Below are 110,865 nucleotides of genomic sequence, written 5' to 3'. Positions count from 1 at the left end.
CGGTTTAGAGTCCAAGAAATCAAGATTTATGACATTTTTATTGCAAAAACGAGCGCAGTTAGTTGTGGGTGAACTGACTGACCCCCCTTCTCTTCGCCATTTTGGCTTTTCCTTCTATAGCGTTCTCTTGTTGCCTGCTGACTTCAAAAATATGCAGCCAGGCGCGTTATGCCATTATTTGGACTTGGGCCTTGGCTTCGGGAATGCCGCCACATGCAACGGAAGGCGCATAATTCACAAAACAGCAGGCTATGCGATACTGCAATTCAAAGGGCCGGTGGGCGAGAGGAGAGAAGGGTCAGACACGAGGAAACTATGCACGTATTGTTGTTATTGCTGCTGGCAGCAGCGTTGCAATGGAAATCTGTATGTGTCTGTGTGTGTTTATGTGTGTACACACAGGATCCCTCGACCTTAGGACGACTTTTTGACTCTCCATTTTAATATAAACAAATTGCAGCGCTCTTATTTATGACATTTTTCCTTATGGGCATGATTTTTCCCTTGCCGTTTCCCTTTTTTTGCTTAAATTTTTTTTTTCTCTTTTCTTATTTTATTTTATTTCTTTCTGTTTTGTTCTTTTGCTTGCTCCAATAAATCTGTGAGAAATCTGAAAGAAAACAAATTTTCTGTGTACCTATATTAACCTGAAAATGTTCATCAAATTAAAAAGTGCTCAACAAAAAAACTTCAATGTAAAATACACAGATTTGTAGATACATCTGTATCTCATCTGAAGACAAACAAAAAATTGGATCAATCTTAGTGACTCAATAAAGGTAGAAGCTCTCATCACGAACCTATCTAAAAGATAAAGAATTTCTTTTCCTATTTCCTTACTCCTTTGATTCTCAGCGAAACTTAGTCTTAATTTATCTTACTGGTATTCATTTTTATATGCATATGTAAGTAAATCAAAAGTATTTTGTTACTTGGTGCTTCATTGGGTGAATTTTAGGTATATTCACATAAATGACTAAAAGCAATGATATTATTTGTTTTCAAAAACTTTACTTTATTCTGTGTTTAAAAACTTTCTTAAGGAAAGTTTACTTTTAATATTCCACAGGGCTTTCATTGATTTCCCAATTTAATTTCAAAATGAGAGTTTTAGCCATTGATTGTGATACAACTTTAATTTTAAGTCGTCATTGTATAATTATAATTTAAGCATTGTCAGAACTTATCAAACTAATTGATCTTACATTGAGTTATACATTTTTTTTATGGATTTACTTAATTAAAGTTACATAAATTGGCATTGAATTCGTTTTTGTTTTAACACACATAGAATACATACATAAATTACATCATAATGGTAAGAGAAACTCAGTAATCTTATAATAATAGTTTTTGTTTGTTTTTGTTTTTCATAACTCGTTGCAATTGGTTCGCTAATAATTTTAGGCATTTAAACTAAAGATAACGCTTCTGTGTCTAACTTATCACAAGTGAACATCACTAAGAACGTATTTTTTGTTTTACATCAATTTTGGGGTTAACTTAAATCTAAGAAATAATTTAATTAAAGTTAGCTGATTTTATTTAATTTTATAAGTACGTCAGGTAAAATTAGTCGATTTTTGTCAATTGTAAAATTTGTTTATCATTTTTTGTTTGCTTTTTTAAGGAAATTATCACAAATTGTTTTTTGTAGCGTTTTGTAGTTAAGTTTTTTGTTTTGTTTCTATGTTAATATTATTGTCAAGTTGTAGTTGAAGTTATTAAGTTTTCTTATGGGTTATCTAAATGGCATTACCAGTGGTCCATGTCACGAATTCGCTCTACGGGGGGATTACTGAAAGGGAATAGAAAAATTAGAAATGAATTAATATTTAGTTAATATTTAATTAATATTAAACATAAATAAACGGACTCTGATACTAATTAAAGAATTAAGAGTAGAATATCGAAATAAAGCCAGAGGAATGGGATCAAAAAAAACTTGGAATCAGCATTGGAAACCATGTCTTAAAGATATGAAAAACAATGGATGAAGAGAATAATTTTTAGATTGTCTTATATTTCGAAGTAGGATACGATATTTTATTTACATTTAAAAGTAAACACTAAATAAAATCAACCAGTTAGGTTTATTTTAAAGCGCTAGAATTTTTCTCATATTTACACACTTTTCTGCTGCTTTTCTTAAGAGGCGGGAAAAAGGGGCAAAAACTTCAATTATGAAGAATAATAAAGTAAAAAGTTAGGAGGTGAGTTCTCACCTTTTAGTTCTAAAAAACAATAAGAAATCAAATGCGAAAAATCTCAAGAAAGACAAATAAAGAAATAGGAATAACATAAAACAGAAACAACAGAGATAAATGATAAATAAATATTAAGCGTAAGCATGGTTAAGTTGGTTACAAAAAAAACATGGTTACAAAAAAAACAGCCTCAAACTAAACCATACTAATCTATACTAATTCAATCTGTTCACAAACTTACGGCAACATTCTGGCCAGAGCGTGTTTATGTAGCGGTGAAATTTGCACAGCCGCCGAGGCAATGCTGGAGCCAGAATCCTGGGACATTGTGCGCTGCATATGATGCATAGGATGCTGCATCACAGGACCGCCAACAAATTGCAATTGCTGCTGATGATGATGTGGCTGCTGCTGCAGCGGATGTTGCTGATACTGTGACTGAGTCAGTTGCTGCTGCTGTGAACGCCGGAACGGATAACGCCAGGGACTCTTGGGGACATCACCTTGGAAGGCTTTATTCTCCACCCCACTGCTCGAAACACCGGCTGGGCTGCCACGTCTGGGCACTGATGCAGTCGCTCCTGTTGGCTGCATGTCCCGAGCAACCTTGGAACTCAAGCGGCGCAAGATGCGAGAGCCCAGACCAGGTGGTTCTTCCAAGTTACGTGTATTGCGAGGTTTACGATATCGGACATCGCTGGATTCCTCTAAAATGACATGACGATCATATGGTGTGCCATAGTAGACCTCCAGAACTGTGGAGAATGTATGCGGCCAGACCAGATCAATGATGGAGATGAGTACACCAACAATGAAGCAAAGAATGCCTAAATAAAAAAAAATATTTAAGTAAAAGAATTTCTTGAGAAAATCTTTAACAACTTACCCGCCACTAGAACCAGCCAGTAGCACCAACCGAAATGAAACTCCAGCTTGCCGCCCTCCAAGTAAATGCATAGTGGTCGCTTTGGCAACAAACAGTGATAACCCACTGTGGTGCAGACAAGCAAAGCTCCGGTCAACGCCTTCATATAGGCACCATAGCGTGGCACAGCAATAAGGAGAAGATTCATTAACAACCAGGAGGCCAGCGAAGCCCAAAGCATAATGCTGGCAAAATAACCAGCTGCACGATACTGGCCACCCCAGGAGAATCCCTCGCGGCCCAAACTGAAATACTCGGCCACTGTCAGAATTGGAAACGGTAGACCTCGTTGCAGAGCATGACGATAATTGGCGCTCATATCGTTTGCTCCCTCCCAGGTGAAACGTTCATTGTAGTCAATGTCAGGTGGAGTCCAATTGCCAATCGGTATGGCTAGAAAATAAAGAAAATCGAAAGCGTTTAATAAATTTTTAAAATTATAAACAAGGCAACTAATAATTAAACGTAATTCCACCGGTTTATAAGAACCTTTGAATCATTTCATGGCAACAGCCTTGCTCAACGATAAAAAACAGTTAGACAGCACTCCACACCCCGAGTGAGAGGCTTGACGGGCTCTCGACCAAGCACCCAACAAACTAACCACTCAAAAATCCAGCTGCACCACATACTAAGTGTACCGAGAACCTTTGCAATCAACTGACAACACCTTCAAATGGCACTTGAAAATTGCAAATGTAATAACCTTCATAGCAATTACAACAAAAAGAAAATAAATTTAGATACAGAAAATCATTTCCTGTCAAACAGCCGGAAATGTTGCTGCAACTCGGGCCAAGTGGCGTATGCGTAATGTTGCACAGACATTCCCTTCCCACATAAGCGAGGTAAATTCATTGTCAATGGCTTCGACGACGCCTAGCCTAACCTTACATAACGCAGCGGCAAATCAAGTGAGCGGCAGCTTAACAAAAATAAAAAAAGAAACATACAACAACAAGTTGTGTTTATAAAACGACCTTCTGATACCCTGTACCTGTAATACCCTTCGGGTCACGGGAATATGAGTGAAACACATAACAAACTTATGCTTTAACTCCCCAAAATATGACTTTCAATCCACTAAATCGAGGTAATTCTAGAATAAGTTAAATATCGATAACTTTATTCAGCAAAGTAGTTTAGCTTATACTCAAAAATGATAGAGTTGGACTTAAAAATAAAGCTCAAGGTTTGTCAGTTGGGTGAAGAATTATTAGAACAAATAGGTTAACTTCTAAACGCTCATCCCGATAGATATACATATACCTACATATGTAGAAGGAAATCACATTGAGTAAACAGATAGGTGGGAGATAAATTGATGGTCAATACATGGACAGATAGATTGAAAAAAGATGGATAAATAGGTGGATATATAGATGGTTAGATGAAAATATAGAGAGATGGATAGTTAGACGGATATATAAATAAATTGATTCACAACCGTGCATAGATAGAATAGATAGATAGATAGAAGGATAAATAGACTCGACGATAGATGGATAAGTAGATACCTATATACTAACCAATACTTATAGATAAACAGATGACTGAAAAGATTTACCAACAATTAGAATTTATGGTACGAAGAGCTATAACATTTAAAAAAGGCAGATTTTTATATAAAGTTCCTGATAATAACACTAATGTATATCGATCTGAGTATATAGCCCATCGTCTTGATAGACAGATATGAAGCTCTAAGACTAAAATTAAGGTTATGATTGCAAACATTTCTTTGACTTTATATTAAAAACCTTATATATACCCTTTGGTCTTGTAATTGCGAGGTATTAACATAAAAGTGCAACAACAACAACAAAAATCGTTTAATCAATGTGCAATGTGTGTATGATTTTTATTTTGCTGTTGTTGTTGTTGGGCTGTTTGCATATTTTGTTAACATTCGTCAACATTTTCCGGTTTACAGCGCACGCGCTTTTGGCCCGTTTAAGCTTGTTTTTTTTCTAATTTTTTATATATATTTTTTCAGCAAGTTTTAGTATGAAAACAAAAACAAAAACGAAGAAATATTTGCATAATTTATAGACAACTTTGCTCTTGCCTCTCAAGCGGTCCAAACAACTTGAAATAAAATTAAATGAAAAAACGAAAAACAAATATTCAACAATTCCGCATTTAGTTGCTTGGCAAAACTTCAAATTGCATATGTTAATCAGAAAATTTTAGTGAGTCATTTCGGGATCTGATTGAGTGAATGGAGAGAAACCTAATAAAGTCTTTGATTCCTTTCCTTTTTTTTCTTTTTGAACATTTCGGCCCACTCTTTATATAAAGATTATTTGCTTTTAATTCTAAAAGCATTTTTATTTATGCAAATCATTAATCTTCTTTGTGTATGTTTTTTTTTTTTTTTTTTTGTTTGTGCGATTTTAAACAGTTGAAAGGGGTATTCATCGTCAGCGGCGGCGGCATCATCATTATCATCATCATCATTATCATCGCCTTCATCCCCATGATATATGTATGATTGGGCTAGTATGCGGAGGCTGCCGTTCATGTTCCTCACGTTGCCACAGTGTCTGGCACCGAGTGACAAAATATGCAAACAAACAAAAAAACAAACTGAGGGCTTGAGCTTAACTTTATCGCAGTTTCTATACCCTTGATGATAGTTTTCATGATAGTGGTCATGATAGTTTCATGATTAATATTGGACTCAAATGAGAAACATGTAGTATTCCGGGAACCGACTAAGAAGACATAATAGGGACGTTAGTCTCCATTCTATTTTACTTATTTGACAGCCTTTTGTGAAAAGTTAATCGACTAGAAGGAGAATTGAAATCAAGAAAGTGTTTTGACAAAGAATTTTCGAAACTAAGAATATCTAAAGGGCCCAAGAATATCTATAAAATCTTTTTTTAACCTTCATTTTTATGTGTTACAATTTTGTGACTAAAATGTATATACCCTTTTTTCCCAAACAGCATTTAAGTTCGATAGGAAAAACACTAAAAACAAAAAAAAATAAAAGAGGCAGCCAACGGATGACGGATGAATTCTTAATTAAAAGGCAAAGAATTTAATTTTCGAAAGTTTATAAAAAAAAATTGACAATAAATAATAATCACATTGGATTTAGTTAGACCTTATATGGGATATATAATTAAAAATTTATAAAGCGTTTTAAATTTATCAATTTAACTATGTGTCAATGGATAGAAGACAAACGAATATTTCATATTTTTGTATATAATTATAATAAATAAGTTTCGATTTCAAACACGCTAAGACAAAAAGTCAATCTCTTTCAATACTTTATAGAAAGTTTGGAATCTAGATTCAAAAAAACCTAATCAAAGCTCAGTTCTCTTAGGGATGGCTTATTTGATCATCTGCAGCTAAGCTTAACTGCGATCCAGCCTAAGTTTAGTTTAGTGTTAGGTAAAAACCTCTTTCACCAACTACTAAACTATTTTTTACGATCTGCGCACTTTTACTTCCCCATTTAAGCCAAATGAGAGATGCATATCCAATTGGCCCGTTCCCCACAACCAGCAAGACCGAGCAATTAACATTTCAAACTCAAGCCAAATTGAATAAAATGAACCGGTTTTCATTACCAAACTGGAAAAATCATATCGATTGTGTCAGTTTAATGACTTTTTCGATCTTACAATCTCAACAGTGCATTGCGTAGACTGTGCGTAGACAACTTGCATGATTTTAGTTTTTTTTTCTCTTTCTTGCCATTTTTGGTGCATTTTTTGTTAGGTGATCGATACAAACAGAGGCCAGGGCTAAACCTTGTTCGGTGTGGAAGGTCAAGCTCATATTTTACTTTATGTATGACAGTTTTTTATAACAATTTATGTAACTCTTACAATACATAAATATATATACATAGATAGTATGTAGTATGTATTTTCTGCTGTCGATTTTGTAATTTGTAGGCATTAATTTAAGCCGCTTTGTGGTCTTACCTACTGTGTGTTGAGTCAATGAGTCACTATAAAATACAGTAACCGTGGGAATTTCTCAATAACTCATTCATAAGGTGATTCAAAAAGATGAATATGGATTTCAAACATCATTTACACAAATTACTTATGAATCTTTAGCACTAGGGATCTATTACATCTTTGTAATTTATAGCTGATTACAAATCTAATACAAAATATAATAATAGAAAAACTCCCATCCTTACATATTTTCAATGACCTTTTTAAGACTTATTTGCTTTATCTGCCCAAAAACGAAAACAAAAAGTCTATACCCTTAGAAGTATTTATAGCAGAAATATATTATTGTTAAGAATATTAATTTTTTATGACTGAACTATATTTTCTTTTTAAAGCTAATTCAGCCAATTACAAAAATCATCCACCACATATCTTGTAGACCATTCAGCAAATTGCCACCATAGAATGGTATCAGGCAAATATATTACTTAGTAAACCAAATTTTCAAAAATAAATAATATATTTTTCATAAAATAAAGTGTATAAGAGAGACATTCCTCTGAAATTCCTTTGAAGCTTATTAGACTTGGGTAAAAGCAGCTCATCGAGGTGAACTGGCTCACTCATTCTTTTTTTCCGAAGTGAGCCAACTCACTCATTTGGCTCATTGGCTCACTTGCTGATAGCTCATGACCCGATAGTAAAATACATACGATACATTTTAAGCCATTTAAAAATATTACATATTTTAACATTTTTTTTCTTTGAACTAGCAGAACAAACTTTTAATTAAAAATATATTTTTTAGCTCCCTTCATTGGTAATTTAACAAAATTATAAGATAGAATATAACAGAAAATTAAAAACAAAATAAACATTCTTTGAGATCCATTCATTGAACGCAAAATGAGCCATAAGAGTGAGTGAGCAAAACTGAGCTAGTTAGCAAAACTGAACTACTGAGTCAAAATGAGCTAGTGAGCCAAAAAGAGCCATATTGAAATCACCCAGCTCAGTGGCTCAGTTCAGTGAGCCATTCATTTTGGCTCACTCACTCATGAGCTACCCAAGCCTAAAACTTATGCTAAAGTAAGCCAAATGCAAACCCAACTTTTTGCTATAAAAAGACCCAAAATTTAAACTTCTTAAATGTTTGATTTTTTAATTAGGCAGCAAAATCTAGGTTTAAACTGAAGAACAACTAGCTTAGACTTAGACCTTGCATAAAAGCCGACTCGATCAAAGGCAACAAAAAAAGGTAAACAAAATTTTATAAATAAGATTATCAGCCAGATAAGCTGGATATGCATCTACTTCTTAAATTTTAAAACCAGAAGATATTTTCTACCAAATAGCCAAGACTTTAAGAAAGTCAATTACCTTAACAGAGAGTTAAAATTGTTAAAATCAGGTAACAAATTAATCAAAGCTATTTCAATGAACAATAAAAGACACTTATCTTACAAACGAATGTTGTTTGGAGATCACATCGTCAATTTCATTCACTGCAACAATTTCTTCAACTTGTACACTGTACTAATTTGTATATGTTTTGGAAATCTTTCAAATCCCAAAGGTATATATAAAACTCTATTCCGTCACTCATGAGCTACTGCCTCTTGACATATTAGATATTTTTGCCTTCGCGTTCTCATTAGCTATTTTTATGTAGAAATTCCTCCTACTCATTAGTTATTTATACAAAAACAAAATTTGTTTAGTTTTTTATTCTCAATATATTATTTTTAACTTTTAATTGACTGCTGGAGATGAACTGGACATGAGCCACTTGAGTTCTGTTCAAACTTATGACAGAAGCGGAACATTTATTTTTATTTTACACAAAATGTCGAGGGGTTGTTTTTTTGTTTTATGGAGTATCTATTGTCTTTCTATGTCGTGTGCCTTTGCGTCCATTGTAAAATGATTATTAATTTATTTATTTTTGTTGTATTCCCGACAACCGCTTCACTCCTCACTCTTTTTATATCTGCTGGTTTTTAGCCGTCAGCAAAGTAAACACGAAAATCAGCATAATCATCACTTAAAATTATGAAAAGGCATAAAAATGTTATTTATTTAACTTTTTGTTGCCCCCTTTGCCCCACCGCGCCCCCTTCTGCGCACTTAATACTTAAGCGCGAGCTCCCAACGTCGTTATCCGGCTTCAAGTATCAAGTAGGAAAACATCAATTTTATGGCTAGATATGGTAATTTTTGTACTCTATACCCATGAAACCGCATCGAATGGATCTCAACCGTTTGACCATCTAACTATAGAGGATTGGCTATACTCGTGTCATTGTATTGACCATTTTAACTCCTAGCAGACTTTAAATTTTAAATTTTTATTATCCAATTCAAACGATTTTCCAAGGAAACCAATTATTTTCAGTAAGTCAGCTTCAATGTGTCCATCACCACCTTCGCTTTCCCTTTTGTATTTCAAATTAAAGGGTATTGTCAAGTCGACACTTAACCCAACAAAGCGATCTTTATGTTGTAGTTCTTGCCTTTATATCAAACAATATTTTCAGTGCGAAGTTAAAGAAGTTTGCGGAAGTTCATTTGCGTGTCTTGTAAGTTATTAATGAGCCAAGTGGATGAATGATTCTCAGATTTCAGTTAAAAAAAGTTTGTGTGTTTATTTTTTTTTTCTTTTTTTAATGGTTAATAGTTTCAGAGGCCCAACGTTTTTGAGGTGTTAATTGAATCCGCCATAATCGAAAATAATCAATTTAAAGTCGTTAGCAGAGCCTTTAATGAAAAACATTAGTTTTACATATACACTGAGAAAAAAATACACTAACAATGAACAAATGTGTTATGGCTTTTGTGACACAAAGTAAGTCTTCTTTGTTTTGTAGTAACTTTAGTTTTAAAATTTAAAAACAACCACTCTTAATTAAATTTACTCTGTTTACCTTTTATAATTTCGAATTATTTCCTATACCAAAAGAATGCTAAAAACTATGAGGCGATTTTATATTTTTAAACTCTTCGGAAGTTATAATTGATTTATTCTTTAAAGCGTCTCTGAGGTAAGAATTCATAATATTTTTTAAATCAAAGTATTTTTCAACTTAGCCGACCTCAAAATAGATAATTGCATTCTTTGTGCATATACTTAGGTCAAAAGTTCAATCAAATTCATTTCATTTTATTTGCATTCTTATAACCCACTCAAATGTTCAACAAAATAGTGTCTACATTCAATTTGAAAACCAGAAATTACCAGCAACACCTGGGTGTTGACTGCCAAACGCCAGCAATATACAACTGCAACTCAATTCCCGCATTATCCCGCACCCTCCCCCCACCCAGCCTGAACAACAACATTTCGAAAACAATTCGACTACAATGTTTGTCGTGTAATAAAGTCTGTTAAATGCCGCCACAGTTAATCGAGCATAGAGCACACCCACAAGTCAGTCCGTCATTCGGTGCTGATAAATGCCAACCACAAAAATTACATGCAACTACAAAAATGAAAGAAGGCAGAACAAAAGTCATAATCGTATATCATTAGCTGCAAATTCAAAATCAAAGTACCGAAAAATAATATACAGCGGACCTGAAAATTAGCTTAAGACATCAGAGAGTCTTTACACATAAAGAGCTCTCTAATCATCATTATAAAATGATCATCATTATTGTCATTATCATTATTGTAGCTGCTGCCTAAACACCTAAAAAAAAACAAATCTTTTGACATTTGTCAGACTCTGATTTGGCAATGGAAAATGCTTCAGTTTCAATCCATAATGAGTGCAACAATTATATTGTCAACCCATCCAATTTTTGCCATTTTTTGATTGACATGAGCAATTATCATATTCAAAATCTATGGGTATAACTACCATACACTATATATGTATGTATGTATGTGTTTGTGTAAGTATATGCAGCCAGCTGCCACTTTTTTGCCACTCAACTTTTGAGGCACCATTTGCCCTTTTACCAACAAAAACGCCCACAAAACCAAGAAAAAACATGACTGATACGCCCCCAAAATATAAGTAACAATAATAAAGCAGCTAGCAATACGTGCAACACTTTTGGCAATGTCTGTTGTAAATGCTACCAAAGGAAATTATGAGAAAGGGGACCTAGGTACTTCAGTTTATTCACACTACATATTTTTAAAAAAAAAAAAAAAAAAAAAATTATAATAAAAAAAAAAAAAAAAAAAAAAAAAAAAAATTTTTTTTTATTAAGGTTAAAGGAAAAATTTTTTAAAATTTGGGGGGTTTTTTTTTTTTTTTTTTTTTTTTTTTTTTTTTTTTTTTTTTTTTTTTTTTTTTTTTATTTTTTTTTTTTTTTTTTTTTTTTTTTTTTTTTTTTTTTTTTTTTTTTTTTTAATTTTTTTAAAAAAAAAATTTTTTGGTTTACCCCCCCCCTTTTTTTTTTTTTTTTTTTTTTTTTTTTTTTTAATTTTTATTAAAAAAAAAAAAAAAAGTTTGGTCCTTTTAAAAAAAATTTTTGGAAAAGATAAAGTCTTAACTAAAAATTTACTTATGCGAAATAAATAAATGTTTAGTGGATCCAATATAACTTTTTATTTCCAATACTCATTTTTGCTATATTCCAGCCTTCTCTTGTCAAGAATATTTATCTGTTGCTTCACATTGACTTACAATTAGATCCAGCATCTATTAGAATCAAACAAATTCAATAAATACAACAAAGTCGATATTATTTAAAGTGCATTTGTCAGTTTTGAAACATTTCGACATTTACTACTTTTTTTGTCAATTTATTAGTGGAAACAAATTTGTTCGATTCTTGATTCCCATCCTCAGCTTCTGGTAAAACTATTAAGTAAGAAATAAAACTTTGTTCCTTTCTAATTCATAATGATTAACATTTTATATTTCCCTTGACAAAAATGGCTACTACTTTATTATAAAGGCAAACATAGATACATATAGTTTCAATATGTGCCTACATTTATCTAGGTTTTTTCATTTAAAAAATTGGTGTTTTCCTTTATGGTTTTTGTTTTTGAGAAAAGATCCGCAATTTGGCATGAAAAGTAGCTTTAAATTTATAGACTTTATTTTGTGTAAGATTATTAGAATATTCGTTAAATTAAATAGCGTATACTGTACTCGGTTTCGGATCTTCTAAGATTTATTTGTATACAACAACTTTTTTCTACTGTTGGGTTCTCATATTTGGACAGAAACGATTATAACAAAAGTGACTGACTTATTCGGTTGCCATTTCATTTGGAAACAGCTGAACCACTCGAAAAGGTAGCCCAAAAATACCACAACAATTTCACCTTTATAGCTTGGTGAGCATGAATGAACGGCGATGACGAACGACAACGATAAGTGAATAGGTGAGTGAGGGAGTGAGTGAAACGTGCTGGCCAACTAGGCAAACAAACTTCCAAGCAAACAAACAAACAAATGTATAGCAAAATAAGTTAAATAAGAGCCTCATCGTGCATATTTCCGCAGGTGTCGAGCGCGAGGCGCGCTAGTCGAGTGGCATTTCAATTTGTTGTTGCTGCTGTTGTTGTTGTTGTTATTGTTGTTATTGTTGCCTGTTGCCCGTTGCCGTTGCCAAGAATCGTGACATGCAACTCGACTTGACTGGCACTTGGCGGTAGCCAGCAACCGCAACAGCTGACGTCACCGCCCACCCAATTTCAATTAGCCGGCCGCCACTCAGTCGAACCTTAAAACTCTACAGCAAAAAGTTTATTACCAAAATGTATTTTGATATTTCTAAGATTTTCTTTGAACGGAAAATTGCTCAATTGTTAAAATTAATCTAATATTGCGATCATCATTGCTGGTTGGCGGATTTATTTTTTTGGTTAATGAATTAAAAACAAAAACAAAAATTTCGATTATATACATATATAAGCCTAGACTCAAAAGCCATTCAATCAAGGAGATGGAGGGCGGAGGGGCCGGAGGGGCAGTTTTCATAAAAGTCACAAACTGGCGGCAGTCAATCAACTACGATAACAAACCGCCGACGACAGATGAAAAAGAAACCAGAGGGCTGGGCTAAGTTCGAGTTTTGCCAATGATGGAATTTCTATACCCTTCTAATAGTTTAACTAATTTTAACCGATGATCTTTGTGCAATTTCATGTGATAGATGAAAGTCCCTCTTCAAATTCAATTTTAAAGTTACGTACTATAGAATCAAGATTGTATCACAAACTTGGTGTGAAAAGTAATACACCCCATTTCAAAATGTTAGTTACAAAAGTTGTTTGGTTAAGATGAATGATATAATCAGAAAAGTGATTAATTAATTAATATTCATTTAAGACAACTTTGAGCTTGTCTTATATAAAATAAAAAGTGAAGTCTAAATCCAAAAGAGACCTCGAAAGTTTTATTTTCAATTTGACAAGAGCTTAAGTTTAACCATTGACTGACTAGTTTGATATCATACTTAAAATCGGTCTAAAAATTTTGATGAAAATTTAACATATGTAGTTCGAAACTATTTCGAGGTCCCTTGGAGACTTCTGAATGCTTTTGAGCCTAAATGAGCATGAGCATGATCAGTTTATAAAAATTATAGAGAAAAAAGATAACGCGAAACCGATATTTGAAATTTTTGTTTAAATCTTAACAGTTTAAGTCAATTTAGACCTACCAATTTGTTCTTCAAGTTAAGGAAAAAGGAATAATAAAATATATACTCGTTGGTTTTTATAAAAACTAATATAATTTTGTAAAATATTGTGACGTACTCCTTTGTAAAACATAGAGCAATCATTCCCTCGTAGAAGCTTTGTATAAAACCTCTTCTCGCTTCACTAACAACTCAAAAGATCTTAACTCTCAGTGGCCCCACTCAAATGGTCCAACACCCGCATCCGGACCCGCAACGCCATCATCCGCATTGGCAAATAATTACATCTTAGAAACCCATTCACCCATTGAAAAGTACACACACTCGATGTAGGTAAGTATTGTGAGTATATATAAAGCCACATCACCAATAAGTGTGTGTCTGTGTGTTTGTATTTATATATACATATATATTGGCAAACTTACCCGTCAACGTCACATTGACATGCATGAGGCCAATGTGGGTGCCAATCCGAGCCGGCAGCTTCTCGCGTGAGAAGGCTTTATACGGTGCAATGATTGTTGCATGTGCCACATGCCAAGCAGAGCCCAAACGGGTGACTGTAGCAAATATACACAAAGAGTCAGAGAATCAGAGAGTGGCAGAGTGAGGGAAGACCATATTGTGTTGTGGTTGATATGCAAATTGAAAATAAATATAATTGAAGGTCATCATCATCATCATCATCATCATCATTATCATTACCATATTGCATTTATTATGGTAGTATGTATCATTTGGTACTCACTTAGAATGACTAGACCCACGAAAAGGCTCAGGGTGACTGTCGAAAATGTTGTGAACTTCTGTAAACGAAAAAAAAAAACAAACAAACAATTTCAAAATAACATTGCTTAATGAATTAACGAAAAACAAAAGCAAAAAACCAAAAAAAAAAGGGCGCACCTCCTATCTAAAGCAAAGAAAAGTTTACTCTTAATTTGGTTTTATCTGACATCTGGCTGAAACGTGCCAACGATTACGATGATTATTGCGCCTCCAACAGTTGGCCCAATTCAATTAGTTAGACTAGCCGGCGTGAGAAAAATAACTCAGCCATGATGAGGATTGCTGCCAGACAGCCAATTAAAATATGATATGGTAATGCATATATGCCAACAATAATTTATATTGTTATCTTACCAGTATGGGTATATAGGTAAGTTACAAGCCAGTTTCTTGACTTTTATGGGCACCGCGAACTAAGTCAAAGGCAGGCAAACTGGTTCAAGGAACTTGCTTGCATACATTAAAATCGCAAACCGGCAATAGAATAAATTGTCATTTTGTTTTAAACTGTAGTTTCATATTATATTGACCCTATATTTTATGTAAGTATTGAGTAACTAACTTTAGTTGCTGACCGTTTTCTTCGATGACGAATCTATCAATTGAATTTCCTAGAAACTGCTGCACAATTTGATAATGTTAAAAGATATGTTTAGTTAAGCACAGATCCTTTAGCTTATATCTTCTTGATTAAGGAAAAGTCCTTAATCATGAATTCATTATCCTATAAAAACTTACGTCTCTTTGGTAAGATAAATCAAACGTTTTGTTAACTTATTCATTTATGATCGATACTTTAGGTTTGATGAAGTATTCCTATAAGGTTCTTAAACTCGATGCCATTAAATATGTATAAGCAATAAACTCAAAAAAGAACATCCAACTGACAAAACTGAAATATTGAAATGCATAGTTCTTATTCTTATTTAATTGTAATTTTCAACTAGTTTTAGCATTGTTTAATATGCAATACTGCTGATAAAAGAACCTTATCGCTTGAAATTGCTACAATTGATTACCTGCTTCCGATGATTTCTGCTCCATAAAGTAAGACATCTTTAGATACTTATTTCATAGATAGATACATAAGCTTACTATCTCTTTAAAAACATAATATAATCGTTAAAAAATACATTTTTTGACTAATTCTCCTAAGATTGATGTTTAGGATTAAGTGTATGTGAGCTACTTAATAAAGGTTCTTTGGTATCTATTATAGAATATCTTGAAACTGATTCAGTATAAAAAAGCCCTTTAGAACAAAACAGAACTAACAAGCCAGGTTAAAGACTTAAATTCGGAAAAAAATCTTTATAACAGTAGGCAACTAGTTAGTCATGCTTAAAATATTTCAGTTTTAGTATTTTGTTTAATTAACAATATGTTTCTTTTGTATTTTAATTTAGTCGTAGAGCTTTGCACTCTATAAACATAACAACACGATAGTATAAAAGGAAATAAATATATTCATATATTTTTTTTTGCCTTTTAATAAACAACTTACAATAAATCTAATCTTTTGATTAAACTATTTGCTTACCTGTTTTCTTACACCCGGAAATATGACCAAAAATGCCACATAGAATGTGGCAAATAGCACAGATACTGCCACAATGGATACATCTCCAGTTACGGGTGTACGATTCGAGAATGAATAAAGCGTAGGTCCGCCATCATCTCGAAATGCATCGAACCATCCCTTCATATTGGACAATAATTTTTATGATGATGATGTGCGGGATCTAAAAAGAAAAAAAAAAAAAAAAATAATGATAATAATAATAGAGATAGAGAAAAGGCTTCAACTTAATTAAGCTACAGCACTTTGAGGCTGCAATTTTTGCAACTTGAAAACGTGACTAAGCATTTAGGTAGCAGATACACTTCATTGACTTCAAGTGACAGCAACTCAATGCAATAATACAAAATGTGATGAAAAAAAATATTCATGTGCTTAAGTTTAAGAAGCATGGAGCTGTCTCTCTCCCAAATCTCATACCCGGAAATGTAAAAAAGGTAAAATATTAAATTAATAACCCCAACCGAAAAGCCAAACAAAAAAATTAAAACTTAGACAAAAGAATTTAATTTCAACGCTCTACAAATTTTGTGTTAGAAGCAAAAAAAAACCAGAAATGAGACCTAGAACCGGATTCAACAACAACGACAAACAAATTAACAATAAAACATGACTACAACTAATAGGAAAAAAAAAACAGAAAATCTCAAGTGGTAGCAATGCGGGGGGTAAAAACTGAAGAACAACAAAATATCAGCTGCTTGTGGCTTCTGAGTGAGAATGACGTAGGCAAAAGTTTATAATTAAGTGTCGATGAAATTGAAAAACAAAAGCAACAAAACTAAAAATAAAACAAAACAAAACCGAAAATTATAATAAGTTGGCGTGACGAATATTTTAATACCCTGGCCATCTATCTACATATCTATATGATATGATACGATTATGCGAATGTCAAATCAAAAGTATTTACTATAGAAGAGAACTGATTAGTAGTTGACTGAACCGTACAAGTTCCTTCCTTTATGTAAAAGATGTTTAGAAAATATAGAGTATAACTGATTTCCACACGATATGTTAAAATGAAAAGTGAATAGTTACTTTTACAGGTCTCGAATGGTTGACGTACAATGCGGTGAATAACCGACCCTATGACATAGCCAACGCAATTACCTAACTATGAGACAATCAATGTAGCTATAGAACTAAGTCCTAAAAACCTAAATAATTATCAATAAAATGAAACTCTTTAAACTACACGATTGCTGTAATTAAGCAACAATTTTTAAATATTATAACTTAATTGCATACAATTATATTTACGACAAATGATGTGATGTCTAAAGTTCATAATATTTTTCTATAGTTCATAAAATTAGCTCTACAAACTAACAACGACACATAATTACTTGAATTTCAAAATATTTGTTTTCCAAATTTTAATTTTCAGGAATAATGTGAAGTGTTTTCTTCTCTCTTGACCCTTTTCTTACCCTCCATCTGATGGATTATACACTGAATAATTAAATATTTGTAAATAAAAGATTGTTTATTTTACATATCATATTAAAAGAGATGTTTTGAAAATATTTATCTAAAACTTTTCAGAACATTTTGTAAATCTAAAACCACATCAAGATTAAGGCCACGAAACATTTAAAAAAAGGTCAAATAGTCCTCGCCAAAATGTTTAACAAAGTCCTAATATATACAACCAATACATTATAGGAATAGTTTTCAAAATTAACAATTTTTAAAAAAATTAGTCGATTAACTTAAATATTGGAAATTTACTTATAAAAAAACAAAAAATAAACACAATAGTCAGAGAGAGTTAATTTTAAAATCCTTTTCTTCTTTATCGCTTTGCCAATATTCCTTAAGAGTTAAAAACTTATCAAAAGAAGGAACTGCACATTTAATTAAATTCAATCAAGCCTAAGTATATCTACATGTATATATTTTCATCGATCTACCCAATTTAAGCTAAAAGTTTCTTCTATACATATGTACATTTGTGCCCCTTTCATCATTAAAACCATTCGCAAATAAAGATACACGGATGTTAAACTCTGGGATTTTCCCTCATTTGAAAGAGATTTGAGCGCACGAGTTGTAGCATGTGAAAGTCAAGAGCCCTCGAGAAGAATTCTTAAGTACAAGAGCAGCAAAAAGGCTGAGATGCTAAAGGGGAGATCGATGAAATTAATGACATAAATGCCTTAGGGGAGCACAGACTCTGTGGTTCCGTAATGAAATGTTATCTTTAGAAATTCGACTTTATTTTTATACTGTTGCAAATAAAGTAACCTTATTACCTTTTATATAAACTAATAATAACCGAATAATGTGTAAAGAATTGAATCTATTGATTCACATGAATTGAAATATCCTTTGGAACATCTTTAAGTTTCCAAAAACCGATAAACATTTGATAATGATTTAAAATTGTATTTTAGATGCAAAGTGAACATTGATAGAGTTTCGCATCTCACTCAAGACCAAACTTTCTAAAAATATTTAAATTCCTACTTATCAAACAGTTTTTAAAGTTCACTTACCAAACTTGTCAAGAGGAATCCGGCATCAATATATACATATATATTTGTTCGTAATTGTATATATATGTATATATCGTATTGTTTAATTCCAAATATTTGTTGAATGTTGATTTGCGTTTGTATTTGTTTTTGTCTTTTTTTCCAGTTCACAATTAAATCCAATTTGGTCGGCCAATTAAAAATGTCTTATGCACTTTAAGCTGTAGCTAACGATGAAGATCAAATAAAAATTTGCATTTTGTGATTAATTAATTAAAATTTTATAAACACGAATTGACAAGCAAAGGAAAACATGTATGCCAAATTGTTTTTTTTTTTTTCTTCTTTTTTGCATATAAATTATTAATAATATTATATAAAAATATATATATTTTAGCACATCTTTTATTGGTGTTTTTCACAGTTTTTATAAAATTAATTTATGTTTATTTTTAAATTGATTTTGATTAATAGAAATATTTGTTTAGAATTTTAAATTGTTTAGTCATTATATTAAGTGTATTTTGCATTTTGTTTTATTTTTGTTTAAATATATTAATACCTAGTAAAAAATTGATCTAGAGCAGGTTGTTAAAGACTTTAGGAAGATTTCTTGTAATCAATGTAACCAGGAGCGAGCCTTAATGAAAATTTTAATGGGGTTTGATCCAAAAACTGGAGTAAGGATAAACAATATCAGAGTATTGTTGAAAAACATATTTAAACGTGTTAAAATAAGTTTTGTAGTAAGTATCCAATTGTCAAATGAATTTTCAACCAATAGTTTTCTTCTTACTAATCACTTTCATTATATTAATATATAATTGTATATTTACATAGATATATATCAACAAATCTATATGTAACTGTCTTAACTATCTTATCATATCAACCGAATGTTTCTTTCTATTAAGTTAGTGACTAATACATTGAACATTTCAGCTATTCACACAAAGTTTTTGTTTTTGTATAAAACTTAACAAAACAAAGAACCAAATTAAAAAACAATATTTATTTATTAAGCAGATTATCACATTTTGAAAAATTTATGTTATATCGCATAGTCATCAAACTTTAGCCTTAGTTTTATTCTTTTTTTTTTCTTTTTGGCATCCCCCTATAAAGTTTTATATTTGCCATTAACCGGTTTAACTAGTCAAATACTAACATGTTGTAGTTGTTAAATTTTCCGACAAGTTGCATTTTATTTAAAAAAATAAGAAACCCGGTAATAAATTCTTTAGTTTATAATTAGAATTTCCAGTCAACTGGTAGCGTAGACAAAAATAAAGCAAAATGGAATAACGAGGCAGAGAGTAACAAAGAGGGAGAGAGAGAAATAGCATGGGGGAGTTACACAAAAGAATAGCTAAAAACAATAAATTAAAACAAAAAAATAAAACATAAACGAAAATAAAAATGGGAGAAAAAAAAACTTTTCGTGACCTTCGCATATTTTAAGAAGGAGCTGTTCAACCGGCGCCCCGCATTTTGACTCGATTACCCAACTTACAACAACGGCAACAGCAACCATAGCTGAAGCTACCGTCGACGTTGACGCCGGCGTTGACGGCGACGCTGGCGCTGGACTTGGCACCAAAAACGTAAAGCAGAAAACGCATTCGCATATTGCAATGTGGAAATCTCTTTTCAAGCACATTACGTTATTACGCTACAATGCTAAAACAAAAGCCAAGAGAGCACACACACTTTACACACACACACCCATGAAGGGGGAACCGCAAAATAAAAGCAACAGCTTTATAGCAAACAGACATTACAGTTACAAAATGAAAATGAAACTATAAAGCACAGTGGGCGAAATATTTGCAAAATTTTGTAAAATAACAACAATCAAACACTGATATTGGAGATATTGAGTACCACAGATCCCAAAAAAAGTCAGTATTATCCTTAGAAGGATCTTTCCCAAACCTAGAAATGTTGTTACTTATTCTTTTTATTGTAAATGGACTAAGAAGAAGGAAGTATTATTGATAGTTATCGAGTTTTAAGAGGAAAACATTGTACTTCAATAATGAAAAAGACCAGCTACTTATCACCTTATTTAAAGTCCTAAGTATCGAAATGCATCATTAGTTTTTTAAGTAAAGTTAAACCATCGGGTTTAATAAAGTATTATTTTTTGTGTAAGATTTTCAAAAAAACTGTAATTTCTTTCTTTCTTAACTCTTGAAAAAGTTTTAAAGAATTGAATACCACAACCAAAAAAAATACTATTATTTTATAAATATAAAGTGCAAGACTAAGTAAATCCTAAGACTTGTTTATGTGAGTATTTATTTCGTTATATTTGAATTCTATATATAATATTTCATTCAAGCCTTACGGATCAGTAAACTTTAATATTCAATTCATTTATTTCCACATATAACATAAAATGCAAATCAAATTGCACAAAATCTTATTGATCTTTTAAACTGTCATACGAAATGGAAATTCTAATTAAGAAAAATGGTTTTTAGAATATTAATTTTATCTTATATCTTAAACTGCGAGTTTTACTATTAATATCTTGGGTACAACTTGATGGTTATTGGATTATTCAAAGACTTTAAGAGCTTTTGACCACTGTGGTTTGGCAGCAACGCCCCGACACAAAGCAAGTGACGCCAGCATCCAACATGCAGCCCACATTTAGCTCTCACTCTCACTTGATCTCTCTCCTCTCTCTGTCTCTCTCCCTCTCTGCCTCTTCATTTTCAGCATCGGTGACTGACTGCAACTAGTTTTGTTGTTTTGTTTTTTTTTTTTCTTCTTCTACTCTTTTCTTTTTTCAAGTCCAACGAAAGTGAAATTGCTGCCGCTCCCCTTTTGAATGCCCCTCTTTTGATGCTATTTGTGTATGTGTGTGTGTGTGTGTTTCTATGTGTATTGAGGAAATGAAGCAAACATGAAATTGACATAATCAACACGCTGCGGCTATGGGGGCCCCCCCCATCTGCAAAATGTAAAGAAAAAAAAAAAGGAAAAAGAAAAAAATAACAGCACCGTTGACGTCGCTGCCTGCGTTACAGGTTTTTGTGTCGCATTGTTGATGTCGTTTGGTGTGTGTGTGTGTGTTCAATGAGCGCTGGTGCGTGTAAATATGTAAGAGAGTTTGCCTTCAACCGGCTTTTTTCGCTTTTTAATGCCCTTACAATTAGGGGATTTATCATTAGTCAAGAAACTAAAAATTAAATTTTAAATTAGTCAAGACAAATTTTCCAATTTAGGTCAAGTTTCTTAGGGTTCTTTAACCTCCAGATCGGTAAGCCATATTTTGTTTGTATTGTTGGGACAACGTTACGTATGAGTGATGTGATTTAGAATCGGAAATTTGTGAACCTAAACATAAAAAAAAGTTTATATCTTGTCAGTCTTGAAATTCAAAATAATAATTTCAATATTTTTTAGATGTTATATTATCCGATACCAACAAAATATATTCGGAATCGAAAACCAGAACAAGCCCTAATGGATCCTTTCTTTACAGATTGGTCTTCATGTTTGTTTTCATTTCTTAAAAAAAGAACACCAAAAGTTGATGATTCATTTATCAGATGTCTAAGAAAACTGTCAAGAGAAAATATTTTATACATGACTCATCAAATAAAAACCACGATGACCTTTTAAAAAAAAAATAACTTGACTCTGAGGGGAAACTACATATATATTTGAATATCTGAAGCTTTTAATATCATAATAATGATTTGTATTATGCCTCTGGATATATTAAAAGGGTATAGAAACTTCATCGAATCATAAGTTGCAGTTTACTTACTTCGGCTCTCTGAAGTCTTACTTGTTTTTTCTTTCTTTTGCGCTGGTCAGTTTACATACAAACATTACTTATATGTGAGCATATACACATAGGAAATGAAACTTTTGCAGATGAAGTAATCATTTGTTTTTTTGTTTGAATCTTTCTTTTGCCATGGAAATTACACATTCAAAACGCATCAACTGAACCCAACTTGCTGCACATGGCACAAAGACACACGCGTGCAACAAAAAGATAAAAACATGACGCCAAAAAAATATTTAAACCAAAATGAGGGAAGAAAAAACGAAAAAGAAAAGGCAAAAGAAACACAAACAACATGGACAAAGTAATAGATAAAAGAAAAACTACACAAAACATGTGTTTCATTTGGGGTCACAAGCTGAATTTTTTGGGTGGAGAAGATTCTTTAATTTCCTTCATTTCTTTATTTACAATTTCATGTTTTACACTATAGATAGAGAAAATGGGAATGGGCCATCAGTCAAGTCCAATGTAAATTTAAATTTAAGCGAACACTAAAAATTTCAAAAAAGAATTAATCTAACGAAAAGAATTTAAATGAAAAACTATGTACTTAGAAAATATTGTTCAACCTAATACAATTCTGTGCTCATTACAGAATTCTAATCCAAAAGGGCTTTACATGATACAGGGTAACTCACAGTCGACATTTTATGCAACATTTTGATGAGTTTCTGACATTTGCTTTTGTTGCTTCATTGTAATAAATATATATAAGAATGTATATTTTTTATTTTTTGTTTGGTCATGATGGTTGGGGATATTTTCGAAATGACTTTTAAGAATCTTTGTGGCGAAATAAATTTATTAATATTATTCATGGGTTCTTACACAATCCCATAATCAAAATGTCATTTCAAAATATTCCCATTAAGGTTAAACTTAATTTCATGACTAACTCATTGCATCTTCCAAGTCTGGCTTTAGTTGAAATTATTACTATTAATGGATCAAGATCTTTTTATATAGTTTTTCCAGTATTATATTGAATCATTCAATGTTTTTTAATTTTATTTTCAACTTTAGTTCGCTTAAATCCATTTTATTTTTGAGCTTTCCAGTTTGTTTTGGTTTTTGTTTTTCAATTTTTTCATTATAAATTCTTTGTAAAAACAAAAAAGTTTTTTGTTTCTTTAAGAGTCTAATGTTTAATATAAACCATATCTGTTTTTCATCCATTTTTAAATGATTATTATTTTAATAACCACTTTTTTCTATGTATCATTCTATTAAAATAATAAAAGTATTCCATTTTTCGCCCATTAATTTAGATTTTTGACACTTAAAATTTGTTTAATTTTAAACATTAAAACAATATTAACTCTTGGTTGTTTGGTTATTTGTAGAATTCGTATTTTCAACGTTTAACTATTATTTATTAAATTTTTTAATATTTATTCACTCTTAACTATTTAGAAAAAGGTTTGTTACTTTCATTGATTGATAAAATGAATCAATTTTTTTGTTATTTTATTTTAGAAATTCGTGTAAATTTTATCTCAAACATTTTTATTTTTTAACTTTTTTTTTAAATTTTTATTGTAAATGTATATTCGATTCTATCAGTTTATTATTATTGTATTAAGGCATTTAATAAATTATTTACTTGTATTAATTTTTTTGTTTATTTATTTATTTAAATAAAAATTCTTGTTCATCCTAAAATAATTATTTTCCCCTGTTGAATTATGTCTTTTTGATTTTCTTAGTTTACTTTGATAATATATATTTAACTAATTGTAATTTTTGTCTGAACTTTTGCATTAGTTGGCTTAAGTTAAAGTCAGTTGACTCTGCCATATATTTCATGATGTATTTTTGTGTGTTTTCTCACTTTTTTTAATATAAACAATTTGGCAACATTTTTTTTTAGCTCTCCAAGGCTCGCTCTATTGCATTGCACATTAAGCTAACAAGAAGTAACAACAATAAAAATGAGCAACAAAAATTTGCTCAATACTTTATTTAGTTTTTGTGAACTCTTTTTTTTATTTGCTTTAATTATAATATAATTTTTTTATTATAAAGACCGCAAATTACTTTTGCAAATTTCGTTAGCCCAATTTTTGTTGGTTTTTGTTATTTTTTTTTTTTTTTTTTTGTAACTTTTGTTGCTTCTCTATATTAACCACACATACACACACTCACACAAACACACATATAGGTAAATTATCAATATGAATAACTAGATGAGCATAAATTTTACCGTTATATTAGCGTTTTGTTGCCTTTTTTTCCGCAAATTATAACGCGCGCTCTTTTACTTGATTTGCGGTTTTATTAATTTTGATTTTGGTTTTGCTTTTCGTTGGTTTGCTATTTTTGTGTTTTCTTTTAAACATAAGCAAACAAATGAAAGAAAACAAAAAAAACAACGCACACAAATGCAAATACAAACACACAAACACACCGAAAATATATTGTTTTGTTGGGCTGCGCGCATGCGCAACGTTCGCGTCAAGATTCGTTTGCGTTTACCGCAGCGTCCGCTCGTTTCGGCTGTCGATCTCAAACTGAGTAAAATTTTTAACTTTATACACCTTTTTTTTGTTGTTTGAGAAACAGAGAGAAACAAATTGAAATTTCGGGAGAATTGAGAAACCAAGAGAGAGAGAGAGACAGGCAAAAGGCACAGCCAGAGAGGAAGAGCACGAGCGACAAAAAGCTCTCATTACGAAAAGCTTTCCTGTTGCTAATTGCAGGCTAAGTGAGTGTGAATTTATAAGGTAGTGACTACAAAGTAATTAACTAGCGACCAAGCAAGACTTAAGAAAACATTACAACGAATGCTTTAATGCCCTATAAGAACATAAAAACTATGCTTAGGAATATATACACCAAATATACACTTTACATTTTGTTTACAGGAAGATGATCTACGTTTATATCTGTAATTTGTTCATCATGACTATTTTGTTTCGATCTATTGTAAAAAAACGTGTATTTAACAATCAAATAGGACTTTTAAAAACTTCAATAAATTATGTATTAACTAGGCTCACTTTGGTTAACAATATCGAACGACAATTTTTAACAATTAATAAAATTACTTTAGGAGCACTCAAGTTATATCCAAATGAAAATCATTGGTACTACTAGCTCAGAGATGTAAAATGTATGTTTATAAGAAAATGAGTATGGAAAAAATACATCATAATCTTCATTTCGTTAACTCTAAAACGGTCCAGATCTAAAAAAATAAACCAAAAACCAAGTGTCTGGCGAATAACACTTTCACTTTTTAGAACATTAGTGAAATAAAGGCCAAAATACTTATACATATATTTTTCTTGTAGTATCTACCTACTTTTAGAGGTCAAGATATGGTACGGCCATTTGAACTCTGGATTCTTTAGCAAAAGCTGCTGATAATAATACTTGGTTATTTTTAAATTAGCTATAAAAGATAACTTCCAATCCTTTTATGTTGCTTATGTTTTAAAATGTTATAAATGTTATAAGAATAAACAATATTCAGCCCATTTTTTATCATCTTTAACTATGTTTTATATAATGTTATTATTATTAGATGATGAACAAATTTTCTTACCCAATTTGTTAAAACACATGTTGACGATTTCGGGGTGTTAGTTTTTGACCAATTAGGTATATACTTATTCTAAGGCAGCTGGTGTGACGACTAACTTATATGTTCAAGAGCTTAAAGTCGAAGGTCTGAAACTACACTCACCAAACTGATTCTCGAACCAACCAACTCTCTACGCTGGAGAGTAATACAAAAACTTGACAAAAAACTGGACGAGGGATAATTCCTGATCGAAACCTTGTCCATTACTTTCAAAAATACAACAAAAAAACTTGCTCACTTTGAAGATGACCTCATACAATTGGAACAAAATAGTAGGTACATACAAATGTATATGAGATACTTGTATTATCATAAGCACCTGTCGCCAAGAAAAACTAGAAATTTAATTAAATTTATAATATTAATATGCAACTGTTAATTGAATTAGCATCGGACAGTACAAAATCTGCAGGTGGCTGAGTAATTAATATTTCCTTGGCTACCGAACCACGCATCAGCAACAAATCACAGTAACTGTTTGATCTCGAATATCTTTATCAACATATATATATCTTGATCTTGACAGTTGCAAATTTGGTTGCTAAACCAAGAACAGCTTATCGATTGCCTCACTCAACCAAACATCAGTTTATGATGTGCCAAATTAGCCATAAAACTAGTAGTAAACAACATAGAATATAGTCATCACACGAGAGATAGCCACTTATTAAGTGTTGTATAAGATAAGAATTAGCAAATCGTTGAACTTTGAACTTATGTTAAATAAGAGTAAATACAAAAATGAATTTAATACTTTAGTTAATTATACATTTATGCAAATGTTTTTTACATATGATGGTAAATCAACTTGGTATCTGACTTGAAGTTAGAAACACTTCGAAATTCTCATAACAAGGGAATTCTGAGCTAAATTAATTATATTAGTATAAAGAAAATTAACACTGATGCACCAAATCCAATCTATCTATCGACAACAAATTAATAATTTAAATATAGATCTATATTCAAGCTCACTTTACTTTAATTGCTCTAAGTAGGACACCTCGATATTTCTAAAACGCATTCGTTGTAAGTTGTAGTACTAAGACGGCAAGTTTAAGTTAGCTCCCTATAGTACTTAGATATTAAATTGAATTAAGAAGCATAAAAGTGTTTTTCCCTTACTTGTATTATCACTAGACTATAACCCATTACGTATTATCACAAATGAAAAGCATTGATCTTATGCTTAAACACTGTACATTGGAAGTACACCACACATTACATTTAATATATTACTTTTTAATAGAAACTTCCCATAAAATTTATTTTGATAAAAACATCTCAATACCGTTTCCTAAATCTATCTAAAGGTCCATTGATTTCCTAAGATTTTCTTTTTTTCAAGCTGTTAATTTAATTTCTTAGTATAGAAGGTGGTATTTAGTGACATTTTGGCATTGAATCTTTGGCATTAAGAAACTTCACTTTGAAATACAACAATAAAATTCACCGACATTTGCGGCAAAAGCCAAGATTTTTTATACCCTTGCAGAGGGTATTATAAAATTGGTCAGATGTTTGTAACGCACAGAAGGAGACGTTTCCGACCCCATAAAGTATATATATTCTTGATCAGCATGAGAAGCTAAGTCGATATAGCCATGTCCGTCTGTCCGTCTGTCCGTCTGTCCGTCTGTCCGTCGGTGCGTACGCGTTTTACTCAGCCATCTTAAGAGCTATCGGGATGAAATTTTTTTGGGAGCTTTTTTTACCCGGGTGAGATAAAGTATGAAAATCTTGGGATCGGACTACTATATCATATAGCTCTGGAACAAAAATTTTTCAAAAATTGGAGTATCCCCATGAAATTTACCAATATAATAGAATTTGATATAAAATCTCAGATCCCAAAATTTGACCCTGATCGGATAAATAGAACACAAGTTACAGTCTATATAAATCGGTTCAATCGCTGCCGGCAGCTCTGCTTGCTGCCTACTACGTCATCATCAAATCAACAGAGCACATGCATACACACACAGACGCAACGCTACATAAACTGTATGTGTATGCGTGCGTTGCTTTGCTTAGGGAATGAGGGAAGAAGAAGAACAAATTGTACATAGTATGAAGAGTAAAATTGTTTTGTTTGTATATTAATGAATTGAGTTGCAGAAAAGAAATTTTGAACATGTGAAATTATTATTGTCAAGGACTGCAAGGGTATATAAACTTCGGCATAGCCGAATTTAACTTCTTTGATATTTTAAATATACAAAGACATGTATGTATATATTAGCAATGTCACATCGATACTTGAGATTCGATGCTTTTTATACCCTTGCAGAGGGTATTATAAAATTGGTCAGATGTTTGTAACGCACAGAAGGAGACGTTTCCGACCCCATAAAGTATATATATTCTTGATCAGCATGAGAAGCTAAGTCGATATAGCCATGTCCGTCTGTCCGTCTGTCCGTCTGACCGTCTGTCCGTCTGTCCGTCGGTGCGTACGCGTTTTACTCAGCCATCTTAAGAGCTATCGGGATGAAATTTTTTTGGGATTTTTTTTACCCGGGTGAGATAAAGTATGAAAATCGTTGGGATCGGACTACTATATCATATAACTCTGGAACAAAAATTTTTGCAAAAATGGAGTTCCCCATGAAATTTACCAATATAATAGAATTTGATATAAAATCTCAGATCCCAAAATTTGACCCTGATCGGATAAATAGAACACAAGTTACAGTCTATATAAATCGGTTCAATCGCTGCCGGCAGCTCTGCTTGCTGCCTACTACGTCATCATCAAATCAACAGAGCACATGCATACACACACAGACGCAACGCTACATAAACTGTATGTGTATGCGTGCGTTGCTTTGCTTAGGGAATGAGGGAAGAAGAAGAACAAATTGTACATAGTATGAAGAGTAAAATTGTTTTGTTTGTATATTAATGAATTGAGTTGCAGAAAACAAATTTTGAACATGTGAAATTATTATTGTCAAGGACTGCAAGGGTATATAAACTTCGGCATAGCCGAATTTAACTTCTTTGATATTTCTTTTATAAAAATAAATTTCTGTTCAAAACATGTCTTTATATTTGGTTAACAAACATTCTTGTTGACCATATTTCACTTTGGTCTATTTCTCTAGGCCAATCAATCTCTCTAACCTTTTTTTGGTCATTCTAAAAGCTTGGCGAAAAAAAATTTCCCACAATAATCGTAAAGTTCTTCCATCTGCGTCATTTTGTGTACGGCTTGTCTTAATTTCAGCAAGTTCGTCGCTTAAGTCTTTTGTTCTAGCGCCATTGATATGCTAAATTTATTACCTTGAATGGCGATAAAACTTATTAAACCTCCATTGGCATACCAATATATTGGCCAGGCAAAATAAAAGCGAACGAAAAACAGCATCCCGGAGATAATTTAACCAAAAAATTGCCATGCAAGGTCAAACCAAGTCAGTGACTGGCTGCTGTTGTCGGGATTGTCTGTAGACTTACTTTACCACCAAAAACAGAAATGCCCTTTTCAAAAACCAGAAAAAAAAAAAAAAAACGGAAATTTGGCGTTGATTTGTTTATTGCAGTGCGCAAAATAAAATTAATCATTCAGCGGCAACCCAAGCAGCAACAACAACAACAACAACAACAAAAACATTAAAAACTTCTGAGCTACGCAACTTTGCAGCTACTGTTTAACAATTTTTTGTTGTTGCTTGCGTTGTTGTTGTTGTTGTTTTTCTCTTTCTTGAATCACAAATCACCAGCAAAAGTATAAAAATGCCATACGGATGTGTCGCCTCGCTGTGCGCTGATGGAATGTGCCTAAAGCTCAGCCGAGGACGGTCGTTGGTCCGTTGGCCAGAAATACTATGTATATATATGTATCTACATACATAGGTTTAACTATTACCATTGATTTCTGTTTAGTATGTACAATTTGTGGCATGCATAACACGCGCTCTACATACACTCAACTGACTCACATTCAGTTTTTGGTATTCGTTTTCGTAGTTTCCCGCTAAAAGCATTCATAATTTACTTGCTGTCAGAGAGCGAACAAAAAAAAAAAAAGGGAAAGGGTCTTCATGTAAAGTGAATATAAATGTATATATAGAGGCGTACATGCGAGGGGCAGTTAATAGGTTTTTATTGCCGTTTATAAGAATTTTCGAATAATTAGTTTAATATTTAAGTTTTCGAAATAATTTAAGCTTCAGAGAATGCAAATTAATTTTAATTTTTATACTATGTCGATCTATACACAAATTATCGACTTTGAGAGGAAAGAATTGTATTTCCCTAACTAAAATATTAAAAGCACCCAGCTTCGTGTTTATAACTTAAATATTATGAATAGGTGGAGAAGCGCTTTGGGCTGCATGGTTCAGTGGACCTCTTTGACAGTAGATGAGCCCCGAAAAGGAAGGGCATATGTATGTGTGTTCGATACGATGATATTTTCTCTGCAGTCCTCGGTAGACGAGTTGTCTAAGTGACCCAGTCATTTGAGCAACGAACAACGAGGATCCGGGTTCGAATCCCAGGCTAGTGTATGGATGTAGTTTTCGTCTAAGCCGAAGGCCTTAGTTGCCAGTGCTTGTAAAATATAGTTAGGTTGATAGTTTAAAACTATATCCTATACTTATAATAATAATAATAATAATAATAATAATATTTTCTCTATCTAGTTGGGTTAGTTCAATATTGAAATATTAACATCAGTTACTTCTGCATTCAAAATACATCTACTCTTCAATAAGCCCTCGTTTTGTATATGTTATGGTTTGTAATTGAAGCCACTCACAACAATCTTGCACTCTGGCCAAGTTCAAGGTGAACACCAAACATGGACACTTGGCCCGTCACTGGGCCAGCAATGAGAGTGCATTAAATTGTGATGAGATGAGTTTATAATGGATTATCATAAAAAGTTGTCGACTAAGTGAAACGTAATTATGAGTTGGTTTTAACGATTAGGTTGTTCAAGACGATACAAAATAGACAATGGAAACAAAGAGTTCAGAAATCTTGATGCTTAAATTAGATGGTTATAGTGAGATATGACTGTGAAATTGATGGTTGCGGATTTAACCATTCTATTAAATTTTACTATCGATAATTCGTTTCTAATTTATTTTATTTAATTTAACTTGTATTAAAATTAGATAAAATTGACATCAAATAAAGTAATAACCAATAGTTATCTAATGCAGCAAAAGAAATAAATATTAATAAAATAATAAAATTAAAAGAAAATTGGACCGAGTAGAAGTGAATAAAACCAAATAAAAACTGAATAAAACACTGAATAAAATTAAATTGAATTAATAAGGGTATCGAGAAACAAAATGACAAATTTGATTAATTCTGACAAAATGGACATTGCATTGGACATACAGTCTCAGAATGGTAATTTTTAATATATATATTATAGAATTCTATGCAATTTAATGGAATTTCAATATGGTTGCTTTATGGTTTCACCAAGTTGATATTTTAGAAAAGGTTTATTAATGTTGATCGCTTATCAACAACAGCAACAATTAAGCTTTATGTAGAACTCATAAAATTTTAATACTCACTGAACAATACAAAAGTTATGTTTTAGTTTGTTAACGAAAAATTTTTGCAAATTAAAAGAGAAACTCGTGTGTTTCCTGTAGGCCAAGTGTATTTAGATAGACCAATGTAATTTACTACCACAATTTAACGGAAACATAAACTCAATTATTAATAGAAACAAGCTATAAATATTGAATTTCAATAATCTGTTCTACCTTCTACTGAGTTTTTGAAAGTATGAAATCAAAATTCAAAACAAAATGTTACTCAAAACACTTAAAACAATATTCTAGCATTAAAGAACAATTTTGACTCCCAGCAATTTAATCAAATTACTGATTAATTATACGAAACTAATTTGATGAGCGGTTTTTACTTGCAACAAAAAACCAACAGACAATTTGTGAATTTTTCTATTTTTAATACCCAAAACTTTAAGGCCTTAAAACAACAAAAGACTTCTTCATACTTCGTTGAGTCTTTTCTTTTTGTGTTAATAAATTTTGAAATTAGCTTTCAGAACCATAATTATCATTTAGTCGATGTGAGTTAACTATGTATATTGCCATCTCTTTCCATTGAAACATTAATGCCTCTTGGCGGTTTGTGATACTAATTACTATCATTTACACATAAATATGGTGACCAAATGATTTCCTTATGTCTCTTCAAGAGAATTCTACAATAAGCTATATGGTATACCTACTTGTATAAGGTGAATAAATATCTATACACAAGTAATGCAACAATCACGAATCAAGTAAGCCCGAGATTAGTTATGGAGTTCAAACTCCGAGTTCAAGAACTAACTGACAATACAAAACAATGTCAGGTAGCCATGGAGTGGTGATAAAGGGAAGGGAAAAAGGGAAGGCAAAACTTAAGGCTGCTCAGCGAGGCGTTCATTAGATATGTATACCCTGCACTTGGTGAATGAAGTGTAGATCTCTATAGAACTAAAGCCATCAGATTAAGTGTTAAGGCAAACGTCATATTGATATGGTTGGTGACATTCATTAACTCCTTCTGCAAGCCCTTTGAATAGCTTTTCTACTAATTTATCAGTGGCACATCCTCGGAATAGAGGGAAACTGAGATTTGGCCTTTAAAACTGATCAAAATTCGATATCCAAGAAAGATTTTTCTTGCATGTTTCCCAACTATCTTATCAAATCACAATAGAAATTTTAACTTACAGGGTAACTTCAAGTCGCTATTACTTCTCTAATAAAAAACTACAATATATAGCCATAATAGTGCACCAAAAGAAAAAAAGCAAAAGAACACAATGTGAAACCTGCAAATGCATAAGCTTCAAAACAAATTATATTTCTCTGCTTGGATGGGCGTGGAAGACCTTATCGACCTTATCGACTTGGACATATGTAGCATAAGTCGGTATGAAACATTTGTGCTAATTAAAACATTATTTGCCAGCCAACTTTGGCCCCGAGGCATAAAATTTGCTAAAGAGAGAAACATCAAAATCGATCAAAATCACAAATCAAGTGGGCCCCCCAAACAAAAATTTAAATATTATATTTTTTGCAGCAAATTCACACAAAAATAAAACAGAAACAAAAACAGTAGAGAGTTAGCTGTCAAAAAAAAAAAAACAATGCAAACACACACACACACACACACACATGGCAACAATACAAAAGGAACAACTAAAACAAATGTTTATTATTTGTTTTACGTATTGTTCCAATTTTGATTGTTTTATAGCTTACTGGATTTTGTTACCCTGCAACTTAAAAGGGTTTGAGGTATATTGAAACGTCACAAATATATGTTAAGGTTTAATATATATTTATTACTGTCAAGTAAAATTATTTTTTACCAATTTCCCAATAGTTTTTTTTAATACTCTTTCATGGAGTTGATCGTTTAGATCGCCAAATTCGATCGATATATTCATCAGAGCTGATTTTTCTTAAAAAGGATTTCAAGATATTTGAATAACAAAAAAAAAACACAAATTTGGTTAAACTTACTTTATTTTTTAAGGATTTTTTCCATCCTCAATGGCTCGCCAAAAAGTACAGCAAAATTTTTCCTTTTTGAAGATTCAAAAACTAAAAAGAATTCTTTAAACTATAAAAACACACTACCTAGTCGAATCTTTTAGTTTTCGATGGAAAATATGAGATAATATTACATTGATATATGTTTATTTATTTCGTTCTAGTAACTAACTCTCCATTTGGAACCATATGGCTGAATAAAATTTAAAATGACTCTAGCACAAGGTATGCTAAAGTCGATGTCTTAATTTAATCTATAATCGTTAGGTTTTTGCATGCGGGCCGTTAATAGTTTTGAACTCCATGAATATCGATTTATGCCAGGGGCAAGGCTATTCTACTTAGTTGCCTGGGTTGGGTCTCGTGAAATTGATTAGATACTTTTTTGTGTGAACTGCTCCGTTTTCGACTTCCACTTCCCTTTTCATCAACTTTGATCAACTAGCACGATAAACCTCTCATATATGTTTATATGTATATCTGGGCCGCGCGTGCCTCATGACCTGTTTATTACCATAAATCTCTCACAAGTTTTGTGCCAGTTGATTGAACTGGATAAAGGTTTTGGCTTATTGGGTGGCCGTTTCCCCTTCAGCTCCTCGTCTCATTCCTCCTACAACTACTTCTGTTTTGCCTGATTGACAATGATTGACAATTAAGATTCAAATTGTGTCAAAATAGTAGCAACAAAATAAAAATGAAATCAAATAAGACATTGGCCCAGCTTATTATGGTAGCGAAAATATTGAAGGTCAGGTGGTCTGTTGATTAGTTGGTGGGTGCGAAATACAAAGTCACTAAGTAGTCAGAGAATAAGCTGTAAGACAGGTCTACAAAAGACAATCATACCCAGACACATTCGATTTGCACCGAATTCTGACCCTGGAATAATTTATCTTTCATTATCAGCAAACTTCTGGATTATGCTATCAGTGATTTTTCTGAGAGAAGGCTTTAAATATTAGAGTAATTAGGAGGACCAACGTCAAAACAATCAACCACAAAAAAATAAAAACACTTTGATTAGCAAAGAAATTTTATTTATTTTACAAATCGATTTAAGTGTCTTTCAAGTCTAGTTATTCTATAGATCGTTTCTTGTATTTATACATTTGATGTCGCAATACTTTTTTATTAACCGTCTAAGTCTTATGAGTGTCTTAAAGCACTTATATGAATATTTTATAAAATTATTAATAGTGACTATTTTTAAATCATTTAGGAAACTATTCGTTCTAAATTGCCTGGGCAAAAATAACTTCGACAGCGACAAAGTTTGTACAATCTGAAAATAGGTTTTATCTAAAAAGTCTTAACTTCAAAGCAATTCGGAGCGTATATCTTTAGTATTTTATCGTTTGTTTATGAGACAGCTTTATAATATAGTTATCCGATTTCGATCAAATTCGGCACAGTCTTTAAACAAATATGAACTTTTATGAGAATAGGTTAAAAAAGAATAAAGTTATTGAGAAAAGACCCTGTCCGTGACTTTGACATTTCTATGCTAGTCCGATCCGGCTGAGTCCGAGATATACAGTACAGTTTATACAAGCCTACATGCAGAGCTCTGTGGTTCATACAGTCCAAGAAAGTTCGCGATAACCAGATGAAGGACGGATGCATGTGGCTATAAGAATTGTTTTGTCGGGCTGATTAAGAATATATATACTTTATATGGTCGGAGATGCTTTCTTCTATGATATGGCACACGTCCGACCAAGATTTATATATCCTTTTTGCACGAGCATAAAAATTCATCAACATTTACTTAATTATAACATTGCAATTTATACACTACCAAATTAAGGATGTAAAGCGAAATATAAACCCATGAGAACTATTTAAAATATATATAAATCCGATCTATTAACAATTTTTTAACCGATCGTTTCCAATTTAAAAGTTAATGAAGACTTGTATTCCGTTACGATAAGATCTTAAAGAATTTTCCACTTGAAAATACTTCAGAGACAAGAGACTTCATAAAGATAGATACATTTTCGGCATATGATTCTTTTTTAAAGCAAGAATAAAAAAATATCCTTTATAATATTTCGAAAACTATTATTTTTTAATGAATTTTTTTAGGCAGTGAAACTTATGTCAGTGAGAGTTATGAGAGTTGCTTGAAAAAAAAATTGCATGACGTTAATTTGACCTTTATAAAATTCATATAAGATTTGTTTTCAAACTTTTTGAGACAATACCAAAATTTGGAATAAGTTGCAATTCCTTTTTTACATCATTGCGCTAATTCTTAATCGTTTAAATTAAGTCTTCTAGTTTTATATTTAAGAAACGATAAACCCTTAAATGTTTAAGCAGTTTTATAACAAATCATTTAACTATTTTGTCATGGTCAATGCCAAAAATGTTCAGTTGTTGAGTGACCCTTCCATTGAACTCGTTGGCAGCAAAATTAGCCTCCGAACCACCCAAGTTGTGTGTGCCGCCTGTCACATCGGCATCCACATTAAAAACAACAATAACAACAACAAGAACAAAAGAGTGTTAACCACACAAAAAAAAAGATTTAAAAAAAAAAACAAATTGTATATTGTATATTAAAAATTAATTAAACAAAAAGTCAACACTAATGTAAGAAAACAATATAAAACACATTTAGCTTGCACTTGACCTTCTCTAACCATTGCTCACTGGCTCACTCGGTTGCTCGGCGCAACAACAAATTTTAGTTAAAGTTGTTGCCAAGTGTTGTGCGAGGTGTAACGGGAGGGGAACTGATTGCTATATGTGAATGCATGACGCGTAATTCGTTAGCTACAGTTTTGATTTTATTTGATTTCAACTTGTCTTTCCGAACTTCATGAAATGAATTTTATGCGTAGTCTCTTTGACCAAGGCAAAACATGGGGCGGCTTACATGGCGTATGAGCAATTTGTATTATTTATGACGCGATGTTTGTTCGGTTTCATGTGTAATTGACAAACGAGTTGATTACTTCCTTATTTGGTTTTAGCCTGGTCAATTTTCTCATATAGAAAATAAGAAACAAAACCTGACTTCCAGAAAACTCAATGAGGAAAAAAAAGTTCATATAGGTCGAGCAATTTGTTTGACCTTCTTCTTGGTTTATCTCTTCGATTCTTGTAGCAATTATTATGGAACAATTGCTAAAATATAATTTGTTTAGCAACCTTCAGTTTGAAGAGAAAACCGCATAAATCTCTAATCTGTTTGATCTTTTAACCTAAGGTTAATAAACTTGAACTTGAATTGTTTTGGGAAATTAATTGAAATCGCAATATTTACGCAAACCAAATATAAATTGAACAAAACAAACAAATCGAATTAAAGTCAAGTTTGTAAACAATTTGGTATTCTATTCAAATTGTTTGCTCATTGTCTGGGTGGTAAGTCTATGAAATAATCATTAAGACAAGCCTCAAAACAAATAACTAAATTAATGAGTTTTAAAGCAACTTTAAACACTAACCTATTTTAAACAAGAATCAAGTTTTGGAATGAAGTTTCGAAAAGCTCATCCATGCGGTTTGGAAAATCAACATTTAATTCTAATGTGAAAATTATAAACAATTCATAACTTGAATTGATTTTTTTCTTCTTTTGCCCAAAATTACCACTTTTTGCCTTGTCTATGGTCTGGAGACAATCTAACCAATCTCAAACTGCCTAAATGTGTTCTTAAGTTCGGACCTTGCTGTCAAATGGCCCAAAGCTTATATACCAGCCATTGTGTGAGCGTTATAAAGTTCGAAGATTTTTTTTTTCAGCCATTTTTAGTTTGCTCGGTGCCGTTTACTGTAGAAATGTCCATGCCACTGATATGTATCCAGAATACTTTTCTGATCATATTGATACAGCTTCGATTAAACCTTTGGACAATGGCCTTCTGGGGTTCCAGGGCATTAAAACATTACCTGTGGTGGGTGCTATATTTTTGTGTATCATATAATGACCCAACTTCTTCGTTTTGAGAGTTTATGAATTGCTCCCTTTTTTTCCTTTTTTGGCTTTCCCAAGTCCAACTTGTTGCTTCCTGTGACTTGTGCTTGACCTTGACCAACTATTTTTCCTTCATAATAAAATATTTGTAAAACTCTACTGAAATCTTTTTCGAATTACATCATTCTGCCAACATTTTAACTCAATAACACATTTCTCTAAAAACTATTTCAATTTAACCTTTATGAATTTCCAAATGTGCATTATGACTACTTGAAAAGGTCAAATCGTTGAATAAAATCGCCCAGACATTAATGCATATATTAACGATATATATGCTTATATATATATATCTGTCTATAGCTATCTATCAGATGTCAATTACTGCATCGATTTATTGATTAAAACAAAAGACTTGACTAAAAAACTTGTTTCACATTGGTGATTTTTTTGTTGTTGTTGTTGCTGGTCAACTTGTTGTAAGTTGCATGCAAAAAAAAAAAAGTGAAAATATTATGCAACCGCATTGCATCTACCGCATGTCTGCCATCTCTGTCGCACTCACCTTGTAATAATTTTCACAATTTTTGTTTTTGTTTTATACTTAATTGCAATTAATTTCATTTGTCGTTTCTCCTTCATCCAATGCGATTAAAATCGATACGATTTGGTTCGGCATCACTCGGATATATGTACATGTGTATAGTATATATGTAGGTCTATATAGCATATGGCAATTATTCAATTAGATCGGACTGGAACCTGCTAACACTGGCATTGTTTTCATTTATTTATTAATTATGTTTTCATTGCTGCTGTTGTTGTTGTTGTTGTTGGTCTTGTACCTACTTTGTTGTAATTCTCTCTCTTATTGTTTATGCACTTGACCAGATTTTGATACACTTGCCAAAAAAAGGGCTCCATTGACTTTTTGGGTTAATTTAAAAGACTTAAATACATTTCTGTTTAACAGCGAAAGTTCAAGCAAAATTCCTCAATTTTGGTTCTTACAAATTTCGTACAAAATCTTCCTAAAGGTGACTTATAGAGTTTGTTTAATCTTTTTAAAAATTAAGTTTTGGATTCTTCTTCTAACTTAGAGAGTTTTTTTGCCAGACTTTACTTCTCGATTCTAAAACTATTTACGATGTATACTTTAAAATTTGTGCCCTTGGTTGACGTTCCTGGAGAATTTGCCCAAATCTGCCTATATTAAGAAATTTTCTTTGAATTTTTAACCACAGAGCCAAGTAAATGAACACAGTCGAAGTTTAGAATTCCGGAAAACTTTTAAAACGAAAATACATTTATAGACAGTCACAAAATGTCAATATCACAAGTATTTTACTGAACTTTTAACTATATTTTATATATTAAAACTACAACGGAACAAGTGCTAGAATAGAATAGCCATCTATAGAGATGGCATTATGGAAAGTCAAAATGGACATTAGGTATACTTTTTTTATGTGACACGACTATCCGAAATATCGCTTTAAAAACAGAGTTCGAATGCGCATCTACTATGCCTTAATACAGAGATCCATGTGGCACTCTGAGTCCCCTGAATCAATGAACAGATCTTTCGATTAACAAAGGCGGATCAAGACGGCCAGCACAGGCATCACGAACCCTTGGCTACGAACCTCTTCGGAGATTCACTTTGAGAGGATACGACTAGTTTTTCCTACTAGAGAAAACAGATTAATACATGAACCTTAGACTATCCCCTGCCCCTTTCCCATCTTTTGCACCGAACTTTTTATCATCCTTTTATTTATTCATATCCAAAAATTTGTAATCGTCAACGTAATTTAAATATCTGCTTACTTTCCCAGTATTGACAGATTAAGACAGAATGAGAAAACCCAGAGAAAAGTAACTACTACCACAATTTCTTTAAGCAAAGTAAAGTGGTTCTTTAAAGTTATGTTGTCCTTAAGTTTCTATCTATATTCCTTAGTTTGATTTTAAATTGTAGTCCTAGTTTCTCCTTAAAAAAAAAGGAAAATGCATCCAGTCTTTGCATTTTAAGTTTGTTAGTGTTACAAAATAGAAATCGTGATAGATTTGATAAAAAAAAGTATTTTAAAACATTAATATTAATTTATAATGCTTATTTTTCTTTCAAGTACCTAATACACTCATAACAAAGTCGTATTAATCAGCTGATCAAATAGATGAATCCTACGTTTCACAAGTTTAAGTAAAATCAAAAAAGTTTTCAGTTTCACAAGAGTATTGAAACTTCATCATAAATATTGAAATTGAATAGTTTTTTTTTTTTATTGTTTTTATTGTTTTTTAGCGCCTGGAGCAAAATTAAAAAAACAACTTGTTGAAAACGATTAAATTTTAATGGCAAATAGATCGTGAGATTCGACAGGCGGATGTATGTACATACAGAGTGCGTGTGTCTTGATCTTGATTAGCTTTAGCTTTAGCTCTTCGATGTGTGGCCCACAACAATAACCAATTATGAAGGTCATGGTTGAGATGGTTTATTTTGTAAAATATTTACATAGATGCCCACAAGATAGACACACACACACACACACACACATGAAACAATTGAAGAAGAGGTCCAAACGAAGGTCAAATTGCTTAAAGAAGTTTTTTTTATTGCTTTGTGTTTGGTGTATTGTAAAACCATTGGATTAAGCGATTTATGGTCTATAAATTGCTTACGACTTCTTTGTTGATTACGTGGAACTTCACTTTTAATAGACTTACAGAATCTAGACATCGTAACATTTTAAATTTATAACTGTCATTTATATATTTATTGGAACGTTTTTCTATGTTTATTTTATCTGGTGGAGTCCGTGGAAAAGTCTAGGCACCAGTATTTACAACTGCTGAGTTGATTAACAACTAATTGAAAATTAAAATCTTTTAATCAAAGAACCTCAACATTTAAATTTTTACACAGATGGAGCTGGGTACTCACAATCAGTTTTAACTTAATAAATTTTTTGAAACTTTAAGAAAACGAATTTGAAAGAATGTATTTGTATCATTCGAATATGTAGAAAACTCTCAGTTTTTGGATACCCATTTGTCATCGTATGAATAATGAACTCATTCATTTGAAAATACGAAGGACAGTTAAGTCTCGATAATTCGAAATGGCAGGGGAACAGAATGTTTTATGAATTACAGAGGTTTTCGATTTATCGGGTTATATTATTAATGAAGTTTTTTCAAGGGACCAGCAGTTTCATTTGATTTAGCGGGCTACGAATTATCGAGACTCGACTGTAGTTAGAATACTGGCATTATATTGAAGAAGTCGAAAACTTCAAGTTATTTTAGTCTCAAGAGGAACTATATACATATTTCTTGTAATTATTAACATTAAAATCAGAATTGTTTAGTTTTAAGTATTAAAGTGAGTTTTTTAAGTCGTAATAAGAATTTTCGTCTAAATATAAGTCAATCTTAGAGTGCTTAAGTCTTACTTTTATTAACTGTTTAAATGTAAATCTTCATGTCAGTCCTTTATGGATTATGCTATGTATTTCTACATCAAATCTGGAAATTGTATGTGATATTTGACTATAGTGTAGTCTTATTTCCGACAAGAGAAGTGGATTGCATTAGAAACTATTAATTCTTTAGTGTTATCTTTAAATATGACTTACATCAGATAATTTTGTTTATCGTCACACTTTTTATGATTGTATGGATAAATTTATGGTTTTTTGTTTAAAGAAGGATTGGTAGAAATCAAAGTCCTCTCTACATAAAAAAATCAGAATTTCTTGTTGGTTTCTCAGTAAAGGCCAGGTAACTGTAATCAATTGATCTATTATTATCAAGATTGAGTAGAATGCATAAAAACTTAAAAATAGCCAGAAAAAATATTATTCAGGACTTCGAAACATTTTTTGTTTAATTTAAAGCCTAGAAACGTTTTAAAAAAAAAGTCTAGTGTGTAGCTTTATTTAATCAAATATAACGTATACGCACGGTGTTACAGCTTAACTAAAAATAATCACAATAATATTTAGATGAATATTTTAATGATATACATAATTTTCTGTCTTCTCTATATGACAAAGATACTAAAATTGGTTACTAATAAAATAAGATGGTAAAAAGAATAAACAAACTACTAAAATTCCTATTGTGAGTCTATATAATAGAAAGAGATTTTCTCAACAACTAGAGGAATTGAAGAAATATATCTACAAAAGTCTCTGCAAACGAAATTAACTCATTGAAATAGCAAACAATTCAATTCAATTGCTAACAATAATTATTAGCATTGTTGAATATTCCTCCAAGTGGTTAACAACAATATCTATATATGTATGTATATACAGATAGTAGTAATTCTACAAGTATTTTATGCTTAAGCAGAGAATACAAATTATATATATGTATATACCTATAGTTTGCCGCCACCTCGTGAGGGCACTCGAGCGTGCATTTTTAAGGTCAATGGTGGATAGTTAGATCTGGCTGAGGCGGAGGTGGAGGCGGGATGGCCTGAGTTTAGGGTGTGCTGGCCATTTAAGTTGCGATTATTAACGAGCATTAATTGGAACATCATTGGACTGTTGGCCCATTGGTTGGCTGGTTGCTCCTTAAGGTCACTGCCAGCTGTGGGCAATTATTAGCATTCTTTTCCTTCTATTTTTTTGTTGTTTCCAAGAGAAGATTTAAATTTGCTTACAGGCGGCAATCTCTTCTTATGTGGTTTTGTGACTGTTGTTGTTGTTGTTGTTATAGTGCTTGTTTTTGTTGTTGCTGCTGTAAAATCACCTGCAGCTTAATTCCAGGGTCATCTTGGTGCGGGGGGTTAAAGTTAAACACCTGCAATTGCTTTTTTTTTTTGGTTAGTTTCAATTTGTTGCACATCGCGTGCCTTTAAGTAATTGCAATCTGTGGTAATTATAATTTTAATTGAAAATTCAAACATAATTTTCAATAAAAATAAACAATTAGGCAAGTAAAAACTTCTGCTACCTAAGAACAAATTATAATACAAACTTGTTTACTTTGCACTAAAACAAAAAATGATTATAAATATTTTTAGTGCAAATTAAAGTTTTTCAGTCAACACAAAAAATATATATTTTTAAAGTAAATTATTACCTAGGTATGTTCCTTTGTTTATTTTTTATTATTCTTTTATTTTAAATGCATTTTTTATTAATTTTTTTAAAATTTGTTTAATTTATTTTTTATTACGATCAATATAAAAAAATCATTTTTCAATAGTATACATACTAAACATGTATAGAATTTTTGTTGTTGTTGTAATAGATACTAAATATATGTAATTTATTAAATTTATTTCTTGTTAAATATCTTTCTCATTAAAGGTAAATTAAAATCCCAAATTTATATGAAAAGCATAAATTATTTCAATACTTTATCAACTACATAAAATTAAAGAAAAGTTTTAAAATAATTTCTTGCATTTTGGTGTCACATTTTAGAGGATTTAATAACCAAAATTCATCCTTTATTTCATGTCTAAATTAAGAATGAACAAATAATTAAAAGCAAAATGCATAATGGAAAAAACGAAAAAGTTAACAGTAAGTTAACAGTGACCGTTGCTTTTGGATTTTAACAGTCGCTGTTGAATGCCTAATTGTTCTATCGATACTATCGATAGTTTTTGTACAAGTTATTCAACACTCTCCAAAAATAAATCATTGCAAATTGTTAAACTATTTTGTTTATTTTTTTATTTAAACCATTAAGGGACAATGGAAATAGCAGACACATACTACAGTAAGGATGAATACGTGGAGACGGCAAGTATTAACAAGAGTCGGAGCTAGACTAACTTACCAATTGGTTGCACATTTGCCCAGATGACCTCATCCTAATCCATTTTGTTATTTACTCCACAGGCCTCCGGCAACAAGGTGAGCCGCCACACAGTGCTCTGTGGTTCCCAGAACATAGTACTCAACGGCAAAGTAATTGTTCAGAGCGGTGCCATCATACGAGGTGATTTGGCAAATGTACGAACAGGAAGATATTGTGTGATTAGCAAAAATTCCGTCATCCGTCCACCATATAAACAATTCAGCAAAGGTATCGCCTTCTTTCCCATGCACATTGGAGATCATGTGTTTATTGGCGAAGGAGCTGTTGTATCAGCGGCGACAATTGGCTCATATGTCTATATAGGAAAGAATGCGATTATTGTAAGTTGGCATTGACAGACTTTTAAGCTTATTACTAAATCCAAACTTATATTTTTAGGGACGTCGCTGCACCTTAAAAGATTGCTGTGTTATTGAGGATGGAGCTGTGCTACCACCAGAGACAACAGTCTCCAGTTATATGCGATATACGGCAAAGGGAACCATTGAAGGTGGTCAGGGTAATCCGTATTTTGTGCCCGCTGCCATGCAAGATGAAATGGTTGGCTATACCAAATCCTTTTATGAACATTTTGTAAGAACTCCAGCGCCAGCCAGTTGAGCTAGGCTTACAAGAATCTAAAGAGTATCATAAATTATTTCCAAATATAAGTATTTAACTGTGGGATTGCTAAAAAAAAAAACAATTATTATCAATGTGACTGATCGTGAAATATAATTTTCAAAGATTTTCATATGCCTATAAAATCCAAATCACTTTTAATGAGAGACAGTAAACAATTTTTATAGAATATTTTTTTAACACTAATTAATACTACCATGGCTTAGTTAGTCTATAAGTCCCGTCTCACAATCATAGGCTTCATGGGAGATCTCAAAGATGGGATAACTCATGCCCGTACGACGAGCAATTACAGCAGCTGTGTCCTCGGAAACATTCTCCTTTCTGCCCTTTATATAGCGATCCAATAGTAAGACAGTTGCCGTATTCCGGCAATTTGAAACTGTGGAGGTAATATGTAGAGGAGTTTGTTTGCCATCAGAATCAGCATTGACATCGGCACCGAATTGAAGCAAAAGTTGTGCGCAATCGGCATTATTCCATTTGCATGCTGAGTGTAAGGGTGTCCAGCCCATTTCAGTGCGGGCATTTGGATTGGCCTGATACTGGAGCAGAACTTTGGCAATGTCTATGAAGTTGTTATAGCAGGCTCGATGTAAAGGCGTATATCCATCGTGATCCCGTGCATTGGCAGTCTCAGAATCGAGTTTGAGTATCTCGCGAACTTCACTCAGACGATTCTCGTTAACAGCCCACAATATCATGCGTTCTATGCTGGCTACGAGTAAGAGAATCTCTTGGTTAATGTAAAACATTAAAGATTTAATTGTATGACATACCTTGAGGATTTTTATCCTCTTCGATTAGTTCATCGGCATCATCGTCCCAGCCACTGACAAACATTCCTCGTGGTACTTTAGCATGACGAAGTTTCTCCACTTGCGAGGTCTCTTCATCCGAATCGTAGTCGCTCATTGGTCCAGATGACTTGCAGCGATTAATAAAATAATTATTCTGACCGGTTTAATTATTAGCCAATACAGTATATGGACTATTTGTTTATTGTATTCCTAAGCAGCTTTTCTTTTGTCGCTTCAATTAATATGTTGTGTGAATTTTAAAGCTTTATTTACTTAAATTTGCAAATTATATCTGAATTTCATTCCAGCAGATTTGACTTTTTCCAAGAATCGATTGTGGTGATTAATCGATTAATTGTTGGACAAACGTTATCGATATTTGAAACTTATTCTTAGTTTATAGAAACTGTTGAAAATTAGTTGATCTACGAAACCCAATTAAGTTATTGTAAAGCTAATGATTATTAGCTTGATTGATATTTACAGTCCCTAATGGTTGCCTTCTAGGGTCATTTATTTAGCAATATTTTATCTGAGTTTGGCGCTCACTATTTGAGACTTTCAACTTATCGATATTTCAATAACGAACAGCTGTTCCTTCCAACCACATGTGGCAGCTGGAGAAATAGCAACAACAACAAAAACAACATTAAAAAAGAACTTTAAATGCGTTTTCTAGCCTTTTGCCGAAAATTCAACAATTTATTAAATAAACCCATTGCCAGTGTCCTGGCCAAACGCAACATGGCCTGCAGCAGATATGAATACGTTAAATCCTATGAACAGGACGACAGCATTTTGCCCAATGTATGGATTGTGATACGAATTGATGGCAAGAAATTTCACAAGTTTTCCAAAATACATGATTTTGAGAAACCAAACGATGAGAACGGTAAGTAGAATAATTAGGAAGTGAATAGTCAATAATAAAATCAAATGTCTTCTCCCATTAGCTCTTAATTTAATGAATGCTGCAGCTATTGCCGTGATGGAAGAATTTCGTGATATTGTCCTGGCTTATGGCCAGAGTGATGAATACTCCTTTGTGTTTCGCAAGGAGACACAGGCATTTAAACGTCGATCGGCCAAACTTTTAACCTATGTCACCAGCTTATTCTCCACTAACTATGTGATGCAATGGCCTCAGTGGATGAAGGATCGAAAACTAAACTATGCTCCATGTTTCGATGGTCGTGTGGTCTTATATCCCTCCGATGAGAATCTAAGGGATTATCTTAGCTGGCGTCAGGCCGATGTACATGTAAATAATCTATATAATACAGCATTTTGGAAATTGGTATTGGATAAAGGCTTAAGCAATCAACAGGCTGAAGAGCGTCTAAGAGGCACTTTTTCGGCAGATAAAAATGAATTATTATTCCAAGAGTTTGGCATAAACTATAACAATATGCCAGCCATGTACCGAAAGGGTACAATATTGATGAGAAAACGCCTGGAACTGCAATCAGATGTAGAGACGCAACAAAAGACTAGGCAGGTAATAGTGCCACTGCACGAAGATTTGATATCATCGAAATTTTGGAAAACTCATACAGAATTGCTTGGCAAATATACACCTGGACCATATAAGACAACTGCCGAACTTCCAAGACTTTTGACTAATCAATTGGAGCAACAGTTTGAAAAGCAGGCTATAATAAGCTAGTCTAAGAATATTTTATTATCATTAGTGGTCCAAAAAAAAATGAAGCTATTGGTGTTGATTCCCTATTCTATTAAGTGATTTGGACAAAAATTAGCTTGACTTAATGGAATTGAGAGCAACACCATTGCGCACACTTTCTATACATGTGAATTCTATTTATTAAATATTAATAATCATCATCATCCTCGTCGTCATCTTCACTACGCTTACTACTGGCCACCGGTTGTCTCTGATTAATCATCGCCGCCGCCTGCATGCTCATCCATTGCTGTTGCTCTTCCCTGGCTTGTTCTTCACGCGCCTTGGCAAACAGCTCTTGTTGCTGCCTCAAGAGTTCCTCTTCAGGTATTCCCAGATTTTCCAATCTTGTGCTTTGACGTCTTCGCTTGGCGGCCACTTCTTTACAATCGTGTAGCACCGCCTCCGCTTCCTGTTTATAATCATGGAAACCCAAACGTTCGAGGGCTTCTAGCACATGCTCGGCATTGATGGTCTTTTTATTTCTTTGATTGCACACATCGTTGGCTTCCGAGCTAATTAGATGTATAAATTCCGAACAGCAATTGAGTATTAATTCCCTCGATTCATTTGCCACTCGCACTGTGGGTACAAGTTCTTTAATGATTTTATTGATGCTCGCACGTGGCAGAGTCAGTTCATCGTCCTCTGCATTGGGTGGCAGTAGGTCCTCCTGGGGATTGGACATGGCCAAGTGAATCGCAAACGTAAACAAAACAAAATAAATTAATGATTGGAAAAGAAGAGAATGAGAGCACGAAAACGCTTCTATTTAGGGTAGTCGCTCTGGATCTATCGATAACTCGTTTACTGCTAGTGGTGGGAGTTTTGATTCGTGAGTGTGTAGACTTTCACAGAACATAGTTTATTTAGCCACAAGGGTATAACAAAATTAATTTACGATTTACAGGTAGAGGTTTATTCCATATCGCTAGATTAAAAATAACCTGTAATAATACAATAAACTGACGTATTATCGACAAATATACGCCAACTTGTTATGTAAATCTAAAAATTTAATTAAAAAGTAAAACGCGTAATCTATATACCTAGGAGTTCATAGATTTCTATAATTAATGTTGTTTTATTTTAAAATTAAAAATAATATTATTTAGACAATTTTAAAACGGCGACACTGAGATGCGATAGTTTCGCTTGCTCGAGGTTCTTTTGTCGCCACTGAGCAATTTCTCTTGTTGCATTTTCATCAGCCCTGCCTGCGCCCTCAATTCAGATTTTTTAACCGGACCTAGAATTTTAAGCAAACAGAATGAGCGTAAATTATGAACGAAATATCCTGGGGATCAACCTTTCAGAAGACGACGAAAGTGAATCTACTGGCCACGAGGACTATAGCATTACTAAGCCAGGTTTTCAAGGAACAGAAGAAATCCAAAAAGAAGCACAAGCTGGTACCACAAAAAGCGTGGGTCATGGTGGAGACGAGGAGCAACAACAGCCGGAGATGGAGCCTGAACGAGAGACTGGAGCGGCCAATACATTTGTGGTGGCCCATCATTATAATGAACTCAAGGAGGCCGGACGCAAGGATCGTCTGAAATCGAAAATTTTCTTTATGCGTAATTTCAACAATTGGATTAAAAGTCAACTTATTAACGAGTACATGGGCAAGATAAAGGAACAGAAACGTGTTGGCGATCCCATACGTGTCCTAGACATGTGTTGTGGCAAAGGCGGTGATCTACTCAAATGGGATAAGGCGACCATAGCTCATTTAATCTGTACCGATATTGCTGAAGTGTCGGTGGAACAATGCCAACGACGTTATCAGGATATATTAAAACGTGCAGAGAACTCCAAATATGCCCACAAATTCACAGCTGAATTCTTTGCCTGCGATTCGACATTGGTGCGTCTGCGGGAACGCTTTAAGGATGCCTCCCTGCAACTGAATCTCGTGTCGTGCCAGTTTGCTTTTCACTATTGCTTCGAATCCTTGGCCCAGGCCGATTGCATGGTGCGTAATGCTGCCGAATGTCTACAGCCCGGTGGCTATTTCATAGCCACCATACCCGATGCATATGAGATAATGCGTAGATTAAAAGCAGCTGGTCCTGGACAACGTAGATTTGGCAACGATATGTATTCCATTGAGTTTGAAAATGATGCCGATCAATTGCCCATATTTGGTGCTAAATATCAATTTCATTTAGAGGGCGTTGTGGATTGCCCTGAATTCCTGGTACACTTTCCCACTCTCGTTAAATTGGCACGAAAATATGGTTTGCAAGTGATAAGACGTAGCACATTCGCTGATTACTATAAGGAAACACTGCCCCATGGCAGACATCTGCTTCAGCGTATGTCAGGCTTGGAAACTGTCCAGGTGAATCGCGTGGCCAATGATCCAGAATATGCCCATTTGAAGCATTTGGCTGGCAGTAATCGTGGCAAACCAGTGGGCACTCTATCCAAATCGGAATGGGAAGCAACAAGTAAATTCTTTACATACATTAAAAACTTGAATCTCCATCTCATAGAATTATCTTTTCTTTCAGCTCTTTATTTGGTCTGTGCTTTTAAAAAGTGTAAAAACACCTGGGATGTCAATGGAAAACCTTTGTTTGAATTTGAAGACTGAAGACCATAGAATAACCAATCCAATCATCATAAAAAATAATAGTTTCTTATTAAATGTGTATTTTTTTTTTTTTTTTTTTTTTTTTTATTGTCATGCATGTTTAGAAAATATACAAATGATATATAATTCTCAACTTAAAAGTGCATGATAACTGGCTAAAAATACTTTTTATGTATATATTTAGAAAACAAATTATTGATCAAAAATTATAAAATCCACAAAAAGAAAAAAAGATTTAAATGATAAAAGACACTTATGTGGTTAATCTACTTTTTTTATTAAAGCCAGATTTGTTAAACAAACTTTAGAGTTCGATATTGGATATAGGGTAGTTGCATAGTTTTTTTTTAAATATGTTTTTTAGATGTTTATAGGCAATAAAGCGTTTGGAATTCGAACAGTTCGGCGGCCAAAGCATTAAAGGACCTACTTGGAATGGTATTAAGGATTGTTAGAATGACAGACTAATCCCCATTAAAATGTGGTAAAAGGTAACTAATTTCTTTTATCTTAATTATTTTCTACAATTATGTTATTTTTTTTACTTTTGTTGCTTTACTTTTGGCAATTAAAAAAAAATCTTAAGAGATGAATTATACATATTATAACTTTGATAACAGAATTTGAAAATAAGAAAATCAACGAAAATTTGTTTTTCGAAAAGTAATTCGGACTAAAGCTTAAAAAAAATAACAATTATTATAAGCCAATAAAACTAATTGGACTTTTCTGTGAAGTACTGTGAAAAAAACAATAAATATTTAAAAACATATAGAAGAATTACCGAAAATACGTTAATTACTACTAATTAATTTATTTGTTGTGGTATTTTTATAATTAAAATTTAAAACGAAACATTTAATTTACAACGAAAAGTATGGAATTATATTCAAAACAAACCTAAGAGGCTTAGTTTGTCTACATTTTTAACATCTTTTTAAAAAAAATTCCAACACTTGAGTAGAATTTAAGAATTTTGAACTGAACTTTATACATTTCTTCATTCTTCAACATTTTTGAATATTTATAATTAATTCTAATTTCACTTTTAAGCCTCGGGAGTTTTTAAGCACTTGTCAAATAATATAAAAATCATGATTTTAATAGTATTTTAATTAGGAAATATCAAAGAAGTTAAATTCGGCTATGCCGAAGTTTATATACCCTTGCAGTCCTTGACAATAATAATTTCACATGTTCAAAATTTGTTTTCTGCAACTCAATTCATTAATATACAAACAAAACAATTTTACTCTTCATACTATGTACAATTTGTTCTTCTTCTTCCCTCATTCCCTAAGCAAACGCATACACATACAGTTTATGTAGCGTTGCGTCTGTGTGTGTATGCATGTGCTCTGTTGATTTGATGATGACGTAGTAGGCAGCAAGCAGAGCTGCCGGCAGCGATTGAACCGATTTATATAGACTGTAACTTGTGTTCTATTTATCCGATCAGGGTCAAATTTTGGGATCTGAGATTTTATATCAAATTCTATTATATTGGTAAATTTCATGGGGATACTCCAATTTTGCAAAAATTTTTGTTCCAGAGTTATATGATATAGTAGTCCGATCCCAAAGATTTTCATACTTTATCTCACCCGGGTAAAAAAAGCTCCCAAAAAAATTTCATCCCGATAGCTCTTAAGATGGCTGAGTAAAACGCGTACGCACCGACGGACAGACGGACAGACGGACATGGCTATATCGACTTAGCTTCTCATGCTGATCAAGAATATATATACTTTATGGGGTCGGAAACGTCTCCTTCTGTGCGTTACAAACATCTGACCAATTTTATAATACCCTCTGCAAGGGTATAATAATCCAATAGAATTTGGCTGTAAAAATCCTCAGTATTGATACATATTTCAGTGCTAGATAATTTAGTCGACTCGAGGTTCAGAATTTTATGTTTTTCGTTTCGAATTCAGACCAAGAAATGCTCCTCTAGTAAATGCATTAAATTGGGCACTTAGTGGAACCCAAAATAAATGAGGGTTTTCAATTTTCTAATACATTAGCCTCTAATACGTAAATACAATGTTTCGATAAAGTCCTTAAACTATAGAATCGCCCCACGCATTACTTGTAAATCCCTTTAGTAACCTGTCCAATTCTATTTTAATTTTTGTCATTTCGAAAAAGCTTGTGATAAGGCAAGGCAAGACTATAGTAGGATATAAAACCGTTATCGAAAACTGGAAGTGGATTGAAAAGCTCCGTTATGTCCACACATACACAGTCTCTCACTCTCTATCTCTCTCTCTCAGGCACACACGCAAAAGGACACAAGAGAGACTACGACAGAGAGAGAGAGAGAGCGGACGAGAGATTTTGGAGCCAGGAGCCAGAGCGCACAGCTGTTGCTTTCACAGAAACTGTCGCCTTTGAAGGACATCGGGCAAAGGTTAGTCTTGACGTTCATGTTGCCGGGTCGGGGTGCTTACCAAGACCAGACCAGGCCAGACCAGAAAAAAACAAAAAGCAAGAAAAAAAAAACTAAAAAGGACCTCAATTTGAACCATAACCATGCGTGCCGTACCATGCCATGCCATGCCGTGGCCTGTGTAGAGGCCTTCTAAATGCATCAATGAATTATTATAGCTCAAGTGTAAATAAATATTTGATAACAAAATGTTAGATTATTTTCCGGGGTCGTGAGGCGAAAGGGGGTGGTGGGACGTTGGGAGGGTTCGAGCGTGCGACAAAATGGGTGGGCATAAATTACACCATTGATTGGGACGACGAGGTAAACTGCAGACGTTTATTGGGTAATCAGTTGCCTTGTTTCTTCATCTTCCCTCTCTCTCTCTCTCTCTCCGACTCTTTTTCTATCTCTTTCTCTCTGTCTGTCTGTCTGTCTGTCTCTTCCCCAATGTGCTTCTCTTTCTTTTTGATTTTCTTTTTATACGGTTTGTAAGCCCATCTCCAAGTTCTTGTCAGATAATTTCATTATTTAAAGTTTTGCTCATAAAAATAAACTTTGGGTGTAAAGTTTAAATTTGTTTTACACACACACACACACACGTACACGTACAAGTTGTTTACAACACTGTGTACGTGAGTATATGTATGTATTTGTCTGTCTGTATATGTGTGGGTTGGTAGGTTAGTGGTAGAATGATTCAGTTGATGGCTTGCTGGTTGTACGCCTATATGTATGCTACGCTTTGTTTAAAGTAGAGCGTGCGTATTTATAAGGCAAACAACAGAGAGCACAACCAAAGGCAGCCAAAGCCTTAGTCAGCTCCTGTTTACGTTACACACACATACACACACACACACACACATCACATAACATTCGCCTTTTACCTCCTTCATTCACATCCTTCATCCTCTTGTCCTTCTTCTCGACTCGCTTTGCACTGATTGGCCCTAATGAATCTTTTTGTTACCTCATCCTCCATCTCCTCCTCCTTTTCCACCTTCATGCGGCCTGCCTGCGCATTGTACCATGCGGTCTATGTAAATTAGTTCACTTTTAACCTTCACATAGGCCCATCAGCCATCATCACAATATCTTTTACTCTGTTAAGCTTCAATGACAATTTAATCGCTTTCAAATGAATACTGCGAGACCAAAAAAAGTATATAAAAATTTAACATATTTTTGTGTGGCAAGAGATAATTCCAGCTAAGTCGTTTTTACTGACTGAAGTTCTTTAACTTACTCTTCTGACTGAAGTTCTTTAACTTACTCTTCTGACTGAAGTTCTTTAACTTACTTTTCTGTCAGAACTACCCAATATTTGTGTCTAAAATATTTATTGAAAAATACTTTCCAATTGTTTTACTACATATGCTCAAAAATTGCAAAATCTTATATATTTATCAAGGAATAATTTGTTTTATTGTTTGTCGTTTTCAATTGGCAATCTGGGTATATTTAACTTATATTAAGTATTTCGAATTCCACAAATTCAAAAAGTTTATAAGTCGCTTCTAAGCTTATGATTAAATTTTTATATTTAATATTTAAGTGAAGTTTAAGAAGTTCTTGTGAATAAATAATTTCTATCATTTTGTACAAATTCTTAAAGTCTTGCATACAGTTTAAACTTATAAATCAAATTGATTCTTAATAATTAAACGAACAACATTTTGTTTTAATAAATACGGACAATTTAAAGTGATTCTTTTATTTATTATAAAATATGAATACCTTTTAATGCAGAACAGATTTTCTTATTTGAAAATGCAAAAATGTAATTTAACTGCGATCCATAAGTCATTAATGAAATTAGGTTGCAAAAATGAAATGATGTCTCTCAAGCAAGACTCGAACTTGTTAAAATATTATCAATTTAATGGCAAAGGGTTAACGAAAGGGGAAACGTTATTAGTATGCAGCAATAGATAACAACTAAAAGTGCAAACTAATGCAATTAGCTCTGGCTAGTTCTATTACATGATAGACAGATCAAAATACAGATACTAAAACAATAAAACAAACACCACCTTAAATGTACTACCGTCAGGTTTTTGAAAGAATGTGTTAAAATTATTATTCATTTTATTATACTAAAAACATTATTATTTTAATCTATTAAAATATAATCTTTGGATATGGTTCTGAAATGAGTGAAATTTGAATTCAAAAGTTTATGTTTCTTAAACAGGATATTCTAAAAGCTATTAAAAGTGTACAACAAATTACCAAAGCTTTTACGATCTTCAAATTTTATTTCTTTCAAGAGTTGGTTAGCCGAAAACTATTCAATTATCTATTTATTTATTTATTTATTTATATTCTGAATTGAAACCGTGATTGCAAATTACGGACAATTCTTAAATCTATTATCTAAATTAAATCTAAATTATCTATTTTTTTAACCACATTATTCGAATCTGTATTTAATTCCTTAACTCTTCACCATAAGATATGTCTGTGGTCCCAGCTAAGGGTTAAATTATTTTACACAATGGCTATCCAGGCTGTTGAGTTATGTGCATACGTGACGCCCAACGGACTGCAATGTGTCCATGGGTATCTCTCTTTCTCTCTGTCTCTGTCTCTGTCTCTTTCTGTTCTTTTTGTTGGTGTGTTGTGGTGGCCACTGACGACCACCAGGTTGCCTATCCACCTGGATAGGTAAGGTGGATGCTTGGATGGTTGGTAGGTAAGGTAATGAGTGGCCTTACATTACGTATACGCAGTGTGTACAAACAAAATACATGCCGCAATGTTTATTTTGTAAGTCTGTCGAGGCAAGCGAGCGTATAAGTGTCTCTGTATATGTGTGTGTGTATGGGTGCGTGTATAAGTATGAGTAAGTGTGCGAGTGGAACGGCTTGTGTTTATTCAACCGCATGGAACAATGTGGAGAAAACGCATACCAGGCTAGGCGAGGAGCACACGGCGTTTTTGCGTTCCCTTTGTAATGTTGTTTTTTTTTTTTCAAGCGAGCAAAGCGCGCGTTGTGCTAAACTTTTTTTTTTTTTTCTTTCTACAAGGATTGCCCCAGGAGAAGAGAATTGCTCGGAAGATGATGGCTGAAAAGGAGGGGCAGTGCGGGCGAAGGGGAAGTAACGCAACAATTTAAACAGTATACACATTGTGCATACGCCCAAGGACTAACTAGAAGCATAAACGAGATGCCATTGCGAGAGCAATGAGAATTTTCCTCTTTTTTTTTGAAGAGGTTGAGTGCAAGTAGTTACTGGGATTCAGGATGAGCTGCAGCTCAGCGCATGTTAATCTTTTGTGGTTGTTCTTCTTGGCCAAAAGAAATTTGAACTTTGTGCATCAATGCATGAATGATTCACCACCTCAACCCCGAACCAACCAACCATCATCACCATCAATGGTTGTCGGTGGCAAACCATGAATACTCAAAGAGATAATATGCTCACGTAAAGCATGAGGTCATGGTTAGAAAATTAAGTTTTTCAGTTTGTTTAGAGTAGCATAGAGTAGATGCCGTCCCCTGCTCGTTGCACTGGAAGGGAGCAAGAAAAAGTTTATTTAAGAAAGTTTTAAAAGTTTACTGATTGTTGGACATCTAGTTAATTTACGGAAGCTATCGTAACTTGCTACGTTTTCTTTCAATTTTTTCAATCAGCAACTTTCCTTGTGCATGCATTTGCCGCAGAGTGAGCAATCTTTTAAATGGCATTTAAATTGAATTCTAGGGTAACTATGGTTACGCTTTTAACAATTTTGTTAGATAAGTGACATCAACTACTTTCTGGGGTATGTATTTCTGACCTTGAGAAGTAAGTACACTTTTGGTAATTGCATGAAAGTATATATGCATTTAATTACCCTTAAGCTTTCATTTCGCTAATAAGTTAGTCATCATAGCATTTCTATGTCAAGGAGACCGAGGGCAGTCAGTGGAGTTTAGTATTAGTTAAACCCCAGAATGTGTCAGAACTGCAAAAATTGTTTTAAATTTCACTTGAAATTTTATAAAGTAAAATGAGCAAGCACTATTTATGATATATGTATGTACTTATGTATATATATTGGATTGTCAATAAATCTGTAATACAAATTGCTTAAACTCAACGAAAATGCATAAAATTAAGGTTTTTTCACATTGCTTAGCTTAAATATACTTGATCAAACATGAAATGAACTTATATAACCATACTTCATACTTTATCTTTCTGTCTATCTAAAAAAATCGGCTCCTAGAACTTAAAAGATATTTTAAATCTTCACTTAAATATTTTTGGACTTGGACTTGAACAAAAAGAGTGTTAAATATTGCATTACATGTATGGGTTCATTTCGATAAAAAGTAAATACTTATGTCCAAAAAAAATTAAGATTTGTCTCTCTTCGTTTTTCTTTTTTGATGTCTTTGTAATTTGAAGAGGTTAAAGAAGTTCGAGTTTTCATAGGAACGATCGAATGAGAATACAGTTTTGGATAAAGAATTTAGAATTTTTGTTAAACTATTGATAATGGACATTAAAAAGTCCGTCTTAAATTAAATAGAGATCAGAGTACTTAATCATACAACTCCTTAAAGAAGAATGGACCAAAAATGGAATTTCAGATTAATAACTTCAATATCTATCTAGAGATCTTAAAATATTCAACCTTTTTATGTGCCGGTTGAAATCAAGTTTGACACAACATTTTTATATTTATCGACTTGGGCAAAAAAATAAATTTCTGGATATAAAATTTGGATTATAATAAAATATCTGGCATTCAAATGTAGGTATAATAGATTTGCATTTAGTGTCGTGAGTTGGGAACCCGAAGTTGATATACTTCTAAAACCACTTTTGCACTTGGTGCTGACACTTTTTGTCAATGCCGGATCTAGAAAGGGGAGAGGGTAATATGAAAAGGGCGGAAAGTATTGCATTAATTCGACGTTATAAATGTTAAACCTGAGTCCTGCTGTTGGTCCTCCTTGTCAATAGAATGGAGTCTTGCGAATAGAAACGTTATACTGGCTAAGTTTTATCCTCTGGTTTTTACTTACTATATGGTATCAATATGATTTTAAAGTTGATAAGGCAACCTTGTACCCTTAATATCTGTATATTTTGACAATTGTCAAACTCTTTCAATTTTCTGGCATTTCGATTTTTGTCCTCAAGTGTATTTGAACAATTTACAACGCATTTTTGATTCTTTTGTTGAAATTATTTTCAGTATATAATTACATTTTCATATTCATCAAATTTGTTAGATATATTTATCTAGCAAAAAATGTTTGAATAACAATATTTTTTGGCTTCAATTGATTTCCCTTGATGACGTTGATGAAACTGCTGCCCCGACTGCTTCAAAACGATTCGTTCCAGCTCTCTTTGTCTCTGTTCTCCTCCTGCCGGTGCTCCTTTCTGGTGATGTTGCTGCTGAGTAAGTTTCTGTGTATACTTCAATTATTCAGGGACTGTATGTCTATAAATATGCATACGTTGGTATATACATACATACATATACATATATGTATTAAGATATAAATTCTATGAATATCTATGTACTATATATATGTAGGTGTGTGGGTGGCTTGGTAGGTAGACCATTGCATCCTTCAACTTGCATAGTTTGGCACAATGATTTATTCATTTGCAATTAAGTACGAGGAGACTAATTGGCAACGCCGGAAATGTATTGATTTAAAAATTCAATAATCTGGAAGCCTTGATAAGCTCATCAAACATGCAACATGGTAAGTTGCTATGTAGCTCAAGCTCAAGGCGTGGCATTTGGGTATTAAGTTTGTTGTTCCTTCTTCTATTGCTGCTGTTGTTGTTGTTCTTATTGTTGTTGTTGTTGGTTTTTAGTAGCACACGACACAACAAAAGGTCAACACGGCGAAGTGAGTTAAATGACAAGGACCTTACCTTGCGAGGGTCGGAATATTGTTGTGCCCTGTGCGTGTTTGCATGTTTGACTGTATTACGACCCCAAATAAACGCAAAAGAGGTCGGGGGAAGGGAAACTGAAAAAAGGAAAACAACACAAACAACGGAAACACAACAACTGAAAACTAAACCAGAGGGTCAAATCCTAGCCTTGAGACAGGTTCGAACTACTTATACTCTAGTTGACAGGGTAAATTTACAAACGGAACTCAGAACTAGGCCTATTAAAAAATTATATCATAGCATCCGGCAAAATTGACTTCCTATGACATTGAATGAAGGACTTGTTCATGTTATATGACCATGTCCTTTGTAAGCATTTCAAATTGGTAATTGACAATGACTGTCTACCTATATCATCGATTTACCTTATTTGGGAAGGGTATACAAATAGAACCTAGAATCATAACTGACCCAATTTAAAATTTGAAACACGAGCATTTTACATTATATGCTTGTTATTTTTATGGTTCAGTTAATCTCAGATTACAATTAAATTCAGATTGTCTGGGATCCCAACAGTTGACCTCGAAATGTCAAATTTTATCACAAATGACATTCAAATTATAGAAAGATTCAAATGCAAGGGGTTGACAAAGGGCGAAGGGGGTGGTAATTTTTAAAATCATCATCAACCATTCACGTAGAAAATTCTATTTCATAATTTGCATTTAATGTTTGTTTTCATAATTTGACATTTTTAACATTTTTAATTGAAAATTTTAGTTTACTATAAATTTTGATTATGGGGATTATTAATTAGCTGAAGATTAAAACTGACAATTACTAAACCTATTTAATGAATTCACATAATCATATCAGCCAATTATTGATTATAATTATGATAATTTTTATAATTCTATAAGTTCATGGAAATGTAATGAACTTACTTATTTGTTGATTAACTTTGCTATTTGAAAATAGCAAGTATTTATTATAAACATTTACCAAAAATGATTGAAGTGCAAAATTTTAAAATCAATGGAAATAAATTTATGTAAAATGGAATACTCAATAAAAAGTATTAAGGATATTTTAGAGTATAGTTTAGGTATATCTCCTAAGTGCAGTAGATCTTGATCCAATTTGGAATACTTTTAAAAATTCTTTAACAATGTTTTTCAAGAAAGACTCTAAGAAAAAGAGGCCGTAAAATATCCAAAGGTTGCAAGACCTTAACTAACTTTAACATCTGCAAACTTTCCTCACAATATGTCTACATTAATACAAAACCCTTCAGAATGAATACATTTGAATTGAATAAGTGTTAAATATACGTACGACAGATTTAACAGATTTTTTTTTTTTTTCTTTTAACTTAAAGCCTGTTGTAAGGTTTGCCATAATTTTTGTTAGTCTAGTACTTAATCTAAGTCCTGTGGATGTATGTACTTAGGTATATAAACAGCCCTAATCATTTATTAATGGGTAGGTCTTTAGTCTTAGTCTTAAAGTCTTTTAGCAAATTTAATCTTATCCAATCTAATTTGAAAAATTTTATGATTTTCGATTGCAAATATGTATTATGTATGTGCATTTCCTTTGCTGGTCCTTAGAGCAAGCAAACATTAGAAATAAAATTTGATTTATTTTAAACAGTAAAAATTAATTCACAATCAGACACAAAGTATTATTAACTTATTACTAATAAAGTTTACAAACAAAACAATTAAGATAGTCAGTGAAATGTTTTTGTTCTTAGAGTAATTTAGATCCAAAGTATTATTAATATATTATTAATAAAAGTTAAAACAAAGAAGTAAGCTTTTTAGTTAAGTGAAATACGTCTTAATTTTTTTTTTTTTATAATAATAAAATGGATAAATAATTAAAAGTTTAACATCAATAATTTACCTTAATCTTTAACAAACTTAGCAACTTCTATTATACTTAAAAATAAAATGTTACCATCTTATTAAACGTTTTCAAAGAAATAAGTCATTATATAATTAAATATCTATACTCTCAGATAAACAAACTCCCAATTATAAATATTAAGCAGATCTCGTTGTAAAAATTGTAACTTTTTTGAGCTTCCAAGGTTTTTATATTCCTTTAATATACAAAATGTACGAAAATTTGTATTCTATCGACAAGGTAGACTTTTTTTCAGACAAAGATAAACCTACAAGATATTTTTGGCAATCTTAATTTCAATGCGTAGAGTAGAATTTTTTAGTCATAGATATTTGAATTATTATTGGAAAATTGAATTCTCACAAACTTAGACGACATTCTTGGGCCAGTGGAAGCCGTTAAACTTAATTAACGTAATTAGATTAAGCTAAAAATTGTGATATTCAGCATATTAAAATATAGTATTGAATGAATTTAAAACCGCAAGAGTATCCTTAGATCCTCTCCACCACTAAAATTAAGAATCTTTAACAAATGCAATAAACAAATTTAGTTTAAGATTTTGAGAATCTTAATTCGGCAAAAACAAACGAAAAGTTGACTACTTGAAATGATTTTGGTTTGTGTAAACTACATAAACTAATAAAAGTTCTTAAACTTGTTTAATATGATTTAGTTTGGTAATATAATAAGTTTTGATTTAAGACTTGAGGACCAAATTGAGATAAATATTATATGAAGACGTTGTAAAATGTATATACCCAAGTTTTGCGTGGAGGAGGTGGTGTAAGAAAACTTAACTTGGCTTTGACTCTGTGTTGTGTCATGCAATGCCGCCGCCAGGCCAATAATAATGGCTTTCGCTTTCAAAACACACGAAAACCAGGGGACCCGCGACTCTACACTTGTATGTAGCACCGAGCAACCTGAACCAAAAAACCCTCTGTACATACACTCCACACACACACACACACACACACACACACACACTGCTCATATACATATAACTGGCCAACAAATGTTGCCCTTGGCCAATTGCGGAATGAATTTTGATGTTTTGACTGGCCATTCCTAAGGCCATTTGACAACTCTATAAAGCCGGTCACAAAATACAAAAAAAAAAAAAAAAAAGTTGGCCAGAGGTAAAGATGTGGTTGCGGGCCAAGAGCAAGAGCAAGAGGATAGCTTCATAATTACAGCTAGAGTTTAGTATTTGGCGAATGAAGTATAACTTAACAATCGACAACGACATAAACGACAGGACGACGACGACGAGGACGAGGACGAGGACGATGATGAGGACGACTTGGTAACTGGAAAGCGGAAGCAAAAAGGGAAGAGCTTACGTGAAAGCTTTACTCAATTCAGAAAGTGCGAAGCTTTTGTGTGGCCAAGCCAAATGAAAAAAGAAAGGAAAATGTAAATGTCAGTCATGGAGTTCCAGTCGTCGGATACATGTGGAACACAACGAACACAAAATTGCGCGCCTCGCCCATAAAATACAATGCGAAAAAGCAAGAAAAAAAATTTACCAAAACCAAGGATTTAAGTGTGTATAAAAAATAAACGAAAAAAAATTAATAAAGAAAAAAAAATAGTAATAAAATTCAAAACCAAAATCGAATTGATAAGCATATAAAAATCAAACAAGCTCAAAAAATTGCTTAAGTTTTAATACAAATCTAAACGTGTTTCAACTCACAAAAAAAAAAAAATCTCACCCAAAAGAAAATTATCAAAGAGCAAGAGAGAGAGAAAGGGAAAGAAAGAAAGAGAGCAAGCGAGAAAGAGAATTGAAATTCCTTTAAAAAATTTAAGCAAATAAGAAAGGAAAAGCTCACGCCCCTTTCAGTGACTCGGTTTTTTTCAGTTGATATTTTGTGTTGTTGTTTTTACTTGATTTTACCATTTATCTCTTTTCATTTCATTTCATTCATTTTTTTCTTACGTTTTGGTGTGTTTTTTTTTTTTTTTTACTGTGAAAGTGCAACAACCAGATAAATGGTTGAGATGGGGATTACAAAAGGCATTGGCAAATGATTTAGATTTTCATTAAAATGGATTTAAGCCAATGCCGCTTCAATGCTAAGCTGCATTTGTGCATGGGATTATCGATTGTAATGCGCAGTCATCAAATAATACGCCGACACAATAGCAGCAGCAACATTATTAGCAACATCAGCAGCATCAACAGCAGCAGCAACAGCAACATCTACAGCAGCAACAATAAACATTAAATTGGCCATACTTTTTGTTACTTGTTTTGGTTTGCCATTTAACCGAGAGCATACAGAGTGGAAGTACTGAGAAAGAGAAAGAACGAGAGAGTAAGAGAGAGAGAGAGAGAAAGGTGCAAAAAAAAAAACGGATATTGGCTAGAAGCATCTTATGAAACAATTGAAGCAACGTGCTTCTGAGCAGGCAAAGGAGCAACATCCGAAGCATTATAAAAATCAACCACCATCAACAACAGTAACAACAACAGCAACAACAACAGCAACATACCAATACATTTTTCTACGGCAATACGCAAAGTAAGTGAAAGGTAAAACGCATATATCCTTAATGATGATGCTGATGATGGAGTGCAGTGTGTGTGTGCGTGGAAAAGCCTAACCTTATTATCAAATCTCTGGCGTAATTATTGAATTTGTGTGTGTGAAGGAGAAGAAAAAAAAACTAGGTCACTAGGAAGTATGCCTCTAAAAGGTGTCAACTCCCAATCAGATCTCTAGTCTAAAAAAAAAACTCTCACACTCCAACATTGATTAGCGCAAAGTTTCAAGTGTTTGAGTGTGTGCGAAAAAAAATTATGTTGCCTACATTTGAGGGCATTGTCATTCAATAACCGCAATGAGCATGTAAGCTGTGTGTTTGTGTGCGTAACCGAGTGTCTGTGAGTGTGTGTGTGTGTATCTACCTCGCATACGCACGTACCACACGTAGTCGCCCCCAGACCCCTCTCACCCTTATAATGTACTTTTTTTCGCCATTTTTTTGTTTGAATTTTTACGTTCTTATTTTTCCACTTTTTTTCGAATTTGGGGCCAGGCGCCGTAACGACAAACGCCCTTGCCGAACTGTTTATTTATTTATCTGTTTCAACTCAATCTCCAATTGAAACAAAAAGCTTAAAAGCTTTGAAATCAAAACTTAAACAGAAAACCAAACGACACAAAAACGACAAACAGACAGAAAGACAGACAGACAAAGACCATCAAATAACTATTAAATCCAAGTTCAATTTCGAAACAAAGAATAAAAGTAGATAAAAATACATATATAAAAATGAATTCAAGTAATTTGATTTCAAACCATTGTCTGTGCATCTATCTTTCTATCGTTTGTCTGTGTAATAAAAATAAAAAAAAAAGAGTTTGGAATCAATTTTGCAACAAATAAATCCATTTAAATATCTTGATAGCCAGTCTATAGATGACCATTAAATTGTTTTGGATTGACATCATGTTGATAGTTGATTGTCAAATGAGTTGACAGGCTTAAGTGGTCAATGTGTCAAAAGAACTAAAGTATGCACAAATATTATAAGAAATTTAAATTTTATTTACATTAAAAATATGCAACTACCAATTGCTTTGCACCATTATCCCATTGATTTATGATTAGTAGACATTTAATCTCTCTGAAGATTTATTTTTATGTGTACTTTGCACTTCAATTGGTTTAACTAAATGAAAAATGGTTGTCCTCTAAATTAGTTTTTCGCAAGAAAATCGAAGATGCAAATAAAAATTTATGGCCAAATGTTGCAAATGCAAAAATTTATAGACAAATTCACTAAGTCGGCAAAGAGACTCTAATAATCTAAGACAAGATAAATTGTGGCTAGCTTATAGACAGACTAACAAAACATTGTTTTCTATATAAGTTATGGCTTAAAGCGGAAAGGGCTATGCAATGGGGAAACTTTGCTCCCTTAAGTATGCAATGAGTAGTAAAAGAATTCGCTTTTTGAAACATGTAAAGAAGTTTTGCGATATTCTGTGGGTTAAAAAATAACCCTCGAAGCTCACATTGTTTGTGGACAATTTTTAAGTTTACAAGGCATACAAAATGTTATAAATAACTTGCAAATGATAAATACTTTTGCAGCATTTTGTTTACCTTAAGGGGCCAAGTTGCACCCGTTCACAAGCTTCGAGGGTTTAATTTAGTTACTCCTATAAAAGCGAGTAAGAGAGTGACTTTAATGGTATAACAAACTTTCGAAAAGTTCCACATGTAATTTTCCTTTGGCAATTTAAAAGTTATTTAAAAGCTATTTGAAGTTTTAAAATGTTTAGAAATTTTAAATTAAGGAACGTTGGTTATGTTGAACCGATATGGCAATAAGAAACTGATAGTTTTACTATATACCTAACAGGGCTGGTTAATGGCTGATTCCACTAAAACAAGCAAAGAAAATAGAAAACTTTACTACGAGTGTTGACATTGATGCATTTTGTCAAAAAATAATATTAAATTATATATTTCATAAATATATATGGATAAACTTTGCCCAATTGCAATAACAATTGACTTCTTAATTAACAATAAATGGTTGAATTCCCCTTAGTGCAATGGACAAGCAAGAAACAAAAGAATTACAATTTAGAACACGCTTCATTTCGATTTGACAAGATTTTGCTTAATATTACTCGAAATAGAGGCAAGAAATTTTGTTGGTCCTATACATAGTTTTACTTCTAACCAGATCAGCAGGAAGATAATTCTATATCTTACTCCTATTTTATCCTTTATCCCTGTTTGAAGAGCAATACGATGTTAAAATCATTTCCTCAGATAATCCTAAGAAAACTCAACGAATATGATTATTTTGTTTTTATTGTTAATTTATTCAAAGATAGAGTAAAAATAGTTTTCACTTAAATGTTCTCTGTTCCATTAACTTTAATAGAAGTCCCTCAACAATGTAATAAATTAATGTTGACTTTGCAAAATATTTATGGGGTATGGAGCAAACGGGAAAAAACATTTCAGCTACCTGGTGAATTGTTGAAAGAAAATTTATTAGTAGGTACTTTTCAAAACATTTGCTTGGAAAAAGCCATTATGTATGCTTTATTTGGTTTTTATGGAGGTAAATAATTTAAATACCATACAAGCGAGTGATTTGAATGTTGATGGTAATAGGAAATAGGTTAAATTGGAATTGGGAATAAGAAATTGGTTGAATTGAATACATTAATGAATCTGTCATCTTTCTCAGAATCTATTAGAGTTAGGCTTGTTGAGATTCATTTCTCTTTAACTGAGCTTGAGCTTGTTCTACCTTTCATTAGTTATTCTATTTAGCTATTTTAGTCTTTCATTTTATTGCATTTCATTTGAGAAATCTTTTACTTACCTTATGAATTTATCATATTCTTTTCATTTTATAAACGTTTACCCAACGAAATTTTGTATTTTGGCACTTTTCACATCATGATTTATTTATGGGATGAGAATCCTAGATTAGACCAAACCAAATTAAAGCAGTCAATGAAAATAATTTGCTTTATATTTTGCTCATCATTTCAAAAGCCACAGTCCATGGTCTTATCTATTATTATCTACGGACTTAAACAGTCTATATAAAATTTATGAATTATTACTCTCTATCTAGTGAAAAGCCCTTGAGACATCATTCAACGCAAGTTATATAAGTGCAAAATCAAATATATAAGCAAAAAAAGTAAATAAAAAGAGAGAAGGCCAACAAAAATATGGCACTTACCAAATGAAAGTCATACAAAGTTTGTCACAATGGCCGGAAATTTGCCTTCAACCATACTAAAGATTATATTTATTATACGGCAACGTAAAAGAATAGAATATAAAATATATAAGTATATATATATACACATATATTTTATGAAATTTAAAAAATTTCCATAAATTGAAAAGCGAAATTCTTTCTTGGCATAACTTTGGAGAGAAGACCTTACCCAACCCAGTTTTTTTTTTCTCAACTTCAACTCGTGTATCTCTCGTATGTCTGTATGTATGTATGTATTATAGTATTTTTCCCTTTCCACACACACAGTGTTACCCAAAATTCTAACAACAACAATAACAAGAGAGAAAAAAAGTGTATAAAATGCTTACGTAGCCCTAAGCAAAAATTTCCCCACCCCACCTTGTCACACCGCCAACTTCCCTTCCGATCCTTTCGACCATCTAGTCGTAAAAATTGCTTTGGCACATAAAACGACGCTTGACGCTCGCTTTGCTTTTCCTTTTTGGATTGGTTTGCTTTGCTTTGGTCTTTTCTGTTTTCTCTTATTTCTTGTTGTTTTTGTCGCTTTTGGGCTCGTCTTCTTGTGTATTCATGTACATACATACATATATGTATATGTCTATTTTGCTATTTGTATTCCGATTTGTATTTCTGTGTACGCTCTGTGTACGGCATTCGGCGGTAATCACATTTCAACGTTTCATCGTCCTTTTATTTTTTAGACCCTCCTTCCAGCTTCAAACATTGGCTCACATACATCGTTGCTTATTTTTTTTTTTTTGTATTTGCAGGATATGACAAGTGATGGTGCTGTTACGTTTTGGATATTTTTACTTTGTTTGATCGTCTCGCAGCACCTGAAGGGTTGCGAGGCGGGCAGGCCGGATGAGTTGCACATAGGCGGCATCTTTCCCATTGCCGGCAAAGGAGGATGGCAGGGTGGGCAGGCCTGCATGCCGGCCGCAAGACTGGCATTGGATGATGTCAACAAGAGGCCAAATTTGCTGCCAGGCTTCAAGCTCATACTGCATAGCAATGACAGCGAGGTAAGTAGTGAAAAGATAATCCCTAATGTATGTTAAATATGTATCTACATAACTAAGAGGGGTGATTAAAATGTTTTCATTAGAGGAATTTGTATGCATTTGAGTGAATATTGTTTTGAGTATTAAAAATCAATAAAATAAAGTTGAGTATAACGAGGTCATAAGTTATAACCTCTGTTACCACATTGGCGGATCTACTAATAAGAAGTTAGGATAATCACCCCTGTAATTATGCAATAGTAAACATCTTGTAAGTTGAAATGTCTTTCACATACATATCTTAAATCTCTACAGATTCTCTTTACAACTAGGATAATCTTTTTGGTAAAGGAAAAGTTCTCAATAAAATTATTCGTTTAGTTACTATATACCTTAGGGGAAAAATATCTGTGGTCTAACATCCATAGATCCGCTTTTTGATTTTAACTTAATAATATCAGGTTAGAGTTAAATATTTTATTCTTCTAGAGTTTTCTCTATGACATATGTTTCGGCTTTTTATACTTTTTGGCATACACAAATGTAATTAAGTAAATGAAATTTGTAATGACAGAGACAGAATTGCAGATCAAAAAATTTAACGACCTAATCAGACTTATCTTATAAGACCACCCTTTTTTTAAATTCTTTCCAACTTGACGAGAATAATATACTTAGATCTTTTGGAGCAGATGCGCAGAATCTACAAATTGTCACAGTTGAAGCCAATGTTATAGGATTAAATTGTTATGAGCTAAGTGCCGCGTGACGGTTTGTTTTAAACCATCTCCCCACTTGAGACCTTTTTGGTACGACGAGTCACGTAGTTTATAGAATGTCCCTTTCAAATATAATTTTCCTAAATTTAAACAAATTTAGCTGGAATATGAAATAATAATAAGCATATGAGTCAGACAGTATATTTTCTTTAATTTGAATTTAAATTTTTGTTGAAATTTACTGCATTTGCGTACAAAGAAACTTAAATAGACATAATGTAGACATAATTAACTTATCTTTCTTTTGAGCCTGATTATTTTGGGAAACCTCTTACTACTTGGTCTATATATGTTTAATCAAGGACATCAATGACATTAATTTGAAGTATTGCTATTTGAAATCGTATCCTATATACATATGTAAAAAGATATGCAAACTCACCTTTCTTCGATTCGGACTACAAGGCAATAAGTAGTAGCTAAAAGTTTCCCTTATTTGACACAAGAATCAACTAACTAATGAAATAAAGTTATTTTCATATTTCTTTTGAAGAAGTCCAACATTAAAATCGCAATGGTTTCCCTTTTAGCTAGTTTGTGTACAACTTGGCAACTAATTTCAAAAAAAAAAAATAAATAAAAACTTCAAGCTCGAAAGAATCTTTTCGTAAATTAACTATTTCTATTATGTTTCATTTCGCTAAACTTTCAAGGTAGCACCGAGATACACAATAGTCTATATGTATGTATGTGTGTAGTTGTGTGTTATACTAACGCTAGTTAAAGGACCTCCCAACTGTCACCATGCCCCTTTCCTCAGGGGGAGCTACTTATTTTTGTTTCGTTTTGTTTCTAGTGAACGGTTTCAGTTTTCGTTTGTTTTTCGAGACAAAGTCCATGAATGAATGACTGACTGACTGACTGGCTGACTGACTGAATGACAAACTGAGAGGTGGGGCCTCAATGGTCCTGGGACTGCCATTCATTAGCATATTTCTCTAGGGATAGGGAGAGGGAGGAGCAATAGTAGCCAAGGGTACACAATGTTATTATGATTTGTTTCTATTTTTTTTGTTTGTTCACTCACTTACCCACACATACATACAAACATTGTAAATGAAAAGGGTATTTGTATGCTTGTGTTCCCTAAATCAATTTCTATTTCAATTCTCTTTGTTTCTTTCGTATATACTTATGTATATGTATGTATGTATATGTAATCTAATTAGCCGAGATTAGCCAATGTATATAAATTGGAATTAATTTGTTGCCGCATAAATCCTCATTTAAACATTAACATTTCAAGCTTAATTCATGTGTCATAGAAATAAATGAGAATATCCATTAAGCTGTGCGTGAAACCGCAGGACGTGCCTCAAAATTATTCACAAATACATACAAACATGCACATAAAGCTAAATTTCTCTAAATATATGTAGACACTTTTTTTTAAAAAATCATCAAATAGAAATTTTTAACAACTAAATTTAGTTTATCTTGTATTTAGAGTTGAAAGCTAAAACTATAAACTTTTTCAAATGAAGCCAAAGCATAAAAAACGTATTTTCATTTTTATTTCGTTGCGTTTTTTGATTTATTACGGTTTCTAAAAAATAAATGGCTTGCAATTGGTTTTTTTGTTTTGATTTTTTAGCAAAAAGGTAAAAATTTCGTGAAAATACACAAAACAAAACAAATACACATGGGTCTCAACCTAAATTTAAGCCAAATTGTATTCTCAACTGGAAATACAAGGACTTTTTACGTATCACCTTAAAAGTATGCAAATAAATGTTCATAATGTCTTATCCTATTTTGTCGTTTAAGCTTTCATTAGACAGTCACATATTTTTATAAATTTCACCAAATATCCTAAACGATTTTCACCGGCAAAAGTTTTCTAAATCATTTACTGGATTTGGTGGAAAGTTGCCGTTCTTTCGTTCAGAGTTGTTAAAGATGAGATCAAAATAATTGGTTTAAAATACTTAAAATCTTTGCAACGCCAACTTTTTTTTTTAATTTGTAACATCATAAGGTTATACAGAAATCCTCAGTAAAATTTGTTGAGAAAAATAAACTAACTATAACTATAGAACTAAAGGAAGAACATTTAAGTAGTTTAGGAATAAAACTCCTATTACTAATATATGGAGATGACAAAGTTTTGTTTTTCAATTAAATACAGCAATTAGTTTTAACACCAAAATAAGGACAGAAACTTTCACCTATGTACTGTATATGTTTTTAAAAAGAGCTATATTTTTATTATTTGTATTTGCAAACGTTTAAGTTAATAAGATATCATAATTTTATATAATTTTAAAGCTTCCCGCATTTATATATTCAAAACCTGTTATACCTAATCCTCCACTAAAAATGTTTAAAAACTCAACTTTTGTTAAAAATTTGTTTAGCTTTGCTAAAGATTTACTAACTAGCATTAACAGATTCTGGAAATTCATTCTAGAAAGCTATACTGAAGTTATTACTAACAAATCTTTGTAGATTCTTTGATTAAAATTTACACTATATACATTTAACAAGTTTAGCGTCTCGAAAGTTATTTCAAGGCTCAAAATGAATTTCAATAATCCATTTATCATACAACACCAGTAACAGCGAACAACAATCTATATAAAGGACATTTAAATAGTTATATGAAATTTTAAATAAGAACCCCTTAAAGTGTATGGAAAAATAACATTACACCCTAAGCAGATTTTGCTTTTGGTCGAATCCCAATTTATTTTGTCCCATAGAGAACAACAACAAACAAAAGATCCAATTGTTAGGGATTAAGATACAGAACTCTGTTCTTTTGGGGGAGAAATAGTTTTTGAAAACTACCTCCTACCCATTCCCAACAACGCCTACTTTACTATAAATGAAAACACTCCACATAAATGTCATATGTCATAATTAATGGCCAGTCCATAGACCATTGAGTGTGTGTATTTTGGTCCCTGGTTCCCGGAGGCAGCATAAAAAATTGCTATCAATGTTGCCAACTTTACCATTTAACCAGTTGTATATACATATGTATATAGAAATGTTTGTATATGTCGTATCCTTATTATTTTTTTTTTGTCTTTTTTTGTTTTTATTTTTTCTGTATATTTTTAAGAGCCTGTGGTACAGTTGCGGTTTGGTTGGTTTGCCTGGTGCCTATTTATACGCGGACCTCATTAGTTTTAAGTGAGCGAAAAGCTTAACTACTTGTTTTTGAGTTTTGAATGAGGTCACTTCGCCGCGCTCAGCTCATCATTTGAGTTATTTTTATTCAAGGCTGTCACACACACACTCACACACCAGGAGACAGAGAAAGACATACACACATACACATACGAAATTACCGGAGTGACTGGAGACAGAGATAGACAGACAGATAGAAAGCTAGATAGATGGATGAATGAATAAATGGTGAGGATAGCATAGGTAGTGGGAGAATTCCTAACGTTAAAATCACATAGCTTTATGGGAGGTATCTCGTTTCGGTTGGCTGGACTTTGAGCACAGATAGCACAGTGCTTTACCCTGCTGTGCTTGGTGTATTTCTGAGTTTTTTTTGTGGCTTAGGCAAACAGCTTCCGTTAAATGCTGCATAATTAGTTCCCATACCCCACAGTGAAGCATCTCCTACCATCTCTCATTCGTCGACTCTCCGCATCACTTGGCCCAGGCGACAAGCGGCAAAGGTCGCACGCAATGTTTGCCTTTGCCTTTCGCCTTTTGCTTGACCTACTTTGATGTGTGAAATGTCCCAAGAAGCGTGCACAAAACGAAACAAACTATTAAACAAGAGCGCGCCTCATAATGTGGCATGCCTCGGAGCTCCCTTTTTATGTTTCTTCTCCTTCTCCCTCCTTCTGTGTGTGTGTGTGTGTGTGTGTGTGTTTTGGCAGGATAATATGGTAAAGTGTGGGGGACAACAACTGGACACGAAACCAGTAAAACAAGTAGAAGACTACAGCAATGAACAATTAAAAATGTTGTTTACACGCAAACCAAACCAGGCAAACCAACCGAGAATACAACAAGAATACAGCAAACGAAACCAACAAACACAAAAAAAAAGGAATAAACAGCAAAGAAAACTGGCAATAACTGGGAAATATGAAAACGAGTTTGCCATGTAAATGCCCATGAATATGAATCATTCATACATACACACACACACATCCAAACATGTATGTGAATGAATGTATCTCATTTGAATCAGCTTTTTGCTCAACACTCACAATACATTTGAATTAAGTTAAGGCAACTCATATCACACCGAAACGAAACGAATGAAACGATTTTCATGAATTATTCATTGAATTAATTGAAATAAAGTTTGCTTCTTTCATTAAACATATGTTAGCTAATTGATATTATGTGATAGATCAGCAAAAGTTATAATTCAATTCAAATCTGGGCAATCTCATATGGGCATATAAATCAATAAGCAAAAAAACAAAACTAATCTCTCGCATTGAAAGTATTCAAGAACGTTTGAATGACATTTGAAAAAGATAGCTGATAGTTGGAGCTAGTATCTAACGTATTATTAGAAAATGTAATACTATAACGAGAATAAGAAACTGGTATTTGTTAACCCTTATTCTGTACGCTTTTATGTGAAATTTCACACTAAAAGTGTCTAATTTTAATTGCTTCTAGTTTTCCAAAGAAAGTTATTTTACTTGAGATATATACAGATTATTTATATAAACTAGGCAAGCCCTTTTGATTAGTTTATCACATATGTACATATATAGATCGGCGAATATCACGTTAAGTAGTTTCGTTATTCTGAAATACATCTTAATAAAGTAGGCTTTTCAATCGATGATTTTAATGACAGTGATCCGATCCAACGAATTATCAAACTTTTTTAATAGCAAGAGCTGGGAAGTAACTTAATAATCAAAAAAAAAAAAATTTATTCCAATAGCTTTCTTATTGTTTCTAATCAAAACAGTCGGACATATCAATTGGTCTTATATATAGTTTATAGTGTCGGAAACGTCTCCACCTCTACATTACTAACATTACCCTCTACAAGGATATCAAACAATTTGCAATTATTCCCAAAAAAATTACAAAAATAACACATTTTTAACAAACTTCAACTACAAGTTATAATGGTAGAATTTAACAAGTTTTAAAAGAAAAGTATACTTTTGTAATTATTTATATATTTTTTTAAATAAGCTTTTATAGCGATGACAAAGTTTTGGAATACTTTTCCTAACTTTAACTATTTTATTAAAGCCTAGATAAACTATTTTTTTCACTAAAATCGATGAAGAGAGCAAATGAAGTACATTAGCCTTATAAAATTTGAAGAACTTCTTAATTTATCGTAATATAACGTTATAAAAATGGTTTTGTTTCGAGAAAGAAACCCTACAAATAATGTATTCCTTTTTCCCAATAGAAAAACTAGAGAAGTTAAAAATCAAATGAAAGTAATATTTAAGAATTACTCGTTTAACTTTTTTGCCGTTGATGTCATTTTACAATGCTTGATCGGATTGACAATCTTTTTAAAATGTGTTGAGTACTAAACTTAACATTTTTAAACATTTTGATTTGAGTTCCTAAGAAAACAAATACGTGGAACTTTATCTTTATCTTTCATCCTATATATCGTTTACAAAAAAAAGGAACGACAATTTAACGCTAAGTTGAAAGAATTGAAAAATACTTGAAAAGTTAAATAAATAATATGAAAATAAGTAAAAAAAAAAGTAAAACAAAAGGCATTTATAAATGCAGTTAAAATTTAAATATATTAAATTATGATTCGTAATAAACCTCACTATCTTCTCCATATTTATCTCTAATCCTAACTTGCCATGACTAACCCTAATACAGAACAAAAAGTCTCAACCTTCGTTTATATTTCAAAATATATATCTTTTTCACGAAAAGCCACAAATTCTAAATAAAATTCTGACAACATTATACAACTACGATATGACAAAAGATAAGACCAAAGCACTTAGGTAAAATTAAATCAGAAATCAAAAAAAAAAAATAATGACCCAGAATGAGGATAAAAAAATTGCATTCCTAAAAAACAAAAGCATTAACACAAAATTGTATAAATCCAGTAGATTTAACACTAAGCACCGCAAAGAGCAAAAACCTAAAAACAAATTGGACTCTTGTGGGCAAAAATCAATATCGGATTTATTTAATTAAAGAACAATGTAAAATCCATTACAAAAAAATAAAAGCTCTGCTCTGCTCCCAAAATACCACAATTGTTACATTAAATTAATTAATGTTGATAAACAAATGTGCGGAATGACAATTAAAACAAAAAGAAAAAAACCAAATCATTTATCATTATTATTTATACAAAGGATAAGAAATCATTTTTAATTGCCCATTGATTTCGTGGAATCATAAATACTGAAATACTGAAATTACACAAATTATAAGGAAATTCCTTGAAGCACAAAAATATTTTGATTGGATTCTTCTTACCATACAAATAATAAATTATGTGCCTTTTCGTTGGGGTTTTTTTTGGGTTTTGGCAACAAACATAAATTAGGCCAAGTACTTACCAAGTTATCAAGTAATTCACTTTTATTTTTTCTATTACAGTGCGAGCCCGGTTTGGGGGCCAGTGTGATGTACAATCTGCTCTATAATAAGCCACAAAAACTCATGTTACTGGCAGGATGCAGCACAGTTTGTACAACTGTGGCCGAGGCTGCCAAAATGTGGAATCTAATTGTGGTAAGTACACACACACATACATATGTACATACATACAAATATGTATGGGCAAAGCCAAAAGAAACATTTCAATGACACAGAAAAGTAAACTTCTTTTTAGCTTTGCTATGGTGCCTCTAGTCCGGCCCTATCGGATCGTAAGCGTTTTCCAACGCTTTTCCGTACACATCCCTCGGCCACGGTGCATAATCCAACACGTATCAAGTTAATGAAAAAGTTTGGCTGGTCTCGCGTGGCCATCTTACAACAGGCCGAAGAAGTATTTATATCGGTGAGTAGTAACTCTCAACCAAAGTCATTTACAAACTTTACCAATTTCAATTTTACACAATTTTTGTTCTTCTTTCGCAGACTGTAGAAGATTTGGAAAATCGATGCATGGAAGCTGGCGTCGAAATCGTAACTAGACAATCATTTCTATCCGATCCAACAGACGCCGTACGAAATTTACGACGCCAGGATGCACGCATCATAGTGGGCCTATTCTATGTGGTGGCGGCGAGACGAGTTTTATGCGAGATGTATAAACAACAGCTATACGGCAGGGCACATGTGTGGTTCTTTATAGGTAAGGCGATGCATATCTATTTAATTAGGCTAAAGCACGTTTAGGCCACAAAAACAAATTCGTTGAGATAGGCGACTCAAAAGGATCAAGCTTAAAAACGAACCAAAAGATACCTTTTTTAATGAATGTCAACCATTGCGGTTTCGGGACCATTAAGTCAACCTCTCTCACAGAGGAGAGAAATAAATGAAAGTTTTATCTATTATCTGTGGAACAAACAAGCAATGAGAATAATAAATTAGCCTCCATTAGGTTTTTAGATTCGGATTTTAAATCCTATGCACTTGAAGTAGAGTTTAGCGATCCCTTTCAGAAATTATTTGTGTTATTAACATCGATGTAATGAGCCATTAGTGTTATTTAATCACTTTAGATTTGACCATTTTTCAACTTCTATAAACTCGGATACCCCTATACATCTATTGTAGAAGGCCGAAGCTTCTTGTTGCAGTGTGATAAGCTAATAAAATTTTAAAATTGAATTGAAATTGAACTGTGCAACATTTAAAGCTCTAATTTGGTAAAGGATTGTTTGAAATGCGTCACATCTTTCCACTTAGAGAGTAGTGTGACAAAATTTTCAGCAAACTTAGGAGACTTTTTATTTAGAGGTTTTTATTAAGAGGTTTTGGTATTTGACCACCTGAAGTTTGTTTGCCTTGGATATATCCGGCTGCACTTGATTTTTTCTTTTATTTATGAGGGGGTTCGAGGGTCTTTCACAAGGCTTAATGTCTGACAATGTGGAACTAATTCATTTCTTAATTTATTGCTTTATATTTCCCGCATTAGGATGGTACGAGGATAATTGGTATGAAGTAAATCTTGAAGCTGAAGGCATAACCTGCACCAAGGAACAAATGAAAATAGCTGCCGAAGGTCATCTAACAACAGAGGCGCTTATGTGGAATCAGAACAATCAAACAACTATATCCGGCATGACGGCTGATCAATTTCGGTTAGCTCAATCTAAGATCTTTGGCTTTTGAAATTCTCTAAATTTCTTTTGTGTTTAGGCATCGACTGAATAAAGCCCTAACCGATGAGGGTTACGATATCACTCATGATCGCTATCCAGAGGGCTATCAGGAGGCACCATTGGCCTATGATGCTGTCTGGAGTGTGGCATTGGCATTTAATAAGACAATGGAACGCCTAACGACACGTAAGAAATCGCTTCGTGATTTTACGTATACGGATAAAGAAATTGCCGATGATATCTATGCGGCCATGAATTCAACACAATTTCTTGGAGTATCGGTAAGTTTCATGATTAAATCTTTCTTAAAAAGGGTGTTTTTTGAAGAGTATTTTCATTCCTTTCCATATAGGGCGTCGTGGCCTTCAGTTCCCAGGGTGACCGTATAGCCTTAACCCAAATCGAGCAAATGGTGGACGGCAAATATGAGAAATTGGGCTATTATGACACGCAACTTGACAATCTCACATGGTTGAATGCCGAACGTTGGGCAGGGGGCAAGGTAAGCTATGTTTTATAAATCATTTAAGATTAAATAAATAGTAGAAAACCGACATCATTCAATATGTCTGATAAGGAGAAAAATCATAGAAATGAAAATGCCTCAAGGAAAGCTGACAGCGATGAAGAGAAAAAAGAACAATCAGTTCATAGTCAAGATACAATCGATATCCAAAAAGAAAGTAAAGAAAGTGACCAATCTGATGTAAACCAAAAGACCGAGGCAAGTCAGGATAAAGACAAAGATGCAGAAGAGACAAATGTGGCAATAAATCAAGATGTAAAAGAAAGTGAGAAACCCGGAACTTCAAAGCAAGGAAACAGTCAAGTTTCAAGTTTCAATGACCCAAAGAACAAGCCAACGGAAAAGATTCAAACCTTAGATACAACTCCGAATCATTCAGAATCGGAAAGTACAAAGCAATCATCAGCAGAGAGTGATATGGATACTTTAGTCAAACCTAAAAAGTCACTGTTCTTGATAGTGATGAGGATGCCATAGTAGACATGAGTGAAACTCAAAAGCATTCAGAAATCCAATTGCCCAGATTCGAGCGCAAAAAACCCTACAATGTGAGATTTTCCAATGCTACAAAAGATAAAGAAACCATTCCACGACGGAGCACAGAAAATCTTCAAACTTCACCATCTATGATTTTTTCAATCCATCGTAACCGTATACCCAGTGATGAAAATAGTAATCCACAGAATCGTAGTCGCGGAAGTTCTCAAGACGATAGTGATACCGATTATGTAATTAATATTCAAGAATCTCATATGAATAATATGGATACCTTAGATCAGGAGTTTATGGATCATTTTCATCCGCCACGTCCTTTGAGCGATGTAAGCGGAGCCCAGACAACAGGCCAAAGAAAACAAGAGGCTCGTACGTTTTTATTACGAAATCCAAATACACCAGTTAATGAAATCGGTGTAAATACAAAAATTTCCACTTTACCGTTACGAGTTGATCAGGGGAAAATCTATTTTGATTATGAAACTGAAACAGATGAGGATGAAACCGATACAGACGAAGATGCCACAGATGCCAAATATAAAACGGCAAAGTTGCGACAGCAAGAGGAAGGGAAAATAATAAAATCAAACGATGCAACTCTGGATGCCGATCCATTAGAAGTTGAAAAACGAATATCTAAAAGATTCTATCATCAGGACGGTAAACATAGAAACATTGGCACACATACAATTAAACCATCACATGAACCCGAGGATGATGGGCAACCAATTGGCCGTGAAAACCCCATTAACGAAGATTATGATCGTAAATCTAGTGTTAAAATGGAATATGAACTTCTTAATGGTGAACGAAATTATTACGAGGGTTGTGAATATCATTTTCCTGTGAGAAAAAGTTGGCGCCATATGTTCTATAACGGCAGGAATGGCAAATATTTCTCACGATATCCCATACATTGGTTATATACCTTTATCTATTGTGTATGTCATATATTATTTGTGATTTTGCTATCTCTTATAATATTTGATCATTTCGCTGGTGGCATAAACATGAATCGGCCATATACGAAAATTCCTCAACCCTTCTTAAGTTTCGCTCCTGTAGGATCACAAGGAAACAATTATAAGCATATTGAATTCGATCCACGAAATAAGTCTGAAGTTCGTAATATGTATTTGAAATCTTTGAATTTCTTACGAAAATATGGTTCAGAGCGATTTCAGCGTTTCGGTCTATGCAATGAATCGGATGGCTTTGGCTATTCAACCAAAGAGCCGTGTATATTTTTAAAAATCAATCGTCTGATTGGTTTCACAACCAACACCTATAATCATTCCGATCAAGTGACAAGATCCAAGTTCAATGAAAATGATCACAAGGCATTGAAAGGACTTTTGAGCAGTATTAAAAATCCTGAAGATCGTCAGAATCGCATATGGATAACATGTCAAACGATACAAAATGATCATATTAATATTGAATATTTTCCAGAACCGGCTGTCCATACAAAGTACACCGATATCGAAAATAGAATTCTCTATCATATTAAAGATAAAAAGTCTTTCTTCAGTTCCGAAGATCTGAATCGCATTGTGGCAATTAAAATTTATAATTTAACGACAAATGAACAGATTCATATCAATTGTAAACTTTGGGCCCGTAATATTCATCATACACGTGAGGATTATGGTCAAGTTTCGTTTTATATTTTGTTGGCCAATCGCAGGAATCGTGAACGTCGCTCTTCAAGTATCTAAATATCATGATGCATTGTGAATTGAATTGAAAAAAAAATTAAATAAATTCTCAAAAAAACGAACGAAAATCGAAATATTCGTCCCATTTATTTTCATATATCTTTACAGGTTCCTCAAGATCGTACAATAGTAACACATGTGCTACGCACCGTATCCTTGCCCCTATTTGTTTGTATGTGCACTATATCAAGTTGTGGCATTTTCGTGGCATTAGCTCTGATCATTTTCAATATATGGAATAAGCATAGAAGGTCGGTATACAATTCATTCGAGTTTATTGTGAAGTCAAAATCATCTTTTAAATTTCCAGAGTCATACAATCCTCTCATCCTGTTTGCAATACAATTATGCTATTTGGTGTCATCATTTGTCTGATATCTGTCATTTTACTTGGCATCGATGGTCGCTTTGTCAGTCCACATGAATATCCAAAGGTAAAAAAACCCCATTAAAGTTTTTTTCAACTTATTTGTAATGAGTTTTTTTTTTTGTTGATTCCAGATTTGTCAAGCTCGAGCTTGGTTATTATCCACCGGTTTTACATTAGCATACGGTGCTATGTTCAGCAAAGTCTGGCGTGTGCATCGATTTACAACAAAAGCGAAAACAGACCCGAAGGTAGTGGTACATATATATACATATTGCACCGATATTAGCACCAATTCACATTCAATTTCAATTTTTTTTCTTTTGTATTCTAAACATGTTGTTCTTTATCCATTTTATTATGGTTTCTGGTATAGAAAAAAGTGGAACCTTGGAAGCTATACACCATGGTTTCGGGCCTCTTATCAATAGATTTAGTGATATTACTCTCATGGCAGATCTTTGATCCGCTGCAGCGTATACTCGAAACATTCCCACTCGAAGATCCAGTATCTACAACTGATGATATTAAAATACGTCCAGAGCTTGAGCATTGTGAAAGTGAGAGGAATTCCATGTGGTTAGGTGAGTATATTTGAAGTTCAATTAAGAAATTATTTATAATTTATATATGGTTTTTCCTCAACTCCTCTTGTAGGTCTTGTCTATGGCTTTAAGGGCCTCATACTGGTATTCGGTCTGTTTTTGGCCTATGAGACACGTTCGATTAAGGTGAAACAGATCAACGATTCACGTTATGTGGGCATGAGCATCTATAATGTGGTCGTCCTATGCCTGATAACAGCTCCAGTGGGCATGGTTATTGCATCACAACAGGATGCATCATTCGCCTTTGTGGCTCTAGCTGTGATATTCTGTTGTTTCCTAAGCATGCTGCTGATATTTGTGCCAAAGGTAGCCTCAATCAATTAAATAGAAAAATTTAATTTTTTGGAACTAAATAAAACTATTTTTTAAAGGTCATTGAGGTCATAAGACATCCTAAAGATAAAGCTGAATCGAAATATAATCCCGATTCGGCCATATCGAAAGAGGATGAAGAACGTTATCAGAAATTGGTTACCGAGAATGAGGAACTACAACGATTAATAACACAGGTTAGATCCAATTATTTACTTTTATTGATTGATTGCTTACTAATTTATTTTTGCATTTAATACTTTGCAGAAAGAGGAAAAAATTCGAGTTCTACGACAACGTCTGGTGGAACGTGGCGATAGCAAAGGCACAGAACTGAATGGAGCCTCAGGCAATGCCACCACCTCGCTTGCAGTCCAGCCACAGCCTGCTTCTATCATCAATACATCCGCATCCGCATTAGCACATCCCACACCCGCTGCCACACTCGCAATCACACAAGGTGAGCTTCTCCTGATCCATCCACTCAAGCGGGTTGGGTTTTTGGGGGCCATAATCATTCTGGTTTTTCCTTTGTAGAGATCATGTTTTGCATGTACGAGTACAATTTATTTTGTTTTTTGTGTACCCATTTAGAAATTTTAGCAATTTTCGTGGGCATTGACAAAATTGATTGAATGCAAATATGGATAAATTTAAAATGGAATTTTTAAAGGTTATGCCCATTTAATGTTACTTAAATCCAAAGCAAAGCACATGCCACATCTACATAAGACACAATGTACTATATCCACGAAGCACATTTTGAAATCACAAATCACTTGTTTGTTGTTTCACTGCAAGTTTTAATAATGTTCACAAAACAATCCGAGCAAAAGGAATGACAATCGGGAACACATCTTCAAGTTTCAATTAGTCATTTCAATTTGGTCATAGACTAAAAGAAAGAATTTGTTGTATCAAAAATATTTCTAAGGTTTTTAATCTTTTTAAACCTCAGAAATCGTTATTGCAAAGGTTGTAATCATTATTAGTACTCGTCTGGCAATCTGCCTGGACTGTGTAAACTAAATCGTAAATCGTCCTTTTGGCCCAATGTAGTAGTCCACTCTAGCCTCTCAACCTTTGAGCTATTGATAACGAAATTACGTTTTTGGGTTTTCCCCTTATGTTTTTTCCAACATCTTTGGCGTAATCTCTAGCTAACGATTGGCTTACGATTCGCTGTACTTTTTAAGCCTTTTCAAGCCATGGAGCTAACATAAGAAAAGGCTTTTTTGTCAATGGGATTGCTAAATTATGGTTTCTGAGCTGTCATATGAGGGTCGATAAACTTTTCAGCGACAAAACAAAATCAACTCTATGACTGACAGCTTACAGCTTCTTATTCCTGGATCATATACCGATATTAAGCGAGCATTATCATACTATGTATAAATGATCCATTCTAGTTTTGTTTTGTTGCTCATTTTTCGATGGGAACCGATGCGAAAGTGTTTTCTGGATTCGTCCCTGAATTTTGACACAACTATTCTTTGAAATTTTTCTATTGAAATTAAAGTAAGTTCAAGTTGCTCACCGGATCATAAGGGTAAAGTCAAGGGGATTCATCTTTAGTTTCTCTTAATTTAATCCCTAATGTAATGGAGCAGCCTACTTCATAATGCTCCAAATGGCCCTGAACTTGATTCTGTAAACGATTCAGAAATAAAAATTCTCATTCAACTACTTTTACTGCAAAAAAACGAGTAAAATTTGCATAAAGACAAAGCCTAAAACTTGTTTTGAGATAGATCGCTTAAATTATTCATTTCAAGTATCTATAAATGTCAATTGTAATGGGTCATTTAATCTATTCAAAGCAACTAATAACTATAAATTATCTAATAAAAGGTAGGTACTTATATCCAACTAAAAATTAAATTAAAATGCATTTATTATAAGAAAAAGAGGTTTGTTTAAAATTCTCAATAAACTCTGTGTATATATGCAATCTATATGTATAATATTTAAACTCTTAATTTGAATTAAACTAACATTAATTATATATTTCATTCCCATTTTCAGATACTCATGAGCACCGTACATGAAAAAACTTGTCAATTTCCTTTGCGTGATAGGTGAATTATACAAAAAACCAAAACAAAATAAAAAAAAAAATCTTAAAACCGAAAAAAACATACTAACTGAAGCGTAAAAAAAAAAAAACAAAAATTTAATATAAAATATGTACTTAATGAAAAAAAAAAAAAAAAAAACAAAAAACTTTGTATCAACTTTAAGCTGAGCTAAATAATTAAGAGAATATGGAGCGTATGATGGGATAGCAGCAATTTTTGTAGATTAACTAAAAATACATGTATTGTACCTTAAACGTGTTTAGAATTAAATTAAAACGAAATACTTTTAAAATTAACGACATTTAGCATGTGAACTAAGCAAATTGTTAGGCTTTAAAGTTGAAAAAAAATATATATATACACGTAAATTAAAAAAACCTAATGCAAAACACAAAAAGAAATCATCATGTTAAAGTTAGTCATTTAAAAAAAAAAAGAGAACAAATTGTTGTTTTTTTTTTAGGAAATTTTTTTGTTTTCAAGCAACCTCTCTTTGCTCATCTCTCTGTCTCTTAGAGCCAAACACTAAAACACTAAAATAGCAGTAAATAAATACAAATGTCGATGGTTTCAAAAATGATTCGAAATGCAAATCCCTTGAATTCATTTTTTGAAACCATTCTCATTCTCCTAGAGCTTTACTTAAACCCTTACTTGTGTGGGGTATCCGTATAAAGTTTTTTAATACCTTAATATTTAACTTGTTTAAAAAAATAAAAAAATGGTTCAGAGAATACGAAATTGTTTCAAAGATTGTAAATTGAAAATCGTGTTGTTTTTTTTAGAGAAATTTAGTTTTAATTATGTTTAATTGCTTTGTAAAAAGTTTATAATATAAAATTTTCCTATTTATTAATTTAAAAAAAAATTATTTTTAGTTTATTTTGTTTTTTTATTATTATTGTTGATAAAATTTCAAGGAATTCTTTCGATTGATGTATTAAGAGTGAGCCGAGGAATATATATTTCTACCGACTTAGGTCGATTCATTCATTAGAGTTTATATTTTAAGGAAAGTGAAAAATTTAAAATCATTTAATTTTTAACTCTCATGCGTTGCCGTGAAATCAAATTTATTAGTTTTGGATGTTATCATATTAATTATGCGAATGTTCTATTGCTGCAATTGGCATACATTGCGTATGTGTAACTTTTTTGACAAATATTTACAAAAGTTCTGAGAAAACATATTAAATTAATTGAAATTATCAAAATATTAAATTAATTGAAAGAATGCATCTTTAGATATTTCTGATTAAAATTCGTATAGTTTGAATACTTATTTGAAACAGATTATCCACATTCTTTTCTAATCCTTTTTACCGACTTATGGCGATTTAATTGAAATGTTTTTTTGTGAAATGTTTTTTTTGACGACAATTTTGATTACATTTACCTCTAAGAAACCATAATTTAAAATGTATTTCCTTTTAACCTTGCGTCAAAGAATAAGTTTTTGAAATTTTATTTTGAACGATGTTTTTTGGCAAAATTTCCTCAACTAAGAATAACGTATACGCAGTGAAAGCCAGCTAGACCACAATTCATTAGGATAAAAAGGCGTTGATGCAATTTAACGATTCAAATATTTATATCTAACAACTTAGTACTTAGTAATAAAATTTTGAGTTCCATGTCCATTATTTCTAATTGATTACCTGTATATCAAACATGTTTTATGTTTGACAGAAGCTTTAATGCATTAGAATAACTAACTTAAATAGACCTCGAGCTCATTTTAAAATTTGTTTAAAATTTCATTATTTTCTGAACCAACACAAAGTCTGCCTTTACCATTTTCATGCAAAACTAACAAACAAATATAGATATAGATTAACTATATACATACATTCCATACCAGGTCCTCGTAGGACCATGGCAATACTCGTCAAACTCCTTGACTCCAAGATTCCTTTAGGCCTAAGTTCAAATGTATGTAGTTTTATAGGGATGTTATTTAATTTCCTTTGTTTTTTTTTTTCCATGTATAGATTGTGTATGTGTATAAAATAAAAACATTATGAAATTGTCGTCTAATGTGCACTCGATACAAATTTTAATAGTTTAAATATATTCAGCGAATTGTAAGCAGCACAAAACGAACGCAAAAAAGTTTAGAAAATGAAAATGAGGATCTACAATACAAGTATATATATACATATATATATACATAGTCTAGTGTGTAGTAGTATCGGAAAGTTAATAGCTGTTAAAAAAAATAAATGAGGGGATAACGAGCTCAAGCAAATGTTTTAATTTTTATGTGCTGTTATATATATATAAATAGAAAGTGTGTAAAACGTGAATTGAAAACGACAAAAAGAAAAACCAACATTTTTAGGAATAAATCAAATAAAACCGAAAATTTTTGAACAAACTGTACGTTCTAAAATTGCATTTATAAATTATATATACACTAAAAAACAAATAAACAAAAAAACATAAATAATATAAATAAATATGAAAATTGAAAGCGTCATTATATAAAATAGGAATTGACTTAAAAAAAAAAAATTAAAACAAATAAAATGAATTGAAAACTACTACTAAAATTCTCAGAACGAATTGGAAATGATCACTGGAAAAACATATGCCATCACGAAAAGTGCTATTCAAATAAAAAAAAAAAAACACAAAGAGATATATAAAAGCATACATACATACATACATACATAGACAACATTAAATTCCTACGAAATGAAAGACTTTAAAAATCTAAGACGTTAAAAAATGACAACAAAACAAAAACAATTGAAATGAAAACTTTACACACACAAACACACACACAAAAAAGACAAGCTGACAAGAATCGATGACAAAAATGAAATATATATATAAATACTTTACATATATATATATATAGTAAATAAAAAACACACATCTCTAGTACTACATTCAATATTGTTAAGGATCGTTGGAATTTGTAGTTTAATTGGATTGTAATTTCATATATACTTAAGTATATACTAAAATATATATATATATATATAGTATATATATATATAGTATATATGTATCTAGGGAAATGCTGTTAGGGTAGACATTGTATATTGTATATAGGGCATTTAAGCTTGCTCCATAACAAATTGCAACTTTTACTCAAAATAAAAACAAAAAACAAAGAGAAAAAATAGTGAAAAAATCTTTGCAATTTTTCTTTTAGTTTTCTTTATTTTCTTTCCTCCTTTCCCCAACCAAAGAAAAAAAAAAACAACTCACTCTCACATTTCACATCTGCAGAAAAGTAAAAGAAAGTAATTTTTGTAAATTTAAGACACATTTTAGCATAGCTAATTGTTGTATAAAAAATTACAATTACAAAAACATAAATTCAGATTTAACTAAAAACCAAAAAAAAAAAAAAAACTACTGTTAGTGAAAAGAAAACAAAAAACAGAAAAGGAAATGAATGAAAACCAAATTGTAGCAATATGAAACTCGGTATGTTCTTATGAAAGTAACATTAACGAATTAATTTAAAAGTTTAATAAACCGAAATATGAGAATTTTACTGAATAAAAATAAAAGCAAAAAAAAAAAACACAAATTTTTGGCAAACATATTTCTGGTTTGAATTTTAAACCAAAATCCACAAATAATTGGAGAAATTCATGTCAACCGAAACGAACTTTTTATGCCCTTGCAAATGAAATGGATATAATTTGTAATTACAATTAGTTTTTAAATTTTAAGTAAGTACCTACTCTGGGAACTTTAACTTAACTGTTCGCTTTCAGTGAGGGATACAGAGGTGTTCAGTTAAATAGGTTTGGGAAAATGGTTTGTATTTTTTTCGTTATTATTGCATGGACGATAAATATATAGTGAATTTTTTCTATAATTAATTAATTAATTTGCTTATAATTGCCATTACATTTGTTATTTGATCTTTAATTCATGTCTTTCGTGGTGGTTTTTAAGCTTCATAACACTTCGAACATGATAATAGTCGAACCTATTCAAATGACTAGAAGTGTCATATGACATAAAATGGTGATCTTATTTGGATTTGTTTAGAATCAAACTTGCACCAAACTTAATTTAGAAAGAGTATTGGAATTCTAAAGGAACTTGTTTTATTCTAAATGAATAAATTATGAAAGTTTTACATTACAATAAGTGTAATGAAATATGTTAAAAAAAAAAATTTTTGAAATTTTTGATCTTAAAGAGAATCAAAACCAATGCAACTAACTTAGCAAAAACAAGTAAGAGAAGTTTCAAATTGTTTATCTGTTTAATTTTTTTTTAGTGTTAAGAAAATGTGAGGACATCAGGAGATTAGTTTTTCAAGGAATTGAAATATATTTTCTAAACTAATGATATATGTATGTACATACATAGCTCAACATTACTTCAAGATCTATAAATATATTTGGACGTTAAATTTATCAGGAACTGGAACTCAATTGAAAATACTTATTCCTTTTCCAGCAAAAATAAATTTTATTGCCTTTTTTGAATATATTCAAACAATGTATTAAAGTTTACTGTCTAAAAATTTACTTTCAATAAGCATTTAATTCCCCACAATGAAGTATAATACCTTGAAAGTGCAGGAACTTATTGTCTCAAGTATATTAACCAAGTCATGTTGATCAAGATTACTATATACATATATACATATGTACAAATATACAAAAATTCCTTCTCTGCTGTTATCAAAGCCCATAAAGCCTTTTGCTTTTTAATCTGGGAATTTGCATAAGAGACGTGAATTTCATTTCATTTAATGGATTTAACAACCTCAAAAGGGAGTCTGGTATTTTGAGTGGGTGTCCAAAAAACAAAAACAAAAAAGAGCATTGCAATGTGATAATTATGCGCCTCAAACAAAAAAACGTGCTTCACACATTTGCATAATGAATTGACAGATCACACATATTAAAAATTACTTTAAATACATATTTTAAATGAAATTTTATATATATGAGTTCATTTGAACTCATTCACAATGGGTGTGCTGGCTGGGATATGTAAATAATATTCAATTTTATGTATCGAGAATGGGTTTTTGTTTAATTGAAATGGACTCTAAAACAAGTATAAAACAAAAGTTAATAATAATTTGGCATTCAATTTAAAGAGATTTTTAGCTAAAGATCTTCTATAGACTCAATCACTTCCACAACAGAATTCAAATCCATTTGAATTTGAAATTGAAGGAGAGTTCACTGCACATTTGATGTGATGATGCCCAAGTTGTCTGTCCCCAGCTGTCCATATTGATACTCATTTTTATTTGATATTTTTAAACTTATCTTTTCCTTCCGCCAATGCCAATGATGCTAATTTTATCAGTCAACTCAGCCCACACACTACCAACCCCGATCTTTGGTATATAACACTTTCTTCTGGCGTATAACAGATTTTGTAAGCAAAGCTTTTGGTTTTATGAAAAGCTTCTCTGAAAAACATATTAAGCTCAACATCTGCACCAAGATCCGTCAGTTAACGCGCTTGGCTCAAAGTAAACAGTCGACAAAATCATTTCTAGTGCCAAAGGAGAAACGCAATGTATTGGTTGAAATTCACAAGTTTAGGGCTTCTATGCCTTCTTATCAGCTGCTGGAGTGCATTGGCCAAATTGGAGGAGAGATTCTCTTGGAAGCAGCTAACCTTCGATTGGCCCAGCCCACAGGCCGAGGCGGAGGCCAAAGCATCTGGCCATTACATTGAGGAGAATAACCTGCCATTAGGCTTGGAGCGTTGGCAAAATAAAATTTTTGTCACTGTGCCAAGGTAAATACAACAAGATCTTTTTAACAAAAACAGCAACAACAACAACATACCAGTGATTACCAGTAGTTGATTTTGAATTTTTAAGTAAGTAGACATATTTATAATTATTTGTAATTGGATGTCAAACTGAGAGTTGGCTTGCAAAATACAAGCCAACTTGGAAAAAACCGGTTCCTTATGATGGCTAGTTAAATTGTTACTTGTATTGTGTCTATCTACCTATTTTTTTTTCTTCCATTTTTCTTATTATTTGTTGATTTGTTTCTTTCGAAAAAAAAGACTATTTGCATTTCAAATTAAAAGTTTCTATATGCAAATGATACAGAGAAAATTGATTAAATTATTACATGAGATGAAAATAATTATATATAATTATTATTTATAGAGGAAAATTTTGTTGAACTATCCAAATTAAAATTGAAAACAGGTCAACAGAAGAATTAAAAAATAAAAAAAATTCAAAACACAAAAGCGTGACGTCAACATAAATCAGGGACTTACCCCTGCGTTATGGTTGATAGGAAAAGACCCACAAACACAATTTAGTTAAGGTTTTTTTGGGATGATTCTTTGTGAGTAATCAAAAAACATTCAAACCTGAATCATAGCTTTTAGCAAGTTAATTGTTATTTACGCACATACTGAATTATAATTTTAATGCAGCAAACCAGAAGGCAGAATATAAACAAGGAAGTGATAAATACTTGAAAGAAGATTAAAATTTTAAATGCTTTCTTCGAGCTGTTAAAATTGAGTTAATTGAAAATATTTATTTCTTTTTCGTTGGATTTTAGATGATTTTTAAAAGTTTTAATTTTATATAGTTAAATGGTTCAATTAAGTTATCGTTAGGTGATGAGAATAAAAAGACCAAATAGAAACAGAAAGATTTAAACATTGTAGTTCTTATCTATGCCTTTCTTTTTTTGCTTCTTGGTGGCTATGATTCTCAAGTAGTTATAGCCCAGCACCATTGTATTTCGGAAGCCTTGAAAAGTGTTATCATTAGGTTATAAGAACACAATTAATTTTTATATTTAACTTTTTCTTTTTTTTCGGGGGGGGGGGTTTTTTTTTTTTTTTTTTTTTTTTTTTTTTTTTTTTATTTTTTTTTATTAATTTTATTTATTTACCCCAAAGTGTTTTTTTTTGGGGGGGGGGGGAATTTTTTTTTTTTTTTTTTTAAATTAAAAATTTTAAAATTTTTTGGTTAAAGGAATTTAATTTTTATATTTTTCATAAAAAATTTTATCTGACAAATATTTAAAAGATGCAGAGTTCAATTTTGGGGGGTTTATAAGTTTTGGGATGCTTTTTATGCTCATTTTTATTGTAATTCTCAACTAGTTTAAGCGCATGACCATTTTGATTTTGAAGTCTTTAGCAAAATCTCTTGATAATAGAATTTTATGGTTCTAGAAATAGCTGCAGAGATAACCTTTTCACCATTTTTGTTCTACCTATGATTTCTATAATCTGTCTTCATTAGAATGACTTAAGCCAGCTAATACTTTTAGCCTTAATAAATTTATAGAAGTTAGACATAAATTATTAATAATTGAAGTGTAAATAAATAATCCTATGTTTCTTTAATAGTCATATAGTTAAGTGAAAAGCATATTAGACAGGCAATTATAAAAACCTTTTAGGAAATTAGAAGAAACAAATAATTAATTTATGCTTTTTAACTGACAAGGGAAGAACCCAAAGTGGTAAGTCGGCAGATCAAGTTAAATGATAAGCTCGAGGGAATAAAACGTTCAATTCTTTAGCTCTAAAAATTCCTAAATTTATTAATATGTATATCCCAAAAGGAGTTTATTAAGTTATAATAAACCATTCATAAACCCCAAAGATTATATTAAGTTAACTAAATTTGAAATCTAAACCTTTTTTGCTTGACCTCTTTTCAAGACAAAGTTGAAATATAAAATTCAGCAAAACTGAAACAAAACATTAAAATTAATCTAAACAACTATTAAAATATGTGGAAGTTTAAATTTAAGACCATTTTTAAGTAAAAAATTACAATTGTTGTTATCCTGCGACCTTTAAAGGGTTTGATTAAACAATTACATTTTCTTTGCCCTGCTTAGATGGAAGGCTGGTGTGGCAGCTACCCTTAATTATATTGATCTCTCGTCGACTGAGAAATCACCAAGACTGCGTCCCTATCCCAGTTGGGAGGATAATAAGCTACCGATTGAAGTGCAACCTCAGGAGCAGAAGACACCATCCGGTGGTCGTTTAGATGCCGAAAAGGCATCTGATGCTAGCGTTGAGCTTCAAAACAATTCCACAATCATTTCAACTTTCCGCATTCAAGTGGATGTGTGCGATCGTCTGTGGGTCTTGGATACGGGTTTGGCTGATATTTTGGGTAATCCCAAACAGATTACACCGAATTCCATACTTGTTTTTGATCTTAAGACGGATAAATTGTTGCGTCGTTTTACCATACCAGCCGATCAGACCAAAGCGGACACATTCTTTGCCAATATTGTGAGTTTTAACTGTGCTTAACTTTTAGGACAGATTTTAATAAGTTTAAATTTTCTTCTAGGTGGTTGATTCGGATCGATCGGAATGCGATAATGCCTATGCCTATGTTCCAGATTTGGGAGCCTATGGAGTGATTGTCTATTCACTGCGCAATGACAAATCGTATCGAGTGAAGCATAATTTCTTCCACTTTGATCCCCTGCAGGGTGATTTCAATGTTGGTGGCGTTAATTTCCAATGGACCGATGGTGTCTTTGGCCTCGCTGTGGGTCCCATGAATCCTGATCACTCGAAGGACATCTATTTCCATGCTTTGGCCAGTACCAAAGAGTTTAAGGTCTCGAATCGTGTGCTACAAAATGAATCTCATGTCACAACTGGTGATTCTTATTATGATTTCAAATATGTTGGAGATCGCGGCATGAATGGTCAGTCGACAGCTGAAGTTTATGACCCAGAAACTGGTGTAATATTCTACACACAAGTCAACAAAGATGCCATTGCCTGTTGGAATATCAAACGCCCCTACACACCGGATAATCAGGGTCTAATCGATTCCGATTCACATACTCTGGTCTTCCCCAATGACATGAAGATTGATAATGAGGGCACCATTTGGGTGCTATCCGACAAGATGCCAACATATTTGTACAAGGAATTAGATCCTGCAGCTGTCAATTATCGCATATTGATGGGCAAGAATCGTGATCTTATTAAGGGTACTCCATGCGAAATGTGAGAGCAAGATGCTTTAATGCTTTTCATTTTCGTGAGCGTTCTCTATATATATATTTTTATATTTACATATGACATTATTTTTGTGCGTTTTGTGTTAGTAACCCAATGTAATAAAATATATATATCTCTTTTAGAAATGTATATATATATATGTGTGTTTTATGCATGTGTGTAAGTCTTTAAGTAATGTGTGGAACAGTTTGCTTTCTGTTTTCAATGATTTTACTTAAATATCAGATTTCAGCAAATTATCAACCAATTGCACCTTCTCGCCAGGCTTAAAGGCTGGCATTCCTAAATAGGGACAACTGGAGCAGCGGAATGCGTCACCCAAATAACACTGAAAAAAGAAATAGAAAAATCAAGTATTAGTTGAAGAAATAATAGAGTTTCTTTAACTTAAGAACGTATATTGGGATGAAAGTTGTAATATTGGAAAAATTTTGCACTAAAATGGCGCAAATTAACTTGGTGGCATGAAGAGTTGAAATATTGGAAAAATTTTCAAAAATAAATAGCTCCATCACCAGTTAACGTTTAGATTATGAAGAACAAGGTTAAAAAATTCAAATATTTAACCCTCTAAACATACATTATTATGTTCTTTATAATGAATAGTAACAGACTAAATGCTTTCTATAAGGTAATAAATACAAGTCAAATTGCATTAAAAGCATAATTGTTAGATATACTTTTTAAGTTAAAATTTTTAACTGAATATAATGTTTAGGTCTACTTCTTTTGGTCATTTATAGTTACAATACATACATATAGTTTTGACAAGTTTAGAATTTTTTATCTAGTTTAGACAATTCATAATAGGTTCATATCTCAATATGATTATTTAGTGTCGAATATACATAATCGTAAAGTACTATTAACTATTTTCTCTTTCAATTAGTGCTAATTTTAGGTGGTTATCGATTTTCTAGTCATATTGAGATTACAAAGAAACAGAAACCATTTCTAAGGTTAAGTTCTAATACTTTACGAATAATGAATGCAATTGAAGGACCAAAACCATTTCTTAAAACGTAATACATATTAGAAAATCTAAGCTGCAGCAAGGACTTTACGAATCAATAATCGAACTGCATTTAGAACAAGTAATGTGGAGGCTACTGTCAAGGAAAGAGCTAATAGTACATTTCTTAAGGCAGATATCGGTTTCTGAGGGCTTAACAAATGCCTTTGCTGAAGGAAATCAGGAAAATGTTAGTCAAAAATATTTAGTTCTCAAAATTTGAATGCAGATCGATAAACCTTATTAAAGGGGGTCCGTGGCCTTTGATAATGCTACTATATGGCTAAGCCAGCACTGAGTACACAATCTTATAAAAATAACCTCATGGATTCGCTATTTGAAATACTAATAAGGTCCTTTTTAGGGACAGGTCTTGATCAGATAGTTTTAGTTTTATGTTTTCTTACATTTCCACAACTCGACTTGGCATTCTCAGTCTGTTTAGCGGCATTCTCTTGCTTCTTTTCGTTTTCCAGCTCATCGGCTAGGCCGCAAGAACAATTTTTGCATGCCTTACGCTTTCCTGTGGTACTGCACACTTTAAGGGAAGCCGGATCTGGTTTCTGTTTATCCACTTCATCTAGCAAATCCTCCTCATCGATAAGTTCATCATCATCACCGCTAATTTTCCATACATTTAGTGTACTGGAGTTCTTCTTGGCAAACGACAAACGAGCCGAAGAGCCTGTCTCATAGCCAGGTTTCTCGGCGGTTAGAGTGTTGTCCGAATCTTCGCGACAATTTATAAAACCGGAAAGTTTTATCTCTTGAAGCAAACTGCCAGCTGCGCCAATAAATGATATCAAATGGAGTTTTCCACTTGGTTTCAGCATGTGCAAAAGTTTCACATAATTGTCTGTCAATTGAGCGCATTCTATCACAATTAAATCGAAACTGGACGAGGCGTAGGAGGCTGAAATAACACGCAAAGTATATGTATGTATGTACATATATGTATGTGAAAAGTGCTGACTCATGGAAAATTGCATTGAGTTCCAAACAAAACAAGAAAAGGCGACCCAAACAACAAAAACAACAATCTTACCAAATGAAAGGCGATGAACATTTTCCAAAGCCACCTCACCGCCGGTTGCTGTCTTTAGCTGTTCCACACGTTTGTCAAGATCCGCATTATCAGTCCAAATGTACAAAGATTTTTGAAGACCCTTAAATTGTTCCATTGTATAAGTTTTTTGTTTTCTTCGTTAAAGTGTTTCTAGAAAAAATTCAAGCACCGCCGGATTTCACAAGCAGTATGATTATTGGCGTTGCCAGACACACAAATGTTGTCAATAGTGCTACCATTGTTTTACTCACGGCGTTGCCAGAAAATCTAAAAATATTAAAATTAAATAATGTTAAAAAATAAAAAATTAATAATTATAAATACCAAAACAACATAGTTGCCACAGTTTAAATTCAAAAATTTTACGTAATATTGGTTTAATAATAATAGATAAATAAACAAAGAATTCAATTTGGTAATGTTTTGCTGCATTTCCTTAGCAAATTAACCTTAAGAGGTAAAAAAAAATTGTTAGAAGAAAAAAACATTTTTAACTTACTATTTTACCTTAATTTCTAGCTTATTTTGTTTTAATTTTGGTTCCGAAGTCCAATATAATCTTTAATTTAAATGTCACTAGTATTTTAATGTTATTAATAAACAAAAGTCATTCGCTTAAGTATATGTACTTGCTTGTTAATTAAACTACACATATGTATATTAAATAGTTTATAGATTAGGAAAATATTGGTAAATTGCTATCCAAACATTATATATGCTAATATATTTATAATAGTAGGCCTTGTAAGACGAAAGGCAAAGTATAGAGATACACATTTTTATATACATTTGACGCTCCTTACAATTTGCCAAGTTCTTGAATTATTTATTAATACCTTTTTGCCTTCTGTTTTTAATGACTGGGTCAAACATATTGGTCTTTCCCACGCTCTTAAATTATTTAACGGCTGCAAAATGGCTAACTAGCCAACACAACTGTCTTTTAGTGTTGGTAAACAGTAAAATTATAGCCGGTAGCGATGCGTTGCTTAGTGATGAGCCATACCGATATCTGTGAGTGCTACCAAATTAATTCTAACAAATACTTTCACATATTTAACTTAAGTTGTTTAAGAAATATAATAACTCTTATAAATTAAATTGGCTGTATATCAACAGTTACTGCTGTTATAAATAACCGGGTGGTCATTTTATTGTCACGACTGAAACCAGTGATTTTAAAATAACTGTTACAAATCACAGTTTGATAATTATCTCTCATCTCTAATATCCCACTCAGCTCGCTTTTTTTATTATAAATATAACTACAAGTGCTAGTTACAACTTTAAACAGAAGCCAACCGCTTTAAACGTCGGTTAGACGCAGAGTTTTAATTTCGTGATAATAAATATGTAATTTGCGGCGTCCTTTCATACGCACATATACAAGACGAGGAATAGTCCCACAAAACCAAAAAAAAAAAACAACAACATAAAAACGAATAATAATAAAAAAAAAAAACAAGCATTGTGGAAGAGAAACAGAAATAACAGAAGCAAAGAGAGTGAGCGTGAGACAAACGACAGCTGCTGTCCGTCCGTGTGTATATGTGCGTGTGTGTGCTCTGTGTTTATGTGTAAATGTGAACGATTGTGCGTGTTTGTGTGTGTGTGTGCGTTGCTTGCAGGATAACAAAAATTACAACAACAAATAGTACATAAGAAGTGCCAAAGTGTAAATATAATAGGAGAAAAATATATATATTTTGCCAAAAATACATAAACATATTGTTAAAATTGTGATCAAATTTATTTCGCATTCAAAAACGCAAAAGACATGTGCATAAATTTAAATGAAGAGCTACAACCAATTTAATTTAAACGCCGCTGCCCCGCCCGCCATTGCCTACGAGAACGCAGCCGCAGCAGCAGCCGTAGCAGCAGCATCCACCGCCAACAGTAATACATCTTCATCATCAACATCATCTGCATCCCTCGAGCAGCAGCATCATCATAATCATCAAATTCACCCTCACACCCATCCTCATCATCAACAACATCATCATCTTCAGCAGGAGCAGCAGCAGCAACAACAACATCATCATCAGGATATGCCGCACTTTGGACTGGGCAGTGCGCCGCCGCCGCCTCCAACGCAGCAGCAGCAGCAGCAACAACAACAACAACAGCAGCAGCAGCTACAAGTGCATCATCAGCAGCAGCAGCAACAACAACAAATGCAAATGTCCTTAATGCCGGGTCCTGGACCATATCGGCCACATATTGAGGAAAAGAAATTAACCCGCGATGCCATGGAAAAATATATGAGAGAACGCAATGACATGGTCATCGTTATCCTTCATGCCAAGGTGCGAATAAATAAATTTTCCAAAATTTCAAAGTTATTTTAGTTTTAATTTTTGAAAATTTTAAAATTCAAATATTAATTTAGCCAAAAAAAAATAGAAATATAGTTAAAAACTTTTTATTCTATATTTTCTTAGTTTTAATTACTACATAAATTATTCAATAGGACAATTTTAAAGATTAAACAAATTAGGAAAATATTTTAAAGTGGGAAAAAATAAATTTTTAATAATAGGCGATGCTTTATTTAATTTTTTAATTAATTATTTTTATGTTTTAAAGAGAACACACATACATATAAGAAATATTTAAATTTTGAAAATTATAGTTTTTAAATAGTCGACGCTTTATTAGAATCTCGAATCCCTTGTTCAGTAAATTCACTCTGAATTTAAATATTTTAAAGTTTGACAAATTTGAGTGGAAAAAACAGATTGATTGGAATTATTTCTTCAAATAATATCTTCTAATTGTTTTGAACTGCTTTGTTTTTTTTTATTAATTTTCTTAGGGTTTTTAAATATAAAAATCATTTTAGTTGAATAGTCATGTTTTTAAGAAATTATATTTTTAAATTGAACACCTCCAAATTTAGTGAGGTTTAAGGCCCTGGCCCAGAAAAAGAGTTTCAGCAATCTAGAAGTTATGTATATTATGTAGAACACATAAAAAAAATTAGTTCTGTTCAGACTCTTTTTAGTTTCTAAATGCAGTTTCACATTGAAAAAAAGATATTGAAAATTTGCCATCTATAAGATAAACTACTGGAAATCGTTAAAAAATAAAAATACATATAGTAAATTTGAAGAGAATAGTTGAAACTACAAAGGGACCATCTTCTGGAAATTATTTTGGAAAACCTATTTGGTTTTGGCAAAGAGTAGATCTTTCTTAATATATATAAAGTATTAAAATCATAAATTATTTAAAGTTAGGATTAAACAATGAATCAGAAATGCTCTTTGTATTTGTCGTATTTAAGATTCTTTTTTATTAAGATTTTTTATTTGCCTTTATTTGTTGTTATTCGTTGGTTTAAAAATGAGCAGAACACTTCGCAGAAAATTGTTTTCGAGAACCAAGAATAAAAATACATCCTTCCTGACTCAAAGTTCCTTTTTTTTCGGAAATTTTATAGACGTAGAGTGTCTTTTTCTAAACCAACTTTAGTTTATGTTTTGTCGATATTGATGTATGAATATTGAATTATATAATTAACCAGGCTTGTTTCAGTTTAAGTAGAAAAACCATTTCTTTTTCTAAAACTTTTAAAGAAGTAAAATATTTTCCTTAAAATTAAACGACTTACTAATCTTTCAGAATAGGCTTTAAATTTCAAACTTTTAAAGAAGTAAAAATTTCAAAAATCTAAGAGTATTTGGATAAATAAAAATCCATTTTGAACTTATAAACAAGCTCATTGTTATGTAATAAATTAATTAGGAACTTAAGATAACAAAAATTTGGTCAATTGAATAACATGATTATAAACGTATATATTTATGCATAGATATCATACTATTCCCCGTATGCATTGGGCTATTTTAAGTGTTACATTTTTGCGGTTTGAAAAAAATAGTTGGATTAAAAAAATGTCGCGGTCGCTTGGCCGCTGGGCCATTTGGTCGGTGGGTCGGTTTGGACGGATTGTTGTGGCGATCTTCAAGCGTCGCCGTCAAATGGGAATCCTTCACAGTCGACTGCACACTCAAATTGAAAATAATTGAAATTAATTACTGCACACATTGCTTTATGCGGTTATTTTTTTTGTTGTTGCCAATATTCTGATTTAGTCGCGATCAAAATCTAATCTGTTTAGCAATTTTGGTTACTAATTGAAAATTATGATTATTTTTCTATTCTCATTAGGTCGCCCAAAAGTCCTATGGCAATGAGAAACGTTTCTTTTGCCCGCCACCGTGTATCTATCTGTTTGGCAGCGGTTGGAGGCGACGCTACGAGGAGATGCTGCAACATGGCGATACGGAGCAGGGAGCTCAGTTGTGTGCGTTTATTGGGATTGGGAGCAGTGATCAGGATATGCAACAGTTGGATCTCAATGGCAAACAATATTGTGCCGCCAAGACCTTATTCATTTCGGATTCGGATAAGCGTAAACATTTTATGCTATCGGTGAAAATGTTCTATGGCAATGGCCATGACATCGGGGTATTCAATTCGAAACGCATTAAAGTCATCTCGAAACCGTCCAAAAAGAAGCAATCCCTTAAGAATGCCGATCTATGCATAGCAAGCGGCACAAATGTCGCCCTCTTTAATCGCCTGCGCTCACAGACTGTCTCCACGCGGTATTTGCATGTGGAGAATGGACATTTCCATGCTTCATCCACCCAATGGGGTGCCTTTACGATACATCTTCTGGATGACAATGAATCCGAATCGGAGGAATTTCAAGTACGCGATGGCTACATACACTATGGAGCGACAGTGAAGCTTGTCTGCTCCGTAACGGGCATGGCTCTGCCACGTCTCATTATACGTAAAGTGGACAAACAAATGGCGTTACTTGAGGCCGATGATCCCGTATCGCAGCTGCATAAATGTGCCTTCTACATGAAGGATACGGACCGCATGTATTTGTGTCTATCGCAGGAGAAAATCATACAATTTCAGGCCACCCCTTGCCCCAAGGAACCCAACAAAGAGATGATCAATGATGGAGCCTGTTGGACAATCATATCAACCGATAAAGCTGAATATCAATTCTATGAGGGCATGGGTCCAGTGACGTAAGTTTCAAAAACAACTGCAACAACTAAAAATAAGATCTATATATTTTTTATAATTTTTCACACTTTAAGGCCTTTGATTTGAACGTTATATCAGAGTATTTTCTAAACAGCAGCAATTTAAACATTTAGATAAAAAAAGAATTTTATGTTTGTGTTCTAATCCGCCAATAGTTTTAATTCTTAGTTAACCTAAGGCCTTTCAAAAAATTTCAATAGGCGACAATACTATGACTTAGAATTGACTTAAAATAAACTTTTTGTCCTATTATTTTAGGACTCCCGTTACACCTGTGCCAATTGTCAATTCCCTGAATCTCAATGGTGGCGGCGATGTGGCCATGTTGGAGCTGAGTGGTGATAATTTCACACCACATTTGCAAGTCTGGTTTGGTGATGTCGAAGCGGAGACAATGTATCGCTGCACAGAGACCTTATTGTGTGTGGTGCCAGAGATATCACAATTTCGGGGCGAATGGCTTTGGGTGAGTTTGAAAGAAACAATTTGCTCAAAATAAAAATGTAATATTTAAAACTTTGCTTTCTATTCCTTATAGGTACGTCAGCCGACACAAGTTCCCATTTCATTGGTGCGCAATGATGGAATTATTTATGCAACTGGTTTAACCTTTACCTATACACCAGAGCCGAGACCGCGACAACATTGTAATCCTCAAGCCGAAGATGTGATGCGAACACGTCATAATAATAATAACAATAATAATAATAATAATAACATCACAAGCATTAGTAACAATAATAACAATGCTGGTTCACCGGTCGGTAGTGGCAGTATGCAACAACAACAACAACAGCAGCAGCAGCAACAACAACAACAACTGCCACCGCTTGCCGATTGGAATAGCGGCTTATCTTGAGTAAAGGATTATTGCTTTATTTTGCAATTTAATAAATTACATTTATTTATACTAAGTTATTTATAGTCTTTAAACATTTAGTTAAAAAACATAAAAAACCCTTAAATTCCGAACAAAAAATGAAACCCCCAAGAAACCAACTTGATTAAACGAACCCATCCTATATAATTAAAAAGCTAGTTGGAACCAATAGATATAAAAAAAAATCAATTGTAAAACGTTAAAACAAAAATTGTACATAACTCGAAAAAGCAAGCTCATTGACATGTCGTACTATACCTATATATGTATATATAAACATGTATACATTGTGCGCCTAAAGTCTAGTTAAATATACAATTTACATATATATATGACAGAGAGAGAGAGAGAGAGAGAAAGAAAGAGTTTAAGATAGATGAGATGATTTTTTTTTTTCTGGGCTTCGGCAGGGATTCAAAATTGTTTTTATTTTTTTTTTTTTTTTTTGTGAATTTTTCAGGCAAGTTGATGCAATATTTTTAACATTCCAAAACAAAATTGTAATAAATTGTCAAAATGTTTACCTTTAGTCATAGAAACTATGCTGCAGGATCAATTGTAAATTTATAACTAGTTTATATAGTCAAATGACTCAACAATACAAGAAAAGAACAAGGAGATTTCAACTTGCTGGCAAAAATTCACATAAGAAAAATGTCTGTCTGAACTGCAATTTTTTAATATACATATATAAAGACCATATATCTATCGGTATATGAAAGAAAACATAAAAAGGCATATAATTTTTGTAATATATATTGCAAAAGAAGAACAACAAATTTTACTAAATCTAACAATAAGAAACAAGAAAACAGAATCCCCCCAAAAAAGAAACAAACTAAAATAAAGAAGAAAAACTGAAAAATTATTATAAAACACAAAAAAAAAAAAACTGTGTCACTTGATTATTGTACTTTTATATGATTTAGCATGATTTAACAATATTTTTTGTTTTTTTTTTCTTGTTCTGAGAGGGGTAATGAGGAGCAGCGGCTGAGGAGGGGGATATGTCGATCTAAATCGCCATGGGAAAAACTTTCAAGTCGTGTGAACTTTTTCCGAGCAAGTGCAACTCTTCCCACGATTCGATGAATAAGTCTAAACCAAGCCAAGAGCCAACTTTAATTACAGTTTTAGACTGGGCCCTGGGTCCCCGGGTCGATTTGAATTACGAAAAACGCAAAGTCAAGAAATATATATATATATATATATATATAGTATGTATATGCTTTACTTATATACAAAGAGATAGAGTGAGAGATATATGTATGTATAACGTTCCATTGTTTCCGTTTGGCATTTCCTAAGCCTAAGGAGCAACACTTTGTTTTTTCTCACAGCCCCAAAAAGCGGCGACACAAAAAGTTTACTCTGTGTGAATATTTCTACTTCGTTTCGTTTTTTTAGTGTCTTTGTTTTAATAAATATTTATGTCGTTGTTGTCATCATCATTGTTGCTGTTGTTGTTGTTGCTATACTTTTTACAGATTTACAAATTAACATTCGCAATCATTTTGACGAATTAATTATCATCGCTTACTTCCGTTCCGAACAAATCATTAAAAAGTTAAATTCAACTCACTCAATGGGAATATTTACTTACCTACATATATGCAAGTGGAAATCATTCTTATCAGAGTTTAGCCAAGTAACTAAACACCCCTAAAACAGTAAACTAATCTAGGCTGATTAAGCCGACATTTCAATACACTTTACTCTGAACTCTCACTCAAAAGCATATTCACAGATTATTAGTTACTCATTAATGAAAGGATTCTTATCCTTCTTATTTTAATTTCTGTCTAAAACGAACGATTTAATTGGTGTCAAATTCGCTGTGAGATATAATAATTTATGAATCATGAATCTATATTATATTTTTCAGCCTTATATTTTAATCGTTTGTTGGAAGAGTAAGTTATAACAAATAAATCTTAACAAAGATAAGATTACTTATTATGATAGAATATTTTTGAAACATTTTATTGTAGTTTCTAATCAAAAAGATTTCATGATACATACGATAAAATTTATCTGATCTATCACGTTTTGAAGATGGTTTTCATATCATATTCGACAATTTCGTCTAGACTAAACACAAAAATTTGGAAACTCTTTCAATCTATTAAAGATAAAAGGATCTAAAACTGTTTTTATAGCCCGAAGATGCTTGAATTATGAAACTTTCAATCTATATAATGTTGAAATGGTCTTTAATTTGTAAGCTTCTTTAACACTAGAACCAGTTGAGAATTACAACTGAATGAATGGAAAAAAAGGAAAAAGTTGCTTATTAGTCCAAAGTTAATCTTGTAGTTTGTATATACGAAAAAGAATCAGTCGGAAATGTTTGTTTTTTATACACTATTCAATATATTGAATTGATATGTTTTAATGCCATAAAGGACATGTTACATTCGACCCAAATTTCAAGAATTGACCAGAATAATAATAATTTTAAGTTATTAGTTGTAAATATGTGTATTTTTTTAAAAAGAGGTATTATAAGACAAATGCCTATTCCTATAATTTCCATATTTTAAAGATTTTAACAAAAATCATCATGAAGAGTCGATTATTGTCTAAATGGCTCTTCTATGGGCTCAATTTGATACGATTTACATAAATCGTATATGATTATAAATATGACTCTAAAAGGAATCGAAATTGATTAAAAGAGGAAGTCATTTATAGGCATAATAGTTTTCAAAAGTCACCTATTATTTCTGTCAAATCATTTAAAAAAAAAATTAAACCACCCTTTTTGTAGGGTATACTTAAAAAAAGGTACTTGAGAGATAGAAAGGCATTTGTTGTTGTCACCAATCATATTTTTTCCCTTCCCCCCTTTGCTGCCATGAGAACAAAAGACTGAAACAAGAAACTTCGTTGCGTGTCACGGTAAAAAAAAAGGAAAAACAACCACCAAAAGCATATTTTAGTTTTTTGTAATTGGAACTTGCAACTTCTTAAGGTCATTTCCCAACATCTTATAAGACTATCTGAATATGAAATTAGTTGGCATTTTTAATGAGCATTCCCAACTTCCCCATATAGCCGGTGCATCTGTCTAGTTGGACAGTCCATCGTCCAGGTCTTCAGGTGAGTGTGATGATTGTGGTTGGCAGTAATAGTGGTGGTGGTTGTTGGTCGGTCGGTGGTTGGTCGCTCATTTATCTCTTAAGAAAAGTTCCATGCAACGCAAGTTCTCCAAAAAGTTCTCAGGACTGAGACTAAGACTTCTGCACTAATAAAAAGTTAATTATCTTGAATAAAAATCTAAGTTGCTCTCTTTCTCTCTGTCTCTGGGTATTCCTCCCCTTTCTATAAAGTGTTGAGGTTTTTCACACGCTGCTGCTGGAAATGGAAATTCTCGCAAAATTACAATGCCTGGGAAATTTGTGGCGTGGGAGACTCTAAAAGAAAAGGGACTGAATGCAAGTTGATGTATGTAGTTTGTATACTTGATTTTAGTATAGCTTTAATTATACTCTAATGCAATTCATAGGTCAAGATTTTTATTGATTTTAGGGGGAGAAGAGGGGAAACGGAAGAACCTTGTCTGATTATTATTATTATATCAGAAAATAAATACTTTACTTAATTGATAATTACTAATTAGTTGTAATTTATTCTAAAGTTTGATTGCTCTTTGTTTTTCTTGCCCAATTAACATAGAGATTATCCTTCTCCGATGTAATTTTTTTATATATTCTATAGTAAGCGATAAAGTTGTTCATTAGGGCATCCATTTCTAGGGGAGCTCAAAGATAATCTATTTTTTTAAATGCTTTAATTTTATTTATTAACTACGAGTAATGGTAAACAAATGAAATAATTCTAATGTAAGGCTTTGTAGTTAATGTCCAAAAGTATGAAACTTAAAAAAGAATATAAAGACGTTTGGCTATTAGATTAAATTAAGATTATCCGGAAATTTGTGGAACTCTTTAAAATATCTTTGAAAACATTAAATTAAACAGTAATAATAAAATAGTTAAGTTTTGACAAAGTATATTTTTTTATTAACTACTTTGATTTTAATTTTAAATAATTATGTTCAATCTTGAAAGTCATTCTTTTTACCTGAAGTTTTAGAATATTGAATACAAATTTATTAATGGATTGATGGAAGAATTTTTAGAGGAACTAAAATTCCTAAGTCAAAATCACAACTTGGTGATTTTTTTTTTTTTAACTTTTAAAAATGCGGTTTTGATATTTGAATTGAGCTTTCATTTTGGAAATATATAATTGTAATTTGAAAATTTGTCTAGATTTTCTTTATTGAAGTCAATAAATCTTACTATTAAATTTGTAACTTTACTAAAACCCAGTTTTGAGTAATTCGTAAATTTGATCAAAAACTTTTTAATTTAAGATGAAATTTCTTTAAATTTTTGTTTTTAATAAAAAAAATAAAGAAAACTTTTTTTACTTTATTTTTAGGAATTTAAAAATGGCTACTCCGCTTATTTAATAGTAGATAAGTTATACATAGTAGATAAGTTTAATGCAAATAATATATAAACCTTCACGAAGTGTTTCAAAGCCCTAGGTGACTAGTCACATCGAAACTTTTAGCGAAGATTTCTGTTAATTATGTTAAGATATAATATATACTAAGATAATGTTCCATTTTAGCAGCACCTTTGGTTTAAACGACTAAAGCAACCGCTTGAATCACCTCACCCCCAGGACGGTGTGGCTTATTACAATAGAAATTATAGCTTCGTCTTAAAAGTGAACCAAATAATTTACTTGCAAAACTTTTCTACACAAGGAGGCACCTAGTTGTTAGTAGCTTTACTTTATTAGCTCATTATTCCAATTTCAAAAGGCGAATATTTAATTTTTCATTTAAATTATGAGCTAAAATCAATCCTAAAATAATTGTTAATGAAATAATCTAAAAATTTGTTTTGCAAATCAGAATTGTATCCAGATACCTTAAGTTATTCATAATCATTTCAAAACGGTTTGAATCCAGTTTAATTTTATAATCTTTTATAATTCTTGGAATATCACAATGAACTGCAAATGTCTATTATATTTATGGATAATGTCAGTAGATCTATAATAGATCTTCAGATCCTTTATAGGTATGGGGGAATTATAATGTCCCAACAAGTGAAATTACATACAATTAAGTATTGAACTCATTCAAGGTAAAAAGTGGCCTATTAATTCACCTAAAAACAAATTAACTTGATTGTTTAAGAATGAACATCGTGTTCATCTGAAATGGCTTCACTAAATCAGATTGACCAAAGAAATGTACTAAACGAAAGAAAAACATACAACAAAATTAAGTCATAAAGATTCATATGACAAGTATTGCTTAAAACCAAACAAAACTTGTATACACGCTTTGTGAAAAACACTTAAAATTGTAACAACGGCGCGGTATCAAGTAACCAACGCTGAGCATGAAATATAAACAATTTTCAACCCCCGAAAAACGTGGGTCATTAGAATAAGTATTTTTAAGAACAATTGTCGTCTCCTAGATTTTAAGATTTCATTTCTATACACAACACTTAATATAAAAATTTAAAAATATATATAGGATGATTATAATGTTTAACTTAGATTAATTATAAACTCTGTCCCTACAATAAAGCTACCTCGAAAATAATTACCCAACATGAAAGCGATCCAATAAAGAAACTTCTTGTTTCATAAGACAAAAATTATGTTTCCTCCACAGTTTTCAACCTGTGGAAATTTTGACCCACATTTAGATGCAAATTATTATTAGTTTCTTTCTTTGATCCCACGCTGGTCAGCAGCATTTAAAATTTATTATCTTGAATATTTTTCGTGTGTTTCCCAAGCTTTCAATTAAACTTTTACATTTGAACTCACCTTTAAGTGACACCACAAATAAATTAAGACTTGTTTTTGGCATTTTTATAATTTATATAGTGTATATAATTTATGTATTAAATAATTGAACATTTCTATGTATTTGATACAAAACGTCATCAGTACAGGAATTGGAATTCTGCAGAGTTTAGAGAAATAGTTACAAAGAAAATGAAGAATAGAAAATGCAAAAAAAAAAAGGCCTATCTATATATAGTAAATTTTAAGTAATGATTGATTGTCTTTAAGTATATTTAATAATTTAAGTGTTGGGGAATGTGTTCGATAGGAAATACACGTAACTGCCTAAGAAACAAATGTGCGGCGCATTTATACAATAATTAAAGAAATAAGCGAAACATTTGGAATTCGGTGTAAATATTTAGGAAAGGAATGTATAGTGTTCTCTCGTTACTTAACTAAATGTACTAGGCATATATATATTTATATATATATATATATATTGCAATTTATAATTTATAGTTGTTATAAATATTTCAATTTGTTTTTTTCTTTTTTGTTTTGTTTCAGTTGGCTCGTATGGTACGATTCTTATTCATATTGGTCAACATCAACGAGATATATGAAGTCAGTAGATCGTCCATTTTATAACCCAGCGAGGTCTCACATAACAATTTTGAGCCTCTTACAAGATTACCAATGGTCATATGGAAATATGTGTTACCCGATGACCAGTTCGAGATACGAGTAAACGGATGTGTGACCAATATATCCTGCAACAAATAACAACTTTAAATAGAGAAAGTTTGACGATTTTTAAATTGATTTTGAACTTACTTTGGTCACTGGATGGATAAGACTTACGCCATGCTTATTAATGGCAATGAGCAACATTTCAGGATAATTCGGCTCGGTGGTTTGTTTAACCTCAAAGAAGGCTGAACCAAAGGTTGGCCACCTAGAAAATAAACAAAATTTATTAAAAAAAAGATTATAAAATCAGAATAATATGATTATCAGAGAATATTAGGTGTTTGAATTAGTTAACTGCTTCTGTACCTCATCTAACAAAAGCTAATATTTCTATTGTTTTTATACCCTTGCAAAAAGGGTATATTAATTTTGGTCAGAAGTGTGCAACGCATAGAACGAAGCATCTCCGACCATACAAAGTATATATATTCTTGATCAGCACGACGAGACGAGTTCAACTAGCCATGTCCGTCCGTCCGTCCGTCCGTCTGGATCAACGCAAACTCCCCTAGACCGTAAGAGCTACAGAGCTGAAATTTTGCACGTAGGCTTGTATATACTGCAGGCGTTGTATATCTCGGATTCAGCCGGATCGGACCACTATATCATATAGCTCCCATACAAACCCCAAAGTCACGAACAGTGACTTTTCTCAATAACTTCGTTATTTTCTATGCTATAATCGTGAAACTTAATATTAGAGAGTTTACTACGCCTATAAACGACTGTGCCAAATTTGATCAAGATCGGGTGACTATATCATATAGCTCCCATACAAACGGCCAAGTCACGAACAGTGACTTTCTCAATAACTTCGTTATTTTCTGAGCTATTGTCGTGAAACTTAATATTAGAGAGTTTACTACGCCTATAAGCGACTATGCCAAATTTGATCAAGATCAGGTGACTATATCATATAGCTCCCATAGGAACGATCGGGCGAAAACAGTGACTTTTGTAAATAACTTCGTTACTTTTAACGCGATTGCTTTTAAATTAAACATTTCTTAATTTAATATATATGTTAATGACTGTGCCGAATTTGATAAAGATCGGGTGACTATATCATATAGCTCCCATAGGAACGATCGGTGGAAAACAGTGACTTTGATCAATATCTTCTTTATTTCCTATGATTGTAGGCCTTTCTTTCGCAAGCATAAGCCTTTTTAGATAAAACGTTCTTCCACATTGATGGCTAATAGGTAAGGAAAGAGTTACCAAAAAAGTTGCAAGGGTATACAAACTTTGACGCGGTCGAAGTTAGCCCCGGCCCTCTGGTTTTAATTTTTGGCAAGTTTTCCAATTTCGGAACTTGGTAAGTTGTTTGCTTAATATGGAAAGAGTTATATTTTGCATATAAATTCTTTTGTAAGCTGAACTTAATTTATAATCAACTGAATTTTGTCTGTCTCATTACATTACATTACATTTACATTAAATATTTGCTTTTTATACCCTTGCAGAGGGTATTATAAAATTGGTCAGATGTTTGTAACGCACAGAAGGAGACGTTTCCGACCCCATAAAGTATATATATTCTTGATCAGCATGAGAAGCTAAGTCGATATAGCCATGTCCGTCTGTCCGTCTGTCCGTCTGTCCGTCGGTGCGTACGCGTTTTACTCAGCCATCTTAAGAGCTATCGGGATGAAATTTTTTTGGGAGCTTTTTTTACCCGGGTGAGATAAAGTATGAAAATCTTTGGGATCGGACTACTATATCATATAGCTCTGGAACAAAAATTTTTGCAAAAATTGGAGTATCCCCATGAAATTTACCAATATAATAGAATTTGATATAAAATCTCAGATCCCAAAATTTGACCCTGATCGGATAAATAGAACACAAGTTACAGTCTATATAAATCGGCTCAATCGCTGCCGGCAGCTCTGCTTGCTGCCTACTACGTCATCATCAAATCAACAGAGCACATGCATACCACACAGACGCAACGCTACATAAACTGTATGTGTATGCGTGGCTTTGCTTAGGGAATGAGGGAAGAAGAAGAACAAATTGTACATAGTATGAAGAGTAAAATTGTTTTGTTTGTATATTAATGAATTGAGTTGCAGAAAACAAATTTTGAACATGTGAAATTATTATTGTCAAGGACTGCAAGGGTATATAAACTTCGGCATAGCCGAATTTAACTTCTTTGATATTTTTTATATAAATAACAAAATATGTTTAAAGGCCTCCGGGTACTAGGCTTAAATCTACAGCACATGATAACCTATTAAACCTTTTAGAATAAAAAACTCGAATTTAAATCTTCTTCTTAAATCTTAATTTCTTTAACTCGTAAAACTTGATAAACGAGTGAAACGTCATCTGATTTAAAAGAGACATTTTCGTAAACTTGTCAGTACAAAATATGGTTAAATTATACCTTAAAGAATACTTGCTAGAAATATATCCGAAAGTTTCTTCCAAAACGTTGAAAGAAATGGACAAGTTAAAATTTTTCTGACAAGTGTTGTTCGTTTTCTATATTATAAATATATTTTTACCAATACTCTGGTTTTTGTCAGAACTATTGTAAGACCGTTTAAGTACTTTGACTTTGGTTAATGTATTACAAACATTACAACAAACTTTTCTGAGTATTTCTACGCGTTCATTTTCACATTCTGGGCCGTTCTACACCTCTTTGTAGTACCCGATGGTCTTAGAGTAGCTCTACCACTGATTACTGCTTTAAAATATTTCATTGCTACTTAAATACATTAAATCTAAATTCCTACCCTTATATTAAGTAATTTTAAAAGTTTATCTTCTTAAATACAAACCTGTAGACAATCTTTAGGAAGGCAACCTTGGCATCTTCAGAACTCATGCCACCATCTTGATTATATGAGGCCACAATTGAACGTTTCCATTCGCTGGTGCTTTGCATTTTCATAATATCCGAAGGTATCAGTTCTCGCAGCATTTGTCTGTAATTAAGAGGGGAAAATTTATAAAAAGACCAATCGTTAAGTGAGTACTTTCTACTTCAACTCACGGTATGGCCTGCAATTCTTGTTTATTCTCGCCAAATCGTACACGGAAGACCAAGGCAGCCAATTTGGATGCCTCTTCTCGGGAGCATTTGTGATAGCCACGCAATAATTTTGGCAATTCTTGATGATAATGGAATATCAGATCGGCATTACGATCTTTGCCTGGCACAGTGTTTGTCCACAATTTTTTCATGAAGAAGACCTGATAGGTAAACTGTGGATTTGCTCCATCCCGTATGGGTCGCGCCTTTTTAATCCAATCGGTTAGATGGCGTACAAAATCAAAGAAGAAATCACCCTCCGGCACGGATATGACTTTATCGGCGATTTTCACAAACAAAGAGAAACCCTCACTGGTGCGTAGATTTAAACGTTGCGAGATGTTATTGCAAAAGTCCTTGGCACGCGTTGAGCTATCCACCTCGAAGGCCTCATCCGTGTCGTCGGGGAAATAGACTTTGTGAAAGATTTGCGTTGTCTTGTGCTGTATGGCCTCCACTTCCACCTGATGTGGCGGATATTTACGCTGTCCATGGCGTATTGTCTTTTGCAGACGATGCATCGAATCCTGTGAGATTGGATGACGACGCGTGCGTAAAAAGAGTAACAGTTCTTTGAGTAAGCCCTGTGAACAGGCAAAAAGACCAGTGGCCAACCACATTAACTCCCAGCCCCGTTCCTCAGACAAGCGATTACGATTATCGGTCAGTTGCTTCATTAACTGGCAATAGATCTCATCCCGTAGAATCTCATGTTTGAGGGGTCCATCGAATATGTGATCGGTGATCTCATTACCCATGCGTGGACGTTTCGAAGGCAAATCTCCCATATACTTTAATATGGCGGCAAAGGCAAAGCAAGCCTCTTCGGCCAGCTCTTCTTTACTCTGCAGTTTACGCAATAGCGGAGCCTTGATGGGATCTCTGGAATAACGCCAGAGTTCCTCACTGCGCTTTGAGCTTAAAGTCAATGTCTTGGACATGGTACGTTTGGGTGGCAAACGGAAATGATCCAAAGCATATTCCATTAGCGTGTGAGGACGATCTCGAGGCTCAACTGCGCCACCATTGGAAGCCATACTCAGGCGACGTCCATGATGAGCTTCTTCAATATTAAATAGAGCCAGTATATCCTGCGGTGGTTTACTCAATGTGGGCAGGACATAGACTGTCTCGGCGGGGAAATCACCGCGCTCTTGTGAGCGATCACAACGTCCTATACACCAGCCATTATTGAGCACAGATTCACCGCATGACTCATCTTCCAATATGATTAGATCACCCTTAAAGAAGGACAGGAAACTTGTGCCATCCGATGGCGCACGATAATCCTGCAGAGCAATCACAAATTTCGAGCTGCCAAAAAAGAAATTTTCATAAATAAGCAATTAAAATGGAAAAAATTGTATTAAAACTCACCGCTTCTTGAGGCCATCCAAAAAGTAGACAACCAAATCTCGTATATCCTCCGCGTTGGGACTCTGGAATGTGAACTCCTCTCCACGAACAGTGGATAAACTAAATGTCTGGGTGAATACTTTGTTTGTCTTCTGGCTGGAAACGGCTGTTATCTCGGGAAAGCTTAGCTCTAATAGAACTTGCTCCTGATCATCTACCACATAGACACCCGTCCAATTGACTGCTATGATGACATCATTTTTCGGTAAATTAGGTCCAGAATTACGATATGCCTCATAGAAACGAGAGAAGAGCAATGGCCATTTATATTTGGCATAGCTAACAATATCCTCTTTAATCTTCAACGGTGCTATTTTATCCTTGACATAATAGGATTTCTTATAGGCTTGCAAGACCAATGCGGCCCACCGTTCAATTGCTTTATCGACACCGCTTAAACAGAAATCGGGTATAAAATTCGGCAATAGGGTAAATAAACGTTCCATGGACATATCTGTGCCATATTCAATAAAATATTGCTGGGCAGCAATCATGGCCAAATCTTCCTCTTTATCGCAACGATATTCACCGAATTTAACGCCACGTACCACCTGTTGATAGATGAGATTTGTGGCCACTTGATCATGTGTGGGTTCATGCCAGGGGGCAAATATCTCCTTGCGGAAGAACAAACGCCATGGGGCATTTCTTTCCTGGGCGCCCTGTTCCTTGGCATATTGTTCACACTGAGAAATGGCATCCATCACATGATCTCCACCACTGCCCAATGAGCTAACCTTATCAAATAAAGCTATATACAATGAAAAACCAAATTGATCTTTCAAAGTAATCTTATCCGATAACTGATTGCACAATTCCCTCGCAGTTGTGGCTGAATCCGCCAGCAAAGTCTTTGTATTACCGTCCATAAATGTAATTGGTAACATAATGGGTTTCTTTGATTTCGTTGCCTGTAACTCCAACCACGATGGCGGTTGATTACGTGTTCCATTGTTAAACGTACGCTTCAAACGCTCCTCACAGTATGGCGCATAACCGGGTGGTCCTTCGCGGATAAATGCTCGCAAATAGTTGACAAACTTCTCCGAGGGGGCAAAACAACCAACGCATAACGATAACAATATCCATCCTCTGGCATGTGAGGATTTCAATGGATTATTGGTCAACTGTTTACATATTTGACAATAGATTTCATCACGCAGCTCAGCTCTCAATATGCCATGGCCAATGATAAAGTGTAGCTTCTCCAGATTTGAAGTTGGTCGCGATTGCAGCCACGATTGATAGCTATCCGCAGTGTATTCATCATCCTGCAAACGTCGGCGAACATCCTCACCCAATTTATTCTTACGTTTCAATGTCAGCGAGACAAGTTTGTGGCGTATGGAACGAGGTTTTTGTTTCAGAAAAGCATCTGGATCCATTCCCATGAGTTGAGCTTCCTGGAATTCCTGTAAGTCGAGATATGACAATTGAATTAGTTGAATCTTTTAATCGTTAATCTAAGAGCTATAACCTAATTTGTGCGGAATTGTTTGACGAAAAAGATTGGTTCAAGCCAATTTTGTTGTTTTTTTTGGAGGTCAAGTGGGGACTTTCCGCATCGATTAAAACGAATGTTAATCGGACGGGGTAAGATCCAGACTAACAGGCAACAGAGCCTATGAACGTTATGGCAATCGGTGACAGTTTCCATAAGATTAGCATAAAAAAGAAGAAGCTCTCGTGAAACATATTAATTTAACTCAAGACTCGCCATAATTAAGATGCAGAAACAAGTATTGCAAAAAGAGATTT

The 110,865-nt window shown here is 32.7% G+C and overlaps 12 protein-coding genes across 16 annotated transcripts in view; 7 read left to right on the top strand and 5 right to left on the bottom strand.

Moving 5' to 3' along the window:
• Window positions 1-991: 991 nt before the first annotated feature.
• On the bottom strand, window positions 992-24,831 carry mol (dual oxidase maturation factor 1 mol). 4 transcript variants are annotated; one of them, XM_068284433.1, is made up of 8 exons: window positions 24,737-24,831; window positions 18,540-18,745; window positions 16,000-16,201; window positions 14,419-14,476; window positions 14,096-14,230; window positions 3,094-3,525; window positions 2,449-3,034; window positions 992-1,798 (listed from the first exon to the last, which is right to left on the bottom strand). In XM_068284433.1, the coding sequence occupies exons 3-8, from the start codon at window positions 16,162-16,164 to the stop codon at window positions 1,756-1,758; spliced, it is 1,419 nt and encodes a 472-aa protein (XP_068140534.1). In that variant the 5' UTR covers window positions 16,165-16,201; window positions 18,540-18,745; window positions 24,737-24,831; the 3' UTR covers window positions 992-1,755. The 4 variants fall into 4 exon arrangements, with proteins under 4 accessions (XP_068140534.1, XP_068140532.1, XP_068140533.1 ...); XM_068284431.1 differs by having other exon boundaries at window positions 24,533-24,828; XM_068284432.1 differs by having other exon boundaries at window positions 18,540-18,739; window positions 24,533-24,828.
• An 18,206-nt stretch (window positions 24,832-43,037) lies between these two features.
• Window positions 43,038-44,016, top strand: DCTN5-p25 (Dynactin 5, p25 subunit). The gene is made up of 3 exons (XM_068284499.1): window positions 43,038-43,170; window positions 43,270-43,569; window positions 43,628-44,016. The coding sequence occupies exons 1-3, from the start codon at window positions 43,123-43,125 to the stop codon at window positions 43,847-43,849; spliced, it is 570 nt and encodes a 189-aa protein (XP_068140600.1). The 5' UTR covers window positions 43,038-43,122; the 3' UTR covers window positions 43,850-44,016.
• On the bottom strand, window positions 43,935-44,997 carry Ankrd49 (ankyrin repeat domain-containing protein 49). The gene is made up of 2 exons (XM_068284498.1): window positions 44,650-44,997; window positions 43,935-44,588 (listed from the first exon to the last, which is right to left on the bottom strand). Exons 1-2 carry the CDS (start codon window positions 44,783-44,785, stop codon window positions 44,077-44,079), a joined length of 648 nt encoding a protein of 215 aa, XP_068140599.1. The 5' UTR covers window positions 44,786-44,997; the 3' UTR covers window positions 43,935-44,076.
• Window positions 44,998-45,281: 284 nt separating this feature from the next.
• Window positions 45,282-46,518, top strand: THG (tRNA-histidine guanylyltransferase). The gene is made up of 2 exons (XM_068284532.1): window positions 45,282-45,562; window positions 45,624-46,518. Exons 1-2 carry the CDS (start codon window positions 45,337-45,339, stop codon window positions 46,334-46,336), a joined length of 939 nt encoding a protein of 312 aa, XP_068140633.1. The 5' UTR covers window positions 45,282-45,336; the 3' UTR covers window positions 46,337-46,518.
• On the bottom strand, window positions 46,334-47,181 carry NC2beta (negative cofactor 2beta). Its single transcript, XM_068284533.1, has one exon. It carries the CDS (start codon window positions 47,040-47,042, stop codon window positions 46,503-46,505), a length of 540 nt encoding a protein of 179 aa, XP_068140634.1. The 5' UTR covers window positions 47,043-47,181; the 3' UTR covers window positions 46,334-46,502.
• Window positions 47,182-47,548: 367 nt separating this feature from the next.
• Window positions 47,549-49,451, top strand: Rnmt (RNA guanine-7 methyltransferase). Its single transcript, XM_068284520.1, has 2 exons — window positions 47,549-48,810; window positions 48,874-49,451. Exons 1-2 carry the CDS (start codon window positions 47,625-47,627, stop codon window positions 48,954-48,956), a joined length of 1,269 nt encoding a protein of 422 aa, XP_068140621.1. The 5' UTR covers window positions 47,549-47,624; the 3' UTR covers window positions 48,957-49,451.
• Window positions 49,452-60,601: 11,150 nt separating this feature from the next.
• GABA-B-R1 (gamma-aminobutyric acid type B receptor subunit 1) lies at window positions 60,602-81,571 on the top strand. 2 transcript variants are annotated; one of them, XM_068284436.1, is made up of 16 exons: window positions 60,602-61,690; window positions 65,688-65,942; window positions 73,247-73,381; window positions 73,482-73,652; window positions 73,733-73,949; window positions 74,742-74,907; window positions 74,966-75,209; window positions 75,281-75,430; window positions 77,776-77,918; window positions 77,978-78,101; window positions 78,169-78,285; window positions 78,411-78,618; window positions 78,692-78,948; window positions 79,014-79,151; window positions 79,222-79,414; window positions 80,980-81,571. In XM_068284436.1, exons 2-16 carry the CDS (start codon window positions 65,691-65,693, stop codon window positions 81,000-81,002), a joined length of 2,538 nt encoding a protein of 845 aa, XP_068140537.1. In that variant the 5' UTR covers window positions 60,602-61,690; window positions 65,688-65,690; the 3' UTR covers window positions 81,003-81,571. The 2 variants fall into 2 exon arrangements, with proteins under 2 accessions (XP_068140537.1, XP_068140536.1); XM_068284435.1 differs by having other exon boundaries at window positions 78,169-78,288.
• On the top strand, window positions 75,937-77,667 carry LOC137572968 (uncharacterized). Its single transcript, XM_068284831.1, has one exon. The coding sequence runs from the start codon at window positions 75,937-75,939 to the stop codon at window positions 77,665-77,667; it is 1,731 nt and encodes a 576-aa protein (XP_068140932.1).
• A 4,921-nt stretch (window positions 81,572-86,492) lies between the features above and the next one.
• Window positions 86,493-90,155, top strand: yellow-c (L-dopachrome tautomerase yellow-c). Its single transcript, XM_068284442.1, has 3 exons — window positions 86,493-86,774; window positions 88,871-89,276; window positions 89,338-90,155. Exons 1-3 carry the CDS (start codon window positions 86,548-86,550, stop codon window positions 90,013-90,015), a joined length of 1,311 nt encoding a protein of 436 aa, XP_068140543.1. The 5' UTR covers window positions 86,493-86,547; the 3' UTR covers window positions 90,016-90,155.
• Window positions 90,011-92,304, bottom strand: CIAPIN1 (cytokine induced apoptosis inhibitor 1). The gene is made up of 3 exons (XM_068284443.1): window positions 92,084-92,304; window positions 91,446-91,951; window positions 90,011-90,354 (listed from the first exon to the last, which is right to left on the bottom strand). The coding sequence occupies exons 1-3, from the start codon at window positions 92,217-92,219 to the stop codon at window positions 90,241-90,243; spliced, it is 756 nt and encodes a 251-aa protein (XP_068140544.1). The 5' UTR covers window positions 92,220-92,304; the 3' UTR covers window positions 90,011-90,240.
• Window positions 92,305-93,329: 1,025 nt separating this feature from the next.
• Su(H) (recombining binding protein suppressor of hairless) lies at window positions 93,330-98,388 on the top strand. Its single transcript, XM_068284752.1, has 4 exons — window positions 93,330-94,413; window positions 96,281-97,161; window positions 97,439-97,646; window positions 97,719-98,388. Exons 1-4 carry the CDS (start codon window positions 93,898-93,900, stop codon window positions 98,037-98,039), a joined length of 1,926 nt encoding a protein of 641 aa, XP_068140853.1. The 5' UTR covers window positions 93,330-93,897; the 3' UTR covers window positions 98,040-98,388.
• A 5,778-nt stretch (window positions 98,389-104,166) lies between these two features.
• Window positions 104,167-110,865, bottom strand: part of ck (myosin-VIIa ck) — an 18,088-nt gene continuing 11,389 nt past the window's right edge. The window contains exons 7-11 of the mRNA XM_068284367.1: window positions 109,069-110,519; window positions 107,653-109,005; window positions 107,438-107,584; window positions 104,727-104,847; window positions 104,167-104,662 (exon numbers count right to left, since the gene is read on the bottom strand). Coding sequence (XP_068140468.1) covers window positions 104,456-104,662; window positions 104,727-104,847; window positions 107,438-107,584; window positions 107,653-109,005; window positions 109,069-110,519 — 3,279 coding nt within the window. The 3' untranslated portion in view covers window positions 104,167-104,455. The remainder of the gene's footprint in view (window positions 104,663-104,726; window positions 104,848-107,437; window positions 107,585-107,652; window positions 109,006-109,068; window positions 110,520-110,865) is intronic.

The sequence above is a fragment of the Drosophila tropicalis genome, unplaced genomic scaffold (assembly GCF_018151085.1).
Source record: "Drosophila tropicalis isolate 14030-0801.00 unplaced genomic scaffold, ASM1815108v1 contig_393, whole genome shotgun sequence".
Taxonomy (NCBI): domain Eukaryota; kingdom Metazoa; phylum Arthropoda; class Insecta; order Diptera; family Drosophilidae; genus Drosophila; species Drosophila tropicalis.
Note: the sequence above shows the minus strand (reverse complement) of the source record. Positions and strands in the feature narration are given on the sequence as shown.

Bases quoted from the DNA above. Each gene is read 5' to 3' on its own strand.
- Ankrd49 (XM_068284498.1), bottom strand. From the start codon at position 44,785: ATGAGCGACTACGATTCGGATGAAGAGACCTCGCAAGTGGAGAAACTT. The intron at 44,589-44,649 runs GTATGTCATACA...TCTTACTCGTAG, and splicing joins AGAGGATAAAAATCCTCAAG to CCAGCATAGAACGCATGATA.
- GABA-B-R1 (XM_068284435.1), top strand. From the start codon at position 65,691: ATGACAAGTGATGGTGCTGTTACGTTTTGGATATTTTTACTTTGTTTG. The intron at 73,382-73,481 runs GTAAGTACACAC...ACTTCTTTTTAG, and splicing joins AAATGTGGAATCTAATTGTG to CTTTGCTATGGTGCCTCTAG. The intron at 73,653-73,732 runs GTGAGTAGTAAC...CTTCTTTCGCAG, and splicing joins CCGAAGAAGTATTTATATCG to ACTGTAGAAGATTTGGAAAA.
- CIAPIN1 (XM_068284443.1), bottom strand. From the start codon at position 92,219: ATGGAACAATTTAAGGGTCTTCAAAAATCTTTGTACATTTGGACTGAT. The intron at 91,952-92,083 runs GTAAGATTGTTG...GTGTTATTTCAG, and splicing joins TGTTCATCGCCTTTCATTTG to CCTCCTACGCCTCGTCCAGT. The intron at 90,355-91,445 runs GTAAGAAAACAT...TTCTTTTTTCAG, and splicing joins CCAAGTCGAGTTGTGGAAAT to TGTTATTTGGGTGACGCATT.
- DCTN5-p25 (XM_068284499.1), top strand. From the start codon at position 43,123: ATGGAAATAGCAGACACATACTACAGTAAGGATGAATACGTGGAGACG. The intron at 43,171-43,269 runs GCAAGTATTAAC...TTTACTCCACAG, and splicing joins AGGATGAATACGTGGAGACG to GCCTCCGGCAACAAGGTGAG. The intron at 43,570-43,627 runs GTAAGTTGGCAT...TTATATTTTTAG, and splicing joins TAGGAAAGAATGCGATTATT to GGACGTCGCTGCACCTTAAA.
- yellow-c (XM_068284442.1), top strand. From the start codon at position 86,548: ATGTATTGGTTGAAATTCACAAGTTTAGGGCTTCTATGCCTTCTTATC. The intron at 86,775-88,870 runs GTAAATACAACA...TGCCCTGCTTAG, and splicing joins ATTTTTGTCACTGTGCCAAG to ATGGAAGGCTGGTGTGGCAG. The intron at 89,277-89,337 runs GTGAGTTTTAAC...ATTTTCTTCTAG, and splicing joins ACACATTCTTTGCCAATATT to GTGGTTGATTCGGATCGATC.
- THG (XM_068284532.1), top strand. From the start codon at position 45,337: ATGCGTTTTCTAGCCTTTTGCCGAAAATTCAACAATTTATTAAATAAA. The intron at 45,563-45,623 runs GTAAGTAGAATA...TTCTCCCATTAG, and splicing joins GAAACCAAACGATGAGAACG to CTCTTAATTTAATGAATGCT.
- LOC137572968 (XM_068284831.1), top strand. From the start codon at position 75,937: ATGAGTGAAACTCAAAAGCATTCAGAAATCCAATTGCCCAGATTCGAG.
- Rnmt (XM_068284520.1), top strand. From the start codon at position 47,625: ATGAGCGTAAATTATGAACGAAATATCCTGGGGATCAACCTTTCAGAA. The intron at 48,811-48,873 runs GTAAATTCTTTA...CTTTTCTTTCAG, and splicing joins ATCGGAATGGGAAGCAACAA to CTCTTTATTTGGTCTGTGCT.
- NC2beta (XM_068284533.1), bottom strand. From the start codon at position 47,042: ATGTCCAATCCCCAGGAGGACCTACTGCCACCCAATGCAGAGGACGAT.
- mol (XM_068284433.1), bottom strand. From the start codon at position 16,164: ATGAAGGGATGGTTCGATGCATTTCGAGATGATGGCGGACCTACGCTT. The intron at 14,477-15,999 runs GTAAGCAAATAG...TTTCGTTTACAG, and splicing joins TTCCGGGTGTAAGAAAACAG to AAGTTCACAACATTTTCGAC. The intron at 14,231-14,418 runs GTGAGTACCAAA...TATTTGCTACAG, and splicing joins CGTGGGTCTAGTCATTCTAA to TCACCCGTTTGGGCTCTGCT.